Here is a 122,386-nt window from a genome sequence, read left to right on the forward strand (position 1 = left end):
ATAATCCAGAGTACTCCAGTGGTTTAATCACTTCTGAAGCGATCTGGTTGGTTTTGGGTGAGAACAGACCAAATTCGAACTACATTAGACATGATCATGATTACACTTCCTAGGACTTGTACAGAGCGCTAGATGGCGCTATAGGGTGTAATCGAGCTTGAAATCGCCAAGACGACTGATGTCAAGATGTACAGTGAAAATAATGAGTTATATTTTGGTCTGTTCTCACCCAAAATCAAATGGATCACTTCAGAAGACATTGATTAAACCAACAGAGTCTCATGGATTACTTTTATGTTTACCTTATCACCTTTTTGGAGCTTGTGGAGCTCCTGTCACCATTCACTTGCATTGTATGGACCTACAGAGCTGAGATATTCTTCTAAAAATCTTTGTTTGTGTTCAGCAGAAGAAAAAAAGTCATACACATCTGGGATGGCATGAGGGTCAATAAATCATGAGAGAATTTTCATTTTTGGGTGAACTAGTTGGTTGGAAAATTAATATTAAAGCACTTTATGGAATATGCAATACCCTAAAATGTCTAAACATGGCCTCTGTAGTTTACCGTAAAGTTCTGGAAACCACAGCTGCCAGTTTTTTTTTTTTAGTTTGTTTTTTTAAGGGGGCCTTAACATAAAGTATTATTTAAAATTATTACAATCTAACTTGATGGAAATTCATAAAAACTAAAACAATCAATTAGCTGACATATCTACTTCAACAGCTCCCTTCAACAGCTTGTTGTTATTGATGAAGTTCTTGACATTTCTGGAATCACAAAATTAATTTTGTGATTAATTTTGATGCTCTTAGTTTTATTATATAGAAAATGTTAAAAGACAAGTAGCTTTGTCATCATTACAGCAGAAGTACCAAACAAAATATCTTAACCTTCGAATATTTTTTTCCGACAATGGAGGGGCCTTGGAGTCAAAAATGTAGAGAACCACTGTTTTAATCTATATTTATACCATTTGACTAATGTTTCAGATACTAAATTCACACAATCTAACTTACATTTGTTTATTGACAGACTAAACCAAGTGTCATCACAACATGTGCCATTACAACATGTATGAGATATGTACATCTACATCTGCATGGCATGTATGTATGCATACGTATGTGGGTAAAATATTACAAAAGAACCAGCAAGACTCTGGAACCCCATAGTGTAATGGCTGCAGCTCTCACCCTTTGACTAACATCCTGGCGAGCAGCACAGAGTGGACACATGGACAAGCCTTCTGTCTGTACAAACTCACACATGCTAATGTCATAGCAAAACATGAATATGATGACTAAACTGTTTATTATATGCAGCTACTATATTGCATTGTAGTTAAAGTAAAATTAAACCAGAACCAAATTTTCATCTTCAAATTTCAACGGATATCTTTTAAAAATGTGACCTTGGATTTTTATCATGTAATCATCTGCCAAAGGCTTACCGTAGGTAAGATTTTATTGAAGCAGATAAGGAAAGGAGAAATGAGGACATATAATGACTCGTTATGAATCTGGCACTCACTCTGTGCAGCTTTATGGAAAAATACCACAAAGGATTACAATCCCCTGGCTTTTCTGTGATTGGCAGACACATTTGGTGGTGGTTTAGCCCAGCATTATTAAGATACACAATCAGACTTTGGACATATGCTCTCTCCCAACCCCCTCTTTCTTTCTTTTTCTTTCTTTTTTCTTTAATTAGATCCCAAAGTTTTGAGTCAGGTTAGATCATCCCCTTGCCTAAGGCCACTGACCCCTTCATGTGACCTAACATCAGTAGTCAGCACTGTCTGAAGATTTAGCTTTAGCACAGTCAACACCCCAACCATAGGACTGGAGCTTCAAAACAACCTCAGAAATATTTTATCCTTTGTCAGTCATCAAGGTTTTATGATGGAATGGCATTCAGTTCTCTTTGCTTTCCAGGACAGTGACGCAAGCATCAGTCCCCATTATTTACAGTGCACATGCGCAAACCCAAAATTTGAGAATGAGCTATAGATATTGAATAATCGAGTAGAATGGCATATGAAGCAGGCATATTTAAGTGGGCGGGGCTAGGTGGTTGTTTATAATTGGTCAGGTTTGAAGAGCCTTAAATTAAATTATTACTAATTTATAGTATATAATGATTTGTTATATCATACTATATTGTGTAGTAGTGGGGTAGCAATGGGAAGGAGTGATCAGATAAACGATCAGCCACGGGGAACTTCTGTTCTCCAAATTCTGACAGGACAAATTTTTGTGTATAATACCATAACAACAATTAATAGTACAAATTTATTTTCTTTGGTGTGGAGTTCTGACCATCTGCAGGGGCGGAATTTTGGATCTGATTTGAGCTTTGGATACGTTGATATATTTGTGCGACTAGACAGTATGTGACCACCCGACTGAGTGTGATGCATTCATTCAAATTTATGAGCACGAAGTGAGAAACACTGACGGTTTTTGTCCTAAACTTTATTCTAAACACCTGCTACTTCTACAGATTGAACAGTTATGAAGTCAAAAATTATCATTCACATTGCAAATATATATATATATATATATATATATATATATATAAACAGTTGTGCTCAAAAGTTTGCATACCCTTGGAGAATTGGTAATATATGTACCATTTTTAAAGAAAACATGAGTGAGCAGGCAAAACACATTTCTTTTATTTCTTATGGGATTCATATTCAACTGTAGGTTATAACAGAATGGCACAATCATAAAACAAAACATGGCAACAAAGAAAAAAATTAAATGACCCTTGTTCAAAAGTCTGCATATCCTTAGTTTTTAATACTGTGTATACCCCCCTTTAGCATCAATGACAGCGTGCAGTCTTTTGTAATAGTTGTCTATGAGGCCCCAAATTCTTGCAGGTGGTATAGCTGCCCATTCGTCTTGGCAAAATGCCTCCAGGTCATGCAAAGTCTTTGGTTGTCTTGCATGAACCGCACGTTTGAGATCTCCCCAGAGTGGCTCGATGATATTAAGGTCAGGAGACTGTGATGGCCACTCCAGAACCTTCACCTTTTTCTGCTGTAACCACTGGAGGGTCAACTTGGCCTTGTGCTTAGGGTCATTGTCGTGCTGGAAAGTCCAAGAGCGTCCCATGCGCAGCTTTCGTGCAGAAGAATGCAAATTGTCTGCCAGTATTTTCTGATAACATGCTGCATTCATCTTGCCATCAATTTTCACAAGATTCCCCATACCTTTAGAGCTCACACACCCCGAAAACATCAGTGAGCCACCACCATGCTTCACAGTGGGGATGGTATTCTTTTCACTACAGGCCTTGTTGACCCCTCTCCAAACATAGCGCTTATGGTTGTGACCATAAAGCTCTATTTTGGTCTCATCACTCCAAATTACAGTGTGCCAGAAGCTGTGAGGCGTGTCATTGTGTGTGGCATTGGCGCAGTAAAGGCTTCTTTCTGGCAACTCGACCATGCAGCTCATTTTTGTTCAAGTATCGTCGTATTGTGCTCCTTGAAACAACCACACCATCTTTTTCCAGAGCAGCCTGTATTTCTCCTGAAGTTACCTGTGGGTTTTCTTTGTATCCCAAACAATTCTTCTGGCAGTTGTGGCTGAAATCTTTCTTGGTCTACCTGACCTTGGCTTGGTATCAAGAGATCCCCAAATTTTCCACTCCTTAATAAGTGATTGAGCAGTACTGACTGGCATTTTCAAGGCTTTGGATATCTTTTTATATCCTTTTCCATCTATATAAAATTCCATTACCTTGTTACGCAGGTCTTTTGACAGTTCTTTTCTGCTCCCCATGGCTCAGTATCTAGCCTGCTCAGTGCATCCACGTGACAAACAATGAGAACAAACTCATTGACTATTTATACATAGACACTAATTGCAATTTAAAAAGCCACAGGTGTGGGAAATTAACCTTTAATTTAAACCTGTGTGTGTCACCTTGTGTGCCTGTAACAAGGCCAAACATTCAAGGGTATGTTAACTTTTGATCAGGGCCATTTGAGTGATTTCTGTTATCATTATGATTTAAAAAGGAGCCAAACAACTATGTGATAATAAATGGCTTCATATGATCACTATCCATAAATAAAAGACAGTTTTTTGCATGATCAGTCATATTTTCAAAATCAATGCCAAAATGTCACAATTTCTGCCAGGGTATGCAAACTTTTGAGCACAACTGTATATATATATATATATATATATATATATATATATATATATATATATATATATATATATAAACAAAAGGGTTTTGTAATTAAATGTGTACATGTCATTTATTTCTACACTTGCCTTCATATTTAAATCATATCTATGAATTTCTACTCCCTATTTCCTGAATTATTATTGTTGTTATTGTTAAGCAAATATTAATTATAATAATAACTATAAAACCAGCAATGATGATAATAATAATAATAATAATAATAATAATAATAATAAGTAATGAAATTTAATATTAAATATTAATAATTAAGAGTAAATATTAATTATTAATTTTAATGAATTCATCCATCTGCTCAACAGCAAGGTTTGGTAGCAAACCTCAGAAAACAATTCACAAAACCAATAACATTACTAACTTTCTTCAAAGCTTATTTAGAATTTTTTTAAATCTTTCTCTATGTCTCAAGGGGCTGGGTGCTTTGACATCACAATTTGTGAGTGCCTTCTCCCATGCAACGAACATTGCGTGACTGTGGGAATGTTTTTCGCAAAATAAAATGATGTGGTTCATTACATGTCTCAGGGCAGTTTCGAAGTGAAATATCCACTTTGTGGCATTAAAAGCGAGGGAAATGTTCTCTCAAACAGATCAGGTTTTTAAGGTTAATGTTCTATTGAGATTTAAATCAATAAAACCTACCTCCCTACCCTAAACCTTAAACCTAAACCTAACTGATAGTGTCATAAAAAGCAAATGTGACATGAAAAAAAAATTCTCAGAAGCAAGCACGTTATTTTGTGGTGCGTCTATGACACTTTCAGTTCATGTGTCGACTCACATGCTCTTCAGGACTCGTACCCCGGTCCTTTGTATTGTATATGCAACAGTCTATCAGTTGAGCTACCGCACAATTTGATCACACTTAAACAAGTTTGTAAATTTAGTTAGTTATGTAATGCAAACGTTAAAATGAGTCATGTGCTATTGTAAAAGTGTTTTATATGTCATAAGATAGCATTGTGAAGAACAGAACGAAAAGTAAGTGTTTATGAACTGATAATCTGCTGTTTTACTCGTGATTTATGTGAAAGGGGATAAAAGTCATTGTTGTTTTAGTGCCTCTAGTGTTCATTCCAACTGGAAATTACCATGTTACATACATATATTATATATATTATATTATATTATATTGTATTATATTATATTCCAACCGTTGAAATGCATCATGTGATACCTGTTACTTTTCTCTGCACTGGTCAGAATTAACCAATCACAGCTGTTTGTTATGACTGGATGAGGCTGTGGTGGATTTCAATGTGTATGTCAGGTACAAATCCTCAGAATTAATAGATTTAAATGATTACAAGCTCTAGTGAACAAATGTCTCCAGTAAGACAAAAAACAATACGATAGTTCATTGCAAATCAATGGAAGATTCGGCTTTTTGAGCCACCAAGCGCCCCATTGATAGCAATATCATCATTCTGTCTCATAGGAAACGGTCCTTGGCGAGCAACATAATTTGACTGAGGTCAAAATCTTTCTAGCAAGTCTGTCGGCAATCTTTGGAATGCTCTCGGGAGGCTATTTCCAGTCATGCCAGTACAGCTCCTATCTACTTGAACAGGGGAACACCGAATTCTCAAAAATGGTTGGTCAAGATTACGATCAAAGAACATATTTCAAATCAGCATTAAAATTTGATAATACTGGAATTTTAAAGTGTGCTTCTTTACTTCAGATTACGCAAAAAAAAAAAAAAAAAAAAAGAAAAAAGAAAACATTTCCCAGCTTGTTAAGCTAATGCACATGCATGTTCTAGAGATGATTGACAGGCGATGTCTGTATCTAGAAGGTGATTGGCTCTTTTACCTGTAAGGCGGGACTTCCTTTCTACATCTGTTGACCGTTGGGCGCTAGAGCCTTTTTGTTGGGCGTTCCAATTTCTCCCATTCATTTGAATAGAAGTGGCCTGTGTCTTCTAAATACTCTCTGATGCGCGTTCGCCGATCGACGTGAAGTGAGCGTGCGTGTCTCTTTAAGAAACACACTCCTGTTGCACAGAGAGCCTGGTGTTTTTCCACTCACCGTTATTACATGCTCTCCCCATATAAGACAGAAGTCGAGGGGGAGAGGGCGGAAATATTAGTTTCGTTGGCTTGCAGCTTCACCACAAGAAGACAAAAGAACAAGAGACAGGTGAGTGGTACCTTGATCCCATCTGATCAATGGAGGCTGATCTGCATCTTTAAGCGCATCTCTGTGTAGATTGTAACTTAACTGAATTATTTTTGTATGTTGAATGATATATATCTGGTCTCTTCTTTTAATTAAAAAGGCTTTCAAATGTTAAAAAAATATATGTTGCCATTCATAAGTTCTGAAAATAGAATAATATTATTATAATTACAATCTTCTAAATAATATTTTCCCCCAGAATAAGGTGTCTTACATTGCATTAAAAGCCCTCTTTGTGACTTATTTGTTGCGCACAAATGTTCTTTATTTCGCCTAAGTAATCTCTTCGACATTTGCAACCTCAGTGTCATTAAATATTAAATGCAATCAATTAATTTGAAAAGCACCGTCAATAAAGATGAACTGTAAGCATTGGTTAACAATGCGTCCGTTTAATATCTAAAATGCTTGTGACAGCACCCACAGGACTATCAGAGCATCATGATGCTTTAACAGGTGAATAAAATGTAGGTTAATGTGCATTTATTCTGCACTATTGGTGCATGTAAACAAACACTGACACCATTGAAGACAGATAGTCTACAATATGTCATGTGGCTTACAATATAACACCGGCACGCGCACAGGCATACACAATGTAGGTTATTGGGACACAGTCAAGATTCACTTATCATCATGCGGTAAATGCAAAGCTCTCGTTGATGGATGTGCATCTGAGATAAAATAGGATAATAAATGAAAAGGGGTGTTTTTGTTCACCGTTAAAGAGGCGTGTCCGCACGCGCGCAGCCTTTTATTGTGGCTTTGTGCAATGGTTGTGTTTGTCGTGCAAACTTGCTATATCCTAAAAACTTGTTAAGATGGTTTTATAAATGTATTCCATACCAGAGGCACAGAGGTTTCCAAATTAAACAGTTAACATTTTTTTAATTTCATTAGGAGCGCGCGCCGGAGAATTAGGGCACCTGCTGACGCTTGTGCGGGATATTTGTGTAATCAGTTTTAAAGTTGATAACAGACAGATTTTTTTGTATTTATTTTTTTTATTTTTATATAACGCACGGCATGAGATGACTTTGCACAAACAGGCGCTCAATTGCTTATTTTCTTTCTTACACTGTTCTTTGTTGCACTATTAAAACCACAGAGAAAAGACCCTTATAATTCAGTAAGCATAGTGATGTACTTGTGATTGTAATGGTATTATGGTACTGTATGATTAACATATTCATGCACTTCAAAGAATTATGATATTGTCCAAAAAACATGGTAGCCTACCGTGGTACCTTGTCTCAAAAAAAAAAAAAAAAAAAAACACTGTAACATCACAGTACCATGTCAAAAAGACTGTTGAACCATAACCAGATTTTTTTTTCTTCCCAATTTGGAATGCCCAATTCCCAGTGTGCTTTTAAGTCCTCGTAGTGATTCGCCTCAATCTGGGTGGCTGAGGATGAATCCCAGTTGCCTCCGCGTCTGAGACCATAAACCCGCGCATCTTATCACGTGGCTTGTTGAGCGCGTTGCCACGGAGACATAGCGCCTGTGGAGGCTTCACGCCACCCACCGCGGCATCCACGCTCAACTCACCACGTGCCCCACCGAGAACGAACCACATTATAGTGACCACGACGAGGTTACCCCATGTGACTCTACCCTCCCTAGCAACCGGGCCTATTTGGTTGCTTAGGAGACCTGGCTGGAGTCACTCAGCACGCCCTGGGATTCGAACTAGCGAACTACCCAGGCCCCCCATAATCAGATTTTGTAATGTATAGGCATACAAACTTGGCAAAGTTTTATACAGTTACTTCAAAAGATGAATCAGTCTTTGAATAACCAAACAGCAATGACAAAACATTGCTGTGACCTTCCATTATAAATAATTGTATTAGATTAAGTGTTGTTGCTTCTATTTATAGTATCCCATTTGTAGTATCCCACAACTCCAGCACTCCGTATCAACTTTCCAGGGGATTTGAACTTGGCAAACCTCAAGATATTAGTGTGGAGTTCTTTTCAGTTTTACTTCACAATGATTTAAGACATGTTGCTTGTTCTCCAGACGAGATAAAATGGGTGGACATTTTTTTATTAATTGGCTACTTAGAATCTAATGTCGTAATAACACAAAACCACGACATGCCATTGTGACTCACAGACAGGGTTTATCTTGTGAATACAAATTCCATGTATTCTATCAATAAATATGTCTTGAAATTGCATATATTAAACTGCATATATATCTATTGTTACATGTTAAATGTTTACATGCATAAATTGTACTGTTTACAACTATTTACACTGACTTGATAAAACGGTACTGTCTCTTTAAGAATAGGGGCAGTTTAGCAAGTGTCTCACAGAAGTGTTTCAGTTGAGTGCTTATTAACAAGAGTGGAGTCGCATGGTTTCTTTATTGCATCCGTGCTATGTGTGATTACAATTAAATGTTTCTTTTTTTGTTGTTGTTTTTGGTCAAAACCTGACCATACCTGCCAACACTCCCAATTTTACCATGTTTCTCAAGTTTTTCTATACCTCCTCCCACTGTAATCCCAATTTACAATTTCTCCCGATAAATTTACGATTTTCCGCATTCACATTTTGCTTATGAGAATGTATTAGAGGTTGCCACCCGTAGGTGGTAGGGTTGCCACCCTTCCAGTAAAATACAGGATCGACCCGTATTTAAATATGAAATGATGCGTCCCGTATCGAAACAATACAGGATGCGATTTGTCCCATAAAGCTGGTCAGATGGCATCATGGCAAAATTGTTCCAGATCATTAATTTAACATTGTTGGATATTTTTCATAAGGTGGGTAAGGAGTCGTCTGAAAAGTCCACACATTATGCTAAAACGGTGGATATTTTCATAGAAAAACAGAAGGTTAAATGTTCAATAAGATGTACAAAATTACACAGATCTAACAATGTATGAATACAATTACTGAGTCATAAAAACCAGAAGTACAGGTAAAGGAAAAAATATATAATTAAAATAAAATAAATAAAAATAAAAAAACAAAAAACAAAACATAAAATATATATAAACCAACACTGATGTATACATAAGATAAATAATCAAAGAAATAAAAATAACTATTTTATATATATATAAGTTATGGGTCAGGAAAGTTCTCAGCATATAAGAAAGGACATACACTTTATTATTCATAACTCAAAAAGCATTTATTGCTAAAACTGTCAAGGATGTGGTAAGGGACCTTGAATACATTTCTTAGTATTATTCATCTTCAATGTGGTATTACTGACCGGTACAGCTGCTCCCTATATGAATATTACGCAGTCTGCGTAGTGCACCTACTCACTACGGGGGCACCATCTTACTCTAGGGGGGCACCAGAAAAGAATCTCCCTATTTTTCACAATCCGATGTTGACAGGTATGCACCTGAGAGTAAAGAACAGAAAGGGTATGAAAAGAGACACTACTCAGTGACAAATGGATTATGTATATCTCATCTTTGGACACACATTACACGGAACGAGTCAAACCTCAACATGCAGTGAAAGGATCTCAGTGCTGAACTTCTCTGCCACTAAACTACTCAATGTCTGTCAGCGATCTAAACATATATCTTGGTCCTATATGCAAGGGGGTTACTTGCATTGTAGAAGGTTAAGTTTGAAGAATCTATATCATTCAAATGAAAATTATGATGCATCTGAAAAAAATCGCTAATTTTACCCAAACCTAGTCCAGACCTTATCAGACAGCTGTACCCTAATTGCAAGTCAGTGAATTTAGAGAACTTTGATAGGAATAGAAAAGATAATGTTATTTAGTCATGAAATGACCTCCTACTGATCAAAATATAGGCACAAAAACTTTATCAGACCCACATACATACAGAAACTAGGGCACTTGTAGTAAAGTGAGTTTGTTTATCAGTTTTAGTGCTCACAGTGTGAGTTTCAAACAGGATATCAGACAGCTACTATAATTTGAGAACAGACTTCTCAGCTTCCTGGCTGGCCTGACTCTCATTTCAAGAGCTCTCAGGTCTTATATTAGTGGAATGTCTATAACACACTGCTTAGTTGGAACCGTATATAGTGGTTTTGTGAAAAAGATGAATATATTTAAACATTTTCTGTGATGTTGTTTGTTTGAGTTAATGTTGTTTGCTGGGGCAAGCATCACTATTACTATTGTTCAAAATAGGGTTAGGGATTTGAAAAAACTCCAAACTTTAATTATTAAACTTCATCATTCAACCCGTCCATTTGTGCTATGATATGATACCTCAAATCTTGAAGTTTGTAGAGGAAAGTTGTGCTATTACTTTTCTAACAAATCGGACTTACGATTTTGCCTGGCAGATGGAAAAAACGGGCATAAAATCACATGAAATCACATTGAAGGAGGGACCTGAACCAACCTGATCTAAGCAACCTCCTAGCAACCACATAGCAACACCCTGGCAACCACACAGAACATACCTCACAACTGCATAGCAACCGCCCATGCAGATCACCCTAGCCATTTTTACATTTTCTTCAGAAAATCTAGTTATGTATATTGTAGTACCTCATGGGCAGAAGAAATATTATTTCTACGCTGAAGGAACTTAATAAAGAAGCATCAGATTTACACAAAGATGACCTATTCCACTGGAAATTCCTCTAAGCATTAAAAGCTGAGAAAATTCAGACTGGAACCAGCCAGTCTATGGCTGCGACATCTGTTGAGTGTCAACCGTCTTAAGAACAATGAGAGTTCTGTGGACGCACTGAGACCTTTCCTCATACATGTCCTAAATCAGGAAATACCCCATGACATGTCCAGCTTATCATCTCGACAAAGAGAGGAGATCATGAGACATCCTTTTTGGTAATTTCTTGGAGTCGGCATCCTGAATCCATGAACATTTCACACAAAGTCACAGTACTTGTGATTTAACCCTCTAAAATGCACAGAATCTACCTTTTTGTACTAAAATGTACACGATACTTCGCCTTGCTAGATAATTCTGAAAATGATGTTATGACCTGTAATCACTTTGCTAACTGACGAATTGGTGATTATAATCTTTAATCTTGTTTTATTCATGTCATATTACTAGAATGGTAACCATTCTTGATAAAGCACATCATGTTTACTATTGTTGAGATTCTTTCTGCATTTCAGAAATGCTTATGTGAATTAATTTTTGATATATTCAGTTGTATCCGAGATATATAAAAAGTATGATTAAAACATGTACTTTCTGAGCGGGAAATGGAAGTCTTCACAGACAAAGGCTCATCAATCACCAATCAGAAGGAGGGACAGAAATTACCATGTGACTTCAAAAAGACACTTCTGATCAGCTCAGGACACCTTTGGGATCTCAACTCAAAACTCTCCTACCAAGGAAGAACTCTCTCTTCTCCGGCTCTTGCCTCTCTTCCACTTCCTCTGCAGCTCTTCATCCTCCGCGCTCTGGCCCTCGTGGCTTGCAGCCTCGCTCCGGCGCCCCTCAAGTTCCATACAATGTAGAGTCCAGGAAGCCTTTCTCACTCTCTGCTCTACGATTAACACACGTGACGGGAGTTGCGAGTCTCCCTTTCGGAAAGCCTCACTTCAAAGTCTCGCCTCATCATCCCAGCAACAGACATCCACGATCTTATCAGAGGACCAAAACATCGACGGAACAATCAGAACATTCTACAAAGAGCCAAAGAACCAAGCAACACAAGGAAATGCAAGGAAACGCAAGGAAACACTAGAACATCTCCAGACTTTGCTGAAAGTACTGGTGTCTCTTTGATATAATTCGAGTTACCCAATTGAAAATCGAGTTAGACTGAATTAAGTATCAGTGGTTCTCAAGGCATTGTCTACAGACTCCATAAAGTTCATTTTCTCTGTACAGATCATTTCATTCACCTTCTGTTACAATTCACTCACAATCTGTTTTTCATGTTTGTATGTGTAAGATTAGTTTTTATGTTTAAATTAGCAAATAAGTCTTGTTTGTATTCAAAGATGAAATGACTGTGGTATCGTCACTTGATTTTTCAAAGATCTTGCCCTGAAGCTATACCTAAAATATTTGTGATATTATTTTCTATAAGCCATGAGAATAATATTACTCCAGTAAGTGAATTAATCATTCAAATTCCCTTATTAAAGCTAATTCCTTACAACAGAAATTGTGAGTGGATACAACGAGCCGTTGTATAACATTTTAATGGTGGAGATTTTTATTCAGACAAATAATCAAAGTATTTGTCATTTATCCTTCTTATAATGGTGGTCGAGCACGGCTAATTCCATTATGAAATCCTTAAATAATGAGGTATACAAGTGGACAGATTAATTAAAGTCCTAACACACATACTGTTCCCTACAATATGTTATCTGGAGATGCAACAACATCTACATAATCTTGGATTGTGTTATTTGCTTGATTCATGGAATGGTTTGCATAAGCATTGCAGTAATGATAGTCCTTGATTTGCAGTCAGCACTTCAGGCGTACGCTCGCAGTTGAGATTTGCAATTTTTCTTGTGCTCTAGTGACTTATATAATAGTACAACATGCTTAATGGAATCTCAGTGGAGGTGTGTACACAGTTTAATGGGTAAAATTGTGTTAATCTATTATGAATCTTGTTTAATTTTTTTCACTTCCTTATGGGTCTCCATAAGGGTTTTCAAACTCAATCTCACAAATACACAAAAAATATACAATATAATATTTTATATATATATATACACACATACAGGGTTGGGAGGGTTACTTTTTAAATATATTCCACTAAAGATTATAGAATACATGCTGTAAAATGTAATTTGTAACGTATTTCGTTAGATTACTCAAGGTCAGTAACGTATTCTAAATACTTTGGATTACTTCTTCAGCACTGGTAAATTTTTTTTTCACTTGTTTTGACTATAAAAACTCTGTCAGTACAGTAAGACAAAATACACATGTTAAAAATACATTCTCTGAAAAACCTAAATATCTTATGCAGTGTTGTTTCTAAAACAAGATAAATCAAACTGATCTTGTTTTAAGGATTTTTAGATATTTTTACAGAAAAACAATACAACATTTTTTATCAAGATTACGATTTTTGCCCTAATATCAAAGGTCTTACTAGAAAAAAAGAAATTATGATCTAACGTGAATTTTCTTGATAAAAAAATATGATCGTGCCTGGTAACGTGTGCATGTAAAATGGCTAGAAATAGCATTTTAGCTTAGCATAAAGCTGACAATTTACACAAGGTTTATTTCTATTTCTTCTGCTCCAAACTTACTTCAAACTTACTTCTCTGTCTGCTCGTATGAATGTAACTCATCATAAGAAAGTGTTTCACCGCTGTTCAAATGCACTTTGGATCGCATCATTTATATGTATAAATGTTTTCCATCTGAAAGGACTAAATATTAAATGAAACAAATGACAATAAAATGCAAAGTAATCTCTTCAGTAATCAAAATAATTTTTGAATGTAACTGTATTTTAATTACCAATTATTTAAATTGTAACTGTAGTGGAATGCAGTTACTTATATTTTGTATTTTAAATACGTAATCCCATTACATGTATTCCGTTACTCCCTAACCCTGTATATATATATATATATATATATATATATATATATATATATATATATATGTGTGTGTGTGTGTGTGTGTCATTCTTATTCCCTCTTCTTTTCTCTTTCATACTCAGTATGGCACAGAAGGAAAAGTTGCAGTGTCTGAAAGATTTCCATAAGGACACTTTGAAGCCGTCTCCAGGTAAGAGTCCCGGCTCGCGCCCTGAAGATGAGGCAGAGGGCAAGCCACCACAGCGGGAGAAATGGGCCAGCAAGCTGGATTTCGTGCTCTCTGTGGCCGGAGGTTTCGTCGGTTTAGGCAATGTTTGGCGTTTCCCGTACCTCTGCTACAAGAATGGCGGAGGTGGGTGTGTGTATGTGAATAGGTTTGTAATATGAAACCAAAATGCATGTGTTTTTGTGTTTGAGGTGACACTGTCCCGTCTCTGTGTACTGTAAATAACTGCCAATATCTGAGTTTGTTTCACAATCTGATGTTAAGATGGTCTTGAGACATTAATACCTTTCGAGGTCATTGCTGTGAAATCTTTTGTGTGCGCAAAGCTATCTTTGCTGTTCTTAAAGCATATTTCACAGAAGATAAAGCGCTGTTTTATTGTACAGTCTGACCTTCTGTGCAACTGACAATGTGGTTCAAATGGCCATTTATTGTATTCTGTGATTTGTTAACAAATGGGATACGGTTTCATTAAAGAGAGACCTTTAAATACAATACAAGTTAAGCTCTTTGGACAGCATCTGTGGCCTGCTGTCGATTACCACAGATAATCATTTAGACTTGTCCCTCAGTTTGTAAAAATGAACAAAAATCACATATACAAGTCTATAGGGCAAGTGTACTAGAGGGTTAAATGCAGAAATGGGTAGCTCTTATTTTAGCTGAAGCACTTATTTTATTCCTACAAAATGTGTGCTATTTCAGCTGTATAGTTGTCTAAATCCTCCTTTTAGTGATGGGACTATTTTTCTATGTGGATGAACTTCTGGTTATCAGTTATCGGTAATTCATATGGTGGATTTTTCTGTTTCCATGTAAACACTGTTACATGGTCATGACAGGAGTTGAAAAATATATGTATAATTTTGCTTTGGCAATGTTAGTGAACTTTTTTTTATCACACTGTGAGCTCATTACTGTACATTAGCTATATAATAGAAACCTTTGAAAGTGTATGTTAATGTTGATTCTACTTTGTGTGTGTGTGTGTGTGTGTGTGTGTGTGTGTGTGTGTGTGTGTGTTTTCACAGACTGAGGGACAAGTAAAAAAAAAATCTGTGTTAATGGACAGCATATCAAATAAGCTGTTGATAGAGCTTAACTTGTACTGTATATAACATTTAACATTCATTTGATGTACCAAATTTTTTTTTTAAAGTCGGAAGGCCAAAACATACTCTATGCAAGTATGTGAACGCAGATGCTTCTAGCTATACACAATCTTGATTTAGCGTGTTATTGCGTTCCAAAATGTGTCAGACCACAATTCATAACACAATGCAAGTAAGTGTTGCATTCTCAGCATTGCCACAAGGGGCGCTATAGCAGACATCAGTGTGAACTGTCTGCTTCTATGGTAAGTTTTCTCTTTCAAGTCAACTACTGTCATGGTGGAGAAGCAGTTTAAAGAGAATATTGCTGAGCAAGTAAGTTAAAGTCAATATAATAATAATAACACTTTTAAAGGTAACTCTATCGCTCCCTGGAGTACTGAGGTTTGTTACTGCCACAGTAACACAAGAACGCATGTTAAAGGGGTCATGACATGCCTTTTTTTTTATTTTAATATGTTCCTTAAAGGTTCACTTATAATATTAGTAAAGTTTTTTTTTTTTTTTTTTGCACAAAAACAGTAATATATTTGAAAAACATGACCATTTTCCACCCTCAATCTGACCCTCTGTCCGAAAAGCTAGGTTTTGGTGCTGCTTCTCCTTTAAGACTTAACAGTAAACGCCCACTCTTCTGATTGGCTCTCTGCTCTTGACTAACCTACAGTACTCTCTCCTTGCCATCTCACTGCTCACCACTACTGGGCAGGCAACGAAAGTGATAAGGTGAAGTAGGCATCACATGTCTTGTTGTGGAGGCGGTCAGATGCAAATGTATTCTGCAGTGTGACATCACAATGTGGAGGAAGTAGAAAACGAGTCGTTTTGGCAGCTTGGTTTCAACAAATGCTCTCTTTTGCAGTAAGGTGAAAGTTTTGAGTTCTGAAACTTACAGTATGTTTTTATAGTACAATGACCTCTTATATGTCAAAAGATCTAGGAAATTTTGATTCTTCATGTCATGACCCGTTCAAGCATGCTTAACCAGACCAAATGTTGGCAAAGCACTTGCATCTGAGTACATGTACTTGCGTAAAGTATGTTTCTGGCCTAAGTTTTACACCTGTCTAACCTAGAGTTGGTCTTTTCAGGTGCATTTCTCATCCCCTACTTCATATTTCTGTTTGGTGGAGGTTTGCCCGTTTTCTTTCTGGAGGTGGCACTCGGACAGTTCACCTCTGAGGGAGGAATCACCTGCTGGGTGAAACTCTGCCCCATTTTCACTGGTAAGACAAATGGATGGATCAAGAGAGAGAGAGAGAGAGAGGTCTGACTTTGATGGCTTTGATTATATTTAATGGCTCATCTGGCTTAAGCTCCTTTTAATCTACATAAATCTTTGTCTGTTTCACTGTGATCATATTTCATGGCGCTCTCTTCCCCCTACTGGCTACTCAATGTCGTCCAATCAGCACTGCTGTTACTGTGAAGCGTTTTGAGTCACGTGTGAGGGGAATAGCTGACATGAGATTAGCCTGATTGGCTGATGAGGCAGCTCGTTACACTGATCTTCACTGTGACCTGTTTTCAGCATCATCTGCCGTTGCTAGGCAACTCCAGAAGACGCTGTGTTCTCTTTAGTCACGTCTTTGTTTTGTGAATTGAAATGTGCTGTGTTTTATTTCTTTGACTGCTTTCAAGTGTGATGGCAATATTGGTCACTCATACACATGTGTACACTAGATGTGTGTTTTAATTCCCCATCATTTGTTTGCTTTTCGCCACTCTCCACTTCTCCAGAGCGTACAGTCCGCTCTGACTAACGCCTCAAAACAAGCACTCTTCCCTGCTCCACATTTGGACATGTATTGCAGTTGCCATGGCAACAGCCGTGAGAGGTTACTGATATGCATGAGATGGGATATTGAGCTCCAGAGCCAAAAGGAAGTTGTGTTGGGAGCGGCCACAGTATAAAGAAAATATATTAATGATAAATATATTTATAATATTCGCTTTTTACTGGCATCTGACCTCTGAGTGAAAATGTCTAAAAAATTTTAAAACCAGATATATTTACCTGATAGGTAACATTGAATAAAATATATAAGGAATATTCCGGGTTCAGTACAAGTTAGTTAAACTCAACTAACAGCATTTGTGACATAATGTTGATTAAAAAAAATAAATAAATTCGACTCGTGCCTTGTTTATTTAAAAACGTACAATGGAAGTGAATGGGGCCAATCCATAAACGTTAAAATACATACTATTTCAAAATTACAGCCACAAGATGTAGATATTAGACATGTTAACATGATTTTAGTGTGATAAAATCATGGATTTACTGGCGCTACTGTATTTAAGAGACTACAAGGTTTAACTGCGTTACACTGTTTAGAAAACGAAGTTGTAATATTGGATATTACTTTTCACAGGTAAGGTTAGTTAGCGATTTAGTTAACACTAAAATCATGTTAACACATATAATGTTTAATTTGTGTGACTATACTTTTGAAATAGTGTGTATTGTAATGTTTATGGACTGGCCCCATTCACCTCTGAATCACCGTAAAAAAAAATAAAAAAAATGTTTTTTTTTTTTTTTTTTGTGGTAATCAACACATTATGCCACTATGATATGTTTTCAAAGAATGTAAGTCAAATATATGTGAAATTTGTCTTGTTCAATTGGCAGAAAGTGAAAAAAATATGCCAATGGAACAAATTAGACAAAGACAAATTACACATATCTTCGGCATGCATTCTCTGAAAACATATCGTAGAGGAATGTTCTGGGTTCAATAAAATTTTAACTTAATCTACTACATTTGTGGCATAATGTTGATTACCAGAAAAAATTATTTCAAATTCGAGGTTACAGTATGGCACTTACAATGGAAGTGAATGGGGCCAATCCATAAGCATTAAAAATACTCACTATTTCAATCGTATAGCCACATAAAATAAACATTATATGTGTTAACATGATTTTAATGTGATAAAATCGCTTACTAACCTAATCTGTGTAAAGTTATATGTTCAGAATTGATTGGATTGCGAAAAGTGGGCGTTACATACGAGAATGCAGCCAATCCTGAATGTCAGTTTGCTAAAGCAATGCCTTAATAGTTGTTCGGCTATTGGTTAACATTATTTGGCTTTATTCTATTGTGCAATTTTTCTTTTCAGCTAAATGTTTTTATTGTTTTAAGGATATTGTTTAGATTTTCTACCTAGAAAACAAGACAAATATACTGATTATGAATCAGAGTTTTTGTTGCAGTGCTCTGCTCACATGGTTGGGTTATATTTAGCATATATAGCATGTGATATATTGCAATGATTGATATTTACTGACACCATTTGAGCCATTGTCCCCTTTCACCCAATGATTGTTTTCCTAGACGCAAGGGGCAGCTGACCATTCTCAAATACACACACACACACAATCATCTACAGTGCTGGGTAGATTACTTCTGAATGCAATCCGTACTAATCGCAAATTACACTATTCAAATTGTAATCAGCAACGTAATCTTTTAGATTACAATTTTTGGATTACTTTTGGATTACTCATTGCATTTTTTTATGAAAATCTAATCATTAATTTTAAATGTATTAAGTATCAGTTAACACTCTCTTTATTAAACATTAGTAAACCTAAAATTAAACAGAAACTTGCACTAAACATGCACTAAAATACTAGCACTGTATTACCCAAAATAGAAGGTAATGATAAAATTGTTGTTATTTAGGAAATCAGAAATAGGGATGGGACTTTTTACTATCCAGCTTTGAAATCAATAATAAATGTCTCTAGATATGAGTAGAGACATACGATTTGTACCTCCTCATTATTATTCATGAGAAGGTGTGGCATTAACCTAAAATGGGCACTTATTTTGCCATCCTGAAGCATGGGCCGAAGTGTATTTGGATGGTGCAAAAAAGGAAAGATGCATGTGACTGACACCTCTGAAATGTTAGTTTGCAACATATGGTTTTGCAGAAGAGTGTCTAGAATTATGGACAGGTTGACTAGGGCTTGTTTGAATCACTTAAAACATTATTTTCGAAGCATAGTGCGAATACAAACAGCTCTGCATTTATTTGTGCATTTATTTAGAAACTTAATTTAATACAAAACCAAATGTGGCTGTGTCAATACAATCTGAATGGTCTTAATGAGATGTTTGAAACTGTGTTGGGAGTTGGTCCATCCATATGTACCAAATATTAAAGGTGCACTCATTAATTTTTTCCTATTAAAAATGTTTAACTCCTAAAGACATGAATTGTAATTTTGCAATATATGTAGGAAATCATGAGCACTCACATTAAAATGAAGACCCAAGTCATATCAGTAACCTTATAAAAGCTGTTTTATTCTACATGGAGAGGGTCTGTACATGGGGGCTGCCATGTTAGAATCAAATGACCAGCCAAATACTACTCGTTTAATCTCAGTAACTGTCCTGTTATTTGACACTTTCAATCATTGATTAAAGCAATCATGGCTGACTGTGAATAGTGAATTTCTACGATGGCATCTGAAATTGAAAACTTTTGATTTTAAATGATACTGCATCCAAGCTACTAGTTGTCAGTGTAAGTCCAAGATGACACAAAGAAAAAAGTTACTGTGTTCACCTTTAAGATATACCCTGAAAAGAATGAGTAATACATACAAATGTGCTTGAGGAATTTGCCAACTTAAAGTCACAAGCCAGGACATTTGCGCTTTTTGCAAAACTCTTTTATTAAGACACAATGCCATGAATCTTACAAGCTTTGTCAAATTTAGCAATATTTTTTTCTCATAAGCTCCTATTTTACATCCTGCTATCTTCTAATCAAACTTAAAACATTTGACGGATCAAAAAAAGGCTTCAAAACTGACAGTTGTACACAATATGCGTCGAACTATGGAAAGACGGATGGGACAAAATCTTTATATTTTTTAAATCAAGTTTTAAAGTATATTGTGTTAAATCATGCAACTTCTGATCTTTGAGCGTATCTGAAGCTGAGACAATAGTTAATGGGACATTTTAAGTTTTAGTTTCAGTAATATTTAAAGATTTAAGATAAATGACACCCCACAGATTTTGTTTAAAAAGTGTATTATATTTCGATATTTCATCAAAGGATGGCCCCATATGCATCCACAGAGGTCTGGGCTAAGCCCCGAATGTGCACTGACCCTAGAACTGCCCCTGGTCATCACCAACCTCCAATTCTCATGGGCATGTTTTGCATTCTGCTGTCAGCTGTTCCAGTAAGCTCCTGGCACCATAGAATAAGCTTTGTGGTACATTGTATTAATTATAGCATGAAACTGGCACTCCTTTTCACCTCCCTTAACCTTAAAAATGAACACTATGAATAAGATTTCACATGCGGATGTGTCAAAGCCAACAGGTGAAACATTATTGCTCTGAGAATAGAGCGGCTTCAGCTGTGTTTGACTCATTAAAACACTGGCGGGCCCTTGGAGAGAACACCATTAGTCTTTCTCACTTATAAAGTCTCACTGATTTTTCTGCAGTCTGTAAAATATCTCCTTTTGCGTGTGAAGTGTAATTTCTGCGCCACTTGTGGCACTAAATTGAACTAAATTTTGCAACGGAATTGCAATAACAACTAGCTCAGTGTTTTCCCACGCAAAACTCTCTGGCATGATGCTTGTGTTTTTTTTATAGCGTTGTGCTGTTTGTAGTGCGATCCTGTTTGGTTGCTTGAGTTTTTTTGGCTGGTTGCTTACTGGTTGCTTGTCTTTGGGGCTGTTCAGACGGAACTCATTTGTGCGCTAAAAAAAAGCAAATTGCAGTACAAAGAATAGAACTGAACACAGGTGTCTCAAGATGCATTTTTAACGGTTAAAATTCTTTTTAACCTGACATGGCGTCCAAAAAAACGTGGCTCTTCTGCGTGAGATACTGAAAAAAGATGCAGCGTCAATTACGATCGTGTAGTGCATGTTTACATAGAAAAACAACTGAAAATGGATGCAAAAATGCGTTCGGTGTGAACTTAACAAGCATCACTAGTTAAAGTAGCATTTATTACCAGTTAAACAGTTTTGGTGGTGGTAGTTTAATGGTTAAAGATCTTGGCTGGTAATATAATGGCAGCAGGTTTGATGAACCATTGTGCTTTAAGTGAGTGTCACACCACTAGTTTCTCCATAGGGACTATTAGTGCCAGTACAGTACCACAAATTACTTAGATATCAAGTGTCTGCTGACAAGTTAGTCAGTTGTTAGTCCAATTAACTCTTTCTTGTCTCCTTTAAAACATGAAATGGCATTTGTAACACATTTTAATTCCATAATGTAACGTATTTCAGAGTGAAACAGGATATTCAACAAGAAAATAGGTATGGCTGGACTTGATTTTATCTATCAGAAATTGACTATGACAAGTGGTTGGAGGGGAGGGATTGAAAAATAAGATGACTTGGTGATGTCAGCTGAAAAAAAAGTTGTTTGAGAGGCGGAGGAAGTTACTACATTTTGTTCAAAGATTATGAAGGCAAATATTGTTTTCTTTGGAATTTCGTGCACTGATGAATGGTTCACAGTAAGACTTGAAACATGTAGTAGGAAAGTAAATAGAGTCAGTTTTGATTTAATGTTGACTTTAAAGTTTATGTGTGTAATTTCTGCATGGCATCACCAAAAAAAATTTCTAAAATAATGACTGTTTTCAAACAGATTTCCCAAAATCTCCTCCTTCTGCCACTGGTCGGACAAAAAGATAGTCCTGCCCTAAACTCACGCCATTGGATGAGCCATTGTTGATTTGTCGGGCTGAACAGGATGCTCAAAAAAAATAAAGCAATGTTTTGATAGCGCCACAGTATCCTGGTCTCATGATAAAATCGTAATAATAGTACGAATTGGCGCATTCATATGAGTTGGCTCGTACAAAAACAAATGTATTTTTTACTCCCATAGAGGAAAATAAACGAACCAACGAATGATGTTGTTACAATTTTTCCTAAGTTTAACCGCTAACCCAGACCTAAACCTAACCATAAAATCTAACCCCTTGCTTAAACCCTAAACCAAACCAATATTTTAATAGAAAGATATCTTGAGTACCACAGAAGAAAGGAAACATCAGGGTTTTGACATACCTATAATATAGAATGAGTAGCCAAAGTTGTTTACAGAAGTATCTCCTAAAAGAAAGTGTTGAATAAAGAGGCTAGCTAAAATTTGATGCCGGTACTGTATCAATTTTAATTTCTGTTTGTTGATTGGTTGGTCTCTAAGGGAATAAAAGTCGGACCTTTTCGTACAAGCCAAGTCATACGATATCTTACGATTTCATCATCATGTACCAATTATTATGTTGGAATCAACCTACAAATGGTTTTTATGTAGCTGCATATTTGGCTGGGATAGAAGGTATTTTAACATAAAAAATTGTCACACTTGACACCTATAACTCTGTTCTGTGTATGCGACAGGAATCGGCTATGCTTCAATCGTGATCGTGTCGCTGCTCAACATCTACTACATTGTAATCCTGGCGTGGGGTCTGTACTACCTACTGCAGTGTTTTCAGAACGAGCTGCCTTGGGCTCGCTGTAGACACAGCTGGAACACAGCGAACTGCGTCGAGGACACCGTCCGCAAGAACAAAACCCTCTGGCTCTCCGCCAACGCCACCAACTTCACCTCGCCAGTCACTGAATTCTGGGAGTGAGTATAGCCCATGTAGGCGCATTCACCTGAAGATGTGTTTACAGGACGGATGCCCTATGCCCATACTCATCACTCTGATGTCATCTGTAGGCGGAACGTCCTGAGCATCTCTTCAGGGATCGATGAGGTTGGCGGGCTGAAGTGGGATCTGGCGCTCTGCCTGCTGGCTGTTTGGATCATCTGCTTCTTCTGCATCTGGAAAGGAGTCAAATCCACTGGCAAGGTGAGAGAGCACCACTAAAATGTCTTGCAGTGGTTGTTTTTAAAGATCCCATTAAATCAGAATTAGACTTCTGTGGCTTTTAGTCCATGTCTGTTAGCTTTGAAATCATCTATATGCTAGTGTACTCGTAAAAGTTGATAATTTTATCTTTTCGCAGTTAAAGGCATTTCAAATTAAAAGTCTGTAAAAAGGACCAAAAATATTGATGACTCATGCTGCACTATACAGATTTTTGTCCAATTAGTCATCTAGAATGAGAATGTCTCCTCCCCTAATAGAGCGCAACAGTACCCGCCCACTTTTTCAGCCGCCTTGGTTTCGGAAGTATTTTTTCCATTAATTTTTTCCATAGTGATTTCATAAAATCCTTCTGTAAAGGGGGTAAAAGGGAAAGGAGGAGGCAAGAACCGGCTTAACAATATAAATAATATTTAATTAAATAAAAAGACACACAAACACATACAGGGCAGCTGCCCATAATTCTCTCTCTCTCTCGAGCTGCCGTCTTTGGTCGCCTTTAACCCTCGCTCCCCTCATCAGGCTGATTGGGGTCCGAGCGTCCGTCATTCCGCCCGGCCCCGCCCTCCTCCGCGTTACACCTTCATAACTGAATTCAAAGTCATGAACCAAACCAACCAGTGCCACGGAGAATCACAACATTACTAACTTTGATTTAAAGCAAAAAGGTATTTGAAAATCAGACAAAAAGACAATGGTACAGGACTGTGTACTTTACGTCTTTAATGAGGGAATGAACTACAATCCCATGACACATGGCAAATGACGTAATCGAAATAAAAAAAAGAAATCTCTTTACATTTTTTCATTGAAACATGTTTGGTTGATATGCCGTGTCAGTGCCCTGATAAACATGATGTCCACATATGTGGAAACTTGTACCACATTTCCTCAAAAGTAGAAAAAAACATGTTAATTTTTTTTGAAGAACTTTCAACTCTATCTGTGGGTCATTTAGCTTCATTTTAATGTACATTTTGTTATATTTTATTTTGTTATCACTGTGCAATACGATTCTATTCATTAACATTAGTTAATGCATTCCTATATATTCACTGTGCATTTTCACATTGAGAATAAATGGGTTTATCCAAAAGCTGAAAAAATGTTACTTTCAGAGCTTTAAATGGAGTTAGAATGAAAATAAGGTGCATTTCAAACTGTTCTGAGACCAGTGAAGACAAACAGCACACTGGAGGTTAAGTCATTCACTAAATAGGGAGCAAGGGAGCATCCTGTAGCTTTCTATGCAGCTAAGTGTATTCACTCCTTAAATCCGACCAAAAGTTCAGTTTCAGGCTGCAGATGATATTTGGACCACTCAACATGTTTGGCAGACATGGGGCAGTGGAAATCAGTACAAAGATTCAGAATTTTATAATGCAACATTTTATTTTAACATGGTTGGCAATGATTGGATGATGCTGGACATTACTTTGAATAAGAATAATTTATTCAGCTTTACAGAAAATCAGCTGTAAAGTCTGTAACGTCTCAAAAACATGAATAACCAACACTCCTGGAAACATAAACAAATCTGTCTTTCTATAGATTAGTGTTATTTAAAAATTCACAACGTAGTCTAGCTGTCCACATATGTGGGCATTTTTAGGAAAACCTAAAAACCTAAAACTTCCATTTGCTCTAGAATTATTTTTATTTATTTATTTTGCTTGTTTTTTAGGTGCTACTAGTTACAAATCAAAAAGGGAAACGGAAAATGCACACAGCAGTCACGCGGGGGTCTCAGGAGGTTAAAGGATACTAAGTTATCATTTCCACTATGGAAAAAAAACCTAATGGGATTTTTTACTTCAGGTACCAAACTATTGTGCTCTATACCACCTTCTCTGACAAGCATCAAGGTTTGGGTTGGTTAGCATAATGCACTGCTGCCCCAGAAAAAGAGACATATATAACACACATTTAGCTTAAAATTATCTTATTTGAATGGCAGAATATGTGATTGGAATTTAAAGTGAACAATGATTGTGAGGCATTTACAACCTGATTAGAATAATGTGACTATGGCGACATTTTTGCAAAATGATATTTCGTGGCTCCTATATGTGTAACACGAGCCAGCTGGTAGGTAGCTGTGCAGTGTGTAAACCTCACTCCCCTGGCCTCAAGAGGCACACTAGTGACTGATGCTAGGGGCTGTAGTCTTTAGCCCCCTCGTTAGCATACCTGCCTCCCATGCTGGAGACCCTGGTTTGAATCCTTGAGCAGGATTGCTTACATATGCATCATGACATCTGAGGTGAAATGTCCACTGTGCGGCACCAAAAGTGAGTTGCATTTTCTCCTAAGCAGATGAGGTTTTTAAGGTTAATGCTTTATGGAGTTTTAAATCAACAAAACATACCTCTCAACCCTAAACCTTAAGCCTTAGCCTAGCCGATAGTGTAAAAAAAAAGCAAATGTTAGAAACGCAATTGCTGAAGCAATCGCATCATTTTGTGGTGCTTCTAAGACACTTTCAGCTCACGTGTCGGCTTGCATGCTGATCGCAAGTGCAACGCTCAATCAGCTGAGCTACTGCGCAATTTGATCACTTGAACAAGCTTGTAAAGGTAGTTGGTTATGTAACGCAAACAATAAAATAATCTCGCCTTACAAGCAAAAGTAAAAGTGTTTAGATGTAATAAAATAGCATTTTGTGAGAAACAGTGTGAAAGGTAATTGCATATGAACTGAAAATCTGTTTTACTCGTGATTGTGAATTGTTGTTGTAGCGCCTCTAGTGTTCATTCAGCAGGAAACTGTGACAATACATACAACAAGCCACATAAACATCATTTTGCAAAAATGTAGGTACAGTAATGTGATTCCATGAGACCAGGTTGGGCATTTATGTAATAATTATGACAGGCCTAATTCGCAAATAAATCCCATCATGGTGCAGTTTATGTAAGAATGGTTTGACGAATGATTTACTCAGAAATTCATTCCACTTGCACTGCTTTGTGTAGGTGTAACATTATTTTATTTTCATAAAAGAAATCCATGACCTCTCTGCCCTCCTCTCGGTCTGTTTGTAGGTGGTCTATTTCACAGCCACGTTTCCCTTCCTCATGCTGATTGTGTTGCTGGTTCGTGGTGTGACTCTGCCTGGTGCCGCTGAGGGCATCAAGTTCTACCTTTACCCTGACCTGACCCGTCTGCATGATCCGGAGGTACAGAGTCTTTGTGAGCTGTTGCCTCTTCTTCGCAGTTTGTTTTTTCATCCAAGCATTTCATCAAATGGCAACCTCTCTCTGTCTCTCTCTCCCTCTCTCTCTCTCTCTCTCTCTCTCTCTCTCTCTCTCTCTCTCTCTCTCTCTCTCAATGGATTGTTGTAGGTGTGGATTGATGCAGGCACTCAGATCTTTTTCTCTTATGCTATTTGTCTTGGTGCAATGACATCACTGGGAAGCTACAACAAATACAAGTATAACTGCTACAGGTGAGGGTTTGCTAATCCTAATAGTGTGTGTTTATAAATGTTTTAATGTTTATAAATGTTTATTTCATGGCTCTCCGCAAGAAGTGCACAGCATTCAGAGGTAAAATATGTTTCATGAACCACTAAACTCTCTGCTGTCTCTTTCTTTTGACGTAATAAAGTAATGTAAACCCAAATTTATATTTCATGTCCCTTTTTTTGTTTATTTAGTATGAAGCTGTGTAATATGTGGAATTTACTTTACATTTTGGTGTGTTTGTGTTTGTTTAGGGACTGCATGCTGCTTGGATGCCTGAACAGCGGTACCAGTTTCGTGTCAGGCTTTGCCATTTTCTCCGTGTTAGGGTTCATGGCACAAGAGCAGGGCGTGGCCATTGCTGATGTGGCAGAGTCAGGTAATGCTTAAGGACAAATGTCACCAGCGTACTCACAATTTTAGAAATGGGGGGGGGGCTGGGAAGCTCAGCGAGTAAAGACGCTGACTACCACCTCTGGAGTCACGAGTTCGAATCCAGGGCGTGCTGAGTGACTCCAGCCAGGTCAACTAAGCAACCAAATTGGCCCAGTTGCTAGGGAGGGTAGAGTAACATGGAGTAACCTCCTTGTGGTCACTATAATGTGGTTCACTCTCAGTGGGGCGCGTGGTGATTTGTGTGTGGATGCCGCGGAGAATAGCGTGAAGCCTACACACGTGCTATGTCTGCGCTGTAACGCACTCAACAAGCCACGTGATAAGATGCGCAGATTGACGGTCTCAGACGCGGAGGCAACTCAGATTCATCCTCCGCCACCCAGATTGAGGCGAGTCACTACGCCACCACGAGGATTTAGAGCGCATTGGGAATTGGGCATTCCAAATTGGGGAGAAAATGGGAGGGAGACAATTGAAAGTACCCAGGTTCAATACTAAAAAGCTCTATTGAGAGCAATTGTGACATAATGTTGATTACCACAAATAATAAGTAATAAGCACATAGAACCAGACACTTTGAAGCTGACATGAACTATGCAGTAAAAAATATGAGTTAATCTGTAAAGTTGTCTAAGGTGGATGAACTTTATGGTTATGAGTTACCGACTTAATTCCGAGTGGAGGTATCATTGCATGTTTTATGTGAAAGTTGCCAGGTTTACTGGATTTCTGTGGTCAAGCTGAAAGATTGAATGTCAAGTCATTTTTATTTGTATAGCGCTATTCACAACACACATCGTTTTAAAGCAGCTTTACAGAAAATCATGAATTAACAGAAAATTAAACCGTAATATCTATAAAGTTTTAGAGTCATCATTGTGTAGTTTGATACAAATATAACTGTAAATTGGGTTTTAAAATAAATAAGTCAACAAGTAAATAATAATTGTATTAACTACCATGAGGACCTTCTAAATAGTGGGAATTGGGCATTCCAAATTGGGGAGAAAAGGGGATAAAAAAATAAAAATTTAAAAAAGAACCCCAGTGAGCAAGCCAAAGGCGACTGTGGCAAGGAACACAAAACTCCATAAGATGTTGGTTAATGGAGAAAAATTACCTTGGGAGAAACCAGGCTCACTGTGTGGGGGCCAGTTCCCCTCTGGCTAACATCATGAATATAATGCCAATATTAGTTATTTATGTGCAGTGCAAGTCATGGTTTAAAATGAATAAATAAGTGTTAAGGTCCAGTGTTTAAACAAAGATTTTGTATGAACTGTAAGATTAATGACTTTGAAGTTCATCCTGGATTAACTGCAGAAGTTCACATAGATGCATTGTCTAGTTAGTTGGCTGATGAAGGCTTTTGTTGGCAATTAATTGATAGTCTGTGTATTCCATTTCAAGAGTGTAGTCCAGTCCATCATTAGACCAAGGTGTGCAGGCAGAGATCAATGAGGTGCATCGCAGTTCAACCGACTGGTCATTTCTGTGAGGTCTATCCTAAATCCAAGGTTCAGGCAGTGGCATATGAAGTATCCCATGTCTTATGGTTGGAGTTGGCATCAGTTCATCCCCTGAAGTCCATTGTAATAGACTGAAGTGATATCTGCCTGGCACAGGCTGCATTTAGTCGTCATCATTTAGAGACATGTAGCAGTGAATCCAACACTAAGCAGGAACGGAGCTGGATCTGGCCAGCTCTGGTAACCTTGGGATATGAATCCCGAGGTTGTGACAGGGAAACAAATAGAATAATAGTATAATAATGTAACTTTGCAGAGACAAAGCCCGTAAGTGATTTTATAACATTAGTCTTGTGCGAACATGGTTAAGTCTTGTGACTATACTTTCGAAAGAGTGTGTATTTTCATGTTTATTGCCTGTGTTTACTGTGCACTTCCATTGAAATTAGCTGCTGTTGTAATTGGCATAAAAGAGCTTAACTGGTATTGAACCCTGAACATCACTTACAATAACTAACACAACATTAATTAAATATTGTTTCTATTTTAAAAACTTAAAAAATTTCCCTCTTAGTTGTATGCAAATATGGTTTGTTATGTAAGAAGTTTTCTTTCTTTCTGTTTGTTTTGTATGTTTTTTGTTTGTTGTTTTTCTTCACAGTGTGTTAGTATGGCATGTGATAAGTCCTTCTTTACCACATGCTGCTCCTGATGTTTCTCTCAGGTCCTGGACTGGCCTTTATCGCATACCCAAAGGCCGTTACAATGATGCCACTGCCAACGGTCTGGGCCATACTTTTCTTCATAATGCTTCTGCTGCTGGGCCTAGACAGTCAGGTCAGATCACAACACACACACGATTACATAGATATCTAAATTCCATAGACTTCTATTTTTTTTAAGACACTTTTTTTTTGAATTTTTAGAAATTAAAAAACAGTATTTAATATATTTATGAATCGTTTTTCACTGATGTCCCCAAAGGGAGGCTTTTATCAGATTCTGCTCACTTCTGGGGATTTTATCCCCAAAGTAAGCCACACACATAACGCACATTAACACACGTGTTAATTTTTATTGGTCTTAAATTAAGCTAATTGTAATTGCAACACCATAAACTAACCTAACTGAATCAAAACATCTTTTGGTGTTTAATTTATGTTCTTTAAATAGTTCCAGCTCTTAAATTTGATTGGATGAGCTATGTTTGAAGGTATTGTACATGTTATAGCACCCGTGTCCACCTGTGATTGCACAACATTTCTACTGTATTTTAATGTGCCAGCCATAAATGTGATCACGGTTACGGTGAGGCACTTAAAATGGAAGTGAATGGGCCCAGACCATAAACATTTAAATACACATTGTTTTTAAAAAATATAGCCACAAGACGTAAACATTACACATGTTAACATGATTTTAATGTGATAAAATCACTTAACATGATTTTAGTTCAATAAAATCACTTAGGTTACAGTAAAGCGCTTAAAGTGAAGGTGAATGGGGCCAGTCCATAAACATTGAATTACACACTGTTTCAAAAGTATAGCCACAAGACGTTAACATTACACATGTTAACATGATTTTAGTGTGATAAAATCACTTACTTACCTTTTCTGTTTCAAGTTCTATCCAACATTACAACTTCGTGGCCATGACGACATAATGCCGTGAAACCTTGTAGTCAGTTTTATCACAATAATGTTTATGTCTTGTGGCTATTCTTTGCGTATTTTGATGTTTATGGACAGCCCTATTCACTTTTACAGTCGATGCCTTACTGTAAACGCGATTTTTCCTTCTTTTAAAATAATCGATGGACAAGTTAAAATAATCAGTGAAAGACAATGGTGTAGTACAAGCTAGTTGCTGCCGCCTCATCTGTCTTGTATTAGCCAGGACGTCCCTTATTTTGGCCGAAATGAATGCATTGGGACGCCCATTATCCCATATTTAAGCAGCAAAACAGTCGAGGGCGATCGCCTGCCCCTATTGAAGCAGTCACAGAGGTGAACACCTGGGCCGACCGTCCATTACAGCTGGACACAGATTTATTTACCCTTCTCATTCGTAGCTTGTGTCAGTCTGGACTATTTTCACTGTTCTCAGCTTTATATAGTATTATTGTATCACCAAATATTGTATGCCTAATAATATAAGTAATCTGGAGCAACAGAATGCTGACTTTGTTCAGTTTTCGATTGTTATTTCAGTTGAAACTACTGTATTAGTTTGATTGCGTGCTTCACATAAATTGGGACATATAGCTATTTATGATTAGCTGGACTGAGTTATTTCAGGGGATTTTGTAAATCACTTGCACTATTTCATTCTTTTATTTTTGGAATAAACAGTTCCACGAGTGTTGGCGGGGGGTGTTTGCACTTCAATGATGTTTGCCAATCATAACACAGTGGGCATGTATATTGAAGTCTTAAAGGGTACAGCACAGAAAACCGAGTGTTTCAGATAGAGGGCCAGAGACAAAGATAATTTAATACTATATTATGACTTTTTTTCATGCAAAAACCTTTACTAACATTATAAGTGAACCTCAAGGAAAATAATAAAGAAAGATAATAAAGAAATCATGACCCCTTTAAGGATCTGAGACAAAGGTAACACTTGAAACATAATTGAGAAAATCAGTAAGTCTCCTAAACTATAAACGAGCAACCTCTGAGCAATGAATCATATTGGATGAAACCCAGTGTGACATACAAGCGTTCTGGTGGTGGAATGAAAGATTGCAAACATTGTGAGAGTTAAGCCAGCAGATCATAATTGTATGGCAAAGTGATCCGCATTAATGTGAAACATCATCTCTCTGTGAACTGTGAGCCAGCACTGAGGAATTAGGGCTGCACCCTCACACACACACACATCTAGAGTTGCTAAAGTTATTCAAGTCTCAAATGACTTACTGGAAAGTCAACATGTGCTGGATCACATTTCCTTTTGCATGTGTCTCTGTGTGTGAAATGACACCTACACTACACGCACACACTCAGGAGTGTGCATATCTGGTGATAATTAAGGGTGCCATTATTATGATTGTCATTAACTCTACAGAGGTCATTGAAAAGATGTCGCAAAACAATGATAAACTATTGGTCCATACATTATAGATGCATATTAAACATCAAATATGTCATGATTAGCTGCGATTGAGTCGTAGTTTGCAGCATTTTTTTTTTTTTTTTTTGCCTCAGTGTAGACCAATTTTTGTTTTGGATAAAAGCATCTGCAAAATGATTACTTACTAAATCCGTAACATCATATGTGTATCGGTGTTCTCCTCAGTTTGTAGAAGTGGAGGGTCAGATCACCTCTCTGGTGGATTTGTACCCATCCCTCCTAAGGAAGGGATATCGGAGAGAAATCTTCATCGCTGTGATCTGCGTCATCAGTTATCTGCTGGGACTCACCATGGTCACTAAAGTAAGAGACTACAAGAGATAGGAGCATATTTTTTTCTGGCTTTAGCAACATTTGAATGCTGAATGTCTGTGTGTGTTTCTCAGGGTGGCATGTACGTGTTCCAGCTGTTTGACTTTTACGCCGCCAGTGGTGTGTGTCTTCTCTGGGTTGCATTCTTTGAATGTGTTGCAGTAGCCTGGGTTTACGGTAAGTACATAGTGGTCTAGTGGTTGACCAAAATTTATTTTGCAATGGCTGATGCTGATATCTAGTACAGTTGAAGTCAGAAGTTTACATACACTTAGGTTGAAGTCATTAAAACTCATTTATTAACCACTCCACAGATTTCATGTTAGCAAACTATAATTTTGGCAAGTTGTTTAGGACATCTACTTTGTGCATGACATGATTAATTTTTCCAACAATTGTTTACAGACAGATTGTTTCACTTTTAATTGACTATATCACAATTCCAGTGGGTCAGAAGTTTACATACATTAAGTTAACGGTGCCTTTAAGCAGCTTGGAAAATTCCAGAAAATGATGTCAAGCCTTTTGACAATTAACCAATTAGCTTCTGATAGGAGGTGTACTGAATTTGAGGTGTACCTGTAACTCAGTGCCTCTTTGCTTGACATCATGGGAAAATCAAAAGAAATCAGCCAAGACCTCAGAAAAAAAATTGTGGACCACCACAAGTCTGGTTAATTCTTGGGAGCAATTTCCAAATTCCTGAAGGTACCACATTTATCTGTACAAACAATAGTACACAAGTATAAACACCATGGGACCACACAGCCATCATACCGCTCAGGAAGGAGACGCATTCTGTCTCCTAGAGATGAACGTAGTTTGGTGTGAAAAGTGCAAGTCAATCCCAGAACAACAGCAAAGGACATTGTGAAGATGCTGGAGGAAACAGGTAGACAAGTATCTATATCCACAGTAAAACAAGTCCTATATCGACATAACCTGAAAGGCTATTCGGCAAGGAAGAAGCCACTGCTCAAAAACCCCCATAAAAAAGCCAGACTACAGTTTGCAAGTGCACATGGGGACAAAGATCTTACTTTTTGGAGAATGTCCTCTGGTCAGATGAAACAAAAATTGAACTGTTTGGCCATAATGATGTTTGGAGGAAAAAGGGTGAGGCTTGCAAGCCAAAGAACACAATCCCAACCGTGAAGCATGGGGGTGGCAGCATCATGTTGTGGGGGTGCTTTGCTGCAGGAGGGACTGGTGCACTTCACAAAATAGATGGCATCATGAGGAAAGAAAATTATGTGGATATATTGAAGCAACATCTCAAGACATCAGCCAGGAAGTTAAAGCTCGGTCGCAAGTGGGTCTTCCAAATGGACAATGACCCCAAGCATACCTCCAAAGTTGTGGCAAAATGGCTTAAGGACAACAAAGTCAAAGCCCTGACCTCAGTCCGCTAGAAAATTTGTGGGCAGAACTGAAAGAGCATGTGCGAGCAAGGAGGCCTACAAACCTGACTCAGTGACACCAGTTCTGTCTGGAGGAATGGGCCAGAATTCCAAAAACTTATTGTGAGAAGTTTGTGGAAGAATACCCAGAATGTTTGACCCAAGTTAAACAATTTAAAGGCAATGCTACCAAATACTAACGAAGTGTATGTAAACTTCTGACCCACTGAGAATGTGTTGAAAGAAATAAAAGCTGAAATAAATATTTCTCTGTAGTATTATTCTGACATTTCACATTCTTAAAACAAAGTAGTGATCATAACTGGCCTAAGACAGGGACTTTTTTCTACAGTTAAATGTCAGGAATTGTGAAAAACTGAGTTTAAATATATTTGGCTAAGGTGTATGTAAAATTCTGACTTCAACTGTGTATATATATATATATACAGTTGTGCTATATATAAATATATAAAATTTGCATACCCTTGGAGAATTGGTAATATATGTACCATTTTTAAAGAAAACATGAGTGAGCAGGTAAAACACATTCCTTTTATTTCTTATGGGATTCATATTCAGCTGTAGGTTATAATATAATGGCACAATCATAAAACAAAACATGGCAACAAAGAAAAAAATGAAATGACCCCTGTTCAAAAGTCTTCATATCCTTAGTTCTTAATACTGTGTATTGCCCCCTTTAGCATCAATGACAGCGTGCAGTCTTTTGTAATAGTGGTCTATGAGGCCCCAAATTCTTGCAGGTGTTATAGCTGCCCATTCGTCTTGGCAAAATGCCTCCAAGTCATGCAAAGTCTTTGGTCATCTTGCATGAACCGCACGTTTGAGATCTCCCCAGAGTGGCTCGATGATATTAAGGTCAGGAGACTGTGAAGGCCACTCCATACCCTTCACCTTTTTCTGCTGTAACCACTGGAGGGTCAACTTGGCCTTGTGCTTAGGGTCATTGTCATGCTGGAAAGTCCAAGAGCGTCCCATGTGCAGCTTTCGTGCAGAAGAATGCAAATTGTCTGCCAGTATTTTCTGATAACATGCTGCATTCATTTTGCCATCGATTTTCACAAGATTCCCCATGCCTTTAGAGCTCACACACCCCCAAAACATCAGTGAGCCACCACCATGCTTCACAGTGGGGATGGTATTCTTTTCACTATAGGCCTTGTTGACCCCTCTCCAAACATAGCGCTTATGGTTGTGAACACAAAGCTCTATTGCTCTATTTTGGTCTCGTCACTCCAAATTACAGTGTGTCAGAAGCTTTGAGGCATGTCAAGGTTTTGTCATTTGTGGCATTAGCACAGTAAAGGCTTCTTTCTGGCAACTTGACCATGCAGCTCATTTTTGTTCAAGTATCGTCGTATTGTGCTCCTTGAAACAACCACACCGTCTTTTTCCCGAGCAGCCTGTATTTCTCCTGAGGTTACCTGTGGGTTTTCTTTGTATCCCGAACAATTCATCTGGCAGTTGTGGCTGAAATCTTTCTTGGTCTACCTGACCTTGGCTTGGTATGAAGAGATCCCTGAATTTTCCTTTTCTTAATAAGTGATTGAACAGTACTGACTGGCATTTTCAAGGCTTTGGATATCTTTTAATATCCTTTTCCATCTTTATAAACTTCCATTACCTTGTTACGCAGGTCTTTTGACATTTCTTTTCTGCTCCCCATGGCTCAGTATCTAGCCTGCTCAGTGCATCCACATGAGAGCTAACAAACTCATTGACTATTTATACACAGACACTAATTGCAATTTAAAAAGCCATAGGTGTGGGAAATTAACCTTTAATTGCCATTTAAACCTGTGTGTGTCATCGTGTTTGTCTGTAACAAGGCCAAACATTCAAGGGTATGTAAACTTTTGATCAGGGCCATTTGGGTGATTTCTGTTATCATTATGATTTAAAAAGGAGCCAAACAACTATGTGATAATAAATGGCTTCATATGATCACTATCCTTAAATAAAAGACATGATCAGTCATATGTTCAAAATCAATGCCAAAATGTCACAATTTCTGCCAGGGTATGCAAACTTTTGAGCACAACTGTGTGTGTATATATATATATATATATATATATATATATATATATATATATATATATATATATATATAAAAGCAATAAAGGCCCTAAATGTAATAATTTGTTAGAATCACACGACCAGCTGAATACTACTCGCTTAATCTCAGTAACCGTCCTGTTATTTGACACTTTCACTCACTGATTAAAGTAATCATGTCTGACTGTGAATACAAAATTTCTACAATGGTATCTGAAACTGAAAACTATTGATTTTAAATGATGCTGCATCCATGCCGCTAGGTGTCAGTGTAAGTCCAAAATAACACAAAGACAAAAATTACTGAGTGCGTTTTTATCTGATTTTAACAAATGGAAACTTATTGTAAAGTGTTACCTAAAATATTTATTAAGTGTACTAAAGACCCGTAATATAATACGTTTTGGTCCTAAATGTAAGGAAGTTACCTTTATTAACTATAATAAAATATTTGTACTAACTATCAGAAGCTATCAAAAGATTAGTGCATAAACATTGTATCTTCGTAATTACTAATATATGAAAACACAAACTTAAACTAGCTTCCCTAAAATATACCAAACACCCATCTTGCACATTTGTATATATTTAGGACCGAAAGTTTTTTTTTAAATTTAGGACCAAAAGTTATTACATTTAGGGCCTTTAATTATATTTAGGACTAATTATTAAATTTGTGCTCTCTACAAAACACACATATGTGTTGTTTCAATCTCCTGTTTTGACAGTACTTACAAAGCCACATATATACACAAATCATAATGTGTCTCTGAGGTTAAAAGGTACATGGGAGTGTAAATGTGACCTTGCTGAATAAGAGACACATAATCAAACAGATTGTAAACACACACCAAATGCTCTAAGTATTGTTTTAGTATGAGATATGATACGGTCCCTCTATCTGTTTACTGCATAAACACAGAGCTCACGTGTAGTGTCATGCCACTTATGGCCTTTGCATCAGGCACACTATTAACGGGTTACTCAATCGAAACATTGTTTGCTAGGATTAATCTTGTATAATCTTATTTAGTCTTATATAATCACATAAGGCCTCCAGGATTATCTCAGATCTTTCTTTTTTAGTCATGAGTGGGCCCACATTAAATCAACATACTTTTTTATCACCTTTTCTGCACTGATTACTGGGGGAAATCTGCAGAATTCGGTGGAAAGGATTTAAAGATGACGTGTGTAATTTCTATGCCACTAACAGCCCCAAACAGCATTGCAAAAATAATTAAACCCACCCTGGTTGCCAATGGTCAGACAAACAGTATCCCGCCCTAAATGCAAACCATTGGTCGAGCCCATTTTAGTGCGTCAGGATTGTCTTACATAAGTTGTCTCTGCATGTTTAATGGGATTAGAGAAAGTATTATTATAACATCAAAATAATCACACAACTCCCCTTTAAATTTGGTCAAATCTATTAAGCAGAGCTGCGAGTAGCTGAAAACTACTAAATTATTAAATTACCCAATGTATGTAATAAATGACCACTCAAGAAGTATTTAAACTCTGGACTGTTGCTAATGATGAATACATAAATATAGAATTAATTCTAACTGTACAGGATGTGTGTATTTGTAGGGGCTGATAATTTCTATGATGCAATAGAGGACATGATCGGCTACAGACCCAGTGGTTGGATGAAATGGAGCTGGATGCTGATCACACCGGTCCTTTGTGTGGTACGTTTGTTTGTGTGTGAATGGGTTTACGCTTGAGAAATTAGCCAGTCATAAGACCAGCTTGTGCGTCAAGTATATGAAGAGCTTGTAAATATTTCTATTTTAGGGTTGTTTTGTCTTTTCGTTGGTGAAATACAAGCCGCTCACCTATAACAAATTTTATGAGTATCCTGATTGGTCGATTGGATTGGGTTGGGCTCTTGCACTTGCTTCAATGATTTGTATCCCGATGATGGTTGTCATCAGAATCATCCAATCAGATGGCTCCTTAATAGAGGTAAGGTTGTCAAATATTACATAAATAAAATATTTATAGAAGCACAGCAGGTTGAGTTATTACTGTTATTGTCAGTGCAAAGCAAAATCTTCCAAACATAACCACATGATGTCTCTATTATTAAGGAATAGTTCACCCAGAAATGAAAATTCAGTCATTGTTTACACACCCCTGTTGATATAACACTACTGTATAAGACTTTCTTTCTTTTTCTTAACACAAAAGGAGAAATTTTGAAACAATGTTGTCCTCTGTGATGTCATACAATGGCAGTTTATAGTGACTACCTCTTCAAGCTTCAAAAGGACACAAAAGTATAATTCAAAAGTCTAATAAATTATTCCATTCCATTTTGACATCCCTCAGTTCATAAGAACAAGCAAAAATCTTTTTCGGAGGGTTTAAATGGAAATATAACACTTGCATTTTTGTTAAAGCGCTTTTATTATTTAATATAAAATCTGTGTTATTTGAACTGTAAAGGCATCCTTTCAATGTTGTGTGGATGAACTTCTGGTTATGCGTTTCCAACACAATTCCAGTGGGTGAATTTTGTTCCAGGAAAACAGAAATTTGCATTAGTTAAAGGAATATTCCAGGTTCAGTACAAGTTAAGCTCAATCGACAGCATTTGTGGCATAATGTTTATTTACAATGGAAGTGAATGGGGCCAATCCGTATACGTTAAAATACTCACTGTTTCAAAAGTATAGCCCCAAAATACATAAAAAATATGCTTGATAACATGATTTTAGTGTGAACACATCGCGTACAAACCTTTTTGGTGTAAAGTTATATCAAATTTTACAACTTCGTTGCCATGATGACGTAACGCTGTAAACATGAAACCCCCCAAATGAACGTAAAAACGTTTTAAACAGCTTTACAGCTTAAACAATACACAAGGCCATTGGTTCTACTTTTGAATAACTGTGTATTTTAATGTTTATCACGGTCCATTGTCTTGCCCCATAGACTTCCACTGTAATTCCCAGCCTGATCTCAGTTCGTTACACATTTGGCTGCAGTTACCCAGTGAAATTTCCAGCGGGGGCGCCAAAAGCGAATAAAATGGTGTCATAGTCAGACGAGGTTTTTAAGATGAACAAAACAGACGTCCTTACCCTAAACCAACACCTAAACTTAACCAATAGTGTTTTAAAAGCATTAACAGCACATTTACTGAAACAACCGCGTCATATCGTGTCGCTTATATGGCACTTTCGTTTTACTTTCACTTTTGTTTTGAGCATCCTTGGCTGGGCTCAAGGCTCGGTCTCTGAGTTCAAAGTCCAACACTCTAAATGGTGAGGTACAGCACAAGCGTTTAAATGTAGGTGGGTCTGTAATACAGGCGTTAAAATATGTTGTTTTTCAAATGATGCGCTAGAGTAAAAGTGTTTTGATATAATAAAATAGCAGGGTGTGAGTAATATAGAGTGAAAAATATGTTTATAAAATCCTAAACAGCCATAGTACCCATGATTTGTGTGAAAGTAAATAAAACGCACAATTGTTGTAGCGCCTCTAATGTTAATTTCACCAGGAAACTGCGGCTAAATGTTAAATGTGGCACTAGAAATTTAGTTTGCAAAAAGTTACGTTCATTCTATAAGACTAGGTTGGAAATTCCATTACTGTAAATGCAGTATTTTTCTTTTCTTTTTTTCTTTTTCTTTTTACTTTTTTTTACAAATTGAGGGTCAAGATAAAATGAGAGTTTATAGTCATATTTAACCTGAAACATTCCTTTAAATTAGAGACATTAGTGACATTATGGACCATATAAAGTTCTTCAGTAAGAACTGAAATGATTAAATGTATGTCTCATGTTTAGCGAATCAAAGCCGTGGCGGCACCTATTAAAGGAGGCGCGAGCTCTCGTCCAAAAGAGAACAGTCTGAAGAACAGTGAGCTGCTGCACCCTCTGGACCCCAACGGCATCCACGCCTTCACGAAACACACCCACACTATCGTAGAAACTACTATGTGAGACTCTCTAAGAGAGATTCCCATATTCTCCTCCTCTCTCCTCTCCTATCGGAGACCCCATTTTCCCTCTCCCTTCCCCTGAATTCCTCCCTCTTTCTGTATGATTCTAGAACGTTATCAAGAAAAGATCTTATATCAATATATCTTTTTTGCCAGTTAGGATTTTTATTGTTATTGTAATCACTGATATTGTTATGACTTGATGTGAACTTTTCAATCAGGGGCAGTTCTTTTATTCTTTTGTGCACTGATCCGTGTCACGGCGTGTCCTAACCAGGCATGACAATGTAAACTACAAACTATAAAGAATTTCTTCCATATTATGTTTTTGTTTTTATTGCGCGAGAAAACATTTTGTTGTTCGGTTGCTGGGTAGTCCTGTCCACAGTAAAATCTCATTTGTCCTAAAATTCTTCTCCACATAGCTGCATATAGAGTACAACAGTCAGGTTCCGTAGGTTAAAAATACCATTCATTGTCTCCATAGGTGAATTGATTTTTTATCGAGAACCTATAAACCTTTGAAGACAGACCTACCGTGAGCTCCGAGGTTGTTATTTAAATATACATTTCTAAATATACAAATGTATGTTTAAATCAATATGCTTCTGTTGAAGCCATCAGTGCGCATTATTTTTACAAAATAAAAAAAAGATGTTTATAGCTAAATTCCTTGAATAACTCATTATCCTAAGGGAGAAAAAGCACCAATCAGAGAATTACGGCTGACAAAGTGTGCTAAAAGAGCCCACCAGTGACCGGCCACTCCCATGGCGCACTGTGAATGACCCAATCGAATCGCTCTCCCTACACTCTCAAATTACTTAAATATTTGTATACTGTATATCTGAATATTTTGCAGCATACTTCAAATATATTGATTCTAACTTAAAATCAATACTTTTACATTTTTCCATTGCTTTTTATTTGATTATGTCATCGGGATTGTGGGACCTTCTACCTTTGCCTTTTTTTCCGATATTCAAATACTTTTCTGCTTCAAATCAAAGTCGGTAATTTTGTGATTCACCTCGGAGCTGGTTGGGTTGGTTCATGTCTTAGAACTCTTTTATGAAGAAATTTATGAAATCCCTATGGACAAAATGAAATTATTTTGCGATAACAACCGGTTTTAGTTTTGCTTATTACATGGCTACTAACCAAATAAATGGACATGAAATATTGATTTGCATTGAAATTATGTTATTATGTGAGAAGAAAAATATCGCTGAACAGCTGAATTCCAGTCTGACTGCTCATTATCCAGCTTATTACAAGACTACTTGCCAAAAAACAAAAAAGGAAATGGACATGAAACATTAATATGAGTTGAAATTATTATATTAGCTTACTTGTAGAGATCACAGAGTGAAAGATGACTCGCAAAGTCTGATGTGACTTAATCCCCGGATGTGCGGCTGTTACTCAGACAAATCAGACCTCTAGATGGCGCCATTGACCAATCAGAATCGAGTATTCTAGAGAGCCGTGTAATAACGTGAAATAACCTCTGATTGGCTGTGATTTTACACATTTTGATTTTAGTGAGATCTCTTTACGCTGGAGACATTCCACGTCATGTCTGGTTAGGATACGGTCAGCATCTTTTGAGCAAGAGTTCTTTTTAAGAGTTTAAGAGCTTAATTTGTTGAAAAATACATACAGCAGCAGCAAACTAGATGTGTGACATTATGATGTCTGTCAGTGTTTGTGGCAGTAACCTTTGTACAATGAGATTCTTAATGTTCTTTGTATTGAAGAAAAATGAATGTACCTCCGCTCTGAGCGGACGCTGTGCACAGCTTACAAATACATACACGTATACAGTGGGGTCCAAAAGTCTGAGACCACTAATGAAAATGCTTCCATTTAGCATTTTTCTAATTCATAACACTTTATTACAAATTCTATTATCAGTATAACAATTTTAGTTAAAAGATACAGTATATAGAAAATCATTACAAATTTCTTCCCAAGTCCCCCTTTTGCTGGAATGACAACATGCAATCTGTGTGGCAAGAACTCCACGATTTTGTGCAAAACCTGATGATCATGTTATCCAGTATGATTTGAGAATGTTTCAAAGAGCATCTTGTGTGCTTCAATGGAAGCAAGGAATCTGACCTTTTGTACAAAGGATTTAACATGGTCAGTGTGAAGAATGTGCTTATATTTGATTAGAAACCTTATTTCATAACATTTCTTTGTATAAAAATGTACAAAATCCTAATACTTTTAGTTTATTTCCAGGATTAAATGGGATTTTAAATGTCAGATGTGGTCTCAGACTTTTGGACCCCACTGGACATACATACACTGCCGTTCAAAAGTTTGGGGTCACTTGACTGAAATGTTTCCCATGATCTTAAAAATCTTTTGATCTGAAGGCATATGCTTAAATGTTTGAAATTAGTTTTGCAGACGAAAATATAATTGTGCCACCGTATTAATGTATTTCATTATAAAACTAAAAGTTATATAAAAAAAAAAAAAGTTTTTGAAATTGATGACTTGGACCAAATAATAAAGAAAAGCAGCCAATAAGTGCCCAACATAGATGGGAACTCCTTCAATACTGTTTAAAAGCATCCCAGGGTGATACCTCAAGAAGTTGGTTGAGAAAATGTCAAGAGTACATGTCTGCAAATTCTAGGCAAAGGGTGACTACTTTGAAGATGCTAAGATATAACACAGTTTTGATTTATTTTGGATTTTGTTTAGTCACAACATAATTCCCATAGTTCCATTTATGTTGTTCCATAGTTTTGATGACTTTACTATTATTCTTAAATGTGAAAAATAATAATAATAAAGAATGAGTAAGTGACCTTAAACTTTTGACCAGTAGTGTAAAAGCATAAGCAAACCTTTTATAAACTTTATTTGTTGTTTTCAGTCTCTCCTTGAACTGTAGTGATCGCAGCCTTTACACACACACACACACACACACACACACATATACGCAGAGCCATTTGGTTTAACTTTAATACTGTAGGCAGCTGTGTACACATTTAATATAAGTATAATTTGATGCTGTATAATAAGCATCATGTACTGTTACAGATATCTGAGATCTGCTGATTGCAACCACAACGCAGGGCCGTTTGGCAGCACTTTACTAATAGCTAGATATGTTTATCACATGAGCCAGCCTAGCTAAACCACTCAACGCTGTATCAATCATCAGATTTCAGAATAAATGCAGGAAATCTGGGCTTTAAATATTGCACAGAGACACTGCCATCTCTGCAAGCCCTGTCTGGCCCGAGGCTCGTGGAATTGTCTCTTGAACCGAGCCTTAAAACCTCGAAATATTCAAGCTAATCACCAACAGCAAATAACTGCCCTTCGTAATACCTCTGTGTCCGTAAGTACCAGCCCTAAGGTTGACCCTTTTAATCCTCTGACCTCAGTGTCTTTGTATACGTCAACTGACCTGACCTATGACCCCTTCTAGATTTAACTAACCCCTCTGTTTTGTTTCCACCAAAACACCCTCTTCCCTCCAAGCTTCCTGTTCAGGGATATTTCACCCAAAAATGGAAATTCTGTTTGATGATGAGTTAAGTTCATTTACTCACCATCATGATGTTGTTCTGTGCAACACAAATTGAACAGTATGTTAGCCTCAGTCACCATTCAGTTTCATTGCATCTTGGTTTCATACAATGAAAGTAAATGGTGACTGAGGCTTTCCTACACTTAAATGATGACAGACTTCTAATTTCTGAGCAAACTATCCCATTAAGCAAGTGTTTGATCATTTGTAATATTTTCATTTATCTAAAACTGGCCTTTTTGTATTTCAACCATTTTATACTGTACCTGATGTGATTGGTCATTTGTCTATTTTTTCTGAATGTATTCAGAAATGTATATTTAAATGTTGATTAGTGTGAGCCTAAATGCAACTTGCAGTGTGCAATATTTGTAAACAAGTGGCTTTGTCCATTTTTTATTATAATTTCTGCTGGAAAATATTTTAATAAGGTTAAAACCAGACATTCAAGAAACAATTTTTCATTCACAAATGGGTTATTCTTTGCTGTACGATAAGATAACTTGAATAAAACAAATGAAATCTGGTAAAAACCAAAGTAGTTTTGTGATGAACACCATTCAAGATGCATATTGCAACTTTAGATACGAAATAAAAAATGTAGAATCTTGGAGTGTTGTGTCGGTGTTGTATAGAAATAATCCATTCTGAAATGTGAATAACTGCTCTTTTGTGATTGCATTATTTAACGTTAACCTGAAATGACATTCGCAACCCATTTTACTTCTGTAATATGACATATTTCAGACTTAAATATATGTAAAATAGGATCTCTAATAAGAAAAAATACTTATGGAGCAAGTAATTACATTTTGATGAAAGGTTACTAGTTTCGATTTCATGTTCATTTTAATGATTGCATTTTAGACATACAACATGCACTATTTTATAGCCTCCATCTCTGTTGCAAACAGGACTTGTCAAACAAAATGGCCTTTTCAGTAGGGCCGAGTATATTCATTCGATTCTGATTCACAAGCTCTTGATTCAATTTGATTCCAATTCTGATTCATTAAGGTTTATTTCAGTTATAATATTCATTTTGGTTTCAGATAAAAGAAAATCTCTACCAATACTGTAAATTAGACAGGGAAACTTCTAACTTTGTACATTGCAAAAATATTCATTTAAATATGGCCTAAATAAAATTAAAACATTGCGTAGTGCATCTCTAATCATTGTACATTTTGTTGCATTAATAATAAAAATAAATCATATTTTTTTAATTAATAAAAGTACTTTGTGCACCTAAAAATTTTTTTTAGTATTAATAATTATAATAGTATGTTTTAATTCAAAAACAACAAATTAAGCACATTTGTTTTATCTTTTATTAATAGTTATTATTATAAGTGTAGTTTTTTTTTTTATTAAACAAAGTATTTCTTAGTGCACCTTTAATTATTGTAAATTTTGAATTAATAATAATATTTTGAATTATTAAAAATACTTGGTGCACCTTAAATTGCTGTTTATTATTAATAATTACAGTATAATTTAATTATTGCATTTATATTATTAATTAGTAATATAAAAATGCAATAATATGTATAATACTATTTTTTAATTCATAAACAAATCATTACTTAGTGCACCTTTAAATGTATTTTTAAAAATTAACAACAGTGCCCAAAAAGCCTTGAACGCAATCCTGGTACATGCGTATGCTACGGAAAGACAAGAAGAGATCACGACACCAACCGGTCTTCTAGAAACAGTTAGGTTATATTTTTACCACACACAGTCTGGTTTTTATCCTTTATTTTCTTTAAAAAGGAATTTATTTCTAAACCAAGAATAGTAATTAAATACACATCTTATTCGTGACATTCTACATAACATCCAACATACAGGAAAATGTGTTTACACACAGAATAGAGGATTGTGGGTACTATGGCATACAGAGAAGGATCTGCTTTTCATAGTTATACTTAAAACAAGCTCCTTTCAAGAACGTTAGATCAATTAAAATTGAGAGTTTATTTCTGTGAGCCACACACTCAAATGTCTCACAGTTCACTAATAAAACATAACTTCACATGCACCTCAATTTTCACATGTCAAAACATGTCACTTTTGAAGTTGGAGAAAAAAAAATATCCATGTCCTTCATATCCATGTGGATTTTCCTGGAGATATCCAATGCCATCATGGTTTTAAAACAGCTGAAGAATATTTATAATCTAAACAGTCAACATATGACTTGGTATTTCTCTGTTTCATAAGTACCTGCAGATCTGTGCTATCATCAAAGTGTTCCTGTTGACAGGAGAAACTAATGGATGCGTGTCATTTATATACAAGATGAACATTTTGTGTGAATACAAACAATTTATGTGCCAGTCTGTGAGGTTTAATAAACTGATGATGTGACTAGTGAATGTTTGTGTAGATCACATTGTGACAACTTTTGTGCAAGATGAATTAAAAGTAAAACAAACAAAACAAAATGTGTCTTAAATTGTGGTAAAAAAACAAAACTTGTAGAACAAGTTAAAAGAATGAAAATCAGTGTCTCTTAAATTGTGACCAAAACAAAACTTAGTTAAAAATATCAAAACAACAGTGTTATTGTGTGCTAGTTTGCCTATAATTGATGTTCTATAAATGAAACCCTTGTGAAGGTGAGAGAGAGAGAACCATTTTTGTGGAAAAATTGTGCACTATGTTATTGTTGATGTCTATGGCTGATTTTTGGAGGTCAGAGATTGACTCTGCTTAGATTTTGTGCAGAAACAAACGACAGCATTTCAGAGGCATCCTGACGATCTTTAGTTGACCAAACATGTGCCTGAGTGAGCGGGCTTCTGCTGATGACCAGCTGCAGATGCTCTCCAGCTTCTGTGATCAACGGCACTGCCAAACAACAGTCAAAATCTCGTGTCCGTGCATGATTGACCTGTTATATAAAAGTCGGAAACAAGAGTCAGAAGGATAAAGAGAAATTTTTAGTGACAAAGATTTACACCTAAAAAAAATGTACAGTACTTCTTGCAGATATGATTACAATTATGCACACTCATATGTGATGAAGCCTAATCAAGTCATAGTGCAAAGAGAAGGCTTTTAATTTGACATAAGAGAGGGTTCCCGCACATATTGAGATCACATGACAAACTCCCCAATTATCTCTTTGTTTGTGGAATAAATGTATTTATAGTAGTTAATATATATCTTGTGTGTATATATACACTGTCATATACATCATATATACACGTACATAAATGCTGAATCCACATTTTCAATTATTGTCCGTTTTATTTTTTTATTAATAATTAAATATTTTTAATTCATAAAACATTACTTAGTGCATCTTTATTGGACATTTAATTTTGAATTAATAACTCTTATAAATTATAGTATTTAAAAAAAAAGTGTGCACCTTTATTGTATGTTTTAATTTATTAATTAATAATTATTAATTCATTATATTTACTGTAAATTATAATATTTTTTAATTCATGAAAATACTTAGGGCACCTTTAATTATTATGTTTATTAATTTACTAATAATTATTAATAACTATACATTTGATCATTAATATATAATATTATTCATAATTTGAATAGTATTTTTACTTTATAAAATTACTTAATGCACCTTTAACTATGGTATGCTTTTTTTTAGTAATTAAAAATGTTTAATATTATTTTTTAATTAATAAAACAGTACATGGTGCAACTTCATTTATTGTGTATTTTATTTTGTATTAATAATTTGTATTAATAATTATAGTAATTTTAAATAAAAAAATGCTCCACCTTTACTGTATGCTTTATTTCTATTATTAATGAATAATAAGTATAATAGTATTTTTTAATTCATAAAACAAAACATTAATTAGTGCACCTTATTGTATGTTTTATTTTATTAATTAAATTATAATATTTTTTTGTCATAATACTTTATACACATTTAATTATTGTATGCTTTATTTTTTGATAATAATTAAAAATAACTAATTATAATCATATTTTTTTATTGATAAAACAGTACATGGTGCAACTTTATATTTTATTATGTATTAATAATTGTTAATTATTATAGTATTTTTAATAAAAAAAATGCTGCACATTAATTGTTAGTTAATTTCTATTAATAATGAATAAGTATAATAGTATTTTTGACAAACAAACATTACATAGTGCACCTTTAATTATTGTATATTTTATTTTTAGTTATTATTATAATATTTTAATTAATAAAAAGTACTTAGTGCACCTTTAATTACTGCATGTTTTGTTATTAAATTAGAAATAATTATATTATTTTTTTTGTCATAATACTTTATGCACATTTAATTATGGTATTTTTTTATTAATAATAATAATATTATTATTATTATTATTAAGTACAGTAGAAATAATGAATAAAAACATTACTTGGGGTACCTTTATGTATTGTGTTAATTATTATATGTGCATTTTATTATAGGTGAACCCTTACAAAAACTGTCAAGGTCATGAAAAGGTCAGAATTAAAAAGGTTAAAATCATTCGGGCATATCACCTGTAGAATACGGTCATATGGGCGTAACCCTGCTTGGTCTGCAGGCCCATCAGGGCGGATCATGTTCACGTAAACACCCTTCTCCAGAAGCCCGTCGGACACGCTAAACCCAAAATCCCTGCTGTCAGCATCCTTCCGTAAACATATCTGAGAGAGGGAGAGAGAAAATGATGATCTGACCAGAAAAAGTCAACAGGGTCTGAGATGTTATTTCAACCAAAGAGCTGCTGGAACAGTAAACATTTACTTTATGAAGCTCTAATGGCAGAGAAGGGCTGGTGTCTTTCATATCCTCTGGTCCGACTGTGTTCTCCGAGGTCCTCTCCGGGCTCAGAGCTAGAGCTTTGGTGCTGCTTTCATTCTGCTTCTCACCGTCTTCTCCCAAGCTCAGCGTGCTGCCTGACATTATAGTAGCCTACAAATGACATAAAATAGCACAGTATTCGACTTGACCACTTAAAGTTCAAGCACATAGCAGTCACACATATTAAATGTAGGCCTGCCTAGAATCTCTGCCTTCAGAATTCCACAAAATTCAATTTGATTTCCAATCATATTTACCTCCAGTTCTCGAAGGATTTCTGATTGGCCACAGGTCTCCAGGTCCTGAAGAGCTTGCGACCAATAGTTCTCCTGAGTTTCTGTATTGTTGTTGTCATGATAACGTGCAGGACTGACAGATCTGTGTCAATGCAAACAACCTGGGTAATGTAAGGCCAGGTGTAGTATTGGAAACGGAGCTCTCTCTCTATCTCTCTTTATATAACTTAACTGTACAGTATGATATAGTCACTGTAACAGATCCTTCAAGTACAAAAAAAAAAAAAAAAAAAAAAGTGGTTAGACAAAGAAACATACAGATGATTCTGAAGAGGCCATGACCTGGTTCAGCCTCAGCAGAAAGTGGAAAACAAGAAATGAGCGATTGAAAAAGAAGCACAACAGGGCAGATGACAGCAAGTGGCCCACGGATGATTAGTAAGGCAGACGAGAGACAGAAAACCTGAGAAGGAAAGAAAAGAGAAGAGTAGGAACATACAGAGACAGTGTAAGCAAACAGGCTTGTGGTTTCTGTGCTGGACGATGTGAATGTTGAATAAGCGTTTAGCCACAGAAACAAAAAACACTTAAAAACTTAAACAAGCCAAAAACTTCTGAATGCCATGAACTTTCAACTAGGCTCATCAAAACTACTTTTTTCGTGGCACTATATAATATAATTTGATATGAGAGCATACAGTTACAGAAAGGCACTTAAAAATAATTTAACCGGGATAACAGGGTTTACCAGCAATACGTCATCATGAAACAGTTTTAATATTGGATATAACTGTACACAGACAAGTAAGTGATTTTAAATCACAGTAAAATCATGTTAACATGTACAATGTTTTACTTCTAGTAGCTATACTTTTGAAATAGTGTGTACTTAATGCTTAAAGACTGGCCACATTCACTTATGTTACGATTCTACTGTGATTTTTGCTTTATGTACTAATATATATATATATATATATACACACACACACACACACACACACACACACAAAGCATTCAGAAAGTATTCAGACCCCTTACATTTTTTAACATTTTATGTTGCAGCCTTATGCTAAAATGCTTTAAAATAAATAAATACATTTCACATAAATCTACACTTCATAACCCATAATGACAAAGAAAAAAATAGATTTTTGATAACTTTGCAAATTTATTAAAAGAAAAAAACTGAAATATCACATAAGTATTCAGACCCTTTGCTATGACACTTGACATTTAGTTCAGGTGCATCCCATTTCTCTGGATCATCTTTGAGATGTTTCTACACTTTGATTGGAGTCCACCTGTGGCAAATTCAACTGATTGGACATGATTTGGAAAGGCACACACCTGTCTATATAAGGTCTTATAGCTGAAAATGCATATCAGAGCAAAAACCAAGCCATGAGGTCAAAGAAACTGCCTGCAGAGCTCAGAGACAGAATTGTGTCGAGGCACAGATCTGGGGAAACCTATAAAAAATGTGGCTGCATTGAAGGTTCCCAAGAGCACAGTGGCCTCCATAATTGTTCAATGGAAGAAGTTTGTAACAACCAGGACTCTTCCTAGAGCTGGCCGTCTGGGCAAACTGAGCAATCGGTGGAGAAAGGCCTTGGTAAGAGAGGTGACCAAGAATCCAATGGTCACTCTGGTTGAGCTCCAGAGGTCATGTGTGGAGATGGGAGAAACTTGCAGAAGGACAACCATCACTGCAACACTCCACCGATCTGGGCTTTATGGCAGAGTGGCCAGACGGAAACCTCTCCTCAGTGCAAGACACATAAAAGCACATAAAAGACTCAGACTGTGAGAAACAAGATTCTCTGGTCTGAGGAAACGAAGATTGAACTGTTTGGCCTCAATTCCAAGCATCATGTCTGGAGGAAACCAGGCACCGCTCATCACCTGCGCAATACCATCCCAACGGTGAAGCATGGTGGTGGTAGCATCATGCTGTGGGGTGTTTTTCAGCAGCAGGGACTGGGGGAGTGGTCAGGGTTGAAGAAAATCTGAACGCAGCAAAATACAGAGATATCCTTAATGAAAATCTGGTCCAGAGCACTCAGGACCTCAGACTGGGCCGAAGGTTCACCTTCCAACAGCACAATGACCTTAAGCACGGCCAAGACAACACAAGGGTGGCTTAGGGACAACTCTGCGAATGTCCTTAAGTGGCCCAGCCAGAGCCCGAACTTGAACCCAATCAAACATCTCTGGAGAGACCTGAAAATGGCTGTCCACCGACAGTCCTCATCCAACCTGACAGAGCTTGAGAGGATCTACAGAGAAGAATGGCTCCAAATCCAGATGTGTAAAGCTTGTCGTATCATACCCAAAAAGACTTGAGGCTGTAATCGGTGCCAAAGGTACTTCAACTAAGTACTGAGTTAAGGGTCTGAATATTTATGTCAATGTGATATTTCAGTTATTTATTTTGAATACATTTGCAAAGTTATCAAATATCTGTTTTTTGCTTTGTCATTATGGAGTATGTAGTGTTGATTGATGTGAAAAAATAAATAATTTAAAACATTTAACATAAGGTTGCAACATAACAAAATGTGAAAAAAAAAAAATGAAGGGGTCTGAATACTTTCTGAATGCACTGTATATATACACTGCCTGGCCAAGAAAAAATACCGTTTGGATTAAATAAGCAGATACTTAAGAGCCTATGATTGGACCATTATTGAAGTTTAATATGTTTCAGCTGGCAACAATTATTTTAATCCCAACTGATGCAGTGTGTAGCTTCTCATTTCTTAAACAACCATGGCTGAAGACGTATCCCAGAGTCGTGGAGAAAATGTTACTTTGATGAGAACTTACAGGATTGGGACTAAACAGCCGTGTGGCCACAAGAAAGCCACTTGTTAGTGAGGCTAATCGGAAAAAAACGACCGAGGTCTCAGACCTTAATTAGCTTGTTAGGGCTATGGCTTGTTCACAATCATTGTTTGGAAAGGCCAGGTGATGCAAATTTCAAAGCTTTACAAATACTCTGACTCCTCAAATCTTGTCCCAACAATCAGCAGCCATGGGCTCCTCTAAGCAGCTGCCTAGCACTCTGAAAATTAAAATAATTGATGCCCACAAAGCAGGAGAAGGCTATAAAAAGATAGAACAGCGTCTTCAGGTAGCCGTTTCCTCAGTTCGTAATGTAATTAAGAAATGGTAGTTAACAGGAATGGTGGAGGTCAAGTTGAGGTCTGGAAGACCAAGAAAACTTTCAGAGAGAACTGCTCGTTGGAGTGCTAGAAAGGCGAATCAAAACCCCTGTTTGACTGCAATAGACCTTAAGGAAGATTTAGCAGACTTGGGTGTAGTGGTGCAATGTTCTACTGTGCAGCGACATCTGCACAAATTTCACCTTCATGGAAGTGTCATGAGAAGAAAACCTTTCCTGCGTCAGAACCTTCCACAAAATGCAGCGTCAGAAGTTTGCAAATGAACATCTAAACAAGCCTGATGCATTTTGGAAACAAGTCCTGCAGACTGATGAAGTTAAAATATAACTTTTTGGCCACAATGAGCAAAGGTATGCTTGGAGAAAAAAGGGTGCAGAATTTCATGAAAAGAACACCTCTCCAACTGTTAAGCACAGGGATGGATCAGTCATGCTTTAGGCTTGTGTTGCTGCTAGCGGCATGGGGAATATTTCACTGGTAGAAGGAAGAATGGATTTAATTAAATACCAGCAAATTCTGGAAGCAAACATCACACCATCTGTAAAAATCTGAAGATGAAAAGAGGATGGCTTCTACTACAGTATAACGATCCTAAACACACCTCAAAATCCACAATGGATGACCTCAAGAGGCGCAAGCTGAAGGTTTTGCCATGGCCCTCACAGTCCCCGACCTAAACATAGAAAATCTGTGGACAGACCTCAAAAGAGCAGTGCATGCAAGACTGCCCAAGAATCACAGAACTAGAAGCCTTTTGCAAGGAAGAATGGGTGAAAATCCCCCAAACAAAAATTGAAAGACTCTTAGCTGGCCACGAAAAGCGTTTACAAGCTGTGATACTTGCCAAAGGGGGTGTTAATAAATCCTGACCATGCAGGGTGCCCAAACTTTTGCTTCGGGCCATTTTTTGATTTTTTGAAACTGTAAAAGATGGAAATAAAAAAGTAAAATTGCTTAAAATATTAAAGAAATGTGTCATCTTTAACTTCATGCCTTTTGGAAATCAGGCCATCTTTTGCTTGCTTAGCTATTCACAGCAACAGAAATTTTGATCAGGGGTGCCCAAACTTTTGCATGCCACTGTATATATTTAAATAAACGAAGTCGAAATGTATTTTTGTGGTAATCAACATTATGCCATGTCGATTATGTAGATTATGCTTAACTTGTATTGATACCAGAACTTATGTACCTCAATATTTTCAACACATTTATTTTTGCAACTTTCTGTGTAATACTTCAATATTTCGACATTCAACTTGTGGCGTGAACATAGCCTAGTGACTATAGGAGCTTCTGGAAAATTGACATAATTTTTCTGTTTAGAAGTCATGTGTGAAATGGACCCCTTTGGGAAATACTGGTAAATCAGCTCTGGCAATTCCACAGAATAAGTTGTGATGTTACTGGAAAAGTTCAGTTTTGATGCTATCTGTAAACAAATCCGTAAGATTAACGGTTTTAAGCATGTACTAGGTCAGGACGCGCTGATGTCAGAAGTCCACTTTGGGGTCAATCAAAGTTTTGACGAAATGACGCAATTAGTCGCCGTTACATTTAACACCTGCCACTCAGGAACCAAAAAATTTCGTCAGATTGGACAGATAGTGAAACTAAAGGTCTTAAAAATTTGTTGATAAAATCACTAGCCTCCTTTGGGAATGAGGTATAGATGGGACCAAAAGCCTTTCTGTCAAATAGCATCACAGAGTTTAACAGCATTTTGGTGCTAATGTGTGAATGGTAGCAAAAAAGGATAAAAGACGGAAAGCTGTTGCATGTGTGAATAGCAGATGTATACCAGAAAAGGCAATCCAGCAATCTACATTCTGCAATCTAACGGGCTTCATGTGTGAAAGTGGCTTATGTTTCATTTTTAAGAGCACATGTACATGGAAAATTAGCAAAAAACAGACTGAGAAAATGAATAATCGCCACAAGACTGTGTTAGTAACCAAAACTACTGTATAAACCAAGCTTCATTAGGAAATGTTTTATGAGCTGTCAAAGGAGTAAATGTCCCTTTCTGAAAAAGATATGAATCTAGTTCCTGTCTTGTATCTCTAAGTTAGGAGAAATAAAGGCAAGTTTTTAAATTGTACCAATAGAATGAACAATAAAAACACAAGCTGTGTTTCTGAATAAACTTGAGCAAAATCTCACCCAGAATACATCCAGTCCTCCTCACCCAGCCTCCCATCATACACTGCGGTTTGGTGGGCGTGTCTTCTGGCGGTCAGTGGGCTCCTGTGATTGGTCCGTCTCCAGTCATTAGGGTGAAGTGTGTAATCAGATGTCCTATGGATATAGACGCCTGAAAACAAATTAAGGGGCGATAACCCAGTTTTGTTAAGGATTAGTTTTACCCAAATGGTTAGAAAAAAAGTCTAGTTTAGGGATGGTTCACCCAAAAATAAAAATTCTGTAATCAACTTACCCTCATGTTGCTTGAAACAATGTATGTTTTGACTTCATTGATTACAAACGGAATTGGTTCTTGCACGTCTCGCAACCAATCACAACATGCCCAGTTTCAATATGTGCAAGCGCGAATTAGATTTGGGAGCTGCAGCGGAAGGCAAGACGTTCTTTGTGTTCCTCACACAAAGCTATCGAATGCCTTCAGAAGACTTGGAATGTAGTACATGAGTCATATGGACTACTTTTTTAGTGCTTTTTTGTCCTTTTTGGAGCTTGTCACCCCTGGTCATGGTCTACGTTTGTTGTTTGGAAAAGAGCAGCTTGGACATTCTGCTAAACTTTTCCTTTTGTGTTCAACAGAAGATAGAAAATACAGAAATCTAATATATGGCCATATACAAACACACACCAATCATCCACAATATTAAAACCACCTGCCTATTATTGTGTATGTCCCCCTCATGCTGCCAAAACAGCGCCAACCCACATCTCAGAATAGCATTCTGAGCTGTTATTCTTCTCACTACAATTGTACAGAGCAGTTATCTGAGTTACCGTAGACTTTGTCAGTTCGAACCAGTCTGGCCATTCTCTGTTGACCTCTCTCATCAAGGCATTTCAGTCCGCAGAACTGCCGCGCACTGGATGTTTTTTGTTTTTGGCACCATTTGGAATAAATTCTAGAGACTGTTGTGTGTGAAAATCCCAGGAGATCAGCAGTTACAGAAATACTCAAACCAGCCCATCTGGCACCAACAATCATTCATGCGATTATCTAATCAGCTAATCGTGTGGTAGCAGTGCAGTGCATAAAATCATGCAGATACGGGTCAGGAGCATCAGTTAATGTTCACATCAACCATCAGAATGGGGAAATTTTTTTATCTCAGTGATTTGGACCGTGGCATGATTGTTGGTGCCTTGTCCCAGACCCAGACTTTCAATTTTAAACTATGAAAATCCATTATAAAAATACAAATTATTTGATCTTTAAAACTATGATAATCTTAAAGAGTGAAATAAACAATTTCAATAATTAATGTGTGAAACTTATTTCTATCGATCTTTCAAAAATGTACCACAGTAGTAGTGTCATTTCCACCACACTGAAAAATGTGCCCCTAATAAAATGTACTTGTAAACCAAGTCAACAAAAGTGAACAGAATGATTTAGATGAAATATGAGACAAGTTGTGTTTTAAGAAAACAAAGAAAAATCGAAATAGTGTAACACTTATACATATACACATATAATAACACATTTTTATTGGTGTCATTTCTAATCAATCTTTTATTCTGCCAAATTATGTGAGAAGTATGAAAATATTATTTAATTGTGTGTATTAAGAATACACAAAATGAAATGTGGATGTGGACTTTTTAATATCAGTGAATGAATCAATGAATCATGCTTTTGCATAGATTTCTGTTTGTATACTGGTTTTGGACATGAAGGTGAGTAAATCATGACAGAATTTTTATTTTTGGGTGAACTATCCCTTTAATTTTACCAAACATTCTTCAATGACCTCAATAACAAAACTCTTAGGACGTACTCCAATCCAGGAGCAGTCTAATTTGAGGCATCCTCCAGCCCACTTAATTAATGTCCAAATAAGTTAATTAACCCTTGCTGACCTTATATAAACTTTAGTCAGCCCTCGTTAACACTCAATTACTTTCTTCATTATCTAATCCCAGGTCTTCCTCACCTTGACTTCCATAGCCAGCATCCAGGGCAGAGCTATCCCATGAGTCCATAGCTGAATCCAGACTGGGGGGTGTGGCCAGGCGGTGAAATTCTGAGTATTTACCACGCCTGTAAGAATCCGAGCGATCGTCTTCTGTGTCACTCACACATGAGGCCGTCCGGGACGGGCTGCTCCTGTCCGACTCCAAAAGCGCTGGTACAGGAGGCAGAAAAGACAGATATAGGTCATGAGGACATGCGGTTATGCATTATTCACAGCAATAGATCATCTGTCTGCTCTTATAAAGGAAATGTTTACACAGACTTCTCCAAACACACACAGGTTGCACTAGACCCTTAATTGGCCCTGTGGTGTACGTGTGAGACTTACGATCAGACCGTTTTTTAATCTTGAGTGTGACAGTGTCTCCAGCCGTTTGCAAGAGGTGAATGGCTTCGCTAAGAGGTTTTCCCTTCAAACTCATGTTATTGATGGCCAAGACACGATCACCAATATGAAGAGCGCCAGTCCTGTGCAAAAAATATTTAAAAACAGCCGTATCATACGTGGCCTGCTCCATCATTTTAAATCACATTGTCCCAGAAACACATTGAGTTTAATGTTCTAAAGTAAAAAGAAAAGCATTGAAATTATTACATCTTGACAACTGTTTGAGTAGAAATATTATCGGAACGTTAGAAAACCAATACACACATAACTGAATTTGTGTCATGATCTTCAAAACCTTTTATTCTAATGGTCTATTATATTATATAGTTTTGTAGACAAATATAAAGTGTACTTGCTGTCCAAATGTATTTCTTTAAAAAACTAACATTTTAAATATAGCTGCAAGCAGCAATTACGGGGTCAAGCTCACCAATGGCAAACATTTTGATTGATGATTTTAAGCAGAGCAGTGAAAAGAGACATTTGTTTTTGTGTTAGTGTAATACAAGTGCATTTAACTTTTGACCATAGGTGGCGTTACCACCTAATTGATTGTATAGTCAGGGTTTGGTCACAGTGCCACATATGAAATGTCGTCAAAACGCCAAAGGGTTCATGAGATACAGCCTCAGATCCTTATTGGCATCTTGCCATTTAATTCATTTATGCATTACACGAGAACTGTTTGGTATATCAAAAGCTTTTCATAACTTTTTGTCATGAGTGTCCCAAGATGATGACATGGTAAATTTCGTGCAAATCGAATGTTTGAAAAAGTAGGTTTTCAATGAATTTCAAAATGGCAGACAAGAAGTATGGCTGACCATGGCAAATTGGGTATCATTCCACTCCCTATGCCCCACGGAATCTAAAGTGACCAGTCTTGTGATTTTAGGCCAGACTTTTCAAAAGTTATAGGCAAAAATAGCCATTTATTATTATCAACATATTTCTTGACCACTTGGTGGCGCTATGCCGAAACTGTGCAGGTACCCTCACGTCATGCTTGTGACGACACATACCAAAGTTCGTGTCAATATGCTAAAGCGTCACAAAGATGCAGTCTTGCGTCCATTTTGCCATGCTCGCCGTCAAACTCGTTGATATGGTATACGAGAACTGTTTGGTCTATCATCATGAATCTCAAAAGTTTTTGCCATGCATGTCTCCAGATAATACATGCAAAATTTCAAGTGACTCAGACATACGTTCTAGGAGTTAGGAAAAAGTAGTTGTTTTTTTATTTACAATGGTGGAAAATCTAGTGGGCGGAGCAGATATACAATGCAACCTTTGCAGACGCGGCACGACCCAAGGAATCAGAGAAAAAATAACGTTGTTTCTAGGACTTATGATTCAAAAGTTATATGCCAAAATGTAAGTGAAACTCTTGGTGGCGCTACAGGGTTAGGGACCCCAAATTTTGTGTAGGGGCTAGTCATACCCACCGAATTTCAGCCATTTCCTATATACAGTTTTATGGGCTACTGAGAGCTTGGTGCTGTCAGATGACATACATTGTAAAACATGCAAGTTTTTGTGTGTATATTGTGCATTTTCATGTACTACTGCATAAATCATGGCAAAAAAAAAAAAAAAACACTACAGACACACAAGGGCATGAGTGTTTGTGTGCACCTTTGTGCGAGACCATTGCGGGTTAGACTGGAAATCAGAATGGGGTTGAAAGGTTCTTCAGTGCCGGAAATGGTGATTCCAAGAGGACCCCCATGTCTCTTGAGCTCGACTGTGAAAATAATGGAACCAGACGACTCCAATTCATCTGTAAAATATGCACACATTAATAGGTAAGAAGCAATGATGTCAAAGGATAATTAGCATTTTTAAGGCGCATGCACAAACACATGCACTCACCCAAGTTATCTTCATCTTTCTGAATACGCAGTTTGACCATGCCCTCAGCCTGTTGGAGAACCATCATGGCTTCTTCCATTCCACAATTATCCAGTCGTACATTATCAATGGCCATTAATCGATCACCTGGCTCCAGGGTTCCTATTCTAAACACACAAACACAAATTATAGATGTTCATTCCTAATCAAAGCTTACTGTACTGCTAAAAACAACAGGGACAGCATACCTATCAAACTCTGCAAAACACACATTTATAGACACTTTGATAATATTAAAGAATATGAAATGAACTGGTTTAACAAGTATTGCAGGTATACCTGTGTGCAATACTTCCTCTCTGTATCTCAGAGATGATCAGAGGTTTTCCTGGCTTCTTGCTTGCTGCAAGTCACAATTGATGTACAGTGTTAATTTGCACAATTAAACAGTATATCCACAGACTAATTGCAGAGAAAAACTGTAGAATATATTTCTGTTTTATCTGAACTTGGTTTTCACTATTTTATAAGACAGCAGCGCCCCCTGTTGGTCAATCTCATCACTCACCACTGATAGTAATGCCTAGCTCCACTCCACGTCTCTTGGGTAGCTTCACCTGAAATGTGCCACTGCTGGGAATAACTGACTCTGCAGGAGATTTATAAAGAGAAACACAAAGAACTTAAACTAAATGAAATACATGTGACTTTGTAATCGCATTCATTTATAATCAATAGCTTGAGATACTGAGTTTTTCCACTGACAGCTATTTATTACCTGCAACATCAAACTCCACTTCCAGTATGACCTTATTGGCCAGCGCTGCATCTCGGAGCAGCTGATTGGCCTCTTCCAGTGTTCCGTCCTCAGTGGAAATTCCATTAATTGAAAGAAGTCTGTCACCGACTTGTAACACCCCACACCTGGAACACAAACATATGGTACATATGCAAATAAACACACACACACACACATGCATTTTACCTAACATTTACATGTATTCATTTAGCATTTATTACATTTATGTACACATATCCATACAAAAAGCAGAAGACAAAGGAATATTTTTAATAATATGAAGATGTTGATATGTACTATATTTTTACTTGTTAATTTTTTAACCACGATTTTTGTTTAACAGTGAATGAGTGGTAGCTTTCACAATGCAAGTCATTAATATATTTCCATATTCCAAATACAGAACAATATAACCGTACTTAAACTAAGCCAACATGGTACATCTGATAAATACAAAGTATAACTATAAATACGGGTATATACTTTTAGCTTGTGTAGCAGGTTTGCAAATTGGGGACTTTTAGGTCAATACAATAATGGTAGATTTTTGCATCTAATCTCTCCAATCCTGAAACAAGTTGTCACAGAAGATCTTTGTACAACCTCTCAGCTTTCTCACATGTGGCCAGGTGTGTGTGCACATGTAAATGCATCTATCCACAGGCACTAAATGTACAAGACAAGCCTGTCAGCATGCATCACATCTAGAGGTTGACAGCTCGGAGCAGCAGCATCCTCTCACCTTTCCGCAGGTGTGTCTGGCTCTATAAAGCGGACACAGGCAGGCGCTGACAGCGGCTCTGTAGCAAACACTCCTCCCTGTAACTGAAGCCCCAACCCAGTAAGAGGATCTCCTCTCAAAACCACCTCACTGGTCTCTATATGCACGACCTGACCACCAGCGCCCACTGTACTTGACGCCAGAGACACTGACAAGTGACAGAGAGAGACACAGAGGAAACCAATCATATACGAAATGTAGGGGATAATGTGCAAAAGAAAGGCTTAAAGTGTTTAACAGCTAAAAATATTTCTGTAACTTCATTTCAGACCAGGTTAAAAAAATCAACAGGGTTTCAGGGCAAAGATTACATCAAAAGTGATAAAAATGCCCCAGATATTTTCAACTTGGCGACAGAAAATGCCATATATACTTAAGAGGCATAAAAAAAAGAAAAGGAGTTGTAATCTAATAATGCAACCAGCTAATTATTTAAAATGTATTCTAGCAGTTTGTTCATTGGGTCAAAAATCAACAGAAAGTCCACGGCTCAAAATATTGTGAATTATATATATATATTTTTGTCTGGTCAAAGAAATACATAAATGAAGAAATCCAAAATATTAAATGACCATGATCAAGATTTACTGAGTAATACATTATTTTGTAGAGGGATTCAAAAGGAAAATTTTCACCTATGATATTGGAGAAAAACTACAGATCAAGAAAATAACTCTAGAAATGTGGCAGCGTCATTGTTTTATTTCTACACATACTGTAGATAGATAGGTCTTTTACTAAAATCCGTTGACTTCAGCAACTTTTCTTAAATGTATGCCAGTGGTGGGAGTCCAAAAATGGAAAAAAGAACGCTTTCTTTCTAGTTTTTAGATTTCACTCAAAGGTGCTGAAACTCTGTTGTATTTGTATTGATTTTCTTAACATGCTTTTCTGCCATAAAAGTGTCTGGGTGTTAGAAACTGTAAATTGTAGAGATCCTAAACCTAGTGGGATGGTCTCAGATCCCCACAACTACTCAGGCGTGTACACACACCCATCCGACACTAGGTGGTGCTATAATTATTACATTTACATTTTCCCTAACAACTCTGGAACTGAATGGGCTATTAAAAATTGAATTATTCTTCTGAATCCTTCAGTGCCTCCAAATGAAATGGTCATATAAAAGTTTTCTAACCTCATTGCTATTTTAGTTTCCATAATCTGAAAGCAAGTCTACATTATTAGTGGGAATTTGTCTTATGCTGCCAGAATCAAACACACAGAGTAAGAAAGAGAGACACTACACTTGATCTTAGCCAAAGGCAGAGAAGAGAGACGTGGGAATCAAGTGTTTACTCACAGGAGCTCTTGTGGTCTTTCCTCCGGTGTCTCCTCTTGGTGACGGTGCAGCGGGGGCTGGAGGGGTTTGAGGGCAGGGTGTTGCTGGGGTAAGTATTGGGGTACGATGACTGAGTCCCAGAGTTGTAACTGTGAAAGCCAGATGTATTTGTGGAGATGCCAGATGTCACAGCTGGAAGAGAGAGCGAGCATTTAAAATTGCCATTTCTAAATAGCTCAGTTAACGCTATTAGTGTATAAAGTATGCTTACTGTGCAGTATATACTGCATACCATTTATATATATATATATATATATATATATATATATAGAAACAGAATGCAACAAACATTTCAAAATAAAGTATGCTACATTACTGTCACATGACCTCACAATGTTGCATATTTAATTTGATGATTGGTGTCCAGTTCTAATCTCAGAAATAAATGTTATAATGTTAAGACATTTTATACAAAATTTTATATATATATATATATATAACATTTTGTATAAAATGTCTTAACTTGATAAGTCAAGAAGAGTCATGGTATATAGAAAAAAATCTAGTTGATATTACTTCTTGTTCATTCATCACACTTGAAATAGAAGGTCATGTTGAGCGCATTGTATTATGGGACACAATACTGTATGTCACAGAATGGTTTGTACATTGTGCATTTGAATACTGTACTGCAAAAATAGTACAAGTAGTAAAGTTGTATGCCATTCCGAACATACCCTAAATGCCATCCTCTGCCAGTCAGGTTTGTAATTCAATACATTAGATTGAAATATTTAAAAAAATAAATAAATACAAATTCATTATTAGAACATATAAATTCACCTATAACACAAACTTACACTACATTATGAACAAAAAAGCCAAAACACACACACTCAAAGGGGACACTCACATCTGCTGTGTGATGGTGTAGGAGTAGTTTGACTCCAGGCCAAAGGTGTTTTTTGGAATGGTGGAGGAGCGCTTGTGTAGTTCTCACTAGAGTCCCACTGACGCTGACTGCTTCTCTGGACACGCACTGTAGGTAACACACAAACACACATTCATACACAAACACAAATACACATATATGGGGCATTAAATGGGTTATTTCTGCTGAAAATAAGCTTATGGTAACAGCACTGCAGATTTTAGTATTCAAACTGGTATACGCCTTCAAAAAGATCTCATGTAGAATTGTCCACTCTAATTCAATGATCATTGACATTTAGATGTCTGTGTGAACCTGAGACACTGCTAATAGGCACATCTTTCATTTACTCATGTGTAGACAGCACATTTATTCCCCTATTTCTCTGTCTTACATTTCCTGGCCAAAGCTGACAGCAGTGGAGGAACCATCTTAAAACACTGTTTGTTGCTCACGTTAGAAAACAAATGCTCTGGAAGAGATTCTGAGGACATTGTTTTGAAAGCTGACAGCAACAGATCCTTCTGACACATGTAGCTACACAGCTGTCACTAACGATGCTTAATTAAGCACACATTCTTGTCATGCTCATTAGGAAATGCCACACCCATTAGATAGAGACACTCACATAGAAGAGGGTTTGCTTTCTGGGTCCTGCATTTTGTATTTAGTTCTTCACATCCCTTTTTTGAGAAGCCAACAACTTTGGTCACAGCTCTTTAAAAGCGTTTGGTTGGAATGTAGCATGTTAGTCTTGGCATGAGCGTTTTCACTGTCAGATTTGTCAAAGAGGCATAGCAAATTTGGCCTTATTTTTGGCTATGTTAAAAAAAACATGATAGTATTTATAATGTATGCATCCAATACCATAATGACCTACTATATTTTCTGAAATGTGCAGTATTCCACAATTACCTGTGTGATAGTGAACTGGAAAATCAGCCATGATCTTTTAATTTTTTTTACACACATTATTTGATTGAAAAGAAGACATTTTTACAGAACTGGATTAAAAATGCAAAATAATTGTTAACGAGGTTGTAGCGGGACGCCACCCAGTGAACTACATATCCAACACCGTGAGGTAATGTGACAATTATGTAGCATACTAATGTTTATTGTTGAGTAATGTGTACTAGTAGTATTCAAAGCAGTGTACTGACAGTATACAGCATATGGGGGTTTCTTCAACTTTAACTTCCGACACTGTCTTACTAAAACCTTTTTCGTACACTCACTAGTTTGCTTAATTTCTCTGCTAACAATGTCCAATGGTGTGTGTACATGCATCACAGGGGATTTATGCCATTTTTTTTCAAGTCATGAAAATTCCCACCACAGTGTCATTTCCAACACATTTCAAATTCTTTATTGTGTTTAACAGAATTCTGTGGTGGAAATGATGGTGATGAATATTAAATTTAACTCCTTTGTTTTGCTAAGGCTAATGTCATAGCTAACGGTTTATGTGTCCTAAATACAGACAATAAAATAATATTTTCACACTTTAAGTATAATTGACCAAAATTAAAGCTGGATTGGAAATGACGGCCACACAAAATTTGTGATGAAAAGTGATATTTACCTTGATTTTTCTTTGTTTTCTTCAAATATCACTTGTCTCATTTCCTCTCAAGCATGCTCTTCACTGACACTTTTGTCACCTTAGTAAGTACAATAACCTTTGAAAAAACTTTATTAGGGGCAAAATTGTTTGGTGTGGTGGAAATGATGCCACAACTGTGGGACAGCTGTAATTTTTGTCATTTTCACACACCAAAAAATATGGTTTAAATATCCAAGTTTCAAGCTTGTAATAATTTGTATTTTCATAATGGATATTTATAGTTTAATATTTAAAGTCTGGGTCTGTGACAAGGCTAAAACTAAAAAATATGTACTTAAAAGGCATTTGAATAGTGCCAAAAATAAATGGTAACACTTTACAATAAGGTCCCATTGATTAACTTTAGTTAATGCATTTGGTATCATGAACTAACAATGAACAATATATTTTTTACAGCATTTATTAATCTTTGTTAATATTAGTTAATAAAAAAAACAATTGTTCATTGTTAATTTTAGTTCATAGTGCATAATGAGTCACAGTTTGGATTTAAATAAGCAAATAATTAAGAGCCTATGATTGGATCATTATTGCAGTGATTAATATGTTTCAGCTCGCAACAATTCTTTTAACCCTAACTGATGCAGTGTGTAGCTTCTCATTTCTTAAACAACCATGTTGGAAGATGTATCCCGTGGTCGTGGAAAAGATGTTACTGTGTTTTAGAAGGGGCAAATTATTGGCCTGCATCAAGCAAAGAAAACCATTAAGGAGATTGCTGTAATCACTGGAATTGGGTTAAGAACTGCCCAGCGCATTACTAAAACCTGAAAGGATAGTGGTGAACTGTCAGCTTCGTAGAAGAAATGTGGTCGGAAAAAATCTTTAATGATCGTGATCGGAGATCACTAAAACACTTGAAGTCACATCGTAAAAAATCAACAGTTGAACTCACAGCTGTTTAATAGTGAAAGTAAGAGCATTTCCACACGCACAATGTGACAAGAACTTACAGGATTGGGACTAAACTACTGTGTCCACAAGAAAGCCACTTGTTAGTGAGGCTAACTGGAAAAAATGACTTCAATTTGCTAGGGAGCATAAAGATTGGACTGTGAAGCAATGGAAAAAGGTCATGTGGTCGGATTAGTCCAGATTTACCCTATTCCAAAGCGATGGGCGCGTCAGGATAAGAAGGGAAGCGCATGAAGCGATGCACCCATCATCAGGAGTTGCATTAACTGGAAATTCTCTGTCATTTACTGATTTCTTTTTGAAAGATTGATGGAAAATTTCAAATGCTGTCCATCATTTTGACAGATAAAAAATAAGAAAACATTTTCACCTTGCATCAGTTTTGACTTCACTGTCTCTCTCTCACACACACTCCCGCTGCACGTGTGTGTGTGCCCTGTTTATTGCCTGGTATTAAGATGCGTATTAACAGGCATCATCACTATTAACACCTCGTAGTATGCATCTATTTTGACCAACTGTGTTTAGATTTGAGAAGTCTGAATAATTGACTACATACATCAGTCATTATGTTAGTGTGTTACTACATGATCAGTGTGTCACTACATGATCAGTAAAAAAATGAAAGCACAAAATAGCAACACATCATTTCAGCCAATTTGTTGCGTTTAATTTAAGTGCAAATATCGGCCTACGTTTAGAGCAGAATTGTCAGTTATTTTAGAGTACCTGCATAAGAGCTTCAGAGATGTGTGTGCTTCTCATCTGTGACTTTATTGTTATAAGCTATCAGGCACATTTGATGAAGTTCCGTGAACCTGTGAATTTACCGATCGGATGGTTATTTCATTTAAAAGCTGCACGTACTGGTAAAGTTTAAAAATCTTGTTTTAGTGCAGTGGTCGATTGACAGGTAGCTACTTTCATCCAAGAATTCCTTGGTTTCACCAGACTTGTGCTAAAGAGACAAAAATATCATTAAGCCTATCATCTGTCATGTATATGCCATTATAATGAATGCTACCACCCTGAATGTAGTACTTATAACATTTTAAAAATGTATGACGGACCATGATGGAAATTTTACAACTCAGTCTGTCAAAGTGACAGATAAATAGTTTTTCAAGCACAACCTCTGCCCGTCATGTATAGTGCCCACTGTACAAGCTTCTGGAGGCAGCGTTATGATCTGGAGTTGCTTCAATTGGTCAGGTCTAGGCTCAGCAACATTATGCTGCAATAAAATGTCAGCGTTTGGAAAGTCAGCTGACTACCTGAATGTACTGAATGACCAGGTTATCCCATCAATGGATTTTATCTTCCCTGACAGCACGGGCAGATTCCAGGACGACAATGCCAAGATTCATCGGGCTCAAATTGTGAAAGAGTGGTTCAGGGAGTGTGAGGAACGATTTTCACACATGAATTGGCCACCACAGAGTCCTGACCTTAACCTCCATTGAAAGTCTTTGGGATGTGCTGGAGAAGACTTTACGGAGAGGTTCGACTCTCCCGTCATCATACAAGATCTCGGCCAAAAATCAATGCAACTCTGGATGGAAATAAATGTGACGTTGCATAAGGTTGTTGAAACAATGTCACGACGAATGTGCGCCGTAATCAACGAAATCGATGAAATATTAGAGTATCCAACTTTTTTTTTGGCCAGGCAGTGTACTATTCGTTAACTAATGTTAACAAATGGAACCTTATCTTAAAGTGTTACAAAATAAATGAAGGCCTGGTAAAAAGTTTCAAAATCCATTTCAATCTGACCTTCACACAACAAAAATTTTAATAATAATTCAACCATGGGACATGAAAATGCCAGAAACACCTGTATACTGTGGAGTATGCAGTAAGAAGCATGCTAGTATTCCCTTCTGAACACAGCCTCAGTTTTCAGCTCTGAATTATATAAACTGTGTGCATTAAACATTATTCCGCATATGAGATGATTTTTCTGAGAGCTGAGCCACATTGTGCATCGAGCTAAAGAGGATGCAGGTGTACAAATCGTTAACTGTACCACTGCTGTCTCTGTTTATTCCATCCAAATCCAATGATACAGCTGAAATGTAGTTGTCTGGTAACATAGTGAAGGCATAGTGAAGGCTCTGAGCTCACATACAGTGAATCACATGTGCAAGGGTGTCTGTAGGGTAGGGGAAGTCTTGCCCACAGCACTCAGCATTTTAGGAATGACTCATGATAGTTGTAAGAAAGTGTTCCAAAACTAGATACCAACCACTATAAACCCAGCATGGCACACAGAAAGGTCAAAGAGAGACAGAGAAGAGGAGAGAGGATATGCAAAAATATCAACCTAGCTAGGACCACAGTGTAGAGTAGCAACGGTAAATTCACAGATTGTGTGAATTGAGAGTAGAAACAAGCATAGGATCTGGACTAAAAATAGAGCAGACCCAAACAAAAAAAAGATGTCCCAGTGGTGGTTGTACTAATACTGTTGGACAAGAAATTAGGTTGATACACCTCCAACCTGTGGAAAACAAATGCTACAAATACCAACATACTGCTTACTGCATACTGAGCAGTACACTGAATATGATCCACTATTTAAATAATTTTAAAAAATAGTACGCATTATGCAACAATAAACATTTCAAGCAGTAGTATGCTACATTGTTGTCACATGACATCATTATATTGCTTGCTTAATTTGCAAGCAGCGTGCAGTTGTCATCTCGGAAATAAATATGCTTTAATTCAAGTTTGTGTAAAAACGTTTTAACTTTTGACAGCACAATCAAATAACGAGTCAATAAAAAGATGTATAAAATCAAGTCTAATATTACTTTTGGTTTATTCGTCATATTTACAGTAACTATACTTAGACAAATTTGTCCCCAGAAGTTAGCAAATATGACAAAACCTCTCTTTGGTGACGTTTAGGGAAGTCTTCATTAAAAAAAAACGATTCATAATTTTATGTATATATATATTTTAGGGATAAGGTTATGTTAAGGGATACTCTGTAGTCATTATACGTAATTAGCTTTACCTAAAAACAGAAATGTTGAATATTTTCGAAAGCTTGTGAGTTTGTATTTTTGTGTGAAAATTGTCCATGAGCATATGTGCACATTCATTGCAACCATCTCTCCATGTGTAATATTCTGCTGTAGGTGAAAATGACAGTGTGGATTCAGACCTGTGTCATATACGCTGTGCTGAGAGGGCAGAATCTCTAGTTTTGTGAGTTCTGAGGAGTTTGACAGAAGCTGTTGTGCCTCCATCAGAGAGCAATGCTCTGTGCTCATGCCATCTATAGCCAAGAGAATATCCCCTACATGCAAAGCACCACACCTGAGACAAAGAGAGATTGCAGAGAGAGTCAGAGAGAGAGAAAGAGACAGAGATGCGGTAACAGGGTAAGAAAGTAATTTATAAGAGACAACGGAAGAAGCAAGGTGAAAACAGGAGGTGACTCAACAGATGGGAAGGTGTTGGGTGAAAAAGAGACAGCGAGAGAAGAGAAATGCAAAACACATCTGTTACTGCATGATGAATTAGCTTACAATTCATTAGTTTTACCTAAATCCAATTAATCGTGTTTTGCTTGTCTGAGCATGTACATGGATATATGTAATCAGACCTACACTAACTGTGTGAGCTGTAATCTTGAGGAACAAATTAGAAGACATTTGGGTCCTGTTCACACCTGGTATTATAAAGATGTGTTTTGAAACAGGACGGTGCTAAATGGGGTCAGTTTTGAGACATGTCCACTGCAACCACATTCGGAGGAGGTCCAAAGTAATCGAAAAAGCATGTGACAACACTGGGCTCGTAGTGTGAGCTCATCCATTCGGATGGCTTTGAACAGCAGTGACGCACCACCCAACCACCTGTCAATCAACATTTGTGCTAAAACAAGAGTTTAAACTTTGCTGGTTATGTGCACATTTAAAAGGAAATAACTAGCTAAATCAGCTAAAGATTTGGGAATTTAGAATGAAACTGTTGCCCATGTAATGGTCATAGATTTGTGTTTGTAAATGCATTGGTGCTGGTGATTCTTCATGCAGTGTTGCCTTTGAATGGATGTATGAGAGTGTGCATGTATGATTGTGTGTGCATTTGCACTCACCTGTCTGCAACACTGGCAGGTTTGATTTTCTGGATTGTAATGACCTGTTTGTTCCTATAGAGGGTGGTAGTAAGACTGATACCCAGTACTGAGCCTGCAGAGTGGGCAATCTCCACCTGCAGAGGCCCTGAGGACTTCTGGACTGAGTCTGACATAGGACCAAATCAGAACCAGAGAGAGAGAGAGATGCACAGAGAAAGAACAACATAAGATTAAGAAATTGGGAGAGAAGGGAACCTTCCTCAATTGAGACTATTGTTGACATACTGCACAGTAAGAACATAGAGCTATAAAATTAATGTGAATAGCATAGTTTAATTTGGGCTTGGAAGAATTGGATGAGAACTGTTTTAATTCTTATTTAAAAAGAGGAGAAACATGAGAGATGAATGAAAATCATCTTCAAACGCTCTCAATTTAATTGGATCTCATTCTAGAAAAAACAATTGAGATATTAAAAAGATTTCACTTGTGATTCTTTTCCCAATGGGAATCTAGTGGGAATGGAATATGGTTCGAGTCTAATTAAGGCCACATGAGAGTATCTGTGCATACAAGCATAGTCAAGTTTGTGAGTGCACGTGCGCATCTGTGTGCTTGCTCACCCATGACTGTGATGTCATACTCGATGAGGAAGAAAGCCTCCTGGCTGCTCTGCATGATCAGAGTCAGAGCGTCAGCATGTTTCTGTCTGTTCAGAGCAACGCCGTTCACACTCAATACACGGTCGCCCGCTCGCAGGGTCCCATCTCTGACAGAGAGACAGACAGAAACACAAAGAATACAGAGCCATGGATGGGTACAGAGATGAAAGAGAAATACAAAAGGGATTTGAGAAAGGATGTAAACGCTAACACTTAAATACAGGTATCATAAAGTCATCTTAATAATTTATTTTTCATAGTCATTAAAACAGCCAGTGTTGTAGAAACATAAATATGACATATTTGCATTTGGCATTATCCAAACCAACTTACATTGCATTCAAGCTACACATTTTTATCAGTATGTTCGCTGGAAATTGAACCTGTGACCTTAGCATTGTTAGCGCCTTTTTGAAATACAAGAACACTGAATTATATTTTCATGTAGAGTGGGGTTCAAAAGATTCACTGAAAAATGAATAAGAAATTATTAAGATTTCTAGGTCACTGTTCACTTAGAAAATTTGTGTCATTGACATTCTTTGGAACATTATCAGATCATGCTGGAATAACATGGAAAATCAGGTTTTGCACAAACTTGTGGAGTCCACGTCAGCCTGAGCACATGCAGTCATTAAAACAAACCAAATAGGCCTACTAAGTAAATATCAAATGTATGTAAATTTTTCACAAGTGGATTCAGCATTTGGCAGATGCTTATTTCCAAAATGACTTTACAGTACATTCATGGTAGGGAAGACCGCGGCTAGTTTTCACACTTTTTACACTTTTTCACACTTCCAGTGAACGTTTCTCAGGTTAGGTTTATTTTAAAATTTAATTTTTGCATAGCTGGTCTTCAGCATAGACCTTTAGAAGTTTTGGCTACAAAAAAGCTATTGAAAATATTCACTATTCTTGCCCAGGACAAAAGATACAGTTCATTGAACACACACTGACCTTTTGTGACAACATGCCCCAATACTGAGCCAAACAGTCACACTACATGAGGCAAGTTGTCACTGTGGAACTTGTCACTAAACCAGTGGTGTATGTTTTATGTGAACACTGGGGGTTGACGGGGGAATGTGTCCCCATCATCACAAACCACCAAAACACCTACACATCTCTTTAAAGGAATAGTTCACCCAAAAAATTAAAATTCTCTAATTATTTCCACACCCTCATGCCTTTCTTTCTCCTGCAGAACACAAATGAATATTTTAAGAAGAATATCTCAGCTCTGAGGGTTCATACAATGCAAGTCAACAGGGTCCAAAACTGAAGCTCAAAAAAGCACATAAATGCAGCATAAAAGTAGTCCATAAGACTCCAGTGGTTAAATTCTTGTCTTCAGAAGTAATTTGATAGGTGTGGATGAAAAAACAGATCAAGTCCTTTTTTACTATAAATTCTTCTCCCTGCCCAGTAGGTGGCGATATGTAAGAAGAATGTGAATTGCCAAAAACAAAAGTAGAAGAACGCTTAGGAAAGAAGAGCATTAATGAAGGCTGTTTGAAAGTGGAGATTAATAGTAAAAAAAAAAAAAAAAAAAAGAACTTAAATATTGATCTGTTTCTCACCCACACCTATAATATTGCTTCAGAAGAATTGAATTACTTTTTATGCTGCCTTTATGTGCTTTTTTGAGCTTCAAGGTTTTGGACCCTGTTGACATTGTATGGACCTACAGAGCTGAGATATTCTTCTAAAAATCTTCATTTGTGTTCAGCAGAACTGTTCCTGCACAGTTCACCCAAAAAGACTTCACCTGCATTAAACAGGTGTTTATTAGGCTTTTCAGCTAAATTTAAAACGTAAAACAATCATGAAGCACAAAACGATTAATGAGAAAACTAAAATTGAAAAGGAAACATTGTTTTGGTCAGCAAATATTGTAATTAATAAAATGTATACATAGGACATTTAAAGTACTTGTGACAACATGCCCGACCTGACTTTGACTGAATACCTTTGTCCTAAGAATACATTTAAATCTTTCAGTAAAAATCTGCCTTCTTAATATAGTTGACCCATGCCATTGTGGCTTGATTATGTTTGCTTGTTTTTCCCAAGAGCTATAACAAAAATATAATAAAAGGGAAACTTTTATTTGGAAGGTAGAATATTCCTTTAAGAGAGTTTTGAACTAGGTGTTTAAAACCAACATGCAAAACTGCTGCTAGATATATAAAAAATTTCAATTGTGCAATTAGGCTTTTGACTACAAATCGTTTTGTTACAGCGATAGAGCCCTTGTGATAACTTCCCTGTTTGACAACTAGCTCCACTCTTCCCTATTCACTAAACTTAACAGTGTGTACAGTATGTTCCCTGGGAATCAAACCCATGACCTTTTGGTTGCTAGTACCAGTTGAGCTACAGGAAAAACAAGACTTCATATCCCCACTGTATATAATATGTTCATTTTAATTCACAATAGAGCATAAAGCAGGGTTTAATATGCATATATTTGTGTGTTGTTCTGAGTGTGTGTGTGTATGCTCTGGGCTGTGTTCTACCCTTCTCACTCATTCTAAAGTCATCAGCCTATGCTTCAGTTGGCATGTATGCCTCCAAAACCAGCTTACAGCACTCACCAACCACACACACACATTACACACAAAATACTGCATGCTCTCACACTGAACATATATATTATACCTCTCACAAAGACACAACAAAACACAGACTACATATCTGAAATGTATGCACCTACCCAAACACAAACAGACGTCACATCATTATGGTCACACACAGACAGGGTCAGAGAGATTCATGATGATTCAGACATTAGACTAATTAATAAACGGAGACGGTCAAATGGGGCGTCTTTTGCCCCACCGCACATCCTAGTCTTTCTAGCTGAGGAATAAATATATCTCATACACACACTCATATGATTTGACTCATAGTTGTCTCACCTGTCTGCAGGTCCTCCGGGTCTAACATAGGTCACAACTAGAGGTCGAGCCTTTTGCCAGTCCTCATGGAAGCCCCCTGAAACCATGTGAAACACACACCTGACATGCCAGTCTGATGCCCTTAGTCATAACACCCAACTGAACACATACATACACCATCTGCTGTCCTTAAGTGAAACACCAGAGCAAAAACACAAATGCCATTAAATAAGATTTTCCTAACATTTTTGAAATCATTTGGGGGTAATTTAGGAGGAAGATAAAGATTAAAATGTATAGGAATGTTCTGGGTCCAAAACAAGTTCAACTCTATCGGCAGCATCTGTGACATGCTGTTGACTGTCATAAAAAATAATTTAGACTCATGGGCAAAATCATATTTACGATAATGCACTTACAGTGGAAGTCTATGGCCACATCCACACTAATCCATTTTGGTTGAAAACTTTTCAATGTCATCGTTTTCCCAGTGTTTATTTTGTCGAAATCACTGACGAAAACTGTAGTTGACAAAAGGTTATTTGATTTCGTCAATGATAAAATACGAGACGAAAAAGATGCGTCATGACGATAATTACATGATTTTATTAAAGCATACTGTTGACGAAAATATGATGAGAAGAAAATAATAGCAGTGCAATGAATAAACAGAAGAGGAAATATCTAGAAAAACATCTGTTCATAGAAGAAGATATTAAACATGGATTCATCTAATCCAATAATCCATTACGTTGGGGATTTCTTGAGCTGCGTGAGTTGAACGCAATTGAACACCGGCAAAATGAACCGCTTTAAAATGGGTTAATTACCTCACTCAAATGCATCCTATTTATACATGAGATTAACAACTATATCCACAACATATACTGTATGTAATATTACAACTTACATCTGTACAGAGAAAAAACAGGTGACTTTGAACTATATTATGCGCTAGTCATAATATGCGTAACTTGCATGTGAATACGCAGTTTCTGTAAATAACATGCAGCATGCAATGCAATATCCTAAACAGGATAAACAAGGAAAATGAATAACAGTCTCTAAAGCAGGAAGAATTCAGAATACAGTAGGCTAACTTCTAAAGAGTCAATAAAACTTAGTATTTTCATTGCATATAATATTTTATTTCAGGAGCTCAGGTTTTCACACCATAGACAGTTGTAGAGTATTTTGTCTGTTTGGTCTTTTACAGTCAGACACACGTTTTTGTCATTTGCACATTATCACCAACTAAAAAATGTTTTTTTTTTCATTGACTAAAATAATATACCATTTTAGTAAAACTGACTAAAGTCACACTTTATATTAGGTAGCCTTAACTACACTAACATTAAATATATACAAGACTATGTATTTACTATGTAACTACATGTTGTTCTGCAAAATTCCCACATTTGATGCTACTGTGGTTGAGGTACAGGTAGGTTTAGGATTAAGGGTAGGGGTAGGGATAGGATTAGGGGTTAGAGTTAGATTTTGGGGTAAGGGTTGGGTTAGGGGTAAAGTTAAGTGAAACTTTAAATGTAATAACAATGCAACAACATGTATGTACATAATAAATACATTGTATCAAATGTTTAAGTACATAGTAGTTAAGGCCATTTAATATAAAGTGGGTCCAATTAATTAAAGGAATATGATTTTATTGTGATAAAATTGCTTACTAACCTTTTCTGTGTAAAGTCATAGCTAACTGTGCAACGTCATAACCCTAAAATGACTGTAGAAATGATGATATAAACAACTTTATAGCTCAAATAATACATAAGAATTAATGTAAGTGCTTTTATAAAAGAATAAGCCTCACATTTCTGCCTTTAAACCCAGCCAAAATGGGACCATTGACTTCTATTGTAAGTGCCTCTGTGCAACCTTGATTTTTTTTTTTTTTTTTTGGTTGAAGTTTTTTTTTTCTTTCTTTTTTTTTTTTTTTTGTGGTAATCAACATTATGCCACAAATGCTGCCGATTAAGCTTAACTTGTATTGAACTCTGAATATTCCTTTAATATGACATGACCATATATTGACTAAATTTAAATGACATTTTCGTTGAAAGTCTATGCCTAAAACAAAAAACTGTGTAAAACGCCATTCTAGTGTGGATAAGAGGCGTATATGTAGTAAAATTAGTGCGTTTTCAAATGAAAATATACTAGTGTGGATGTGACCTAAGGGACAAGGAAATGTACCGGGATAAATGTTATAATACACACCGTTTAAAAAATTGTCACAAGACGTAACCATTGAATGTTTTAACATGAGACTAGTGTGATAAATTGCATCAGCAACACAAAACTAGACATTCATCCACCTAGGAAAGAAATCCAACTGCTAAAAGGGTGATTTAGACAACTTTACCGCTCAAAGAAAACATATTTGTACAAATTAAGAAAAAATACAGGCTTCACATTTCTGCTTTTAAACAGGGATTCCTTACCCCATAGACTTCAATTGTAAATGCATTTCTCTTAGAGCGATTTTGTTAGTTTTTCAAACTGAGGGACAAGTAGATATTTGAACAACAGCATGTAACTTCTATTGGACACGGAACATTAACACAATAGCACATGTCATGTCTTGGGTGTTTCTTTAGGAATTGCATCAGGTCATGGTAAAAACAAATGAAATATTCACATAAAGACATTTCAAGTTGTCAGACAGTGGTTCATTACCTCTCAGAACGAAGCCAAAGCTGTTGCCTTCTTTCTCCAGACACACTTCAATAGTTTTAGAGATGACATTGCCGGGATTGCTGGGAGCTAAACACAATGATCGCAGTGTTACTTCATGGGAACCCCATAGACTGAAATTTATATACTTAAGTGCAACAATTAATTTCTTACTCAGTGATTTTGTCTTGTTTTGAAGTAAAATGTTTAAACATCCTTAAAATATGGTTCATTTGCTTGACAAGCAGAATTGCATGGCTTTATAGGTCCTCCAGCTAAACATTTACATTAATTCATTCACAGAAACTGCCACACCATTATTTAAATTAATTTACAAATCAATTATTGTGGTATAATCGACAGTATTTCAGATAAATCAGCTCCTAATGGGCACATAAAAACAAAATGAATTGTCACTTTACATGTCAGTCAGACAGTCTCTTCCTGTCTAAATGGGTGAATCTGAATCCTGGGGATGTATTGTGTGTGTGTGTGTTTGTGTCCTTACCGAATAGAGGCAGCTCGTACTCCACCTCCAGCACCACACGTTCACCGATGTTCTTCAACATGCTGATGATCTCATCGTGTCTGAGTTTGGACAAATTTATACCGTTCACTGACTTGATGTAGTCACCCACATTGAGCTGATCACTCCTGCCACAAACACACAGATGCATATGAAAAATATATATTACGACTGAACAAGATTCTGCCTTAATGTGGTGATGTATTAACATACAAAATTCATAGTAAACATTTTTTATGAATTGTAGATTTGGGCATCCAAACTTCATGCAGAAATGTTGTTTGTATGAGTGTATGTTTCCTCTAGTCTAAACATACACGGAAAGCATAATTTTCTTTAATAGAACATACATTTTTCTTACATTTTACACATTATTTTTCTTACAGTTTGATATGATTCATACGTGTCCATATTTATCTTTTACAACTTTTATACCATAAAATGGGACACTTTCATAGTATGAAACCTACATCAAAGACTTGTTAGAGTTATGTGTGTTAGCATTCTATATGCTACTGTAAATTAACTTTTAGCAGATATATATGCATTTAGAATTTACAATCTTTCTCTTCTGGGAAAACTGACCAAAAAATATTAATGCCTCATCCTTCACTACACAGATTAGTTTGTCCAATCACATGCTATCTAGAATGAGAACACCACCTGCAACCAATCAGCGAGTAGCAAATCATGGATCTTGGCTGAGCTATTGACTATTTAAAAAAGAGAGATGAGTCCTTCAATATGTCCCACCTAAACCTCCCTTTCTCAATAGGAAATATGTCAACACAGGACAGACAACACTTGTCAAGCTATGATATATACAAACAGAGAACAGATATCTACTACTGGAAATGATATCCACCTTATAAGATTTATACAGTACAGGCTATAGCTTTTTCATACACAAATCCAAACCCTATAGCACAAGATTAATTCCATACAACACGGCTTCACTGACATGATGACTGCACAACACGACAAACCATCAAAATATCTGCTGTAGAAAGGTAAGCCTTGTTGTCGTGCAGCAGAGACCTGCAGTGTGTGTGTGTGTGTGTGTGTGTGTGTGTGTGTGTGATGTCAGCAGAGCTGACTCCTCATGTACTGTTGTAGAAGCTAATTTAAGCCGCTGCTGTCACCCAGTGCTGTAAGCATCATGTTAACTATGACTACACGCAGGAAACAGCACCCACTCACAACCAACACAATGAGTGTAACAAAAGCAGTTCATTTACACATGAGAACACAACCAAAGGCAAAACTAAACACCTAAACACATCCTTTTTGTGTTTTTGCATAATTCTGCAGTGGAATTAAAAGGAATTAAAATACACTGTGATTTCAATGTAAGCTTCAAAATACCAAGATTTTATCTACTTTCCATTTACACTAGACATAAAAGCAAACATGAACATATTGTGACATATTTCAGAGCAAAACAGGATGTTAATTGAGAAAAAAGTAGGGCGGGACTTTGATTTAACCATTGGAAATTATTTGATCATTAAAGGGATAGTTCACCCAAAAATGTTTTTTGTTTTTGTTTTTGTTTTTTAATCATTTAGGCTACTCACTTTGATGCCATCCCAGATGTGCATGACTTTCTTCTGCAGAAAACAAATGACGATTTTAGAAGAATATCTTAGCTCTGTAGGTCCTTTCAATGCAAGTGAATGGTGGCCAGAACTTTGAAAATCCAAATATCACATAAAGGCAGCATAAAAGTAATCCATACAACTCCAGTGGTTTAATACATATTTTCTGAAGCGATGCAATTACTTTGGGTGAGAAGCAGATCAATATTTCGGTTCTTTTTTTTTTTTTTTTACTATAAATCTCCACTTTCACTTTTTACTATGTGAAAGAATGTGAAATTGAAAGGGTAAGTGGAGATTAATAGTAAAAAAGGACTTAAATGTTGATGAAATGAAGATATGGATTTAACCACTGGAGTCACATGGATTACTTTTAGGCTGCCCTTATGTGCTTTTTGGAGCTTGAAAGGTCTGGTCACCATTCACTTGCATTGCATGGACCTACAGAGCTGAGATATTCTTCTAGAAATCTTCGTTTGTGTTCTGCTGAAGAAAGAAAGTCATACAAATCTGGGATGTCATGAGGGTGAGTAAATGAGAGAATTTAAATTTTTGGGTGAACTATCCCTTTAAAAGTGGGCATTACATACAAGGAGGTAGCCTGATAATGCAGACTTTAGATCACCTGTCCACAAACAACTCTCATTTGTAACTCTGTATTCTCTCACTAACGAGCAAATCAGTTGTGCGGCTGCCTGCAGGTCAGCCTGACCATTCGGCTGTAATCTTCTTTATCTGTGTGTGTGTGTGTGTGTGTGTGTGTGTGTGTGTGTGTGTGTGACAGAGGGAGTGAGATAGAGATAGATAGAGAGAGAGAGAGAGAGAGAGAGAGAGAGCGGTCATGTTAGTACTGCATCAGCTCATCACACTCTCATTGGCTGATGTGATGGAGCAGCCTACATCCTGAGGTCACACACACACAACACACACACACACACACACAGGAGCACAGATCCTGAGGTTAAAGAGCTGTGAGAAAACATGGTGCATCATTCACCAAACGAAACACAAAGACACCTACCAACAGTGCCGGTGGGGGGTGTGTATTGGGGTGTTGAGTCTACACCTCAACTGAACTGCAGCTGCATATGCACACTTCTGGCACACGCATTAATAGTAGTATAGCATGGGAATTGACTGAAAAGGAGTAACTACTAGCTGCTTTGAGTCACTGCTTTCCTATTCTTGATAATGATCAAACTGATGTCTCCCTCAAGCAGTCAAAAGGTCAGGTTTCAGCAAAGGTTAACAAGTGATGAGTGCTTAAGAAACAAGCTTCATAAAGCTACGAAACCTTAAACTGGTGCCTACCAACACTTACACACATTTTAATAATCCATCACTGGCATTAAGCATATATAACATACTAACCAACTTCAAATACGAGCTCAATCTGACAGGCTTGTCATCATAGATGAGCCAATATGGGATGAAAAATCCCAAATTATATCTCAGATAATATCTATATTGTTTCTTCAAATTGCTTAAAGGGCTATTTCCCCTCAAAATGTGTCCTCTGTTTCTCACCGGGTTGCAAGACCTCCTGGTCTCAGGTTTGACACTCTTGGTTTGCCATCCTTGTCACAGCCTCCGGAGATGGTGAGGCCGAGACTGCTGCCCTCTTTTTTAATCAGTTCCACTGTGGTCACACCTCTCTGCTCATCTGCGTGTGTATATATACACAAACAAACACAATACACACACACATCAGCACACGGGTTTCACAGCAGGTATCTCACCGGCATGCCCACAGGGGAGCTTGTCTAACCAAGAATTGTGATGTGGAATCCTTTAGCCATTTTTTGAAAGACAGATGGTGGTAGAGTGGGCACACACTGTGTGTTGTTTTCTGGGATACGTTATAGAATTATACAACTGTGATTCTCATAAACCATTTGACAAGTAATGTCAAAATCTAAACAGGTATATGTGGAACAAATATTTACTGCATTACATAGGTTCCCACACTTTTTGACCAATGAATTTCCATGACCTTTCCAGTCATTTGTAATTACCAGATAAGAATTTGTAAAAACTTATATTTAATTCATATTGATTCACTAATGAATCATTTAGAATGATTTCTGAACTGGTTCGACCAGTTCACTGAAAAAAACTCAAGAGCAATTTGCATTTTGTTAAAATTAAACTGTTCCTGAATTGTAGGCTATTATATGGAGGACAAAACCTGCAAAAATATAAATAATTAAATGTGCAAGGAGATAAACAAAAAATTAAATAAATGCACCACTTAATGCAAACATAACAATATAAAACGGTAGGAAAATGCAAAAATGTTAAAGAACATTTTTCACATTTTCACAATCAATGATTAAATAAATGTTTAACAAAATTTCTAGCTTTTATGATTCTCCAAACTATTCGGTGCCTCGCAGAACTTCTCTTTGCCAAACTCCTGCCAAACTGTTGCACTTGGTATCTACCTGGCTGTCACTCAACAGTTTGACTGTGATGCCCGAACAGCTGTTGACATCCTCTCATTAGCATGTTGCGCAAAGGAAAGATAAATATGGAACTGCATACAGAAATAAATGCATGATTAAAGCAATATAGAAATGTAGAATTTAAAACTAACTTTCAATTTTGAATTTCCTTTAGCATTTTTGCATGTCCTAAATCATTTATTCATGTTTTATATATATTTTATATATATATTCAATATTTTTGCATTAATAGGTGCATTTATTTATTTAATTAATTATTTGTATATCTCCTCGAACATGTATTTATTTATTTATTTATTATGCATGAATATGCAGATTTATTTATTTATTTATTTATTTGTGTACCTCCTCGCATATGAAATTATATATATATATTTATTATGCATGAATATGCAGATATATTTACTTATTTGTGAATTTATTTATTTATTTAATATTTTTTGCAGGTTTCATCCCCCATGTTACCTAGTTGCAAATTATTTCCTAAATGACCATCTGTAAAATATTTAGTAGTTCTTCACTCATAAAGATAATCAGGGACCCAGTAGCTGAGAATTTGCACCATGTACCTTTGGATGATTCCATAACGTTTTAGCGATATAGACACTATACCATCCAAAGTGTGCCCTACTTGCAGTTGTTCAAAAATAGCAGCTGTAAATCAGCATTTGATTGTAAATGTTAGTGTAGTACATCATATTAACTGACATGATTCATCACAAGCGCAAGGGAGAAAAAGAAAAGAACAGAAAGGGTGATCAAGGGGGTACAGCAGCAGTCCAAAGAAAACAAATATCAGCATTTTCACAAAAGAACAGTCTCTTCACCTAAAGGTAAAAGACACAGTGTGTGTGTGTGTGTGTCTGTGTGTGTGTGTGTGTGTGTGTGTGTGTGTGTCAGCTGAGGCACACAGCATGCTATAACAGTGTCTTAAAGGGATAGTTCACCCAAATTTGAAAATTCTGTCATTTACTTTCCCTCGTCTTTGTTCCAAACCAGTATGACTTTCTTTATTCCATGGATCACAAAACGAGAAATGTTGAAGAATACTGGTCGCTCTTTTTTATGCATTTACAATGAATGGCAACTTTCAAGCTTCACAAAGGATGCAAAAGCACCATTAACAATTAGCCTACATGACTTCTGGGCTTGGATGAGGAACAGCCCAAAATTAAAGTTGTGTTCCACAGAAGAAAGTAAGTCAGATATGAAATAACATGAGGGAGAGTAAAGATGAGAGAATTTATCTCTTTAATACAAGAACAACAAAATAAACAGAAAAGGGATCTCATCTGAAACAGTAGGAAGTTATCTGCAGATTTTTAGCTTTGTAGGTTTGGATGGCGACCTACCAACAAGACTGCACCTTTTGGTGAAACCGCTGCTGTCACTCTCAGCAGAGTCTTTGCTTCCCTTTGAGTATGGGGCATCATCTGAAAAATAACGGAAAAGATTAAATATATTATATACTTTAGATAGCTCATACCAAGTGGCCTTACAGGTTACAGATTATTTGTTGGATTTAATAGCTTAAATATAATCTATTTTGCACATAAGCAGCCAGGAAAAGTGGCATTTTTAAGTGACTTTTGCACAGATCATATTGAAAACTTGATTTTCATCCACTGAGAATTGATAAGATTGTGAAAAGTGAGCATTCCATACCAGAATGAAGCTAGGTGATTGGAGAGGAGTGGTTGAACATTTAAAAAGGTATGTCGCCTTTTAAATGACTTTCCTTTTCGTCATCGAGCCCTATTATCCTACTGGATAATGTTAACTTATAGTCCTCCACAACTGATCACAAACTCACATTCAGCTCTGACTCTTTCCTGGTACAAAACGCCCACCTCTTATGATCCAATTAATTACCAAGGATTAAATCAAGCCCCACCTTATGCTTTTTTCTCATTACATTTCCTGTTTCACTCTGAAATACATTACATAAAAGAAGTAAAATAGGTTGCAAATGGTGTTTTATGTCCACTTTAAATTACTGAGGCAGTTCCCCCCCATAGCAACCTAGTAACAATGGTCATAGCTCAAGGCTTGTCCCTTGGTGGGCTTGAACCCACTACCTTTCAGTTTCCAGCCCAGAGCTTTTACCACTAGGTTATACAACCCATGTCTAATAATGTCTGATTTGTTTCCTTTATTACTGTCTAGCCCTGGAGTAAGTTTATTTATTTTTTTATTTTTTTACTGCACCAGCTGTGTATGAAGACATATATGTGTCTGTATTAATATCCCCATCAGCCCCAACCTTCATAACTTATAATCCATAAGACAAATAGATACCCTGAAGACATTCTTTGGACTAAAAGGAATCAGAAACCAGCTTTCGACACAATTTCTTTGTAACCATTTGTATTTTCTAAGTGTAGAGTGCATACCTGCTACTCAAATAAATTAAGGCCAACAAACCCAATTCAGTCCTTCCCGAGTGTTAACAGCCCATAAACATCCTTTTGGTCAGTTAAGATGGTTCAGCTTCCTTAGGCCAAAAGTCTAAACAAACCAATAGCCAACCAGACTATTTGTTTTAGATGTCAAATGGTCACCACATCACACCAGTGCTTTAAAGACCTTTAAACTTTCACAACCACTGAAATAATATACTTAAAGCGATAGTTCACCCAAAATGAAAATTCTCTTGCCTTCATGCCATCCAAAATGTGTATGACTTTCTTTCTTCTGCTGACCATAAACGAATATTTTTAAAAGAATATCTCAGCTCTGTAGGTCCATACAATGCAAGTGAATGGTGACTAGACCTTTCAAGCTCTAAAAATCACATAAAGGCAGCATAAAAGTCATCCATACGATTCTAGTGGTTTAATATATGGCTTATAAAGCAATGCATAAATCCTTTTTTACAATAAATCTCCACATTCACTTTCAGAATGTGAAAGGGAAAGTGGAGATTTATAATTAAAAGAAGGCTTTAAATATTGATCTATTTCTCACGCACACCTATTATATAGCTTCTTTAGACATGGATTTACCAATGGAGTCATATGGATTTATGTGAATTTTGGAGCTTGAAAGGTCTGGTCACCATTCACTTGCATTGTATGGGCCTACAGAGCTGAGAGATACTATTTTTTTTAAATGTATGTGTTCAATAGAAGAAAGAAAGTCATACACATCTGGGATGCCATGAAGGTGGTTAATGATGAGAGAAATTTTTGGGTGAACTATCCCTTTAATGTTATGATTCTTTCAAAGCACAGTTTTCTATATGGCACAAGCAAAGAAAAACAGAGACATACAATGATGCCTCTGAAAGTAAGAGTCAAGTAAAATGGACCATGATATCTCATTTTCTAAGTCTATTGAAACTCTGAAACTAATTTGGAGCAAACCACTCCAATGGCCCTGGTTGTGTTGACACCAATCCTGATGTAGGTTAAATGGATGATGTTCCAACAATGCAGATGGAAGCTCAGGACCTATTTTCAGAGCTGGGCTTTTATTTATAGTGGCCCCAGTTGTCATTCCTTTCTCAGCTCTGAACACTGAACGGGCTTCTCCATTAACACTTTTTTTATTTTTATAGAATGGCAGATCCTTCTGGGAAAAAACATATAAATATTATGTTTGAAAAAAAAAATGTGTAAAGTGTGAGCATGAGGTTTTATTTATTTTAACTACACTGTGAAAAAGGACCATGCACATACACTTTTCATTGTATTGTGAGCAGTATCCTGTGTACATGGCAAAAACACTTCAAACTTGACCGTAAATAAAAAGGACCATGGTACTACTATATTTCAGACATGGTACCAGGAAAATATCATGTTTTTTTTTTTTTTTTGGACTGTATCATGGTAGTACCATAGTATTCGTTGAAGTACTTTGGAGTACCATGATAATACCGTGTTTTGGACATGTACCATGGCAATACCAAAGTTTTGTGGACATGGTATCGGGAAAATACCATGTTTTTGGACTTTACCATTGCAACACCATTGCATTCGTTGAAGTACCTTGGAGTACTATGGCAATACAGTGTTTTGGACATGTACGATGACTATACTAAAATGTTATGGACATGGTACCATAGAAAGACCATGTTTTTTGGACTGTACCATGGTAGTACCGATAGTATTCATTTAAGTACCTTTGGAGTACCATGGTAATACCATGTTTTGGACATGTACCATGGCAATACCAACATTTTATGGACATGGTCCCAGGAAAATACCATGTTTTTTTGCACTGTAAAATTGTAATACCATGGTATTCGTTCAAGTACCTTGAAGTACCTGGTAATACCTTGTTTTGGACATGTACCATGGCAATACCAACATTTTATGGAAATGGTACCAGAAAAATACCATGTTTTTTGGACTGTACCAAGGTAATACCATGGTATTCGTTGAAGTATCTTGGAGTACTATGGCAATACAGTGTTTTGAACAAGAACCATGACAACAGATGAATTGAGAAGATTGTGACTCACCACTTTTGTTGCGACCCTCTCTTCTCAAGCCACACAACATCATGGGAATGTTACGACTTCTGATTCTGTCACATGCCAGTCTGAGAACCAACTAAAATTTACCAAACTCTATGGCAACCACACTGCATCAACGAACTGGAAAATAACATGTTAACCTATAAAAGTATTCCAGAGAGTATGTCCACAACTCAAGTTAAGACTCTTTGGAGCTGCTTTTGTAGGAAAATTGGATGAATCTTCTTTAAACAGAATGGCACGGTCCAGGAGAAGGCAAGCAGACTAGGTTTATCCATTCAGCGTAGAAGAATAAAAATCCACGAATTCAGACACTACAAATTGCTTACCCGGTTAGCATTCCCATGTTATTCAATCCATAAAGGCAGACTCTATAAAAATCATACAGAATTCCACAATTTCCAAGACATAAACATCAACTGATTCATTACAGCAGGGTCACGTGTGTAAGAGTGAATGCATGAATAAATGACTGAAAAAGTGTCTTGCAGAAATGGATTTTGATTATTCTTGAGATATTCCACTGTGCCACTCCAATTTGTCATTTTTAAACACCATAACGTAGTTCCCTCTGCCTTCAGATTTCAACTGTCAATCAACAAATGCAACTAGTCTCCAATCAGTCATACGTTTAACAAATCTTCTCCGCTCAGTCAGATTCAGTCCTGTGTATGCAGCATGAGTCGAAGCAGATGGTAGTTTATCCAGCTATGACTGCGCTGCGGTATGGGAATGTAGACGAACGCTTTAGTGCTTTGCACAGAGCTGCCCCGGACAGCAAAGCGACAGATCAGGCTGTCTCTTTTCTTCTCCTTTCCAACGCTCCTCCTTCACTTCTTGAGCTTCTTATGTTCACATGTGTTCTTCCTTTCTAAATTGGCCTATTAATCATCCCCTTTCACACACTCACACACACACACACACACACACACACACAGTCTTATACTCAGTGCCTGTGAGTATCTTCCTACCGGCAATCTAATGTAGTCACAAATAATAGTGTTGTATTAAACACACACACACCCTACTCCCTCATGTCTCTCTCTCTTTCTCTCTCACGTGCCCCTTCTCCCTTCATTTAGCAGTCAAAAATCTTGCATTAAACAATTCTGACAAAAATGTACCATGGTAAAATTGTTTCATTTTCATTATTGTTACAAATAAACTGGTAAATAGCCTCTAGTGTGTTCATTAAAGAAATAAAACAAAATGATGTGTAGTGATGGTACCAGATGGTAAAATTGTACTTTGATAGATAATATGGTGCTGAATGATTAACATTCAAGTTTACCATGGTTTTTACCATGGCATTCCAAGGCACATCAAAAAATTCTATGGAACTATGGTACATGTCCATTTATCTAGTTCACCATTACAAAAAATTACAGTGGTGGTAGGGATACCATGAAACAGTAATCCATCATATGTATTGGCCAATAAAATTAATTATCTGCACCGATGTTTAAAGCAAAAATTGTTATCATCCAATAAAAGCAATTATCTACATATTCATATACCATCTTATTTACTAAAGATCCACCGATGTATTGGCCAGTAAAAGCAATTATATGCATATTCATATACCATCTTATCTACTAGAGATCAGCCAATGTATTAGCTAAAGATCAGTATCGGCCAATAAAAGCAATTGTTTGCACCAATGTTTTGGCCAAACACAGGTATTGGCCAATAAAAGCAATTATCTGCATATTCATATACCATTGTATTTACTAGAGATACACCGATGTCTCGGCCAAACATCCGTATCGGACAACAAAAGCTATTATCTGCCCCGATATTTCGCCCAAACATTGGTATCGGCCAATAAAAGCAATTATCTGCACCAGTGTTTAAAGCAAAAATCAACAATTATATGCATATTCATATACCATCTTATCTACTAGAGATCAGCCGATGTATTAGCCAAAGATCAGTATCGGCCAATAAAAGCAATTGTTTGCACCAATGTTTTGGCCAAACACAGGTATTGGCCAATAAAATAATTATCTGCATATTCATATACCACTGTATTTACTAGAGATACACCGATGTCTCGGCCAAACATACGTATAGGACAACAAAAGCTATTATCTGCCCCGATATTTCGCCAAACATTGGTATCAGCCATAAAAACAATTATCTTCATATTCATATACAATCCTATTTACTTGGGATATACCGATGTATCAACCAAAGATCGGTATCGACCAATAAAAGCAATTATCTGCATATTCATATACAACCTTATTTACTAGGGATACACCGATGTATCAGCCAGAGATTGGTATCAGCCAATAAAAGCAATTATCTGCACCAATGTTTAAAGCTAAATCGTTATCAGCCAATAAAAGCATTATCTTCATATTCATATACAATCTTATTTACAAGGGATGCACTGATGTATCGACCAAAGATCGGTATCGGCCAATAAAAGCAATTATCTGCATATTCATATACAATCTTATTTACTAGGGATGCACTGATGTATCGACCAAAGATCGGTATCGGCCAATAAAAGCAATTATCTGCATATTCATATACAATCTTATTTACTAGGGATACGGCGATACATCGCTAAAGATCGGTATCTGCCAATATAAGCAATTATCTGCACCGATGTATTGGCCAAAAATGTGTATCAGCCAATAAAAGCAATTATCTGCATATTCATATTCAATATTAATTACTAGGGATACATCGATGTATTGGCCAATAAAAGCAATTATCTGCATATCCATATACCATCGTATTTACGAGAGATACACCAATGTATCAGCCAAAGATCGGTCAATAAATGCAATTATCTTGGAAGACATGTAGAGACAGAAAGTAGAGTTACTAATATTTCTATCAAAGTTCTATAATTAATTATCAGTTATTTGAAACAAGGTAGCATAAAGCGGAACCACCAAACTATTGGTATCGGCGGATGTTGTTTTAAATAACCAGATATATCAGCACACAAGTTTTGTATTGGTGCATCCCTAATATTAACATCAGTATTTACCATTCATCATGTTGTTATCTTGTTTCAGAATGGCTTTTATTATATTAAGCTCTTTTTAAACATCTTAAGTAGGTTTTTTTCCACAACTGTTTTTGGTTTGCTCATTTGGAGCTTTAAGACATTAAAGCATGATTTTCTGCACAGCAGCTTTGAAACAATATGTATCAAGAAAAGCACTTTACAAATAAAATTGACCTGACTTGACAATATGGAAGCAATAAACTTTACTAGCTGTGGAACTGACTGGACAAAGCAAAACTTTGAGAGCTTGAAGAGCTGTTCTCCAGTTTCAGTTTTGGGACAGGTGGGGGTATTTTACCCACTAGTGGATTTTGACTTGACAGCCGCAAGAGTATTGAGAGAGGACAAACACCCGTCTCTCCCATTAACACATACCACACATTCTTCTCTTTATATATCACCAACATACATAAGCTCCTTCCCCAACAAAAGACATCACACGACAGATGGGTGATTCTTCAATTAGGGGCACTTTTGACTATTGGGAGCTTTCATCTGTTAAAACATTTATCACATAAATGAAATAAATATTTGATAATGGCTTTGATTAAGCTTTAAATTGATTTTGTTTGTGTGTTTGAGCAGTGTTGGGTAAGTTACTCAAAAAAGTAGTAAACCACAAATTACTAACATTTTTTGAAAATAATTTTCAAAAAATGTAACCAGATTACTGTACTAATTTCTTCATAAAAAAGTAATCACATTACTTCTTAATTTTCTTACACTTTCCAAGGAAAGTTTGTTTTTCCCCTCAACAAATTCAAAATGTCTGTATTTCATTGTTCATGGTTGCACACAAGTCATACACTCAGCACCACTCATTTCTTCCATAAGGCCCAGGTATACTTTGTTTTTGCATGTGCCGGATCGCCTCGCACCCGGTCGACTGCGTTGCCTTTCTGAGTATACTTTTCAGACCTAATTGGAATGTGTTCGATGCATGCGCAGTACAACGGCTTTGTGACACTCTTTTAGTACAGTCAATGGCCAGCGCATGCACAGACGACGCAAACAGATGAGGACCGTGTGCGTGAGTCAAGAAAATCTAGGCGGCGCACGGTCAAGCCACACGGCTGTGCTGATGACGTAATTTGCGTCACACACACTGTGCGTGGAGGGATCCGCAACGCACACACCCGAAGCATACTTTGGCCTTTACAATGACTCGTTATGGGGCGCACACTGACATAAAAATTCATGAAAGTAATTAATGTTTTAAATACATTCTACACATGTGTTATTTTAGAAATATTTGTAACCCAATGAATGTACTTAAAAGTAATTAACTGTAATCTGATCACAAGAATTTTAAATGTAATGCAATACACTACTTTTTGACAAAAGTAATTTGATTAGAGTAACTTATTACTATGTAATCAGATTACACCCAACACTGGTTGTGAGTGATGATGGTGTTTTGTGTGTGTGTGTGTGATGGTAATGACAATTTCTATGTGTCTGAATTAAAATTCTCAATATTAGCTGATTAGATAATGATAATGACATATGATAATGGCAATTTCATTTCTGAAATGAAATATTCTGAAATGAAAATTAGTTTCTGATAATTTCTTGTTTTTGTTTCTAAAACTATGACAAAGTCCTGATTTTAATACAAATGTACTTTAGAGGGAAAGTAAAAGTCTTGGTAGGGGACAAGCCCAACATCAATTTAATACTAAATTCTAAAAGATTTTGATACTCAAAAAAAAAAAAAAAAGAAAAAAAAAAAGAAAGGTAATAAACAACAAAGCTATTTTAATCTATGCTAGAGTGTTTTCTTAAAAAGCATTTTATTTAAAATCATCCTAAGGATAGAAAAGTTCATTGAAAAAATCACCCGCACATAATACATTGCACGTCATGTGTTCCCTTGGCACTGACACTGTAAAGGGAACAGGCCATACATGCGCATCATATGTGTTTTGCAAAAGAATGGATGATAATTTGTACATGCAGGGATTCAAAAATGTATTGACATTATACTGCCCCCATGTGTCTGGAAGCCAGCTCTGCAGATCTTGTATGCATTTCTGATGCATTTCAAAACACATTCACAATTCAAAGAAAACATAATTAAACATATTACAAATATTGCACATACACATAATCACTCAACCATGCTCACTCCTGAAGTGTACCACAATTATGTTACATAAAATTCACCCTTTACTCCTGTACAAACACACCCACACATATATAAATGTAAAGGCCCCACACCTTTTGCACACACTATACATTTTCTCACACGTCTCTTACCTTTAACCCGTCCTCGGATCACTCCCATCCGACATCGCAGAGAAAAAGAGAACAGCCTTCTTTTCCCTTTCACTCCTCCAGTCAGTCCTTTCTTCACGGCCCCCCGAGCAGGGACCCCGTCCGGGAGTAGTTTAGGATTAACTGTAAAACTTACACGCCACATGACTCCTCTTTTCTATTTAGTCTTTGCGTTTCTTTACCTTCCTTACTCTCTACTTCTCTTCTTTTCTTATCCACCTCCTCTTCCCTCTGTCTTTATCCTGGCAAAGCCGTCTTGTCCATTCTCTTTTGGAAATATTTTGGCTTAATCAGATTTAAGAGAGAAACACCTTTGATTGTACTTCCACACTCTTCATATGCATGTCATGCCAACCTGGGAATGATTTAATCATAAATGCAGTTATATACAGAGGGCAGGGCTGGTAGCACTGTTGGGGTGCATGTGTGTGTGTGTGTGTGTGTTGGCTGCTCATGGATGGGACAGATGGACTGATTCTGCCTTCTACAGAGACACAGGCTGTCCAAACCCCAGGAGAAGAATCACCCTGAGACACCACACTAACAAAAATTACTATGGTAATACCACATTATTTTGGACATGCATCATAGCAATACCATGTTTTTGGGTATTGGTACAGTTATTTTTTATTTTCCGTAGTGTTCGAATTGATAGTCTCCTTTACCGACCTAACGGGGTCACCGTCTGGAAGTTCTTTAGCACGAGGAGCACTTGGGCGTGTTTGGAATTTTCCGATTTACAAAATCTAATTTGGATTATTTATGAAAACTGGGACAGATAATGGCCAATGTTGTGTTGTGTCACTGCAATCATTAAAAAAAAAAAAAAAAAAAGAAAAAGGGTTTTTTTTTTTTTTTATGTTTCTAGTATTCTAGTTTTGATGAAACACCAGGGGAACCCCCAGGTTAATTGTTTTGGCCTTATGAGGGGTCAGGGACCCCCCCCAGCAGCCCCTCAATTGGAACACTGGTTTTCCATCATAACTCACAGACAACTAGAAATATAAATGCGATCTATTGCTGTAAGAAATATAAGAGTAAATATTTACACTGAGAAAGACTTTATCGTAATATTGAATGGAATAAGTCAGAATGTTACAGTTTACCACTTTTCAGGGTCCAGTACATTCAATAGCATAGTATAAATCAAAAGGGGGGGCATGACCGTGGCTCTAGTCTGTGATGCATCAGAACCTGTTCCACTAGCATTTCAACCAATGGGAAGAAGTGGGAAGAAATGTGTGGCCACCATCCATTCGGTCTTTCACCATTCAAGTAGATAGGAGATGTACTTTCATGCTGATTATTTCCATAGAAAATAAGAGCGTTCCCAAGATGGCTGGTGAGTGGACTAACTTGCTTTGAAAGCACTTTGGTATAACTAAAAAGTAGTAATCGTTTCCATAGCAGCCTACTGCCTTGTTTTTAGTCATAGCATGGTAATACCATGGTACAATGTCAAATACATGAATATGGTAATTATTCAGTACATAGTATTCCCTTGGTACAGTCACTGTCCCAAGGGCAGTAGTTCATTCTAAACATGTCCAGAACTTGTCACTTGACTCAAACTGAAATTCCACATAGACTATTATTCAAATTCAAACTCAGACCTGTCACAACTTGTAGCCTAGCTCTTTCACACAAAGAGAATAATTCCTACATTTACAACTCCACATCCTTCCACCCACTCCTCTATGTCCAGCCATCCAATAGCAGCAGCTCTCAGAACACACATTCCAAACCCACAAGTACACCACACTTAAGTCCACAGGAAGCAGAGCTCACTGGTTACCACAAAGAAAACAACTGATTTTGGACATCTTATTCAACAATAATTTAATCAATTGAGACTTTTTTCTAAGTGCTTTTCAAGATCCAAAGAGTAAGTCTTTAACTATTGCTCATTGCAGCCTTTCAAAAATAACATGTTCAAACACTTATTTTCTCTGAGCAGCTGAAGACTAAAAATAACCTACAACCTAAACTTTTAACTATTTATAAACTAGTTTTAAATTCCGTTGTATGGTACAATCATTGATGTATATTCGCATCAAGTGAAATTTAGTTTTTTGTTTTTTCTAAATGTGCTTTTCTCTGTTCTAAATACTTTTCATACTATTCATACAGTAATTCAAGTTAATGTCAGGCTATTGTCACCATGCAGTGCAATAGAGGAAAGCTAAATGTATTGAAATGAAATTTATGAGTATAGTATAAATGTAAAGAAACTGATAAATATATTGTACACATACTTTTATATAGAAATGTTTTTTAATATAAAGTAAAAGAGCCTTTCATTGCATTGAAACCGTTTCAATTAAGTTGAAATAAAATGTTGTCAATAATTCATAGTGTAAACCACTGGAAAACTGGAAAACTACCCTAACCAGTCTCTTTGAATTTCTTTCAGCCATGTCGGCCCCACCTGCGGCAGGCACCTTCGGCCCTTCTGCGCCTCCAGCAAGCATGTTTGACACCGTCCCCGGATATGAGGGAACTGTGGCCGGTGGAGGTGGTAAGAAGCATGCAAGTTATGTCTTTATCAAACAGCAAAGAATTTAATGAAAACGCTTCAGCTTGAGTAATAAACTGTGCTCGTGGTCTTCATAGGCTGTGTTCAGGACTCAAACTAGTTTGTACTAGTTTTGCTTTTGATGTGCTTCTCTTATTACAGGTGGGTATCTTCCACCTCCAATGCCGTCTGTACCAATCCCTGCGCCCGTGCCTTCCCCCAACCAACCAGAGTGGCTGTAAGAGTTTTTTTTTTTTCTTTACAAAAAACAACACAATATGCATAAAAACGTATCTTAAATAAACACTGTCCAGGTACCCGTCTCTGTCATTCAATACTCAAACCATCATGTCTCATAATGACTGCTTGAGTTCAGTTTGAAATAGTGCTATTATCATGAACGAAAATTAGATGAAAACATTTTCGTTAACAAAAATAAAAATGAAAACATAATATAATTGGGAAAAACTGAGACTGAGACTAAAGTACATTTTTTTATGACTCTAAAATTAAATAAAATACAAATTTCACACAGTTAAGATTATTGGTTACACTTTCCAGTAAGTTTTCATTTGTTTACATTAGATATAATGAACTAAAAATGGACAATATCTTTTTGAAAGCATTTATTAATCTTTTTAATGTTAGTTTACAAAAATACAACTGTTCCTTGTTAATTCATGGTCCATTAACTAATGTTAACATACACAACTTTTGTTTCAAAAATGTGTTAGTATATGCTGAAATTAACAATAACCAATATTAATAAATCCTGTAAAATATTGTTCATTGTTAGTTCATGTTAACTAATGTAGTTAACTAATGTTAACAAATGGAAACTTATTGTAAAGTGTTACCAACATATCTAAATGATATCAGTTAAATCATTAACTTTGACTGCCCTAAAATAGTAAAACGAAACTAAAAACTAAGGGAGGAATTTATTATAAATGTATTGTATCCACTGTTAATTTGCACGCAATGTCTGCCCATGTTCAGCAACTGATTCACCAAAGGAATTATGCAAATCATTCAATGGCACCAACAAAATCTGTGCTGAACTTAATTTGCACGGCACAATTACAATCTTGCAGGTTGGTTCTTAGCGACATGTCAAAAGTGCGCTTGACTACACAACTCATCTTGATATATGCCAGGTTATAATGCTCTTCTACATTGTTTGATCATTATTGCTCATAATTTTTTCTGCCATGATCGATAGAAAATGTACACAAACATATCCTTTAAATAAAATTCAGTTTACCACCTGCTTTCCTCAGGTGGTATTAGCGGAGTGTTAATTGTGCCACGCAAATAGCACAGAGTTTTGTGAATGAAGTGCAATCTATAATGAGCCTAATTTACATAGATAGGAGACGTATTTGCTAGGAAAGGAATGACAATGGCTTAAGACGTAACACTATTTCAATGCTGACTGTACCTAACTAACTAGATTGCTGGTGGTTAGTGAACAATGCAGGTTTTTGCGCTTAATTGCTGTTTAGTGAATTCTCCATAAGTATACTGAAAAACTAAAACTAAACTTAAATTAGAAAACACTGAAAAAATGAAAAAAGAAGGAAAAATAAATAACACAAAAATTAATTGAAAGTTCAAACTGAAATAAAAACAGAAATAAAAACTTTATTTGAAATTCAAAACCACACCGAAAAAAGTTAACCTTAAATTGTGCTTCATGAGGTAACATCTAAATAAATGTCCTGGTTACTTGCGTAACCTCCATTCCCTGATGGAGGGAACGAGACGTTGTGTCGATGTAGTGACACTAGGGGTCACTCTTGGGAGCCCGAAACACCTCTGGTCTTTGAAAAAAGGCCAATGAAAATTGGCGAGTGGTATTTGCATAACACTCCCCCGAACATACGGGTTTAAAAGGAGCTGGTATGCAACCACTCATTCAGGTTTTGTGCTGAGGACCCGAGACAAGGTCCCGGCCATTTCAGCGGGTAGTCCAGCGTTGTGGCAGGAGGGACACAATGTCTCATTCCCTCCATTAGGGAACGGAGGTTACACAAGTAACCAGGACGTTCCCTATCTGTCACTCACTCACTCGACATTGTGTCGATGTAATGACACTAGGGGTCCCTATACGAAACGCCACAACTGGCTGAACTGTGTTACATGAACTGGTGGTGTGTGACGGGCAGACCACTGTGTGCCTCGTAGCCAGCGCACCAGGCCAACACGTAACCTCCCCCAGCGCAGTTATGAGTGTCGAAAGGCCCTTCGGGGACAAGTCGACTGCCCAAAACATAGATACAGGCTAGCCCAGTCGTGGCCTCTTATCTCTATTTTTTTTCTTTTTTTTTCTCTCCCCAAAACAAAAAGTTTAATTTGTTAACCGACTTGGGCTACCAGGTCTACGTCGGGGCAGTGTCATTCCCAAGGGGAAGACACCGTGGAGACCACACCCCGCCCAGAGAGAGAGGGGGGGTATTTTGAGTGGAAATACGTCACATGGTCTTGCCGAGCTTTGTCGGAAATATGTCATGTGGAGAAGTCCCATGGTAGGTCCTACCCTACGGGGGAGGAGTTTCTACAAACATGGTGACTGGGGCAGAGGGGCCTCTGCCCAAGGAAGACACAGTTTACCAACAGGGAAACGAATTAGCGGAAGATCTACGTTGCATGGGGTTACCTATGGGGAACCAACACATGCAGAGCACCTACCCCAGTAAAGGGCTTAGTTAGCACATGTACTGAGCCTGCAGCAAGTTTCTCCGCAAACTCGTCTGCCACAGGGCTCGGAGGAAATCATCCAGGGAACACAGTTTGTGAACACTACTGGGAATCAACGGCACACTTCTTCAGCTCAGGGGAGGTGAAAGGAGCTATGCGCAAGCGATACACCTGGCCAGCTGTCCCGGACTTACCTGCTTGTGCCTGCCACTACACGGGAAGAAACCGGCTCCACCCGGAGATTGTAGAACCTCGCAAAGGTGTTGGGTGTTGCCCAGCCTGCTGCTCTGCAAATGTCTGTTAGAGAGGCGCCACTGGTCAAGGTCCAGGAGGCCGCCACACTCCTGGTAGAATGGGCTTGTAGCCCTGCTGGGGGCTGCACGTCCTGAGCATGATATGCCATTGCTATGGCATCAATGTGCCAGTGGGCGATCCTCTGCTTGGAGACAGCGCTTCCTTTCCGCTGTCCACCAAAGCAGACAAAGAGCTGCTCAGAGACTCTAAAACTCTGCGTGCAATCCAAATAGATGCATAAAGTGCGCACCGGACACAGCAACGTCAGGGCTGGGTCTGCCTCCTCCTGAGGCAGCACTTGCAGGTTCACCACCTGGTCCCTAAAAGGGGTCATGGGGACCTTGGGCACATAGCCCGGTCAGGGACTCAGGATCACGTGAGAGTAGCCCGGACCGAACTCCAGGTACGTTTCGCTGACAGAGAACGCTTGCAGGTCTCCTACCCTCTTGATGGAAGTGAACGCAGTCAGGAGGGCAATCTTCAAAGAGAATGCCTTAAGCTCAGCTGACTGCAGGGGCTCAGAGGGGGCTCCCTGTGGACCCTGAAGAACTACAGAGAGGTCCCATGCTGGATTGAGGCACGGTCTGAAGGGATTCAACCTCCTGGCGCCCCTCAGGAACCTGATGATCAGGTCGTGCTTCCCTAAGGACTTACCATCCACTGTGTCATGGTGTGCCGCTATATTGGCTACATACACCTTCAAGGTGGAGGGGGTCAGCCGTCCTTCCAACTCTCCTGCAGGAAGGAAAGCACTGATCCAACTGTGCATCTCTGGGGGTCTTCACGTCGGGAAGATCACCTCTTAGTGAACAGACACCACTTCAAGGCATACAGGCGCCTCGTAGAGGGGGGCCCTAGCTTGAGTGATCGTGTCTACCACCGTGCGTGGTAGGCCACTTAAGTCTTCCGCGTCCCATCCAGAGATTCCAGAGGTCTGATCACGGGTGCCAGATGGTGCCCCACCCCTGAGAAAGAAGGTCCTTCCTCAGGGGAATTCGCCGGGGGGGGCTGTCTCGAGGAGCGTGAGGTCCGAGAACCACGTCTGGGTGGGCTAGTAGGGTGCTACCAGGACGATCTGCTCCTCGTCCTCCCTGACCTTGCACAGGGTCTGTGCAAGTAGGCTCACTGGGGGAAATGCATATTTGCGATGTCCAGTGGGCCAGCTGTGTGCCAGTGCATCTATACCGAGAGGTGCCTCGGTCAGGGCGTACCAGAGCGGGCAGTGGGAGGATTCTTGGGAAGCGAACAGGTCTACCTGTGCCTGCCCGAATCGACTCCAAATGAGCTGGACCACCTGAGGGTGGAGTCTCCATATTCCCCTGAGGGTAACCTGTCATGACAGCGCATCCGCTGCAGTGTTGAGGTTGCCCAGGATGTGAGTGGCTCGCAGCGAATTGAGGTGCTGCTGACCACGAGGTGCCTGGAGACCTGCTCTAGCAGAACGCCTGCCCATAGAAATGTGAGGTCGGTCCAAGGGCTGAAGAGGCTGTGACAGACCGGCGTGATGGCCATGCGATGTGTCCCGCGGCGCCATGCCCATCTCGGGACTCGAGTCTAGAGCCAGTGCTGAAGCGGTCTCATATGCATCAACCCAAGCGGAGTGGCCACTGCTGAGGATGCCATATGCCCCAAGAGCCTCTGAAACAGTTTCAGTGGAACCGCTGTCTTCTGTCTGAACACCTTCAAACAGGTCAGCACCGACTGTGCGTGCTCGTTCGTGTGTAATATCGCTGGATGTTTTCCTTAATCAAACACATATGCTGATTCACCTTGTAAGCTATTAGTAAAGTGCACCATGACCTGAATTGAGTGTTTCAGATTAGAAAGACCTAAAATAGTGGTAGGGGACATCTAGAAGCTAGACTGAAAATGCTGTACTACACACATTGTATGTGTAAGTATTGTGAAAAGGTCACCATTATATTGATATTCTTCTTATTGTTTACAGAATTCCTTCCATCTCAGAGGAAAGAGCGCGTGAAGCTCTTGCAACATATGTCGATAGCAAGTGCTGCTACAGCTCTGCCCCGGTCAAAGAAGGAGTTATAACCAACATGGAAATCTTTAATACCTACAGGGTGAAGCATAATTCAGTTTTATAGTTTATTGATTTATCGGTTGTCTCAAGCACATGGAGAACAGTATAAATGCATTAACTGGTAGACAAAGTTTCTTTTGGACACGCATAATTCTGATGTTGTGTTTTTGTTAGTGATTTTCAACAAGGTCTGTCTTCTTGCACTGCTTCTGTTCTCAGTACCGTTTAGAGACATTCACGGAGTCCAGATCTACTGAATGGAGTCAAGAGCCTTACTCAGGTACCTAAAGTATATCAAGTCTTTTAGCTGCATCATTCAGATTCAGACTCATCACATTGAGCCAGAACTTGACATGTCAGGCTGTTCAAGCAAAGACATCATTATCTTCTCATTTCACGTTGGTAAAAGTTTTAAATGGCATTCCATTTGTACGTTTCTCTGAGTTTAACTTTGGCCAATCATTCCACTCTTTCTGTCTCGCTCTCGCAGGGCAGCCTGTGGATGCTGGTGCTCAACCACCTCCAGGACCGTGGCAGATCGCAGTTCAAGCTCCAGCCTTCTTTCAAGAACACAAGCAGACCATTAAAGTGCCCTATACTTCTTCTCTCAAGGTCTGACCTTTATAAGAAAAGTTCACCTAAACATAAAAATTTGGTCATTTTTTTCTCATCCTCATGTCTTTCCAGTGAGCGCTTGGTCACAGTGGCTTGTGCTTTCATGCAAACACTTGCGTTTTTATTGCTATGCACGCATTAGCGTGCAATTGGAGTCAAGATTTTCACTGAATAATACTTAAATTTCATTGTGTGCCTTCAGAGCACTTGTAATATGACAAGTCACTTTTATGACTACTTTTGGGGTCCTTTTTTAAGCTTTAAACTTAAGATGGACTGCGATGTTCATTAGAAAATTTCCCTTTGTGTTTTGCATAAGAAAGAAATTCATACAGGTTCAAAACAACATGAGGGTGGGTAAATTATAATTGAATTTTCATTTTTAAGTGAATTATCCCTTTAACCTTAAGAACCGCCAATACAAACAACAGAGCATTTCACATACTCTGTATCAGAACATTTCTGCATGAAACAACAAATTGTAAAGGTGTTATTTACCTTCCAGATGATCACAAGAAAGAATCAAGGAATGTCATTAAATAGTTCTGTTTGAAAAATTACTATAAAGTGCAAAAGCTTTTATTTTTCCTGGTGGCAAACTTGGCAGCAATGTTGAAAATCAATAAATCAAGTATAATTTTCTGTTTTACCCAAGAACTGTCACTCGTGTCTTGGAATGGGGAGAAGCCCGTGTACCACATGTGCTGGAGCTGGAAATGTAAGTGGCATCTCGACTGGCACAGACCAGACCAGCTGCATGCCAGTCAGTTCATTTTTCACATAGGAATTTCAGAAAATATACCAATTGGGTTTCGTGACAGTGTCCCTTTGTGTATTGCTGGGTATTGGCACTAATTTCCTAATTGAATTTGATTCCAATTTAAAAGCACTTGATTCCAGTTGGGAATATTAAAATATACAATTTTGGAGACGTTTAACACAGTATTGAAAGGAAATGTGCACACAAGTCAAGCATTTACAAAGAAAGAAAGGTTTTCATTCAGTGGAAATAACCTGAAATTACCTTTATATTACCCATTTCTCCTCTATTGTTGTCCATTCACAGAAAGTCTGCTGGGTATGTAATGGTTCTGGTAATCGTATGAGTGATGAGCGTTGCACGCACTGCAATGGGCGAGGACGTGAGAAGTAAGTCAACTCTACAGTGCTTTAAATTTGAGTGGAATTAATGTTCCTTAGGCTATCACCTGCACTAGTTTTGTTTTGCTTTTTTTTAGTGTTTTAGATAACATGAACTTTTTTGACTGGGATTATGGGCACATTTAAGAATTGAATTAATATATATACAGTATATATATATATATGTATATATATACTTTTATTGTCTTCCTTGAGGTCCACTGATAGTGTTAGTAAAGTTTTTTTGCACCAAAATTGTCATAATTTTGTAATATATGATCATTTTTCACCCTGTCTCTGGTTCTCTGTCTGAAATGCTCGGTTTTAGCCTAAGCACCTCCTTAAAACTTCAACGTAATGATTGCCTAAAATCGGGCAGCCTTAACTGGAAGAGAATGAACAAGCCCCTCAACATTATAAAACGAAATTTCAGTGTTTACATATAATGGACATCCAACACATTGCATCCGAATATATTAAACTGTCTCAAGCACAACTGGTAACACTCAGCACCATAAACTATCAAACTGTTATGGCAATAGAAATATTCATGAATGGAACTGTTTACTTACTGTTTTGCGGTCAGGTCAAAGTGGTTTAAACTGCCCCATCCTTCAATAACAGGTCCTTTATGAAGCTTGAATAGAATTTTGACTGGTTCACTATCAGTCCACGCTGATATGAGCCAAAAAAATCATACATACATATTCCAAAGCACGATGAAACAAGACACACACACATACAGTATCATCGAGCACTGAGGCGCACATCACCGCATCAAAACTGTCAAAGATGTCCATCAAGTTCATTTACATACACCAACGAGCAACTGATGGAACAGAATGGTCTCCTTTTTAGAGTTGTAACTTGACACTGCGTCTTTTAAAAGTGGGGCGAGATGCATGACAACAGTCAAAGACATCTGTCTAGTGCATGTTCATATACAAAAATAATTCAAAATAGTCCATATGGTTTTTATCCTGCTCTCTCTCTCTCTCTCTCTCTCTCTCTCTCTCTCTCTCTCTCTCTCTGAGTACAAACAGTGGGTGGGACTATTACTTAATAAATTAAATTTCAGTATCAGAGCATGTCAGCCGAGCAATCAGAATTTCATTGGAGCGAGGACCGCGTTTCATGAAACTGCGTTCAGCCCCGCTCCGGCTGCTCACAAGGCGCTCACTTTCCGCTCCAAACAGAATGCGCTACATTTCGGGTGTGGCCACATTAATATGGGCTTCTACACTGACAAATATCTGGTGTTGGCGGCTGTATTAGGTCCAAGATTATAAACCGAGTGGATTATCAGAGATGAGGCAGCGTTTAAACTCTGTGTGATTCATGAGCTGATGGTGACAGGTGCCGATTCAAACAACAGACTACAGTGAGGTGAGAGCACAGAGGCAGTTCAAAACAAAGATTAGTTTGCCGGACATACATCTGTAAAGTAAAATTATTTTATTAGGCTACCGCGGACATCTGTAAGGTTTACCGTCAGTTCGCACGAATGCCTAATTTCTTTCTCATTTCATGCTGCTCTGCTCCAACCTTGCTCATGAGCACTTGTGAGCGAGGAGCAGAGCGATGACTTTTGAACTTGAGCGCTGGAGTTGAGTGATCACACATGAGTGAATATTTGAGTGGAGCGACAGTTCACTCCACTTCCGCTCACATGCTCTGTTCAGTATGAATGACCCATAAACATGTTATCATACACACAACATATTTGTTGTGAAACATTAGATAATATTAGTAATAAGTTTATAATAAACCACCTATTCAAATGTTTTATTTTATTTATATGTATATTTACATTTTATGGATGATGGTGGAAAAATTTTCTAATTTCCTCAATATATTATTTAATAAAAAATTTCATACAAATTTCAAGTTATGAATTGAAAGGAAGCCAGTTGTTAAGTTCAGAATGTTGTCCGACCCTGTTTTTATCATATTTTTTTGTATGCATCTAACTGTGGTCTGGCCTCTTTCAGTTGTAGTTCATGCAGTGGCAACGGCTCTTGCCAATGTGACACCTGCCATGGAAAGAGACAGCTGCTCGTCTTTATCAATCTCAATGTAAAATGGTATAATACATGATTTATTAGTGATGTTTTCAAAGGCAAGCTTGACTATTGCTATTACTTAGGGTTTATTTTTTCCCAGTCATGTGGCTTGTTGAGGAGAGGTGTGCTTTTACTTTTCTTAGTGATCAGACTCACAATTTATCCCTGGCGCATGATAAAATAGGCGAAACATATAGACTTAAATTGGAGGTACCCAAGCCATATCCAGGGACTAGAACATCATAGAGACTTGGAGGTGGGTAATTGGGAGAGTAAGTAATCACCTAGCAACCACATAGCAATGCAGTAACCATTAAGACAACCTTATCAAACACATAGCAGCACATGGCAACCATCCATAACATCCTAGAATTGTAGCAGCAATTTTTGCAAAGGCAAACACCACTCACATTTCCTTAATTTTACTTAATTTAATGAATTCATGATATTAAAAAGTTTTTTGAGTGACCTGTCTCGTGCCGAATGCTACTTTTTTTTTTTAACTTTTTTTTTTTTGTACCATTTTAGGAGCACAGAGAAAGATAATTTCATAGCACAACAGTCAAGTGGACTGAACGTGCACAATCTAGAGAGCGTTTCAGGAAAGGAGCTCTTCAAAGACACCCAGTTTATGGTAAGCACAGGCTTGTATGGTCATAGAGGGATAAAAAAGAAAATGTTATAGTTACAAGAAACTTATGAGCATGAGGGTGAAATATAGAAACACTATATGGCCAACATCCCATTGGAATTAACAGGTTTGTCTATTCCAGGAATTCCAGTGAAAACTAATCTTAATGCTACTGAATACATTGAAATCCTTGTGAAGTTCTTTGTGCTTTAAACGTTGTGGCAGCTGTTTAGTGAGGACCCTATTCTGTTCCAGATAACAATGCCTCTGTGTACAAAATGAAGTCACTATAGAAATGGTTTACTGAGTCTGGTGTGGAAGATCTTGACTGGGCTGCCCAAAGTCCAGACCTGAATCCATTTGAGATTAGTTGCAACGCATGAAATAGCAATTCCTCGCAGCCATGCTCATCTAATGGAAAAAGCACATACAGCATGGGTGAGGTATTCGTGTGACTACTTGTGGCCATATAGTGTACTGTATGTGTAACAGGAGCCAACTGGTATGTGATAGCTGTGTGGAATGTGAAAACATCACTCCCCTGGCCTAAATAGGCGCCCTAGCGACTGACGCTAGAGGCTGTAGCCTTTAGCCTCCTCGTTAGCACGCCTGCCTCACATACCGGCTGACGCCAGTTCAAATCCAGCTTGGATGGGAGGAGGTTTAGGGGGGTGAGTGTAACAGGAGCCAGCTGGTAAGTGTTAGCTGTGCGATATGTGTAAACATCACTCCCCTGGCCTAAGGAGGTGCACTAGCGACTGACGTAGAGGCTGTAGCCTTTAACTTCCTCGTTAGCGCGCCCGCCTCTCATGCCGGCTGACGCTGGTTTGAATCCTGCTTGGAGCGGGTCGAGAAGGATTGGTTACATATGTGTACATTAAACAATTTGACTCTGTGGTTGCGCTGTATATTTGTAATATGAAGATCATTGTGTGTTCACTTTAGCTATATCCAGTGATGGGTTTCCCAGACGCCTCTGTTGGTCAAGCATCCGAGCGTTTAGTAAGAGAACATCAGGTGAAATTTGCCCAAACCTCCCGCTTATTACAGCAGGTACTGCTGTCTGTCTGTCTGTCTGTCTATCTATCTGTCTGTCTGTCTGTCTGTCTCTCTATTGTAGCTGTCTGTCTAACTGAACTCTTAACTAAGTATAACTCATAAACAAAAATAATTAAAAAAAAATGTTGCTATATGATTTTCAGTCTATTTGTGACAGGAGATAATCAATACTGGTGAATCATGAATCTGGTTGCAATTCTTTAACTTAATATCCCTTTTTTAATTTAAAATTCTTTCATTTCCTGTTTCAGAGGCAGACAATAGAGCTCATTCCCATCACCAAAGTAAACTACATGTGGAAAGGAAAATCCCATGTTTATTTTGTGTATGGAAATGAGTTTGAAGTGAAGGCTGATGACTACCCTGCCACCTGCTGCTGTTCTGTGATGTAACTCTGAAAAATCACATATTGTTTTGGGGGCTGATGTAATTCTGCACAATCATCCCAACACTGGAAAGTACATCCAAACATCATCAATGTTGCCTATACATCTCTCACCCTAATGGGCATTATTAGTAAAAGAAGTCCATTAAAACTGTTGCATGGTAAATTACAACCTTGTAGATGTTTGTTATATGACTCAGTGTTTCCAAATGTGAATGACTACATTTTCCTTTCCAGCAAGGAACTGTTCGAGTCATCAACATACATTAGCTTGTATCACAAATTTGAATTAAAAAATAGTCTGGAGTAAAATGTTAGTAAAAATTATGTAATTAATTAAAATAAGCTCAAGTTTTGAGACATGAACATATCACCACATTGCCCCACTTTGTTGGGTAACACTTTACAATAAGATTGTTTTTGTTAACATTAGTTTAAATGAAATAACAATGAACAATAATTTTACAGCACTTGGTTATCTTGGTTAATGTTCATTTCAACATACTAATACAGTAAATGTTTGAAATAAACTCGTATATGTTAACATTAGTTAATACATTATAAACAAACTATAAACAATTGTTTTGATAATATTAACTAAGACTACTTAATGCTGTAAAAATATGTTGATTATTGTAAGTTCATGATACCTAAAGCATTTACAATTTTTTTGTACCACTGCACAAAAGTACATTTAGTTTATTGTAGTCAAGATACAAATCTTTATTGTTAATTAATAGACTGTGCAATTCTCTTATAGAATTATGCAAACATAGTTCAATATGTCATTTGTATTTTTACATTTTAATATAACAGACATTACTGTCATATCTTAAGTGTTTTCACACATTGCATTATTGTGCTGACATTCCTTACTGATGTTAAAGATTAAAGGTTTTATTTTAACATTTATCATTCACCCTAGGAAGGAGCCAAGGAACAATGATTTTATTAAAAGTTCTTATTAATAGATGTCTAAATAACAACCTCCAAACCTTTTTTACGTTTAATGTTTTTTTCTAGAAGATATCAAACTCTACCATACGGTTGAGATGTCTGTTTATGGTCAAACTTGCTTTAAATGGGCATTACTATTTCTTGGTCTTTCTATGTATAATAAACAGCTTTTAACTTTATTAGCAGGTCTTGGATGCATTTAATAATTTAGCAAACTTCCCATGAAATGATAGATACCTTTAAGGGTATTTTGAATTGCTACATTACATACAGTACATACCTCAATAAATTGGTCAGTGGCTGTCCACATTACATCCAGACCACAAAATCAGATGTGCATTCAACTCACATTTATTACAATTCACATTTTGTTTAGTTTTTTTTTCATTACTAGTTTTCAACAGGTAACATCCTAATCTTCATTATAATTACATTTAAATCATTTTAATTTTTTTACATTTAAGTCATTTGGCAGATGCTTTTATTCGAAGCGACTTACAAAAGAGGAATAATACATCATAAGCGATTAATCTTAAGGAGACCGCAGTACAAAAAGTGCTGCATTACAAAGTTTCAGCATCAGAATAATAGTATTTAAGACAAACTAGAGTGAAACAAAAATTACATATATGCAGTATATATATATATTTATTTATTAACGGTCAAAAGTTTTGAAACACTCATTCTTATTATTTATTTATTTTATTTTTTCACATTTTAGAATAATAGTAAAGTCATCAAAACTATGGAACAACATAAATGGAACTATGGGAATTATGTTGTGACTAAACAAAATCCAAAATAAATCAAAACTGTGTTATATTTTAGCATCTTCAAAGTAGTCACCCTTTGCCAAGAATTTGCAGACATGTACTCTTGACATTTTCTCAACCAACTTCTTGAGGTATCACCCTGGGATGCTTTTTAAACAGTATTGAAGGAGTTCCCATCTATGTTGGGCACTTATTTTCTGCTTTTCTTTATTATTTGGTACAAGTCATTAATTTCAAAACCTTTTTTTTTAAATAAAATTTTAGTTTGATAATGAAATAAATTAATATGGTGGCACAATTATATTTTTGTCTACAAAACTAATTTCAAACATTTAAGCATACACCTTCATATCAAAAGATTTTTAAGATCATGTGAAACATTTCAGTCAAGTGTTTCAAAACTTCTGACCAGTAGTGTGTGTGTATACATATATATATATTGTTGGTACAACAAGGCGCCAGCCGACCGCAGGCTTCCGATTAGAACGTAGCTCTGCACGAAAGATTTTAGATATGCTTGAATTTCATAGCCTTGAATTTGATATGTGCAGCAACCGGCAGCCAGTGAAGAAACACAAGGAGTGGTGTTACATGCGGTCTCTTTGGTTCATTAAAGACCAGACGTGCTTCTGCATTCTGGATCATTTGCAGAGGCTTAATTGCATATGCAGGGAGGCCTGCAGTGAGAGCATTACAGTAGTCCAATCTAGTTATGACAAGTGACTGAACAAGGAGTTGTGTGGCATGTTGAGAGAGGAAGGGTCTTATTTTCCTGATGTTGTAAGAGTGTAAATCTACATGATCATGCCATCTTTGAGATTTGGGCTGTGAAATTGAGTTGGTTGTCGATGGTTACCTCTAGATTTCTGACCGTTTTAGATGGCATTATTGTAGATGAACCTAGCTGAATGTTCAACCGTTTAAATCAACCGTTTACAGTGGCAAACATGCCAAATCAGAAATATTTAAATTTCAATGCAATAAAAAGAGTTATTTTGTTACATTTTCAGTCAATTCAATACATTTAAATAAATTCAAAAACTTCATAAGTAACTTCAACTGAATAACCTTATTTGCTTAGAAATGTACCTAAAAATGTAATTGCTCTTTCCTTTTCCATAAAACAGTATCTTTCCTTTTAACTACAATACAAAAACACCAGATCTCATCAATCAACCCAACACTGATTTATTCCCTATTATTAAATTTATGATATTATAATAATATCTATATAATATTTATAATATATGACTTTTTAGGTAAAAAAGCACTATTTATTGTTTCAGTATGTCTATTTAAGGAAACAAATAAAATATCACCATAACTGTCCTCACTGTATGACTGCGCCGCCATATTTGTGACCAAAATTCCACATTTCTTCATTGTGCTGCGCAGTGGGATACAGTAAAAGTTTTTTTTTCTATTTATGAATCATGAAAAGGTGATACTGGTGTTTACCAAAATGTAATTTTTCTTTCAATAAAGTTAAGTATCTTTTAAGTGACACTGCTTCATTTCGCTAAAGTCAAGTAGCGAAGGGGGAGAGCAGGAGTAAAAACACTTGTGGGTCTTTGCTCATCATGTCAGTTATCTGTACACATGTCAGTTATATTTATAGCATCATCAATTAAACTGGAAATGCACATAGGACGATGTTAGTCATAACACTCAGTATGACATAGGCTAATTGTAACACATTGTAATAAATAAAAAGCACTATAAAGTGAATATAGTATATATATATATATATATATATATATATATATATATATATATATATATATATATGTATATAAAAATGTTAGTCAATAAACAACACATAAGATCATGAAGCACAGACTTTTATTGACACCGCCAGACTACAATGTAAACACCCAGATAGCAAACCAACATAGAATCAACGTAGAACCGATGTCTCTCGCAGCATCGAAACAACATTGATTCCGCATCTTTTTGCTCATCTAAATGAAGTTGAATCTACATCATTCACACCACTAAAAACTAACATACAATCAGTCTAATTGGTTTGCTTTAATCAACATCATACAATCAACATATGTTCTACTTTTGCTTTTAAAATCCCAAATACATAAAAATGAATTAATCAGCCTATATATGTACTCTTTTTTTAAACACACAACACATTCAGATAATCATTGTTTTATTTATACAAAATATACACTGGTGGCCCAAAGTTTGGAATAATGTACTGATTTTGCTGTTTCGGAAGGAAATTGGTACTTTAATTCACCAAAGTGGCATTCAGCTGATCATTATTTTAAATAAGTAATCCCATTACATGTATTCCGTTACTCCCCAACCCTGTATATACAGAGTTATATAACATTATGACCACTAACAGGTGAAGCAAAATTACGTTGATCATCTCTTAACAAGGCCACATGTGAAGGTCTGGGTAGATTAGATGGTAAGCGAACAATCAGTTCTCGTATTCAACATGTTAAATGCAGGAGTAAAGACCTGAGTGACTTTGACAAGGGACAAATTGTTATGGCCAGACGACTGGGTCAAAGCATCTCTGAAATGGCAAAGCTTGTGGGGTGCTCCCGGTCAGCAGTGGTGAGTACCTACCAACAGTGGTCCGAAGAAGGACAAACCACAAACCGGTGACAGGGTGTTGGGCGCCCAAGGCTCATCGATGCACGAGGGCAACGAAGGCTATCCTTTCTGGTCCGAACCAACAGAAGGCCTACTGTGGCACAAGTCACAGAAAATTTTAATGATGGAGCTGCGTAGCCGCAGAGTGGTCAGAGTGCCCATGATGACCCCTGTCAAACGTCGAAAGCACCTACAATTTGCACGCAAGTGTCAGAACTGGACCTTGGAGCAGTGGAAGAGGGTCGCCTGGTCCAATGAGTCCCGTTTTCTTTTACATCACGTGAACGCCGTGTACATGTGTGCTGTTTGCCCGGGGAAGTGATGGCACCAGAATACACTGTGGGAAGATGACAAGCCGGTGGAGGGAGTGTGATGCTCTGAGCAATGTTCTGCTGGGAAACCCTGGGTCTGGCCATTCATGTGGACATCAGTTTGACACGTGCCACCTACCTAAACATCGTTGTAGACCAGGTACACCCCTTCATGGCAATGGGTATTCCCTGATGGCAGTGGCCTCATTCAACAGGATAATGCGTCCTGTCACACTGCACAAATTGTTCGGGAATGGTTTGAGGAACATGATGAAGAGTTCAAGGGGTTACCCTGGCCTCTAAATTCCCCAGGTCTCAATCTGATTGAGCATCTGTGGGATGTGCTGGACCAACAAGTCCGATCCACGGCGGGTCCACCTCACAACTTACAGGACTTGAAGGATCTGCTGCTAATGTCTTGGTGCCAGATACCACAGGAAACCTTCAGGGGTCTTGTAGAGTCCATGCCTCGGAGATTAGGTGCTGATTTGGTGGCACGTGGATGTTAAGTATGGGATTTTCACGCACAACAGTCTCTAGAATTTACTCCGAATGGTGCCAAAAACAAAAAACATCCAGTGAGTGGCAGTTCTGTGGACGGAAATGCCTTGTTGATGAGAGAGGTCAACAGAGAATGGCCAGACTGGTTACTAGTCTATGGTAACTCAGTACAATTGTGGTGAGAAGAATATCATCTCAGAATGCTATTCTGAGATGCATGTTGGCGCTGTTTTGGTGGCATGAGGGGGACCTACACAATATTAGGCAGGTGGTTTTAATTTTGCAAAACCTATTTTTGTGGTAATCAACATTATGCCACAAATGCTGTTGATTGAGCTTAACTTGTATTGAACCCAGAATATTCCTTTCAAATGGAAATATATAATTTGTGATATAAAACAATTACAACATTGCCTTAATTGTTTTAATCTCTTTCCTGCAAGCATGTTCGACAGCATCCTAAACAAAGCTCATTGTGTTTAAGAATGCTTCATCTCTTATAATGACTCCTGTTGCATGTTAATAAAGGACTATCTGTACATCCACTATTGAATGTTCATGTCTTGTACAAATGTCACCAATAAATCTAAGTATATTTTTTGTTAGTAAAAGGATTCCTTCCATCTCAGAGGAAAGAGTCTGTTAAGCCTTCGCAGAGTATGTCTCCAGCAAGTGTTGCTATAGCTCTGCCCCGGTCATAGAACGCATTATAACCAACGTGGAAACCCTTAATACCTACAGGGTGAAACATACGTAATTAATTTTCATTATGAGCTTATAGATGTCATTAGGATGTGAGTAGATATTTAATAGGTCTTTTATTTTGTTCCACTTCTGTTCTCAGTACCATTTGGAGACTTTCACAGAATCCAGATCTACTAAATTGTGTCAGGAGCCTTACACAAGCATATGCACATAAGCTTCCTGTGCATAACTTAAAATATGCCATTAATGCATTTATGCACAGAAGTCACTTTAAAGTGTAATGATTTATACGGTTTATTGTTTGACACAATAAATACATGCTTATATTTATTATAGAGTATATATTTGACCTCTCTCATCTCCAAGGCATTTCCCTCCGCAGAACTGCCGCTCACCAGATGTTTTTTGCCGCCATTCTGAGTAAACTCTAGAAACTGTTGTGTGTGAAAATCCAGGAGATCAGTAGATACAGAAATACTCAGACCAGCTTGTCTGGCACCAACAATCATGCCACGGTCAAAATCACTATGATCACATTTTTCCCCCATTCTGATGGTTGATGTGAACATTAACTGAATCTCATGACCCATATCTGCATGATTTTATGCACTGGACTGCCGCCACACGATTGGCTGATTAGATAATCGCATGAATAAGTAGGCAAACATATGTTCCTACATCTGTGTTTTCCCTAATATGTAATAATTGTAATAATAATAGTGAAAGAAGTTTTTTTGAACTAAATCTGTGTGCGGATCATTTTCTTCATTTGAATCTATGCACCTTTTGAACTAAAAGAAGAAAAAATATACAAGAGAGTGCGGTGTAAAAATAACTTTATTGGAATTTCCCAAGAACGCATTATTGTCTTGCAATAATATTGCCCTGCACCATTTGTGCTTCAAATGACATGACTGCATGAATGACACCTCAAATTATGCGGCTTATTGAGATGTGCTATTACTTTTCTTACTGATCAAACTTAAAGGTGCACTTAGTAACTTTTGTCTTCATGTCATTTTGGACTTACACTGACACCTAGTGGCTTGGATGCAGCACCATTTAAAATCAATAGTTTTCAGTTTCAGATGCCATTGTAGAAATGTAGTATTCACAGTCAGCCATGATTACTTGAATCATTGAGTGAAAGTGTCAAATAACAGGACTGTTACTGAGATTAAGTGAGTAGTATTCGGCTGGTCATGTGATCCTAACATGGCAGCCCCCATGTGTGGACCCTCTCCATGTAGAATAAAAACAGCTTTTATAAGGTTACTGATATGACTGGAGTCTTCATTTTAATGTGAGTGGTCATGATTTCCTACATATATTGCAAAATTACAGTTCATGTCTTTAGGAGTTAAACATTTTTAATGAGGAAAAAATGAGTGCACCTTTAAGATTTTTGCATGGCAGAATAATCTCAGAGTTACATTGAAGGAGGGACCCAAGCCATGGAGACCAGAATATCATAGAGACTTTGGGGTGGACAATAAGCAACCTTCCAACACCCTACTGTAGCAACAGTGCAGCATGTTGGCAGCTTGCATGTACAAGCAACTTTCACATCAAGTAATTTGGACTTCTGCTTTTACATTGAACTGCACATGGATCGCAAGACAGGCCAGTAGACTGCTTTTTTTAAACTCAGGAAATAAAGAGTGAAGTGAAAACTCAAACTGAGCTACTGCAGTAACACACTGGGAAATAGTTTGAAGCATAATGAAGCTCCTTTTAAATGCAATTTTACTGGTCGGTTGGTTAGCTTTACGTAAGTACTTTATATTTCTCAAAAAAAAAAAAAAAAAAAAAAAACTTTTTTTTTTTTTACTTCACATAGTATACAGGGAATAAACCACTATATACCTATCTATATAATTTGTTTTATTTAGAGAAATGTGGGGAAGCATATGTTTCTGGATATGGCGATATTTCCGAATCACTTCCTGAGGTCAGTGGGTTTTTTCTGTAATACATGTACTGTGGAACAGAAATATAATGTGCGTGTTTTTCAAATTTCAGCCTTGTCCAAGTTATATCAAATTTTATTCATGAGCTTTTCCATGTGCCTTTATTGACCAGGACAGGAGACAAGAAGATATTGAGAGTGAGTGGGTGTACTTGGATTGGCCCATCAGCCCGGGTATGAATACCTGTCTGAAATTGTTTTCTACCTTCTCCTTCTATATTGAAAGACCTGGAAATAATAAATAAATAACATTAACCCCATGTTTATGCTGACGTGATTCTGGAAAATAATTATGTCTTTATTACCTCTACATTAACATGAGAAACAATAATAATGTAGTAAAACTATGCAATCTATGCAAGATTTAAACTGCTGAAATGCGTAGCATTTTTCACTAGCATGTTGTTGTGTTGAATTTCAGATGTCTTAAAGCCCAGAATTGCAGTGTAACAGCAGATGAAGGACAGAGGTCAAGTGATAGTGTGGTGTATGTTTGGAATGACTGAGCGGTCCGACTGGGGCTCTGTTGATCTGTCAGTGGAGAGTGAACATAACTATACTATGGAGGAATTTGTCTGCTTCAGATATGGTAAAGTGTGTCAGTTTGAGGCAACAGTGAGCCCACCTGTTTCCTTCACCTGTGTGCATGAACTTTATTTGAATGGAGATGTCAAGTACCTGCGCAGCGAGACCTACACATACGGTCAGTATGGTAAAAGTGTGGTAAAAACATGTGTACAAGACATCTGGAATTTTCATTTTAAATTAAGATTAAGTTTTGGAATTCTTCTGTCCCATAATGCACACATAATGAAATAGGACAAATTGAGGCACAGTAGGGTCAATGCTATGCCAGTAGAAACATCTTTTGAATTTATCGTAATCTATGTCCACGTAGCCTTGGATCATCGTGACGGAATATCTTCATCTTACATTGGCTTTTCCTCCTTCATTGTTGTTGGTCTCATTATAATGACTGCTGCCGTGATAGTGACCACCATTAGGAGCAATGCTAAAGGTATGCATTCTTCAAATCACTCATTTAACAGTCTGCATTCAGTTTCAAATATATAGCTGTAACCTATTTATTTATTAATGACAGCACTGAACATTATGAATGGACTGATAATGACAATAGTCAGGTCATTGCTAAAATAATGACAAGGCATACACAAACTGTGCTTACTTATCTTGTGATAACTAGTATCAAAAGGCCCAGTTGGCCATAATCTAGGCAGTTAAAAGAGCTATCTTTTCTTCTTTCTCTTGATGCTGACAACACTGTTATTCATACAACATCAAGCCTAGTTTCTGTTTGCTGAGTGTGGTTCTTCACAGTAAACGTGAAAATGTCACAACAGCTTCTAGTGTGAAATGCATCTTGTCATGCAACATGCTGTACATTTTTATAGACCGCAACAGTGCCTGTGCCCTTTTTCATCTGTCTTGGTTCCAGAAGTATTTTTCCCATAGGCTTTTCATAAAATCCTTCATAAAATAGTTGTAAGCCATGAACCAAACCAACCATCTCCGAGGTGAATCAGAACATTACAAACTTTGCTTTTAGGCAAAAAAGTATATGAAAATTATACAAAAAGACAAAGGTGCAAGACTGTGCATTTAACGTCTTTCACAAGGGCACGAGCTACAATCCCATGAAGCATTGCGAATGATGTCATTGAATAAAAAATGATGGGAATACATAAATCTGTTGATTTTATGTTGTTGATTATACATATAAAAACAATATATTTTATGTTTATAAATTTAGCATTGAAAATCAGTTTGTCTATGATAAAATGAATGGGATTTTTACTTCCGGAACCAGACTGTTGCGCTCTATTGAGGACAACTCTGATTTCTGTTGTCTTTGAGTGGGAGAATCTTAAAAAAGTTCTGTCAGTTTCACCCCCTTATTATAGGTGTTTCCAATGAGTTTTAATTTAGTTCAGAATTAGAAATTCGACCAGTCCTTCACTCTTAAGCTTCAGCAGGGTGGGCAGTTTCTTTTACTGTATTCAACAGACTAATTCAGTGTATATATCAGTTAACACAGGCCCAACTGAGAAGGTTATCGACAATGACTACTTGGATGCCTGAATAATTTAGATTTCTGAAGAAGGAAGAACAGACATGAAGAAATACTCAACTTTCTCTGTTGTATGTTTTATATTCAAATGAATATTTTATATTTCATTAGGATGTGTTGCATACAGTATATACAATTTTTGAAAAATATAATTTTAGAAAAATGTATGAAAGGCAAAATGTATTTTTATATGCATCACATCCGTTTGGTTAAATTTTCAGATTTTTAAAATATTTAGATGATGATTATAATGACTGTATATTAATGGCTTTGGTACTGTCTTGGCATGTTTTTTCACATTTCAAATTTTCCCATTTTAATGCACTTAGTATACTCCCTAGTAATAAATCCTTACTTCTCTTCTGCTTCACTGTTGCTCTTTTACACTTCTCTTTTGGAACTGTTTATTGTAAAAACTTTCATGTTACTGTCTGAATCGCTGTCTAGGATCACTTATGCTGGAGTAGCATTCCTCATTTGTAAGTGCTAATAATACATGTAAAAACTTTACTGTTACTGTTTTCCTACTGCTGTAGATTTAAATAATGTCTACATCCAGTAAGGGGCAGTTGTAGCTGTGGTTTGGTATTTGCCTGAATATTGAGTTGCTTTAATAAGATGGCAATAATCATTATGATTATGCATACTTTTTTAGTGAATGTTATGTGGCTCTTATTGTTAAGCTTTTTATAGATGCAGAGTAATGCAGTATCAAAATCTTTGAATTCTGTATATGAATTTATGAACCACCCTGATACTTTTTAAATTTTCAATCCTGAAAATCTGTTACTCTTGTATTACCGTATATATGAATGCCATTTTATTTGTCTTGTTTTATTACAAATAAAAAGTTATTATTCTTTTTTCCCCTAGTTTGCACATAGTCAAGTCATTTATATTTATACAGTGCTTTTTACAACACAGTGTTTCAAAGCAGCTGCAATATAGCCTGCAGTTAATGTGATGTAATGGGATAATTAATAGTCCAGATAAACTGAGTTTTGAGAAAGGAACACATTTTCGAATAACCATTCATCAGTTGTGAAAAATGGCTTGAATTATTTTGATGTGGATTTTGTTGTTACTGCATTTTCACACAATGGTTATTCTGAAACTCATCTGTCACTGGACAAATCATAAGAGACCTGTTTCAGTCAGAACTCAATTTTGCATTTTGCCTTTGTAGGGCAGTATCATTGCTTATTACATTTCTGTCTAACAGAAAGAATTGTCATCGTTTCATATTATATATTAAATACTTAACAAAGCAGTTCCCATCTGTGTCAAATTTTAGGATCTTAATCTTACATGTTATTGATCTCACCAACTAATATATTTATTTACACTCCATCCTTATTTTCCTCCTTGATATTATTTCTCTCCACTCCATCCTTGCATTTGTGGGGACTCTAATTTGTCTTTGTAATTTGCTTTAAGGCTGTAATTCTAATTGATCTAAAAGTGTATTGCTTTATTTTGTTTCTTAGTAATGGAGGTAGTATACTACCTCCATTACTTCAATCTTATGAGTCATCAAGTCAAATTTATTTGCATAGCGCTTTTCACAACAGCTGTTGTTTCAAAGCAGCTGTACATGAAATTATGTTATAACAGAAAATGAATGAATATAATGCCAATATTAGTTATCTTTAGAACTATTAGTGGTTAAAATTAGTAAACTAAGTGCATGTGTATGATTTTATACAATGTTTTTCAGTTTATTTCAATATATTTTTTTAATATGGGGGAAAGTGTACAATATAGTTATACTGGGTCTTATGATCTTGACAATTACGCCATGTTACGGCAATTAAAGACATTAAATTAGTAGTCTGTGTAACCCCTCCCCCATCCCAAATGCCCACCTATGATATCCCCCAGCCCACCCTAGCATAGCTGTCAGATGCCGGGCCTGATGTCTATGGAGAGTCCTCATAAGGATAGCCGCACCAACGTGCGTGTGTGTGTGTGTGTGTGTGTGTGTGTGTACGTGATACTACAGAATGTATCATGCCTGAAAAATGCATCAACAGGAAACCTGTGGTCTCTGAGTTTAGCTCCTCACAGATGTGATCTTGAGCAAAACTTCTAGATAAAGGGACTTCATTATCTATAAAATGTTATAAAATTTCATATGAAGTTGTGCTGTTTAGTGTTTCTGCGGGCTAGGAACTTTGACCATGTCTACTTTAATTTTAGTGTTGAAGTTTATCTGATGCTTTATCTAACCCTTAATAGGTTGTTGTATCCTGGGGGGTTCAAACATTTGAGAGGCTGGAGGAAGGAAAATACTGAGATCATGTGTCTTTGTAAACTCTGGCATCAACTCAAAATCTTAATCTAAACGCAACATGGCAGCAAGCCATGAGAAAACCACTGACCTTGAGGGAAAAGTTTTACATGTTAACTATATTTCGAGGGACATTATCAGAGAATTGTAATATTATGTTCATGTTTAAAATGTATGAATATTTTCATTTTTCATAATCTGACAGAATCTCAGGGGATACATTGCCCTTTTAGGGGTAAACAAAAAGTTCAGTATATGACTGGAGAGTGTATGGAGAATGGTTGTTTATGTTTTACAGACAATCAGTACAATTTCAGATTACCTTCAGATTTTAAGTTTTTAAGTTTAATTTATTAGTACAAGTTAGTACATCAGTACATCAATAATATACAGCCTTTCTAAAAGCTTAAGATTTACTCCTATGAGAGCCTCAGGGAGCTAAAAGCATCTAGGTAAAACAAAGACAAGAAGCATAAAGAGGAGCTCACAGGCATTCAATTGAGGTCAATGAATAAATATAACACTGATTATGAAAATTAATCACTGATTAGGTTAATGAAACTGGAAAATGTAAGGTGCCCCAACCATACATTATGAACATTCATAATGAATTACTTCACTTTTTACTGTGAAAGTTAGAACAGTAATGCTTAAATTGTGCTTCTCAAGTGATAGTTTAGATCTTTCTTTTAGAGTTTGTGTCTGAGTCTACTATATACTGTATATGTTTTGATACAGGTACAACAGATTCATGGAACAGTCATTATGGCACTTCATCAAGTGAGTAACCTTAATCTATAAACTTTATAGATGAATTCTTCTTAACAGACACTCACAAATAAACTGGGTTACACCAAGGCCTGGATAATATTAGCTCTGCATAATCTTACAAAAATCTACATTTTTACTCTTCTTTGCTAATTTCTGATTTTTAATACATTTTTAACAATGTATTTTTTTTTTTTTGGGTGGGCCTGGGTAGCTCAGCGAGTAAAGACGCTGACTACCACCCTTGGAGTTCACGAGTTTGAATCCAGGGTGTGCTGAGTGACTCCAGCCAGGTCTCCTGAGCAACCAAATTGGCCCGGTTGCTAGGGAGGGTTGAGTCACATGGGGTAACCTCCTCATGGTCGCTATAATCTGGTTCGCTCTCGGTGGGGCACGTGGTGAGTTGTGCGTGGATGCCGCGGAGAATAGCATGAAGCCTCCACACGCGCCATGTCTCCGCGGTAGTGCGCTCAACAAGTCACGTGATAAAATGCGCGGATTGACGGTCTCAGATGTGGAGGCAACTGAGGTTCGTCCTCCACCACCCAGATTGAGGCGAGTCACTACGCCACCACGAGGATTTAGAATGCACTGGGAATTGGGCATTCCAAAAAGGGGAAAACTATGTATTTTTTTTTCTTGTCACTAATATATCAGCACCATATCAGCACACCCAAATATCACTTGGTTTATTTTCTTGAGAAAATGACACTAAAACATTTTTATTGTTTCAATTTGACTTACAATGGACTGACAAAGTTTATTGTTAATTGATGTTTTGTGTTTGATGCCATTTTACAATTCTGTATTTTAGTGTAAATTTGGCAAATCATCAGTATTAAGTGTTGCTTCTGTGAAGTTGGTGGTCTTTTTAATGGTCTGTTTAGATAAACATTATTGTTCTTGATGTTGGTGTTTTGTGTTCCAGGTGTCCCAAAAGCCCAAAATTAGAGTGTACCAGCAGGTGGAGAACAGAGAGAATGTGATGATGATGTGCACGATTGAAACAGACTGGCGGCTGAGATCTTTAAAGCTGTCAGTGAAGGGTGACAGAAATTATACTCTGAAGAACCCAACATGCATTACACGAAATGTGTGTGTGTTTAATGTCACTGAGAGTCCACCTGTTTCATTCACCTGTGTGCACGAGATTGGTGACTATTGGAAAGGCAAGGTCTAATTTGGTGAGACCTACATGCACAGTCACCCTGGTAAGACATAATATACATATTGTAAATCTCTACAAATGTACTGTCTTTTTTTAAGATAACACAAAGTATTACAATGACTATGGTATGCTGGAGAAAGATTCAAAGATATCTTGCTGTGTCATATCTGTTATAGTTAGTGTCAGTATATTATATCAATGCATTCAAGCCAAAATAACTATTGGTTTTATTATAATTTCCATAGTCTTAGATTGTCACAAGAAAGGAGTATCCTCATTCTACATTTGCTTTTCCTCCTTCATTATTGTTGGTCTCATCATAATGACTGCTGCAGTCATAGTGACCACCCTCAGGAGCAATGCTAAAGGTGTGTATTCTTCCAAATACTTGTTATTCATTTACAGCCGCATTTCACGTTAAAGCCCCAATGATCATTGTAAGATCATTTTAAAATAGTGACAATGCAACTTTCAAATGCACCCATTGGTATTTTAGGTGATATTTAAACTTAAATTGTATTTGATTTAATTGATAAATTGTGTGTTTATATCAGTTAACACTCTTTAAATAAACTAAGTAAGTAAATAATGAATGGATGTATATCTGTGTTAACAGAGTCATCAACACCAGTTGCCCACAATGACTACATAGATGTATGAATTATCTGGCTGCTTTCTGAAGAGGGTAATACATGAAGGGGCAAAAAGGCAGTCATATTAGCCAGAACTGCAATATTAATTCAAGAGAGATTTACTTTATTAAGATGAGTTACATATGAATATTTTTGAAACAGAACAGTAACATTTTTAAAACACCATGCTGATTATGTTGATTTTTATATGCTGAACTCCAAATGTTAATGACACTTAGATCATTATAATATTTAATAGTGTACTGCTTCTGTAGGGAATCATTTATTCGTGTCATTTTTTTAATGTATTTTGACTTCTTCCGGAAGGGCCAGTTGTGTGTCTAGCTTTGGTTTATACTAACAGAGTTTTGAATTGTAGCACATTCAAGAGATTTTTGATTTATAAAGATGAATACATATGCATAATTATGATTATTTGCATACTTTACTTGAAAATGAAAATTGCAGGTATCGAATAAACAATTAAAACGATAATCCAAGATCACTATTATGGCTAATGTATTCTAGCTTTTTTTTTAAATCACACTCTTGAACTTTTATGCTGTATGTGAACCACCAAGGATCTGAAATGATTAGATATAATTTTATTCTTTTTTATTATATGTAAATAATAAATTATTATTTAAATAAGACTATTTAAACCTTTTATATTTGCTTTAATGCTGCAGTTTTGATAGTCTGTAGGGGGCAGCTGTGTGTCCAACTGTGGTTTAGTGTTGTCTGAGTGTTGAGTTGTCTGGCTCCTCTCAGCTGTAGTTTATGTGTTGGCGGCAGCTCTCACCAGTGTGAAACCTGACCTGGAAGGAGACAGCTGATTGTCTTCATCTCAGTGTTAAATAAAACAAGTCATATACCCTTCATTCAAAACACAAATAACAAAAATATTCTGTGATACATTTCTAGCTAAACTGTCAAATTCTAAATTCTCCCAAATTGGAATAAATTCAACCATATAACAAAACGTCTATTAGGCTATTCGACATCCTACAGGCATTAGATGCTCCATATTCCAGTTTGGTGAAAACTCACACTTGCCACTATCCAAAATCTCACTGTCAAAACTGGACTAACATCGTGCAAAGGTAACTTCAAGCTTTAAAAATAGAGTACAGGTCACCTTCTGAATCAACGTCCCTTCACTGAACAGACAGAATAATGCAAGTTAAATTTGCGAATTACCTAATGTGAGAAGCCCACTTGGGAGAAGTTCACTTAAAACTATATTCAGTGGATCATGAAAGTGCACATAGACTACTGGCTTTACAGTAGGTCAACTCTGCATACCTGAAATGTAAAATTTAAGCTTCTTTTTTTTTTCACAAGAAACCCATTTTTTCTGAGTGGTATTTTAAATTTACCATGCTCACACAACAGCTCTAATAGGAGAAGTGGTGTATGTGTCATGTAGTCAAAGCAAAATGTCCTTTTACTTTACTTTTTAAACAGAACTCATGTGGTTTGGTTATGGTGTCTACAGCAATGTGTCAGCGGTAAGCCTCTGGTGTGGTCTCAGTGCTGAGCTCCTTACAAATGGGTACCCAGATTTACTGATTAAATGACCAGAAACATTTTTGAAAACAAAGTTCACCAAAACTTAAATGTCTATATACTGAAAAAGGAAGAGATAACTAAATTCAGTTGTTATATTGTGGATGCGAAGTTGAATTTGAAACAGTTTTTTCTCTGACTACCTATTTCCTGTCACTGTTCATGTCACCATATTTTTTTTATGGGACTTATGTGGTACACGAGTTACAATGCTATCTAATGTGTCAATGGTTGTGTGGTCTGAAAGCAGAGTTCCTCATGAATGTGCAGGTGATCTTGAGCTAAATGTCCAGATAAAATTATTACAAACCTCTTTAGAAAGCAACACAGGCACATCTACAGTATAAATGATGTCTATGAACTGTGCAGATGGTAAAAGGTTTGTACAAATCCTGTTACAATCAAATGTTTATGGGGTTGAATGTTACTGGTTTGAAGATTAGAGTAAAAATAAATCTAATAATGGTCTTAACTAGCATATATCAATGCAATCACTACACCATATAATTTACAATCAATATTCTTGTGCTTAGTGCCAAGAATATTGTTCCACAAAAAGTTGAACTACAAGGCCACAATAAGTGTAAGCATAATAAAATACTGAAAAAGACTATTGTAAAATATTTGACATTAAATATGATTTAAGGAAGATCAAACTATTATTGTATAGAGAAATAACAGCATAACATGGTGGAACAGAAAATGCTGGTACAAACACATTCTGCATTTTTTTTTTTTTTATAATATTCTTGAAAAGTGAAAAGAAAGCATTTTAGAAACAGTTACAAAACTGTCAAAATTTAGGTAGCTTTTTGTATTCTATATATTGGCTCATACTTAGATGAAAACAAACATTAATTATTAATGTAATATTAAAATGTCCTTTTCCGTTTTATCTAAACAGAATTATATCTAACAAATTGTGTGACTAAGTTTAGTATCCTATTAATTATGAACAGTAAGTCATGCCTTTGGTAGACACATACAGTAGCATGCAAATGGCACAGTTTGACTGAGAATGACCCACACAAAGCTAAAATTGAAAGTCTGTCAAGTCCACATTTAGCATGCTAAGCATTTTTTAAATATACAGATGAAGTAACCATGTCGAGTTTACAGACTGTAAGTGAGTTACTGTACTGCATATTTCTGAGAGAGCAGTAACCCTCTAATCTGTGACACCATGAGACAGATTTTCTATGTCCTGTTACCAGCCCTCTGGTCAGCTTTCCGTAAATGGATTACATTTCTTAAACTCAATTTTTTGTGTATCTCTGTTTGAGGATATAATGTAACAAGTTTTTTGCACTTGATCAAACCCTTAAAAATTACTTTCGTTGGTTTAACCCAGGGATTTTTAAACTGGAATGTAAATAGTTAGTCGAGGGGTGTGGGAGAAAGTGAAGTCAGTAGATCCAGGTCTCAGTCTTACAGGACTTGAAGGATCTGCTACTAATATCTTGGTGCCAGATACCACAGGACACCTTCAGGGGTCTTGTAGAGTCCATGCCTCCATGTGTGTCTGCACTGTTTTGGTGGCACGCAGAGGAACAACGGCATATTAGGCAGGTGGTCATAATGTTTTGGCTCATCAGTGTATATATACATATATACAGTGCATTCAGAAAGTATTCAGACCCCTTCATTTTTTTCACATTTTGTTATGTTGCAGACTTATGCTAAAATGCTTTAAATTATATATATATATATATACACTCCATAACCCATAATGACAAAGCAAAAAAACTGATTTTTAATAACACTGCAAATGTATTAAAAAGAAAAAACTGAAATATCACATTGACGTAAGTATTCAGACCCTTTGCTATGACACTTGAAATTTAGTTCAGGTGCATCCCATTTCTCTGGATCATCTTTGAAATGTTTCTACACTTTGATTGGAGTCCACCTGTGGCAAATTCAACTGATTGGACATGATTTGGAAAGGCACACACCTGTCTATATAAGGTCTTATAGCTGAAAATGCATATCAGAGCAAAAACCAAGCCATGAGGTCAAAGGAACTGCCTGCAGAGCTCAGAGACAGGATTGTGTAGAGGCACAGATCTGGGAAAGGCTACACATTTTTTTTAGGCTGCATTGAAGGTTCCCAAGAGCACAGTGGCCTCCATAATTCTTAAATGGAAGAAGTTTGGAACAATCAGGATTCTTCCAAGAGCTGGCCGCCTGGGCAAACTGAGCATTAGGGATTAGGGCTTTGGTAAGAGAGGTGACCAAGAATCCGATGGTCACTCTGGTTGAGCTCCAGAGGTCATGTGTGGAGATGGGAGAAACTTGCAGAAGATCAACCATCACTGCAGCACTCCACCGATCTGGGCTTTATGGCAGAGTTGCCAGACAGAAACCTCTCCTCAGTGTAAGACACATAAAAAAAAGCACCTAAAAACTAGAAACAAGATCTGGTCTGATGAAACGAAGATTGAACTGTTTGGTCTCAATTCCAAGCATCATGTCTGGAGGAAACCAGGCACCGCTCATCACCTGCACAATACTATCCCAACGGTGAAGCATGGTGGTGGTAGCATCATGCTGTGGGGGTGTTTTTCAGCGGCAGGGACTGGGGCAGTGGTCAGGGTTGAAGGAAAGCTGAATGCAGCAAAATACAGAGATATCCTTAATGAAAACCTGGTCCAAAGCGCTCAAGACCTTAGACTGGGCCGAAGGTTCACCTTGCAAAAGGAAAATGACCCTAAGCACACAGCGAAGACAATATAAGAGTGATTTAGGGACAACTCTGTGAACATCCTTGAGTGGCCCAGCCAGGGCCCGGACTTGAACCCAATCGAAAATCTCCAGTGAGACATGAAAATGGCTGTCCACCGACGGTCCCCATCCAACCAGAACTTGAGAGGATCTGCAGAGAAGAATGGCAGAAAATCCCCAAATCCAGGTGTGCAAAGCTTGTCGCATCATACCCAAAAAGATTTTAATCGGTGCCAAAGGTGCTTCAACTAAGTACTGAGTTATGGGCAGTGCTTGAAATGAGGGGGGGCTGGGGGGATCCAGGAACCCCCATAAGAGATCAAAAAATTGACATTGGGGGGTCACAAGTATTTTATTTTAGTAAAGATGGTAATGACAAGTAAAAATGGAAACGTTAAAATACTTGATGAGAAATAAAACTTAATCAGTCTTTTAACTGTGTGTGAGTTCACTCTTGACAAATTTATGTACAATAAGAGTAATGTGTGGTGTGGTCATTAGCATGTGCTTCATGTTCATTAATGAGACAAAGTCAAAACAGATTGAAAATAAACAAATATATAAAGTAACAATATGAAATGCATATAAAAATAAATATAAAATATATTAATTAAGGCAAAGATTACATTGGATTAATTGGAGATCAGCAACGGTAGGCCTTTTAATGACAGTGGATTCATATAATACTGTATTTCACTGATATAGACCATGTTAAAAACACAACATTCTGGGTCCAATACAAATTAAGCTCAAATGTAGGTTACAGTGAGGCAATGGAAGTGAATAGGGCCAATTTTTAGAGGGTTTATAAGCTGAAATGTGAAGCTTATAATTTTATAAAAGCACTTACATTAATTCTTCTGTTAAACTTGTGTATTATTTGAACTATAAAGTTGTTTAAATCAGTTTTTTTACAGTCATTTTAGGGGTTACAGTGTTATGTCATCATAGCAATGAAGTTGTAAAATTGGCTATATCTTTACACAGAAAAGGTTAGCAAGTGATCTTATCATGCTAAAATCACGCTAAACATGCATATTGTTTAAGTTGTGTGTCTATACTTCTGAAACAGTAAGTATTTTAAAGTTTACGGATTGACCCCATTCACTTCCATTGTAAGTAACTCACTGTCACCCAGATGTTGTTTCTTTTTTTAAAGAAATGGAGGGACGATAAAATAATTTTTGTGGTAATCA

At 37.0% G+C, this 122,386-nt stretch overlaps 3 protein-coding genes and 1 long non-coding RNA gene across 8 annotated transcripts; 3 read left to right on the forward strand and 1 right to left on the reverse strand.

Moving 5' to 3' along the window:
* Positions 1 to 6,122: 6,122 nt before the first annotated feature.
* On the forward strand, positions 6,123 to 43,573 carry LOC127415030 (sodium- and chloride-dependent taurine transporter-like). The gene is made up of 14 exons (XM_051653496.1): positions 6,123 to 6,373; positions 14,072 to 14,301; positions 16,379 to 16,513; positions 22,705 to 22,939; positions 23,033 to 23,165; positions 26,228 to 26,362; positions 26,528 to 26,631; positions 26,902 to 27,026; positions 29,237 to 29,349; positions 31,816 to 31,953; positions 32,037 to 32,139; positions 37,032 to 37,132; positions 37,239 to 37,409; positions 39,247 to 43,573. Exons 2-14 carry the CDS (start codon positions 14,073 to 14,075, stop codon positions 39,400 to 39,402), a joined length of 1,878 nt encoding a protein of 625 aa, XP_051509456.1. The 5' UTR covers positions 6,123 to 6,373; position 14,072; the 3' UTR covers positions 39,403 to 43,573.
* Positions 43,574 to 44,349: 776 nt separating this feature from the next.
* On the reverse strand, positions 44,350 to 89,010 carry grip2a (glutamate receptor interacting protein 2a). 5 transcript variants are annotated; one of them, XM_051653467.1, is made up of 24 exons: positions 88,658 to 89,010; positions 80,243 to 80,323; positions 77,953 to 78,088; positions 74,810 to 74,955; positions 74,305 to 74,391; positions 71,629 to 71,704; positions 68,666 to 68,811; positions 68,061 to 68,208; positions 67,122 to 67,276; positions 61,387 to 61,512; positions 60,495 to 60,665; positions 59,153 to 59,339; positions 58,390 to 58,535; positions 58,180 to 58,260; positions 57,951 to 58,014; positions 57,633 to 57,778; positions 57,396 to 57,540; positions 55,698 to 55,837; positions 55,329 to 55,520; positions 53,359 to 53,509; positions 48,032 to 48,152; positions 47,718 to 47,885; positions 47,471 to 47,617; positions 44,350 to 45,859 (listed from the first exon to the last, which is right to left on the reverse strand). In XM_051653467.1, exons 1-24 carry the CDS (start codon positions 88,818 to 88,820, stop codon positions 45,662 to 45,664), a joined length of 3,321 nt encoding a protein of 1,106 aa, XP_051509427.1. In that variant the 5' UTR covers positions 88,821 to 89,010; the 3' UTR covers positions 44,350 to 45,661. The 5 variants fall into 5 exon arrangements, 4 of the variants coding, with proteins under 4 accessions (XP_051509427.1, XP_051509428.1, XP_051509430.1 ...); XM_051653468.1 differs by lacking the exon at positions 88,658 to 89,010 and adding an exon at positions 83,356 to 84,204; XR_007892891.1 differs by lacking the exons at positions 44,350 to 45,859; positions 47,471 to 47,617 and having other exon boundaries at positions 47,740 to 47,885; positions 48,032 to 48,171.
* Positions 89,011 to 90,421: 1,411 nt separating this feature from the next.
* Positions 90,422 to 103,251, forward strand: ssuh2rs1 (ssu-2 homolog, related sequence 1). The gene is made up of 12 exons (XM_051653530.1): positions 90,422 to 90,560; positions 91,089 to 91,193; positions 91,353 to 91,428; positions 96,133 to 96,262; positions 96,442 to 96,502; positions 96,713 to 96,834; positions 97,493 to 97,555; positions 97,904 to 97,986; positions 99,969 to 100,061; positions 100,569 to 100,674; positions 101,617 to 101,724; positions 101,982 to 103,251. Exons 2-12 carry the CDS (start codon positions 91,091 to 91,093, stop codon positions 102,120 to 102,122), a joined length of 1,086 nt encoding a protein of 361 aa, XP_051509490.1. The 5' UTR covers positions 90,422 to 90,560; positions 91,089 to 91,090; the 3' UTR covers positions 102,123 to 103,251.
* Positions 103,252 to 109,542: 6,291 nt separating this feature from the next.
* On the forward strand, positions 109,543 to 112,901 carry LOC127415064 (uncharacterized). Its single transcript, XR_007892902.1, has 6 exons — positions 109,543 to 109,752; positions 109,874 to 109,932; positions 110,064 to 110,124; positions 110,372 to 110,653; positions 110,849 to 110,968; positions 111,998 to 112,901. It is a non-coding gene; the product is annotated as an uncharacterized LOC127415064 (long non-coding RNA).
* The last annotated feature ends 9,485 nt before the right edge of the window (positions 112,902 to 122,386 follow it).

The sequence above is a fragment of the Myxocyprinus asiaticus genome, chromosome 24 (assembly GCF_019703515.2).
Source record: "Myxocyprinus asiaticus isolate MX2 ecotype Aquarium Trade chromosome 24, UBuf_Myxa_2, whole genome shotgun sequence".
NCBI lineage: Eukaryota > Metazoa > Chordata > Actinopteri > Cypriniformes > Catostomidae > Myxocyprinus > Myxocyprinus asiaticus.

What these genes read in the sequence shown, in the direction of transcription:
- LOC127415030 (XM_051653496.1), top strand. Translation starts at nt 14,073, where the DNA reads ATGGCACAGAAGGAAAAGTTGCAGTGTCTGAAAGATTTCCATAAGGAC. An exon ending in CTGCTACAAGAATGGCGGAG is followed by an intron (nt 14,302 to 16,378) that starts GTGGGTGTGTGT and finishes TGGTCTTTTCAG; the next exon opens with GTGCATTTCTCATCCCCTAC. An exon ending in CAGATGGCTCCTTAATAGAG is followed by an intron (nt 37,410 to 39,246) that starts GTAAGGTTGTCA and finishes TCTCATGTTTAG; the next exon opens with CGAATCAAAGCCGTGGCGGC.
- grip2a (XM_051653467.1), bottom strand. Translation starts at nt 88,820, where the DNA reads ATGTGGCGTGTAAGTTTTACAGTTAATCCTAAACTACTCCCGGACGGG. An exon ending in GTACGAGCTGCCTCTATTCG is followed by an intron (nt 74,392 to 74,809) that starts GTAAGGACACAA and finishes CATTGTGTTTAG; the next exon opens with CTCCCAGCAATCCCGGCAAT. An exon ending in AAATCCTTCGAGAACTGGAG is followed by an intron (nt 47,886 to 48,031) that starts GTAAATATGATT and finishes TGTCATTTGTAG; the next exon opens with GCTACTATAATGTCAGGCAG.
- ssuh2rs1 (XM_051653530.1), top strand. Translation starts at nt 91,091, where the DNA reads ATGTCGGCCCCACCTGCGGCAGGCACCTTCGGCCCTTCTGCGCCTCCA. An exon ending in AACTGTGGCCGGTGGAGGTG is followed by an intron (nt 91,194 to 91,352) that starts GTAAGAAGCATG and finishes CTCTTATTACAG; the next exon opens with GTGGGTATCTTCCACCTCCA. An exon ending in ATCAATCTCAATGTAAAATG is followed by an intron (nt 100,062 to 100,568) that starts GTATAATACATG and finishes GTACCATTTTAG; the next exon opens with GAGCACAGAGAAAGATAATT.